This window comes from Gopherus flavomarginatus, chromosome 9, assembly GCF_025201925.1.
Source record: "Gopherus flavomarginatus isolate rGopFla2 chromosome 9, rGopFla2.mat.asm, whole genome shotgun sequence".
NCBI lineage: Eukaryota > Metazoa > Chordata > Testudines > Testudinidae > Gopherus > Gopherus flavomarginatus.
Genome location: NC_066625.1, coordinates 82,266,669 through 82,410,847, shown reverse-complemented (window position 1 = coordinate 82,410,847; position 144,179 = coordinate 82,266,669). Strand labels below are relative to the sequence as shown.

The following is a 144,179-nucleotide window of genomic DNA, read 5'->3' as shown; positions in this document are numbered from 1 at the left end:
CTCCTGAAGTGCTGCAGGATCTACATGAGCTTCAATTTTTTTTAATATCTTCATGAATGACATAGAGAAGAAGGAGCAGAGAACAGGTTAATGAAATCTGAAGGTGCTGCGAAGTGGCTGGGTGTTCCGAAGACCAGGGAAGACAGAGAAATAATACAGAGGGACCTGCTGAAATTAGAGAGAGGAGGAACACATGAATCTACTCTTCCTACAAGCAAGGGCTTCGTGTTGACTGGATTCCCCCTGACGTTGCCCTATCCAGTGATAGAATGTTCATACACTTCAGTGTGTGGGAGGGAGGGGCATATGGTAACAGAATCTTTATCATCCACATGGGATTGAGGGTGGAAAGATAGCAGGAGGGTCAATTGCGTTCAGAGGACTCTGGGCCAGGCACCCCAGCTTTGTCAGTGTTATTTGTCATGATTTTATGATGAGGCTTACAGAGAAGTGTCTCTAGTGCTTCAGGGGAAAACTACAGACAAAGTCATATGAGCCTCAAAGAGTCTAAATTCAGAGTCCCCACCCCATTCTGTTCAGCACTGGCCTTGTAGGTGGCGTACCACAAGCACAGTGCCTCCCTCCATGGGATCAAAGACCTCTCTCACTAGGGTGATCAGATGTCCCGATTTTATAGGAACAGTCCCAATTTTGGGGTCTTTTTCTTATATAGGCTTCTATTACTCTCCACCCCCTGTCCCAATTTTTCACAATTGCTGTTTGGTCACCCTATCTCCCAGACAACTCTGAAGGCTGAAGCCCAGCTCCAAAAATTGACTAATCCATTCAGGGTGGTGGTCCTTTCCCATAAAATTCATTAAACCCTTTTCCTTCCCTAGTTGGGGCTAGGATTCATCTACTCTGTAGACAGGCGGTGGTAAGATATTCTCTCTCTTTCTCTCTCTCTCTCTCTCTCTCTCTCTCACACACACACACACACACACACACACACACACACCCTCCTGGAAGAACAGGAACGTTTCCCCATAACAATGGCACTTTTTAACGTACCAAAAATGGCAGAAGAGCTGAATTACAGGGCTCAAAGAGAAGGATGGGGGAAAAAAGCCACAGAATCCACAATGGTGACAAATTTACTTCCTTACCAATAACACAATACTGGACTGCTTCCAGAGTGAGAATGTGCAATGCTAAAGCACACTGATAAGCAGCAATGTTAGACTGGAGAAATGTGATCACATGCTGGTGGTGGACAATAAAACCATTCTGAGGCCAGTGGGCAAATGAAGGCTGTCAATAAGAAACCCACAAAACAAGGGACATGATCACTTGTTTAGACTAGTTGCCACACAGGGCTGCCACCCACTGCTGGGCAGTGCAAGCCTTGGATTTTATCATAGCCCAATACCAGAATATCCCCAATGTGAGAGAGAAAGAAAAAAGAACCCTGAGTCCTTTTACAGCTTTCTACAGAATATAAGGACATATTTCAAGGGGATAGACACGTAGAGGGCAAGCTGATGTTAGAAATATTGCAGCCCTTTGGACTACTGAAACAGAGTTCCATTAGCCCTGGTGAAACTACTGAAGAAGGAACTGCAAAGAACAGACATACTTATATCAGTTAAAATGAACAGTGGATCAGCAACTTAGCTGAGGTGAGAAAACTTCAGGTAACCTTGGGATATGCCTTGATCCAAAACCACTGAACAAAGCATTGAAAACAGGCTGCAATGGAGCTGGCAGTAAAAGCCATGTCCCAAGGATGGACTATCTACTAGTAACCCCTGGCTGCAACAAGTCAGCAAAAACTGGCACAAAAAATGCAGCAACAACAATTGTTAAAAGGAAAGATGTGACAATCTGCATGGAGCTTGTAGCGAGGAGAACAGGTTGCAGGAGGGAAGAGTTAGAAGGAGGCATCAGGAAGTCAGTCTGTGTTCACATGAGTAGAATGCTAGCTGCAAGTGCAGTTTCTCTGTAAATAATTTTTTTAATAAAGAGCTAGTTTAGTTTTAGAAGCATGGAGTCCTTTCATGTTATTACCCAGCACATGGTACGTGAAACACCATGCAGGCGGGTAGACTCCAACTTTTCCAAGGAAGTGTGCATAGTCATCAGGCTTTCTGACCCTTCAGACAAGTCTGCTGTATCTTTGTATACAGCTGCACAGTTAAGATTTTTTCAAATTTAACTGCACCAAACTCCTTTTCAGTCAAAAATCACATACATTTCCTGATGGTGTTGGAGGTGTCATTTTTCCTTATTGAAAGATTCCACTATTCCAGATGTGTTGTGTAGAACCTGAATGTGTTCAAACTGAGGGCCCTGGATTCTGGATTATGTAGACATTTTTTTGTCTTTTTAATCCTAAATCTGTCAGACAGTTATTAAATCTATGAGCACCATAAATCTGTTCCAACAGAAAGGCTCAGATTGACAAACTCTACAGATTATGCTACCGAAACCTAGGACTTCTTTGAAGTCCTAAGTATGCGTCTGTCTCACCAAACACAAAGCTTGTAACCCTCTCTGAGAACCACATGTGAAACTTCCCAGAAATCCTAAACTTCGTCAGCATAGTCTTTGCAGCACCCATGCTCATCACTGATGAAATACAAGTCTCACTAAAGTTACAATCATATTATATATAGCTGTGCTGGAGTTATCTGAGCATGAGAAAAAAACACACTTTTTAATATATTTAATGAAAACTAAAGAAATTCCAAACCAAAAATCTTCATTAAAATAGATCCATATGTTTGAAGGCCAGGAGGGACCTGCACTGGGAACACAATCCAATTTAATCCAGTAATTCCTGCGGTGGAGAGATTTTTACCTAACACATAAATTGGTCCCAATAACTTGTGGTTAAATTTCTTTTTGAAAGAAACGCAGACATGATGTAAGGACCTCAAATTATGATCAATTTGTCAGTTAGAAGTGACAATTCACAACATATTTCCCTTTAAAATATTGTTAATGATGTTATAGTTATAGTTTTAAAACTAAATGCTAGAAACCCAGGAGCTCCATTTGGGGGTTCTTATATCTACCATGAATTCTGCTCTCACATCCCACTCACCCATCACCTTTAAACCAGAGATACACCTACCCATTTCCACTATGATCAGACTTTATCTACATTTTCCCTACCAATGAATTATGCAGCCAAAACAAGAGTAGTTGTTTAAGGAATGCAGGATAGCTTCTCAAATCATCATTTTTAAAGTGGCAAAGCAGTTCTCCACTGTTCTTAAGATTTCATATTTATTTATTTATTTTCATTTTAACGCAACCTGTTGTGTTTGGAATACCAGAGAATTCCAATTTGCTGACCTTGGTGTTAATAAACATTCTTAAAGGAGCATTAGGGCCTTAATTCTACTTTCTTGGAGGAGCATTCCTGATTGCAGTGGAATAACTCCAGATTTACAATAGTATAAATGAGAATACAGTTTGACATTTGTTGGGGAAGAAAAGGCCCAGAGTTGATTATTGACAAGTATCCAGACTTGATCCCATTTTGGATTTTTCTTTAAATAGCGAACACAAAGATTTAATAAAAATCAGCTTTAATTTTTGCTGATTGTTTCCCACTAGATCTAAATCTCTGCAGGTCTATGGCACCAGAGTGCACTTTTCTGTTATCAAAAAATGGACTTCAACAGTTTCAGTCTCTGAAAGATGGTGTAAAGATGTGCTAAAACCCTGGTCATGACTGGAAAAGTTGCTAGGAGGTTAACATATCCATATGGAAGTGAGAGGTAAGGTGTGTCAAAATTGTATCTATATGAGACAAGGTGAGTGAGGTAATATCTTTTATTGGATTGACTTCTGTTAGTGAGACAAACTTTGGAGCTCCACAAGGCTCTTCTTCAGCAGAGTGTCCATACCGATGTAAAACAATAAGTTACTGCAGCCTGGTAAATTGTATTCAAATACACCAAGGAATAAAGGGTTCAGTGCAGAGTACACTCAAAAACTAACCAAAAAAAACTCTAGTCAAAACAATAGTAGAATGTGCACCGAGTGTAACTAGACTACTCTCTCTCTTTCTCACTCTCTATAGTCCATTAGCCCCTGGAAAGAGAAGAATAAAGTTACTTTCCCTGCTTTGATATCTCTACCTGCTTTTCTCCCTGCTCTTCAGAGGAGTACCTTGAAGTAAACTATCCCCAGTACGTCTGGAATATATCCCAGCACGGGAAGCTGCTTGGTCTGCCTCTCTCGAGTTATACCGATATGAGGGAATGAATGAATGTCCTCGCTCTCCAGTTTATTTCAAGCGCAGTTTCAAAGTCAATGAAATATAGGAACGGAAGAAGGACAATTGTTCCCCCAATCCCTTTGATCAGAAGAGAGAAGGGACATACCCTGCTAAGAGCGCTCAGCTGCGAGGGTGATGCAGACTTTATAGACAGAGCAGATTTTTTTTCTTTCCGGGCATGGGTTGCTTTAAAGGAAAGGTACGTTCGTGGGGAGTGTGCCAATGTGTGTCACTGCATGAGAGCCACTTACAGACACTGCTTGATGGGCACAGAAAATGCACGATTACTCCTCACTAAATGAAATCCTTTCTCCCTGGTGCCTATGATGCTCCGTCCCACAAAGTGGCATGGGAAGGATTTCACTCGAGAGTTCAGACGATATCTGTCGGAGTTCTGTCTTCCCTCCGAGTGTAACAATAGAAGTAATAAGGGAAAGTAACAACACTGGGTATTGAGAGACCCAAACCACCTTAGCTCTCCTAGCAAATCTGATGCGGTAACGTAATAGAACGTAGCCAATTCTTCGGTGTATAATAGATTGTTTTTAACATCGTCACCCATTCACAGACCCCAGGGCTGACCCTGCAGCGCTTACGTTAAAGTTACTGGGAATTTTGTCCCTTTAAGAGTTGTAAATCCCTGGGCCTAGCAGCGCAATTGGCGTTGTCTTGGGGAAATTAAGGGTTGCAGCTATCTCCGAAGCAAAGCCTCAAAAGTTGCAGGACAGTCTCTCTCCAGCTTTTCCATTGTGTATTATTCTTATTAATTACTATGAATTTACAGGTTTAAAATAATCACTGACCTGAGATACATTATTGGCAAAAAGTGTCAATCAAAAATTGCTCAGACCTCACCTCGTCGCTATTTTAACACTTTTCAATCTCTCAGCGGCACTGGAAAGATGTTCTTAGCCAAATACATGATTCGATTACGAGCACTTACATTCGCTAAGGAATGCAAATTCTGTCTCTCCATGTGTTATTAGCTGTATCAGAATATTTGTCCTTTCAGGCCTCTTTGAAGTTGATGAAGGAAAGGCTGAGATGTGACATCGAGGGGGAAAAAACACTTCTGATTCCTCGGGTTTTTTATTTGTACTCTTGCCCAAAACGCCAAAGGTAGCGAAAGTTACAGAAATTATTTAAAATGTGTGTGTTTGTTTTTCAAATGCTGCAGATAATTTTTTTCATCTGGTTCTCCCTTTTAATAATAATGGGATCTGGTGAACAGTCTGCTTTGAAGTTGTTTTACAGAGTAATCACTCCCATGCCCTAAAGAATCTTGTTACTGTTTGGAAAGTATACAGCAACTAAATTCAGTTGCCTATCCCAAACATGTGAAGACTTATTTTGTATTGCTTCGGGGTATACATTAATTTCTTCCGTCCCCCCCTCCAATCCCCCCCTCACACACACACACACTGGTGGTACTAGAGTATGGAAGGCATTCTATAGCACTTGTCAGTTACCTAAAAGGTTTAATGGAAGCAGCAACTGGATATTTGCATTTTAAGGCATCTACCCAAATATCAATTTCAGGCTCAGGTTTTTAATGGGATGCGGTTTGATTCGAGTTGTATTTTTGAAGTTTGCAAACTGTTCTAATCTTCTTAAGAATACTGAGATCTTACACTTATCAGGATTGGTGATAAGTGGTCACTTCAGGTAGCTTTTGATGACGAGGCTGAGAACTAGGTAAGTTAGTTTAGGGAGCAATGGAAACCATCTGCAGCGGTATGGACGGTGGCAGGTTTACCTGGTTCTACATTGTTTGTGGACTCCGCTGGTTGTACCGGTTGGCTGTAAATTCCAGGGCGATTTTGTGTTTAGAGTATCGAAAATTCAAGCAGTTGGGCAAACCTCAAGAGGACGGAAATCAGAGCTAGATCTTTGCACAACACAACACGTTGGATGCAACACAACTTGGCTTAAAAATGTACCACAATGCCACGAACATGTTTCTATGAAATGCCATTGCTTTCATTATAATTCTCAGTCATGTTGTTTGCCTTTTAGGTACGTTTTCCAGTGCGCATTCGCAATCACTAGGGGAGATTTATTGCTTCTAGTGGTTTAGTTATTCCACCTAGGGATGTTCTAACGTTCGCTCTCTGCTGGTGACATTACAAAGGAACTAAAATTGCACACCCAACATTAAAGACAAACATAAATGGACAATATTGGGAGCCTCTCTGAATGTAATGACTCAAGTGAAGTTTTTATTCCAGATAAGATCCCAGCGTCAGTTAAATTTTTGTCATGTATCACTTTTCCTCTTGAAAGGTGTTATAACAGCAATTCAATTACAGGAAATAGTGTACATCATCTTCACAGCTGGAAAATTCTGTAACTAACTGTGACCAAACGTTGTAAAGGAATATAGCTTAACCAGTATTACTTTTTTTTTTTTTTTTTTTTTTTGCTGACCACAGGTTAATTAATTTCAAGGAGCTTAGTATATCTAAACAGAAACATACTGAGATGCTGGCAAGAAGTCATAAAAATATAAAACGTGGAATTAGAACGATCATATGAAATCTACAAAGCAATATTTTTGCCTGGGAATAACTCTTACAGTTTTTCTCACCCTAAAGTATAATAATAAATGATTATTATTATTATTATTTATTATTTAATAGCAAGTACTGTAAATCCAGCCCTCTCATATATATATAGTCTGTGTCTATATGTCACACACACCAGACATATGCATAGCATGTATCCATTGAAATATACATACATATGCATATTCCAATATATACATATATATATGAAGCTACCTTAAACAATATATACATTATAGACCACGTGATTTTATTAAGCATCCATTGATACCCCAGCATTAACTGCATACAGCAAATGTGAGGAATAGCTGGATCAGTACTGTAAGTTGTACACAGAGAAATGATTGCTTCTGAGTGCAGTCCTAAATCATGCATGTAAAAAGCTCAAGGAAAACTCCCAGTAACTCAGACACAGTTATCATTTCAATTAATGGTAGTATTAATATTAGCTGCCGTCTCTAGTTGCAATTGAGAAGATTTAAGGGGGATTTAATTTCCTTGAGGGTATATGAAAAAAGCATTATAATAAATGTATCTATGGGGTTTTTGTAACCTCGTCAGTCAATAGAAGCGCAAGTACGTTGCTTTTTTTGAAACACTATATTGCCCGATCTTCCATCTTCGAACAGACAAAACTTTCCTTAGGAGTAGAATAACTTGTTTGACTCCAGTGGAGTGGCTGAGGATTTACTCTGTTGTAAACGACAGCAGAAGTAAGACTTCAGGGGGAGCTTTGGGAGCATAAGCGATAGGGCCTCAAGGTTTGAGTACACGCTCAGCAAAAGCACCTGTAAATGGGAATAATGACAACTCCCTGCTAAGTACCCTTTGGTCGGTCATTGGCTGTGCAGGGATCATTGCAGAGGGGACAGGTTACACCTGTAGGAATCCACAGGATGCTTGCTGGGTGCAGAGTCAAGAAGGGGCTCTTAAGCGTTAATTCTGTGTTTCTAATCTGAAAATCATCCGAAAACGTTCAGCGTCAAAGATCGGGTTTCTTCTTCTTACTATTATGAGTTATTAATTCTCATTATTGTTGCTTTTACATATAAAGGGCTGGGAGCAAGATGGTCAACAGCTCCACCTGGTAGGAGAGCAGCAGAGAAGAGGAAATCCCGGGCTGGGATATTAACAACAATAAAAACAATACATGAAAAGCGAGGGCTAGATCCAGAAGTCTTTTCTGAGCAAGGAAAGCAGGATCGGGCCCCTTGCTATTATCATTGACCTGAACGGTAGCTGCTCATGGAAATCTGTCTCTTTACAAATCTGTTAGCGAGTTGATTTTGACTTCTTGGCGCTTGTTTTTGTTTTTAATGGTCTCATAATTTGTAAACCTTGTTGATCAAAACCTCTGTATCTAAAAAATAAATAAATAAAATCCTGGTTTCGCAAAGTCTAAAGCCTCAGCTGCCCATTTGCAAGTGTTAAAAGAAGAACATTTAAAACTAAAATAAAATAAAGAAAAATAAACTCTTTGAGTCCCATTTTCCATATCGCCATTAAAAAACCTGTAGGAGGGATAAAAATTAACAAATTAAATACACCAACCAAGATTCTAGTAAAGAGACAAAATTGTCTTCACTATTCCAGTTTCAAATAGTCCCATATATTCCCCAGTGCACCGTAAAAACGTGAGCATTAAACTTCCTCGCAATTTATTTGTCAGGAAGCAAAATTATTTGCGTTTTGGAAAGTTCGTTTTAATTGATTTTTGTCTGCTTCTGGGATTTCTGATTGCATATTAACTTACCTTTCTAGTTTAACCCAGAGCCTCAGACCTGTTATTTCCTTTTATTTCAGTTTGACTTGATTGTTTCATAGACAACGATTTTACACAGAGAGGCGCACACTCGCACACACATTTGAAACTTGTATAGACTGTTTCTATCTATCTGAAACTTAAAGAAACTTTTGTCATTTGCCCCCCAAAATATAGTTTTGTTCAGTTAAAAAACTTCAGGAAACAAGAAAGTGGGATAAAGCCTAGAATTATTTTTTGTGGACAAAATTACACTTTATTTTTTCTCCAGCAAAGGAATGTCTTTCCTACAAACGTGTCTTATATTTTTCCTGCAGAATCTAAAACACTCTTTAAATATTACTGGTTTCTTTCGCCTTCCCTATTGCATCCTGTTCTTTTTCTCAGCTTAGAAAGGTGTTCCCTAAGAATTTAACCTAATTATTTATACAATATCTTCAAAACTCTGACACATCTGAACGAAAATGTGGGCATAACTCTCCCAAAAATACGAATCTTGTATTGTCTAATCTTTTGAAGAACGTGTTTCTGAAATTCGGGTAAGGAAACGCACCACTGAAGATTTGTATTATTTTCTTTAAAGTCCTTCAGATGCTTAATGTCTTAAATAAAAATCCTGTAAGATTATGTTTGTGTAATTGGCATATATACTCACACCAAAGGACAATGCACATCAAACACGTCTTTCAAAACTTTTTTAATGCTTTTTTTTTGCAAGTTGGGTGTTAAATTTTATTTTTCTTCTTAAAATGTCAATCCTCATTTAGGAAAGGTGAGATCTATAGATAATTAAGGGTTATTTGTTAATTATCTAGTTACTTTTGATGGTAAAAAAATACACACATTTTCTATTGTGTTAATTACTAGGATGTCATTCTACCAAAGGTATCTTTGTCAATTGCAAGGAGTGGAAGAGGAAGGGCGGGGGAGAAGAGAGAGATTGGAAAGCTTTTGAAAAATAAAATCTTAATAGGTTTTCTAATGGTAATTTAAGAAATTAAAACCTTATCATGTTAGGTATTTTGCATAGGATCGTTTTGCCTCTTAGAGTGACCTGGCATTTATTTATTTCTGGGGAAAAAAATCATATATATATAATACATCGCTTTCTCTACAGTTTGGTCCAAATCTTTTTTTCATCCTTTTTTTAATTCAAGCAACCCTCTTTGCTTTTAATAATTGTTTCCATCCCGTTAAACTGTTCAAACTAAATGTCTTCTATTCTCTTGTCTTTTCCACACCTAAGAAAGAACATCCGGCTACAAAAGCGAATCGGCTAAATAATTAAATAAACAAAAATCATAGCAGAAAGGTGGAACACGACGTATGTTATGCTATGTCTTACTGTTTATTGCTCACGTAGTACCTAACGGATCCTAATGTGCAACTGAGATAACTTGGACTTAATTCGAGCTCTCGAAACCTTTGGCCTTGAGCTAATTAAGAAAAAATATACTCCAAATTGCTATTTCCAAAAACACCTTGTTCATTTGTCAAAGTTACCCATGTATTTTTTTTAAAAAAACACGCGCAATAATTATAAATCACGGCATTTAACTACTTTTCATTATCTTCAGAAAATCAATATCAATTCATTTAAAATGATTAAGATTATAATAAACTTGCTATTGCACCTGAGTTCTCCAAATGCGTTACACATGGAGTATCTGGAACATTTTGTTCAGGCAGTCTATGCCTTTCTTACCTATACAGCCTTCTTTTGCCGTTTTCCAAGTTCTTGGCAGGACACTTTTAGAATATATAGCTACTGTATTATTTCCACCCTGCTATTCTGACTGTCTTACACTGATAACTACACTCCAGGCAGCACTGGCATTTTAAAATGCCTAACTATTGAGCTCAATTCAAAATGAAAACCAATGGCAAATATATTTTTTAAGAATTTAATGTAGGCAAAATCATATGGAAATTATTTGGAGGGGATATAAATTGATCAGGAATTGAAACTGTAGGAGGCACTCATTTTGATGGCATGGGGAAAAGGAAAGCTTAGAAAAATGTCTAGGTGTGGAACATTAATTATAAAACACAGAAGTCTTCACTTTTGTTAGGTTGGTAGGAAAGCGTCATCTCTCTCTCTCTCTCTTCTCCTCTGTCTTTTAAAGAAAGAAGATCCTAAATTCCTTTTGACTGATAGGAAGTTACAAGACAAGATGCAATTTTCTCTTTCTTTTCTGACAACTCTGTCATCCCAGAGATCATAGTCATGTCAGGGTGTCTATCTCGGGAAGAAAAAAAAAATCACTGAAGCCTGTGGCCATCTTTGCATCAAAATTTTCCAGACCTCTATTTTTCACTGTGATCTCACTGATCTGAGTTTGAAATGCGAACGCGGTAAAGCCCCTAAGCCTTCAATCGTGTGGAATTTTCAAAAGATCTCTAGAAGCAATCTCAGGCTGTCTGACCCCTGACAGGCGTAGATCCCTTTATACCTCTCTCTGCCAGCACTTCATGTGTTGAAATATCTTTCAGATTTGCACCTCCAGATGACAACCTGAGTGTTTATTATGTGTATGAATTTGAAATCTTCACTGCGTTACAACGGAGCCGTCTTAAACATCATATTTAATTTCAGATCATAATTACCTGAGCCTTTTTTGCTTCTAATTATCGATTCCACCTTCCTCTCTGTGTCATGTTGATATTTTGTGTATTCTCCCTTTTAATCAGTCTTTAAAAAAATCTTATTACTTTATTCCACAGGGGAATTAAACGTGTCACACTGAACACACATCATGACTATGTGGAGATATACACTGGACTCACATCATGTGGCGATGTATAGTTATAACTATGTCTTATTTGCTTTTTATTACTAGATAGCTCTGTGTGTGTGTGTGTGTGTGCGCGCGCGCGCGCGCGTGCTTTGAAAACAATACAATATCTAACTATTGCTGCCACTGCAATCCGAGTTGTTGGTATATTTCACCTCTTACTAATCTATATCAGGCCATTCTCATTGGGGTATATTGACAGCAGTGTTGAAGTTCTGTCTTGTGACGTAATAAATTGTCATTTGGTATGAACCAGAGAAGCTCAAAGCCGTTACATTTTCCTTGCAAACTTCTCTAACTTTCTAGAATCCCAGGTGTCAGTGGCTTCCCGTTCACCTGTTTAACTACCGCTCCTAGATTGTTTATCTTTCAAAAGAGACGGATGTGATATCACTGGCCCTTGGCATTTAATTTATCAGTCGAAATCTTATATACCCAACAGTCTGATCGTTGTCATTTTTAACTGACCTGGTTAGGTGAGAGCTCTAACTGGAATTAAAGATCACAAATTTTATTTTCAGTTTTAAAATCTAAAAGTGATGAAATGTTTAAGATCTTACAAATTATTTGCCGGTCAAGTCTGTACATGCCTCTACACCGCAGCTCTGCCCTCCAAACTTCTAGCCCCATGCGACATAGGGCTCTATTTAAATGGTAATCTTAAAATATTTGCAAAGGTGTCTTTTTGTGGCAGATTTTTTTTATAGATTTCACATTACTTCCCCCCCCCTCCATTTGGACATAGGTTCGTTCTGTTGTTATGATTAACTTATTAAAATAACTCATCATTAGTTTAATTTGCCTAGCAAACGCCTGCCTATGTGTTCAGATGTTTCTGTATTTATCCATTTTTTCCATAAAACTTGTATTAAAACAAAATGTTACTTTTCTTTCTCTCAGGAGCTGTATATACATAGACCCTCCCTTTTTGAAATAGACCTCAGGGACTGTCATTAGATCAGATGGCAAGCCTTTATAGAAAGTGTTTTGCATAATTACATACCAAAGCCAGAATAGTCACCCTCACATTTTATGGGTCACAAACCATCAACAATTGGCACATTATTGTCCAAGAAACCCCAGTCCATTCACTGATAGAGAAAACTAGACTGCCTAATCTAGAACTGAAGAAGATTGAAATTTCTTCTAATAAGAACCCAGAGAAGATTATTTTCAAACTGACGTGTTTACATATAGTTATAAAGTTCAGAGGACCGATGAGGAGAGAGAAAGGGTAAAACCACTAAACATGATTAAGAATTGCACCAGTGGCCTAATATAGATGGTTCATCAAAAAGGAACAGACTGAAAAGCCCCCCCACGCCCCCTCTCCTTTTCAGATCTGTTCCCTTTTCTACCGTTGTGATTCAGTAATTAAGATATTCTTATTTGGACAGACAGCTCCTCTGGTAACTGAATAATATTAGTTCTCTTTGATGTCAAACTTTTGACAGTTATCACACTCGCGTTGGGCAATTTAGCACAAATGCCCTCTTTTCTTTCTTTCTCTTTCTCTTTCTCTTTTTTTTTAAAGGGGGGAAAAGACTTTGAAGAAAAGTAATAAGTGTGATCGCTATCAGCAAATGATGGAAATCGCAGCGGACAGCCATCCCTGGGTATAAATTACATTTTGTTCTATGTAATAAAGCAGAGTTTTGTTTTTACCTCATTGGGCGATCATGTCCAAAATTAGGGCAATAATCCTACTCACTTCACACCAATTCACCACTCTCTCCCCCGGATCTCCCCCACTACCACCGCCGGGAAAAGGGCAGATTTTCCATCTCCTTCCCTCCTCCAACCCACCCACCCAGTAAAACTGCGAAGCCATCAGGAATTGCCCTACTACAAAGTAAAGGAACAGCTGAACGCTGAACAGGGCTGATGACTCAGGGAGGGTGTTTCACCTGAGTCTGGATTGACATAACATAAAGCCACTCGTGTGGACGCCAAAACTCTGGATCTGCCAGATGGCAGAATGATGAACCACGTCTGTTGTATGATATTAATAAAAAACCGTACATAGGAACACGTTGCTTTTTTGGATCCCCGGGTTGCTTGATTTCTAAGGAGCGTGGTGACGTCTTCTCCCCAACTGCCTCTAAATCAGTTACCTGTTCTCTCGAGGGGGTGAGCTTTCGGTCTAGCAAGCACGGCAGCATCCCAGAGCCTGCGTCAGGAGGAGCATCTCTCTCCTAGAGGCGTCTTGTCTCTTTCCAAACCTCAGAGGGAGTATATAAGGATGGGGGACCTTTCTGGTAACTTTGGGGAATGCTCTTTAACCCTGGCCCTGGCATTGTCCCCCGAGGCAAATTAGGAAGAGCTTGATTTAGGAGTGACACGTGAAAACGCCAGTGCAACTCGGTAACATGATCCGAGAGTAGGGGAAATAACTTGTGGGTGTTTTTTTTTTCTTTTCTTTTCTTTCCTGATTCTTTCAGCAAAACTTTGGCTGGGGAACGAGGGCGGGTGAGGGGGAGAGAAGTCAAACTCTCGCAGGTTTCTCGCGAGAGCCAAGCAATTAAGGGAGGGGGGGACCACCCCAGCCCTTTGCTTTCTGCTCCCATTCCCACAGTGTGTCTAGATGCCCATGGAACTCAAGAAAACAGCGTTAATGCTTTTTATAATCTAATTATCCCCTGAACGATGCGTGTTTTAGGGGGTGGGCAGGCATCGGGCAGGCCACTTTGGAAGGCAAGAGCTCCCTCGGTCTGGCGCACTGTGCCAGTCTTTCATAAGTCAAAGGCATTGATGTGACCCTTCCCACATACCAATACAACCTGCCCCTTCGGTGGCTTCCTGGAAGTGAAAGTCTTCCCTTAAACACTTGCCCACCGGCTTTAAATTGAGAAAATACTGGAGGCAAAGAAAACATCCCTCATTTCCCCTCACCCCCAGTGTATTTCCATCAACCAAACACCCCAATACCGAGCGTGTGTGTGTGTGTGTGTGTGTCTGACCTACTTACCTACACAGTTCTCACTGATACTTACCAAGCAGTCCCTTTTTTGGCTTTCTGGTGACAAGTCTCATTAGCAGCCTTAAGGCTCGGACTAATTAATTGAAATGCTTTTGGTAACACTATAGGAAGAGAGAATTGTTTATGTCCACAAATGTGTTATATTATTTTCGGGCTCGCCTTACCAGCCCGCTCCACGTGCCATCAAAGGAAGGATCTCTCTGTCTGTGGGTGTGTCCCCGGGGTACCACCTCACTCCGACAAATCCATCAGGCTTTCTTGGAAACTTTTGCCCCAAAGGGTACAGGGCTATGTAACATTTTCCGAGGATTTGCATTACACGTTCAACTCAACGGTAACAGGTTAATACAGTGGAGGTTCTCCTCCCCCCTTCTTGATCGGACACCGCAGACAACCCCACTCAGATGGCCCACCTCCAAATCCGGGTCCGCACTCCAACTAAAAATTAGATTTTCATTTGGTGGAGCAGAGAAATAAAGGGGACTTCTCAATGACTGGTTGCTTTTTCTCTTTAAGATCTTAAAATAAATCTTCTCCTTTCCTCTCTCCTTCATGCGGGAGAAGACAGAACAAAATAAAGCCAAACGGTTCGAATCACCCTAAAGTATTTGCAAACTGAAGATCTCATTTCTGTCCCTACTTGTTAGGGAGGATTGGGGAGATATCTTAAAACCCTTCAAAGCTTTTGGGCTTGCATCTCACAGGGCTGTGCTGTAATGGCGTTTGACAGCTTTCTCAAACAGCTCTGAGACTGAGTCCCAAATTAAAGCAAGGACCATCCGCCGACCACTTATTTAAAGATTATCCAATAATTCATTTTCAAACTTCCCATGGAAAGGTTGCAGATCAAAATTCGGATTCCTTGTGCGGTGCTTGGGCATACACAATATGTGTTTCTGTCCATGGGCGTGTGTTCCCGATGTGAATTCCCATTTAACAATTAATACCTCAGCCATTTTTATAACACCATTGCTATTGATCAAGGGGAAGGGAAGCAGCAATCATGTGCAGGGTAAAGAAAATACTATATTATAAAGAAAAGGCAGGTTACAGGGTGGTACCATAACAAGGGATTATCACTCTGATACAACTATGCTAGAGATTTCATTCACATGTTTATAGTTTGATTCCTGGGGGGGGGGGAATGTGGAGAAAATATCCTCAAATCCTTGCAACAGGTATGGGAATATTTTACCTGTCTCCAAAGGTCCTAGCAAAAGAAAGAGGCTATTTTTTTGTACAGGAATCAATTGTTTTAAAAGCGGGGGGGGGATGCATTTTCCTCTGAATATTTCAAGGAGAAAGTAACTTATGAGGAGAGGTTCAGCTTTGGAGAGATAATGTAGTCAGCTGGGTCAAATGAAGTTCTTCCAGGGTAAAAAGAAAACTGAAATACATTAAAATAGGTCACCTTTAAAGTATAGACAAACTTCTCCCCGAGTTCTCTGTTCCTAGTTTTCTCTCAGTAAGAACGCCCAGACGTGCATGCAATCGATAACAATCGATGGAAGAATCCCAAGCAAAATTTCATTTCACATTATGGACATTTATTCATGTTTAACAGCTGCATTTCATAAACACTGCCTTAGTAACAACACTGATACAGTTTAAAGACAGAGAGAAAGGCGCGTTTCTCTGCACACACACGTATTTAAGTGTCTGAGATTCATTAACGTTGTTTAAAAGTGAAAACGCTGGAAGGGTAACAGTGGTAAGAAATGGACGTAAATATATTGACTCTTCTTATCTTCTCTTTAAAAATAAAATAAAATACATCATAGAACTGCATTACACACTGAACATCAGTTCAATTATTTCCCCTTATAACTCATTTCTAAAATCGTTTTACACTTTGGATTTAACAACCATAAAAACAACAAAAATATTGGAAATATCTGAATATCTGTGTTTTCAATTAGCAAAGGAAGTTTTGTGCATTTGTTTGTTTTAAGCCCGGAATGTGACACTTACAATGGACAGTTCGCATTTTTCATAATATGGTCTGTTTTGCTTAAAACAGGGTGAAATATAATTACAGAACAGCACGGGGTGGATCTGCAAAAGAAACCTTTCGACAGATGTGCTCATAACACACGATCCATTATAACGTAGCATTAATTGCTTTCTTTGCCCTATTTTTAGGGTTGAGAACGAGCCCATCAATACAGGTGAAGAATCGCAGAATGTATCCCGGGTTTCGAACACACCGTCAGTTGCTGCAATGAAAGACTCTCTTTGCTACACCTGAGAACGTTTCCTTGAAAGACGCGTCCTTTTCTCAGACTTTTTAAATGTAGCTTATTAATAGTCCGGTAACTGGTTAACCAGATCAGAGATATGCAATGGCTCACATTTATTCTGAAAATGTTACGAAGTGCAAGTCCTACAGAGGTGGAATGATTAGTCAGATCAGATTGGCCTGAATACGTATATAAACCTGCTTTCAAAGGCCTCTAAAAATCAAAGAGAAAATATAAAAGTTCCTCCATTTCTCAGCTTTACACAGTGGATCACTTAAATGCATCTTTTCCTCGGAGGATCCGTATTAAAAGCGGTGGACAGGAGACTGCTTTCCTCTGTATTAACTACTAGCTAAGCTGGCAAATAACATTGTTCATTCATCTTTTTCAAAGTTGATTTATAGCAATCGACAGGTTAAAGCGTCATCTGACTTCATTACTTTTAAAAGCTGTCTGTTTCAGAACTGTCACTTTTCATTACTGAAACCAAATAAAACTCGTGAAGAAATGAATTGAGAAAGACTTTTAGATCACGTTTATAATTCTTTGTCTCGACGTTAACATTCCTAATGACCTGACCTGCTTTAGTTACCTATACGTCTAATGTTAGGAGTAAAATACAATCACCACTTCTGGCTGCAAAAGTTCCAGAAAAGGGAGAAAGTGTGGGGGACACAGAGGAAAAGCGGTGCACAGACAAAATGCACACGGTTATAAGGCAGCATGTGTAATACACACATGTGGTTCACGCACACACAAAGGCTTAGCTATGCCTAACTTTTTTCCTCTGTTTAACATGTGCAATGAAACAAACAAGCGTAGCTTTAATATATGCTTACTCCGGGTATAGTCTTCGTGCATTAGTAGGACATTCATTTTAACTAACTGTAAAACTAATGATTTTGAAAGCGTGTTCAACAATATTGTAAATATTCTACTGCAAAGGACATACATATAAAGATAACCTATCTTTACTGGCTTAGATCTGCCAAAAAATATAAACAAACAGATACATTAGAGAGAAATTCTGAATAAGAAGACTAATCAGATAATACAGAAACTTAGCTGACCACATTAAAATAGCTTGGTTTTGTGTCTACATGAGATCAATGTATATTCGCATGGCTTTTCATTTTATTTTTAAAAGAGCATCTTATCTTCAAGCTATTATATTTTATCAATGTATATTCATATAAATGCGACCAAACTGAAATGGCATGAATACAGCTTTCGGAAAAATAGTAATAACTCAGAAATGAATTTCTACCAAAATATATAGATTACTTGGTTTGATTTTTTTCTGTCTTTGAAATAATAGTCACCAATACAAAAATAAAAAATAGATTTCTAACTTCATTCAAATAAGCGGAAACATAAATCTACATTTAACTAACTAAAAATATGGACCTATGTTGCTTTTGGATTTGGTTTCAGTCCATCACTATATATATATATATACACACGCAGAACACCACTTTAATAAGCAACACTCCAGTTCCCAATTAATAATACAGTATCATTCCAATATCAGTAATCGATGTTAATGTCTTGAATGCAATTGACCAAATATTGCAAATGTTAACTGGGTATTTACGAGCTATATAGGGCTGAAATATATCTAGAGGCAAATTCTTAGCAGCACACTTTACTGTGATTTGTTCTAACTATTGAATATTGATAGCCTCAACTTGCTGGTCTGTATTGGTATAAGACTGTTTTAACATTTGTTTGATTTATTATGGCTTTTCTTTTGAAATGCCTAGTTTAATTGTATTCTTCAACAAACTCCATTACCACCGCAGAAGTCGTGCTAATAGGCTTCTGTATAAATCAGCCACACTTCCGTACCTTAGAGCGCCACCTTGCTGCTTAAACTATAACTGCACGGCAGAAAATATATAGTAATAGTGATATTTGAATACACGTACTTTTCATAAACAGAAACCTGATAGACCAGGACACTCGAAAGTCCTCGCTACTAATAGTTTACGAGACGTTATCTCTTTGCTCAGCATCTTCTATAGTATCAGAATGTGCGTGAAAAACAAAGAGAGAAAGACAAAACCAGAGTGTACAATTTCAGGAAGACTGAAGTTGTAACACAAGCTGCAATGTTTAACATGAGATATAAAATAACAGATAGTTTTTCTCACCTTGGCTACAATTTACGACCCATTTTTTATTGTGTAGGTAACTAACCTCAGGGGTATGTTGTATGCAAAGTTATCTGGTAACCCAAACAGCTATACGAGACTTGCATATTCAATTAAGACGTGCAAATTCAAATAATTACAGCCAGTCGTGCAATGGCATATGAAGTATCTTTGATATTTTAAGATCAGGATCCGGTGGTAGTCTTTAACTATTTTGTTTTAGAGGATACAAATGACACTTAAATAGCAGCACAAAAATATTGAGCTAGTTAAGTAAAGTACAAAACATTACATTTGCTTGTTCCCCGTTCCCTCCCGCACCCCCAAAAAATCTGTTTATCCAACTGAATGAAAGTAAATTCTAGCAAATCAATCAGACCTAATTTGTACCATTCCTTTTTTCCCCCCTGTGGCCAAAGGAGAATGTTTTAGAAGTAAACGTCACCTTTTCACCTCTTCAGTGAAAATTTTGTAAACTATTAAAAACTCAGCGCTATCAGTGGTGCCAAGGCCACAGGCACATTTGCCTAGAACTTCCTGGGACTGTATTTTGGAACTATCACAGGTCGTTGTTGCACGGGCATGGTTGTGTGGTCCCGTTAAGCTTTGTATTTAATCTGAGATGCGGAGCGCTCCTCTGCAGCTCCCAGCTTCGGAAATGGTTAACACGTGTGGAAGACATAGAGTGGAGCCAGAAAGCAATTTTTTTTTTTTTTGGACTGCCGCAACACTTGGTTTGGCCATAAATGAATGGCCAACTTTTCGCCTGGTTCTCAAACGCACAGCAGCGCCCGCCTTCATTTGCAGACAAGCCCGGTGGGCTCACATTGTACACGTCAGTTGTTTAGCATGAACCATGCTATTAAGTATTGATTAAGAACATCCCCGGGTTATTCCGAGAATATGGAGAGCTATTAAGGGCCATTTGACTTTACCAGAAAGTATAGAATATTAGTTCATGAGCAATAGGCAAGGTACCATTCCTGTTCCGGGTGAGCTCTTTCCCCTCTCCCCAGCGTTAATACTCGGGAACTATTTCAAAGACAACAGAACAGGAGGGACAAAAAAAATCCATCCAGAATTTAGACTAGAAACAATATAACCAAACAGCTGCGACAGGTGGAAGAGATATAATTGAGCAGTGGTTCCGGTTTACAATTAACATAGAGAGATTAACATGCAAAGTCCAGTTATGTTAACAGCAGAGGATTCAAAGGCACTGTGGTAGGGTTTATTAAAGGAAGCAACAAAACTGCAAAAAAAAAAAATACTGTAAAGCTCTGTTTTATTTCACTCTATTTTATTTCCGACGTAACCTGGAGCTCGCAGAAGTTTGGGAACTTGTCTGGATTCCCTCCCCCTGCTTTCTTTTGGGTGAAGAATTCGGTTTTTCTGTTAGACAATTTAATGCCTTTAAATGACTTTTTTTAAAAATGATTCTACTGCTGTTGCACTTCCTACCGCAAGATGCAAAGCAAGTCAGTGGAGTTTGTATTACAACTATGTCATAATGTTTCGCTGATGCAAAACATGTAGCCAGAGGGGGTTGCTAATGATTCCTGGATTAGAAAGAGAGAGAGAGAGACTGGTTCCATATCATAAAAACCAATGTAAAAACTAACCATTAATATCAGGCATCGGAATATCTGTCTCAGTTCCCCACATGCACGCAAAGATCTGTCACGAGCCTTTTAAGCACCGCAAACGTTTTGCATATTCTCCCTATTAATTATGTTTACATCCTATTCATTTGCTTAGTCTCTTTGAGAGAGTCAGCGTCAAACTTTGCGGGGGGAAATGTACTGGGATCCAGCGGCTTTTCCGTTCGAGAGGATGACTACAGGAAGGTAGCTTTGGCACAGCCAAATAAAATAAAATAAAATTAAAAAAAGAATAAGAGCTTCTCAGAAGAAATTCTGGTGGAAACTGGGAGCGAGATGATACCAGGAAAAGGGGGTGGGGTGGGTCCCTTTTATTCTGTTATTGTCTCTTCTTTCCAACAACATATGTTTGGGGGACGATCAGGGATGATTCAAAGAGAGAGAGGGCAGAAGTACGTGATTAGAAGTGACCAGTCCGAAACTGATGCGTTTATCTCTAAGAGACGCAGGCCTGAATCCTTCCTCTGTTTGTGCTCCACTGGAATATTGAGAGGGCTTTTTTTGTGGGAGGGTTTCCATATATAGATATATATACTATTTGTCTTATATATGTATATGCATAGACAGAGGGGGCAAATCCAAAGGTGGAGGGGTTGAGATCTCCCCTTAGGATTCTCCCCTCATATTATGTCCTCCCAGGCCTGGGAGGGAAGATGCACCCACATAAATAAATAGGATGGGAGGGAGATTTAAGGGCTGCGGTCGTGAAGGGGACAGGAGGGCTGGTTGATCCGAGTTCAATGACCTGGGCCTCGGAGGCCGCCAGCCATGGGGTCCCTTTGGCAGGGCACAGGGAAGAAACACAGGGAAATAATCAAAGGGGAGGGGAGAGAGGGAGCTGGCTTGTGGCGGGCGGCTGTCTGCCCCCTTGAAATGAACTGGGGGTGGGGGTCATTAAGAGCTGTGGTCCTCAGGAGGGCGCCGCTTGGAGTGGGGAGTCTGTCCCACGAGAGATCGCAACGACCGGCGTGTCGGCGCCTCCGCTGCCTTCAGGGCTGGATGCCGCTTTCGCGCCACACCGGTCAGCTGCCCATTAGCCCGCGGTCTGGCTGTTGCCTTGCAAGCGGCTCGGAGCGGGCACAGAGGCGCATCCTCTCCAGCAAGGCTGGGGGCGCGCTCCAGAGGCGGTAGATTTTCTACCATGGACGAGACGTGTGTCCCTTGTGAAAGGAGCCCAAGGCCGAGCAATCCGTGTCCTGCATCCTCCCGGGAGGTGGGTGGGTCGGGCTCTGGAGGTGACTAGCCAGGCCAGAGCTATTGCACACAGCTGCGGCAGCGGGGCTGCTCCGGGGAGCCATACACACGGGACAGATCGAATAAGGAAGGCAGGAGTCTGTTGGCATATTCCTGCCCTAAAGGAACCCTGATTAGAACCCAGGTGGCCTTTCATTTGCTGGGTGTGGCCGCCGGTAATTTACTCCGCGGCGCGTCACCCCTTCAGGTCGTTACCTAAGAATAATGGCACCCAGGAAAACCTCGAGCTTTTGGGTCACCCTGATTTCGGTGCCAGCAAACCAGCTCCCGGCGCTGCACGTCCTCTCCCCTTTAAACGGAAATGTCCTCTCTGTTATAACCCAAGCCCCATGATAGGAGCCAGGTGAGTGACTCAAACAGGCATATTATTCTATTCCACTTCCCCTGGCCTTTATTCGCGGACAGCCGCCTCTCAAACACTCATTTAACAATTATATATTTTGCTTCCTTAGATAGGAATGAGATAGATCCAGTTTCAGGTTCTACCTAGCTTTAATGTCTTCGGTTTTTATCGCTTCTTCCCCCCACAACATCCCTTCTCCAACATTTTAATTAATGTCCTTGTTTAGGATCACAGGCTTGTTTCAACGATTCAAGATCGGGCCTCGTTGATATTGATCCTTGGACCGATAGCCACTTTAATCGTTGAATCGGCGGGTGGAATATGAACAAAATATGGTTTTCAGAAAAGCCATCGAGTGCATGTGTGCGGGGGAGAGAGAGAGAGACGTATCAGTGTACTTGTAAAAGATCAGCCTTAGAGGGAGAGCGGAGCATTGCAGGTACTGGCTGAGTCAGCCTGGAGGCTTTACAGATACAATGTACGGACCAAAGGACACGAACCCTGGTACATTAATGGGAGAGGGAGGGGAGTGGAAGACGCGTAGGTATCTTTTGCCGTTCTTGGCGTTCATCTGAAAGGTATAAGTGGCCCGGTGCTTGGCACCCTCCCCAAATGCTCCCACCAACAATCAAACCGAGGGCGGTGTTGCAACACCCCGCACGGAAATGGGAACGCGACTGGAGGGCTGCGCTTGCTGTCCAAGCCTGAAAAGCATACTTCTCAACTTGGACTGAGCAGTGCGGAGAAGGCTGGTGCAAGAAATAGCAGCCAGGGACGATCAAGATATGGGGGGAAGGAGGGGGGCAAACGATCTTTCCTAGCCAGAGCTATTATGAAGACAAGGAAAATAAAAGTTTTAAATATAACCCAGTTACATCTGCTTTCTCCCCTCCCTCTCTCCATATTTACGTCATCCCTTTAAAAACGCTCTATTTATGAGGTCTGGTGGATTTCTGGGGTCCCTGTGCATAGAAAAAAAGGTGTTGTCAGAATGCTAGTGTGGCAGTAAAGTTTTAAACATTAAGTAATAAGGAGTTAGGCTGGTTGGAGCAATCTGCTGGCTTTAATCTGGGTTAATTTATACGAGAGGGGGAGAAAAAAACCCTCACGCTCACTCAGAGATACTGAAGGGCACAAACATAACGAGAACAGATTCACACTCCCACAGATTATGGCACTTGGAAGTAACATCCTGAGAAAAATAGATGCCTTTTGCAGAGCTTTATCGATGGGATGTGGAAGCTTGCTCGATGTAAACAACCACGAGTAAGAAGAAATGCAATTGAATGAAAGATTAAAAGCCCCTCGAGTTTTGTGTGTGTTGTTTTTTTTTAAACACCCTTGGCTACATTTAGCATCAGGATTCCAGCGAGGCTGGAAAGAAAATATTTTATTTAAACCCCTATTTCTTTTAGGAACAATCATAACAATATTTCTCAGGGCTGTTTAATCCAGACAAGTTCTTCTTCCTTATGCCGGAGTTTCAATTTAACCCTAGTGACATCCGAGTGCCAAGTAGGCAGCATTTCGGATCCATCTATAAATTCCCATGAACACCTTAGCCCACAGCGCTCCGGAGCCAGGACCAGGAGCATCTCCTGGGAGCATCTTTATTCTGGAGAAAAGGGCCAGGAGGCTGTTCCCTTAAAAGCGCCTTGCAAATGTTGCGGCAAACATGTGATCTGTGTGAAACGCTGGCGGAAGCTTGACCAGGTGTGATTTATAAACGTTACCCCCCTTGTCCCACAAACTAAAGGCACACGCTCGCCCCGAAAGGTAGATTTCTCTCCAGCCAATCCAGTTCACCGTTACTCTTTGCTTTCTTCCATCAGTCCTGGGCTGCCGCTTGGGCTCCTAATATCCAAACATCGACCAAGCACTGGAGCTTGGTGATAGCGGGATCGCTGTCAAGGCTCACCTCGGCCTGCCTTCCCCACCCCGCTCCCCCTTATACCACTGGGGCTGGAAATCACCAGTGACCCTGAACTGTGTCTCGGCCAGGTTTGAAAAGGCAGGCGATCCGAAGGCCAAGACAAAAGGTTTCGTGTGCACAAATACAATCTACTTAAGGCCTAGGGGTCTGATTCCACATTATATAGGGAGCCCCTATATAATGCAGCTCTACTTTTATTTGGGGGGAAAGTGGGAACTGTAATACCGACATTGGGTGTAATAGCCGAGCACAGGCGTGGTCTGCAGTTCTGCCTGCTAAGCAGCCATCATGACATATTATTTTGCTTCGAAGGGGAAGGAGGAATCATCATCAAATATGATTCTCTCCCCCTTTTAGGGTTTTCTGACAAATCACCTTCGTTATATCAACCACTTGTTTCTTTTAGTATGGCCAGGAAAGATTTCATTAAGGCGCCTTCCAAACCCACCCCTCCAAATCTAGTCTCTTTCGCAGAGTGCGTCTCCTAATCGTAATTAAAATCGTCGCATATGCATTGGCGTCTCTTGTGTGCGCGCTGAATTGCAGGTGACTGGACGAAATGTTATTTCGCTGTAGTCTATCATTTGTACATTACGTTGCCAGCGTGAGATAAGACATATTGTGAATATTGAAAGATGCGATAGGAGCGATATTAGCAATCGATTCTTTATTAGGCAGACTTCATGCATCATGTTCAGTTCCATGACAGCCTGGTACTTCAGTTAATATAATTAAGATTAAAACTCAAGTGGTATTGGAGGGAACATATATTGATGGCTTTGCAAGAATAACATTCTGAATATAATGACTGGACGTCATTGTGTGTGTGTGTGCGGGGGGAGTTCTTAAATTGCCCTCTGATAAACAACAACGTATTACTTCATTTATAGAGAAACCTGATAGATTATTTGCAGACACATAATTAAGTCATTATGATGCCCTTGGCCAAGAAATTCAGTTACATTCAGAGAGAGGTAAGACCACCAAGCCAAGTGTATTGTCTGTTATTTTAGGGTGTGCTTATTTTATATTGTGGTCCTATCCCTATACATAAACCTAAGTCCTAACTGTTTGCTTCTGTAATCGTGGCATTCTGGAAGCAAAGCAGTGAGAAACATTGAATTCACACTGGATTATATGTCATTTAGGATTTCTTTTGTAGAATTGTTAGGTTTTTTTCAATAAAAGGACCACACTTGGTTCATTTTATTACAGGACACAATTGCAGCGTATCTGTCTTAATGACCTTTTAGAGGTAGTTCCACTTTTGCCTTCTCTGTTGCAAATATAAAATACACTTCGGTTTAAAGGTTGTAGCCATTCCCTTCCGAAAGCAGAAGCTTTGTACTTAGCAGCATTGGTATGGCTGGTAATAAAGTACAGCTTGAAATTATCTCAACTAGTGGAATATTAATCAAATCAATCAAGGCTGACAAATGAGAAATATTTGAGAGAAGATGGCAATTTACAACTTTGCTATTAGTTAAGAATCTCTCGCCTTGTAAGAGTAATTAATAATTCTTGAATGGGAACCATTTGAAAACGAAAAGCACACGGTCTTTAAATACAAATGGAGTAAAGAAAAGGCTTGGAAGTGAGTTATGTGTCACGGCCAGAAAACATAGCTACATGGGGATGTAAATATGAACACGTACACAGAGAGAGATAAAAGCCAGACAGGAAGTAAGTACAGAAAAAATAATAATTCAGAGCATTGTTTACAGAAGTCACATCCCCGATCCAAAGATTAAACGCAATGTTGGACTGCAAAGTGTTTTGGAGAAATTACACCCAGTAGGAACAGTGCATGGCAGATATCAAGAAGTAACTCCAAACTGATCTGAGAAATGTCTCTCTCCCTCTCTCTTTTTATGTGACGAAAGACCCCTTCTCCCAAACTCCAGCTCCCGGAGGGAAACTCAATTGTCTTTAATGTTTATAGTGTTAACCCTACCTATCTTCACATCTACTACAACACCCCTCTCTTTTCCTTCCCCATAGACACACATTGATTATTACACTATATGGATCCCCCACCCCCTCTTTCTCCACCCCGACCCTAAAAAAAAAAAAGGACCAAAAGAATGACTTGTTGGAAAACTATAAATCATTTTCGTGTATGAAACCTTGAAGACTCTATTTAAGTAAATACGCTTACTGTGAAACAATGAATAGATCCAAGTCCTTCTCCGGATTGCTTCCCAAGTGCTGCCATCTCCAAAACTTTTATTTACAAGAGCAGAAGAAGGGGGAGGGGAGAAACTTTGGCAAACTTTATCTCTTCTTTATTATAAGCTTCAGCCTTGCCTTGGTAAGCCCCAGCCTGTTCTACAAAAGGTGGCTAGAGATTGAGATTTATTGGTTTCCAAATGAAAAGATTCATTCGATATAAGAGGTTAACTCAAAGTTCCTTAAACCGTGACTAGCATTGGCAAGAAGCTTTGCCTAGTCAGCACAAAGGCAGTTCAAAGAAACCTTTAAAAATACACACAGATATACATACACACAAACACACTCTCACACTTTAGTCTCAACTGCAATTTTCTTTTCATTTTTGTTTCTTTCTGCCATTACAAAGCCCTGAGCCCCTTTGTAGGTAGCTGGAGGATTTTTTTTTCCCAAGCTGAACTTTGCCATTTTGGTGTTGACCAACCCCCTTTTCTTTTGCAACCAGTGAATGAAAAGACTCTAGGGAAAGGCGGGGGGAAGAAAAGTAAACGGGGTGAGCAAAAAATGAATAAAAATAAAAAAATCCCAACCTTCTAAGTTATAGAGATCAGACGAACGTTTTTAAATATAATAGGAACCAAAAAAAAAAAAAAGGCTAGAAAGATACATGCAAAGAAAAACAAAGAAAAGGAACAAATGTTAGGAAAGGAATCAAACGCATGTGAAGCTAATAGAATGGTTTAGATTGTGTAAAGTCTGCACCCAGCTCCCCCCACTCCGGTGTGAGGAGTAGAATGTTGTCATGACACACACATGTGTCGGTCTGTCTTTCTGTTCGAGTGTGTGTGAGAGAGAGAGAGACACACTCACACACACACACACAGAGACAGCCAAGCGCTCTGAAGCTATAGGGCGGAATCCTGTGTGTGGAGCCTAAGCTATGGAAATGCTAATGAAGGAAAATTAACCCGGCCGTTTGTTACATTGCAGAGGGATCAATGCCTGACCCAGGGGCTGAAGGGATAGCTTACTTCTGTAGGAAAGATATGAGATAATCGCCCTGAAACACACTAGTGCTGAGACCCACAGGGAGAAATATGAAAATATCATTTAAAATGGGGGGGGGGAAAGCCCTTTAAATAAAGTGCCTGGAGATAAACCGCTAAAAAGTGTTTACATGGGTTGCCATTCGCATTTTGGAGCATTCGTGCAAAAAGGATATGCCTTGAAATTAGGAATGTCTTCATGTCGCTTTCTTCTCTCTTGTCCCTATTAGAGACAGCACCACACAGCCCTGCAATCCTCTGATTTTATCACCAGAAATTCCTCTCATTACTGAAGACTTTATTCTTTTGTTTAGAGCGGGAAGAAAGAGAGCATCCCATTTATGGATAGAAAGCAATGGGGAACCTGGACTTCGGGGGCAGCTTCTGGATTCCAAGTAGAGAAAATAAGTTATTGATTCAGCGTACAAACTTTCAGGCCCTTCGGCTTTTTAACAACAGACCTAAGGGAACGCGAGCGCTGACGAAGAAGCTTTTGGGGAAGTGTTTTCAGAGATCGTTTGGGTTAAGCAAAGAGATTGACCTTTCTGATTGGAATGTTTTCAGTGAAACTTCGAAATAAAATGTATGGGGAGATGAATGGCTTAGGAGTGGAGAAATGCTGCCTTGAAAGCAATCTGCATAGGACAATGACACCATTGGGGTGGGACTGCTGTACTTGTTCTTTATATATATTATATGTATATGGAGACACACCCATCTCATGGAACTGGAAGGGACCCTGAAGGGTCATTGAGTCCAGCCCCCTGCCTTCATTTACAGGACCAAGCACTGATTTTGCCCCAGATCCCAAAGTAGCCCCCCTCAAGGATTGCAACTCACAATCCTGGGTTTAGCAGGCCCATGCTCAAACCACTGTGCTATCCCGCCTCCCGCCATCAGAAAACCCGCCATATTAGTAACAGTGACCAGGCAAAATGAATTATGATGTTGGAAAGGGAGCAGGAAATAGAAAATAAGGGAGAAAGAAAATATTGACCGGACCTAGATCTTCATAAAGAAGAGATCAACAGAGTAGCATTGTTATCTGTATGTTCCAAGAAGCGATATGTACAGTATATGGGCTCTGACCTGACTGCTATTGCAGCCATTTGCCACGACCAGAGTGACAGCAGGATCGAGTTTCTGTCTGAATAAACTATGTCAAACTTGCTGTCTGGCAGTTGTTTCTTTCTCCTGCTGTTTTAGTTTCATCCATACTAGAAGTAAAACTAGGATTGTTCTAAAATACCTCTTTCGTGTTGGAGAAGTCTTTCTTGGAAAGCCAGTCTCCATATTCTTAGAGAGAGCGACAGCGAAAGGTTGGCTAAGCCTTGCTGTCTAGTGAAAGAATGAATTTTTAGGCCAGGGTTAATTTCCAAAGAATCCTTCATTAGTAATGTTGCTGGAGTTAAGGCACTAATTTGTTGGCTGAGATTAGATTATGTAGGAAGGAAAAACCTGTGTGCGGAATCCATTACGTCTACAAAATTGAGAACGCCTTTCTTGCCATGAAAAATAAACCTTCTAAAGAATCGAGACAGACAATGAGCTCAGTGAAATAAATAACAAGAAATATGACCACTTCATATGCCAGGAGTACAGCAGGTTTGGGTTGAAATGCATAATATCTCTTCAAATGACTAATCTGACCTCCACCCCACCCCAAGAAAAAAGCCATTACTACTGCACTTGCATCTAGTTGAATGTACCCAAATCTTTAATCCTGCTCCAAAAGCACATGGAGTCCCATCAAGTATGTAGAATGATTTGTCTGAAAAGGGGAAAGATCATGTTTTATAGGAATAAACAATTTGTATTCAGTGTGAGAGATATTGCTGAGTAAAGTCTGCGTTTTAAAAACATTAGGATAATTATTTCGTCTTGGGGTTAATAGAAGATGAATTTACCTTTGCGTGTGATGGTCTAGGTAGTGGTTAATAAAGAACCTAAGTACTAAAGTTTAACCTTAGTATTTGACAATTTTTTTTAAAAAAAATTGAAGAATGAAAGGGGAAAAATAAATTAGAACTGAAACACAAAACGGTGAAGGAAGAGTAAAGTGTGAATGTATACAGAAATAATAGGGAAAATGAATCTATGAAAACTGGGCATCCAAATAGGAATAAATGCAAAGTTAGAGACATTCGGAGAAATAACTCTCTGGATCCTGTATAGTTTCTATAGCAAAAATTAACAAAAAAAATACATCTGGAGGAAAACTAGCATTGGCTGATCGTTTTTGCAGTTTGTTTTTTTGCAACAAGTATCCAAAGATCTAAACTAATTGATTCTGGAGTTTCTTGGAATTTATCCAAAGAGCAATATAGTTTTAATTGTATGTTGCTTAAAACTCCATTTCTTGAACAGTGTGAAACAAGTCATAAAAGTCATAAAGCGTATCACTGTTTCCCCCCAACCATAAATACTCAACCGACACTTAGAAATCTTTCTTAATACTCCTAAGGGGTACAAAATAATTTCAAAGACATGTAACTACATAATAAAATTGGAAACCGTTAATCCGTTTTAACTGATTTAGTAGGCAGTTATGATTTTTTGAGGGGTGGAGATAAAACCTATTTTCAGTATCCCACGAGCAAGCGAGATTTCGAAATGTATTTGAAAACATGCATTCTCTTCAGATTCTCGCCTGCTGAAAAGGAAATAGATTCCCTCTGTACAAATCATCCAAAAGGCTCTAAAAAGTATTTGGATGGCGTTAAATACGTTTGAAAGTTTATATACATGTTTCTGATCCTTGATTTACTATCCCTAGCCAGCAGCGATAATCGCTAACCAGCCAAAACCAACCTTAGGAAGCCAACTTTTCCAATTAAGACTAATATATTTTGATCATTAGAGGCAATGGTTATAAATAACAAAGTATTTCTTTTAGAAACACGATAGAGGATTCATTCCTTTCCCCCTCTACACGCCCACGTTTTTCGTGTCTAAAAGTAGCAGGAAAACTATGCACTGGATAGAAAGTGAAATGTGGCTAACACAGAGGATTCATTAATTATTGTAAAGGGTTTGGTCTGGGCATAAGAGGGAGAAGCAGCAAGCGGAGACCTACTGCATCGTTGTAGATCACTTTGGCGTTTCAGAGAACGATTCAAGCTGGAAATCTGTAAAATCCACGCAAACCTTTCTCTTCTCACCACTAGCCCACCCTTTGACACAGCTGTATTGAAGTTGGGGCTTGAAGGTCCTTGGAGGTCTCTGAGTGTGACAGTACTTAGAATAGCGGGTAGATGGCACAATTTTCTAACATTTAGAAAGAAGAACCCACGCTGGGAGCAATAAGTCCATTTAAAAGCCCTTTATTTAAAAGGAACAAAGATAACTGACAAGCAAAGTACAGAGACATCTCAATGAAATTTCTAGAGAAGAATAAAAACTCTCTGCAAAGGAAAATACAAGATCTCGGCTTTTATAAAAAAATGTACAATAAAAAATAAAATAAAATAAAAAGAACTCTCCTAACAAGTCGATGAGGTTCATTTAATTCGGGTGTCCGGAATAATTAAATATGAGCCGCTATGGTCAGGAAAGAAAGTAAGAAATTAAAGTTAAATGTTTCAGAGAATCAATACAGCTGTAGCAATTCCGTTGTTCGAACTCCAAATCAGCACAAACACCTTTCAGGGGAATCGGAGAAATATGGACATGGGGACAGAAGCCTACATTTGAGTTTATGATACAGTTTCTAGAAAGCGGAAAGAATTTGAAGTTTTCAAACGATGGAGAAAATATTGACAGTTCTTGAGTTAAGGTGGCTCTTTTCTTTCTCTCTTTCACATTTGCAGGAATAGAGGCGTTCAAAGAAAAGGTGGGGGTTGGCTGAAACAAGAGTTAAGCACATGAAAGTGGAAATTTGAACAGCGGTACACGAAATCATTTTGGGGAGATCGGCTTCCTAGGAGCGGGTCGCAAATATTTAGGGAGAGATACATAGAAAATGGAGGGTTGGTTTTGCCCCTGTCTTATATTTGGAAAGTCAAAGACGTGTGATACCAATTACACACCCTTCACCCTCATTTTTGCTAAAGCAAAGGAAAAAAAACAAAAGGGGGGAAAAGAAAAAGTAAAGCAAGGCAAAGTACATAATTATGCATCGAGATATAGTTTATTATAGGCTGCGAAACACCACCAACCATAGACAGCGAAAGACTTCCCAAAGCAAAGAAACAGGATATACAGTCGTGGCTCCATTTATTCTGAAGAAAGAAAGAAAGAAAGAAAGAAAGAAAGAAAGAAAGAAAGAACCCCGAATTTGCTTCAGAATATGTGCCGCTGGAAAAAATCAGTTTCCGTATAAATAATTGTATTTGGGTGGGTGCTTTTCCGACTTATTTGTTGAGTAAATCTCTCTCACTGCGCTGAAGGCGAATCCCTGTTGATAAATCCATCATTATCGTTTGGATCCAGGGAGACAGCAGCGCCACTAAATTTATCTTACATTTGTAGCGCTTTAATAGACATTTATTAAATGCTTTTAGAGAGAGACATGGGGCGTCTGATTACATCCTAGTTATAGACAGAACATAAAGGCACACGTTAACACCAATTTACTAGAAAAAGAAAAGAAAAGAGAAAAAGACAACGTTTTGGAGTAAAGCTACGGTACTCCATAGTACTCATAAGCGTTTTCACATATGTCCTAAATACCACATCTTCCTGGCCCGTCTCAGGATTCTAACAATGGCATTTATTTGTATGTATCAGACAAACCTATGTATATTTTGATTTCAATCTATAACATCAGACGATATATGACCATTGGCAATAGACTCATCACACTCTTTCACACAAGCCCCCACCCGCCTTCCAGCTTTTAACTCTCATTTCAATCTTCTTCAACTGAAGAATCTCCAGGGACCTGGGCAAACTTGTGTAAAACAGTTAAACCAAGCGTGGTTCAAAGAGGATTGCTGAGTTCCTCTCGCCGCCTTAGTAAACCGAAGGGCCCACTTCAAAGAAAACACACAAGAATCCAAAATCAAAATATTGCCAAGGCTCACATATATGGCAGAGTTGAGACTATTTATTCCGTTTCACGCGTTGGTTGGGACGGAGTTGTGAACACTTCGCCCTTCTTTTTGTGGGAATCCTTCATTTCGCCTTGTGCCTTTACATTTCTTATTAGAAGATTCGTGTTTTACTAGCGTTCAGGTAGGTTTTAAAAGTCGCCTCTTCAACTGTCCCCAGCTGAGATCTGGTCAAATTCCGTTGGCATTGCTACCCTTCCACCACTCTGATCCCACGTATATTCCCTGATTTTTTTTATTAGAATGATTACTACGGATACTAACTCTCTCTCTGTGTATGTGTATAATAGGTATGGGTAGGGATTCTAAATTCGATTCCCAAGAATTGAATACTCCGATCTAGAACAAGTGGCTATATTGACTAAAATCCACACACTAGATTGGGGTTTATCCTTCTTAATGCACTGTGGGCTTCCTTTAACCAAAGACTTGAAACCTAAAACACACCGCCGGTATCCCTGAATCTTAAGAAAATACTCAAAAAAGTCCCTCCTCCCCATACCCCCCCTTTAAAGAACATTTCCGCTACCTAAAAGTTGCCATAAGAAAATAAATACAAGTGACACTGTGCTGGGGGAAAGCTCATTAGTTCGTTGTCCAACCCTGATAAAAGAACAGAAGTGCAAATTATGGAGTTCAGCTTCACACTCTCTGTCAACTAAAATCAACCCAGTGCAAGCTTGATTCAAATTGCTGCTAACTTGGCCCTCAATTCTCACCCCCTCCTTCCCCTACCTCCTCCTACTAGAAAGGATATTCGGTGGAAAAATATTGTTCCAAGGAGGGTAATGATCAAGCTTTACATTAGGAGGACTGCGCAAACTCATTTCCTCAGCAGTAATCCCAATCATTTGAACTTGCTGCCGCAATGGAAGGGCTTGGGAAGGGGGTGGGGGCAGTGAAGAAGAGAACTCCTGAAATAACATATTCTTTCCAGCAAGGTAAAAGAAAAAGCGGGCCCTTTGTTTTGATAATTAACTCAGCCCAAACTAGGAAAGCAGATGTGTTTGCTTAGCTAATCACAAAACAAGTTTCTTTCAAAAAGAACTCGGTTTGGAGCTTGCAACTGGGGAGGAAAGAGAAGGTTCCATTTTTGTCCTCACCCCTCCTAATCTCATATAAACGCTTCCGAATACCTCGATGGGAAGAGTCAACAATTATTTTAATAACAATCAATAAATAATAAAAAAAAATTGGAATCTCTCTCAAAACCAAGCCAGGCCCCTGAGCAAGCGGTCCTCCGAGCTACCAGGCCAGAGCTGTGGACGTTTTAGTTATGGGGGGGCAGGAGGGAGCGAGGAACCCCCCCCCAAATTTTAATGACACTTATGACATAGTAAATCGGGCAGTTTTACAATTGGGTTTGAATGTGATGCTAACTGATTACAAGCGCGTTATCAAAGGGACGGTAAGATTTATAAGTGCGGGAGCACAAACCTCTTGCTTTAATGACAATAGACGTTCAATGGGAGAAATAGAAAGAGGTTTTGTTGGCTCTGTATTCACATTGACGGTAGCATCCAAAATAGCTGGGACTTGGAAATCCACAGGCCAAAAATACCTTTACGGTCACCTATTAACTAGTGTGTCATTGACACTTTTCCTGGTGCTTCTTATTCAAACCCCCTGTCGCCTGCGATTTAAAGCACGTTTCTCCCCCTCGCTAGGTATTTTGGGGTTTTTGCATATCTGCGCTACACAAAAGGCTGTTCCCCCACCCTCTCTAAGCCAACACATTAAGCAAACTTAGAAAAAAAACAGAAAAAAAAAAAACCTAGGGTCCTATTACAAACCAACGCCCAGGACTAACTGCTTTAAAATTACTGCATAATTAGATTTAGCTGAATTTCACCATTAATTAGGCAGCCGCACTGCGGGGAGCCTTTGAAATTTGAGAAAATGGGAAAAATCATCTGAAGCACGTTTTTTAAACCCAACTTCAATAAATCCTGAGCAGGCCTGAATTTCTCCGAGTATCCCTTTCCCCTGTACAAAAGCGAAGTGAAGCAAAGGATGATTCGCAGGACCCAATAAAGTTTGACTTAAAAAAATTCCATGTATATTTTTAAATCCTGCTTGCTGGCGGTGGCATATGACACGGGTTATGAAGGGTCTTGACATATTGTTTTTTCAAATGAGCCTTCTCGAGAACCCCTTTCTCTATGAAGAACGAGCCCTGATGTAACACCCTGAATAGATCTTATTTATTTCGATGGCCATTGAGCTGAAGAAGAGGCAAAAGCTTGTTTGGGAGAGATTCTTCCACAGGTAATTTATATTCAGACTGTATACCATCTCTGGGTGGAAGATCTCTCTGTAGCTGTATACATTTACCTACACGTGTCTGGCTAGAAGTCTTCTAATGTTCTGACCCCACCTATACTAAAGGATCTCTTTTAACTTCTTCACTAAAGGCCAGAGTATGCAAATATGCTACTACCTACAGCACATGAAAATACCAAACACAGTTCCTGGATGAATGAGAATTGATACAGGACTGTCTTTGGTGGTGTTTTGTTTTGTTTTTTTAATTTTATTTTATAAATTATTCTGCACCTCCCCGAACACACACACACATTTTCAATACACGAGCCAGACAGAGAGATCGGTTTCTGATACCGGCTTTCAAACCTGTTTGGTAGAAGGGGAGGGAGTGAAAAAAGCGTGCATTCAAATCCACTGTCTGGGGAGGGGGGATGGCTGGAGAGGGACGTTGTTAATGTTTTCTCTGATTAGATCCCTGCTTGTTTAATTACAGAATCAGTCCGGACCTGCATTTACTTGCTTCGCTGGGGAGTTTTTCAGGGCGGTTTTCTGGTTACAGCTGGAACGGCCCTTCGCTTTGCCTTTTGTTTTCTTGCTGCCTCTTTTATTTTTTGCACCCAATGTGTTTCCTATTACTAACGCGCTGCCTTCGCTGAGCAGCTCAGCCCGGGCGCTTGCACTGCACTACTGGGAGACGCCATGTTGGCTGAGCTAATAGGACACCAAGTCAAAAGCAAGCTGAAAGGCATACTTCCACACGCTTCCTCTCCCCTCCCCGACACTGCCCCAAATGCCACTTAGCGCGCACACCCAGGGCCCGCAGCCTTAGAGGAACCGGTACCCCCGCGCTATGTGGGGAGGGTTAAGTGCAAGCCCCCCGCTCGGTCTGGTACGATCCTCAATGTCTGTCCTTTAAACCGCTTTGTGTTAACTTCAGAGATAAACCTCCCCCTGTCCGGACATGGGGAGTGAAGCTAACCGGGAAAGGTTTGGAGGTGGGGGCGCGGGGGGGGGGGAATCATTCTCGAGACGTGTTTAAAAAGTGTCTTAAAAGCAGCGATCGCCTCTTTGCTTTTACTATTGTTGTGGTCCGCGTTGGGCTGTTTGTTTCCCTTCCATCCCAAGCACTGGTGGAGGTGGGTGAAATAGCGAACTCAGATCAGATAAAAACCCCGCAAGGGGGAGGGAAGGGGGAGAGGAATAGACACTTAAGAGGAAAGAGTCGCCATGTTTAGCAGCTTTTTTTTTTTTTTTTTTAAGATCTCGTCAATTTCACATAGAACAAGCCTCTCATTCCCAGCCCTCCTCTTTTGTCCAACTCAGTCGTTGGATGGGTCTTTTGTTCTAACTCAGCATGAAAAGAAAAACTTTCTTTAAATGCTATAAACTTAAACCTAATGCAAGTCCCTAAACAAATCCTCCTCTGAGCATTCCAAACATATATACATGGGGTGTTTTTTTTTGTTAAGCCTGATGCATTTTCTGTTTACTCTTATTCTTTGTACACCAGCTGCAGAAACACAGATCTCTATATAGAGCTTGCAGGCTTTCAAACATTAAAAAACATAACAAAACAGGGAATGTCTTTTGATTTGAAAATCATAAATTATAATTTAATGCCAATAACAATGTACAGCAAACGGTTGCTTACAATAAACTAACACAAAACAAACAAGTAAAGATCCGGTGATCTTAGCTGGAATTAAAACTTCACACACATTCACTCACACGCAGAGCACTTGCAATAGAAAAAGCTAAATCTAGAGGTCAGCAATCCCCTTCAGTAACACATGCACACACACAGAGTTTATATACTTATATATAATCAGCCGTGGTTCAGGTGTAAAACTGCTCAAATTCACAATTATATATATCATTTTCCCCCGCTCCCCTCCCCTCCACAGATGGGTCTAAGTGGAAGGAAGATCAAGGTTTAATCGACTTTACAGAATTGTATCCCCCCCCCCCCGCTTTTTTTTTTGAAACCACAACATGGTGTAGAAACTTGTGGCAGAGAGGGTGGGAAGCCTCACACAAGGACAAAACTGCAAGCTTTCGTATACAAAGCATCTGCTATAGACCTTAGGTGGGGGACAGGACACACACACACACACATACACACACAAAAGAAAGCAACCGCTTTCAAAATCAGATCACCCTGCTTTGTGTCTTCCCTTCCTTCAAATTTTATTTGCGAAGACAGGGATAGTAAGTATTAAATACACAAATTGTGTATCCGATCCTGCAGCACTTCCGCAGACAAAACTCCCACTGATCTGAATGGGACCTTTGCTGGCGCGAGGATTCCAATATAGGGCCCTGCACATATATGTGTGTACGCAGAGGTACACATACATTCAGGTATCCCAAATGTAAAATATGTTGACAACCTCTGGTCATGCTTTCACTGCCAAATTTTTTTTACTCCACTTGTTATTATATACACATTAAAAACAGTCTCCTCAGTCCTACAAGCTAAGTCACTCCATCTGAAGACCTCTCAATGACAACGATAGATGGCAGTTACAGAGTATTATTAAAAAATCACACATGCTTGAAGAAAACTCATTGCAAACAACTGACCTGTATTTACAATACTGCTATTACCTTGCTCCAGTGGTCTTGTGCGTGTAGGTCAGAAATTTACAAAAGATTTTTCCTCCCATTCTGATCATAAAATAGATACTGATCTTCAGATTTCTAATACTTTTTCACAACAATACTTTTCCTATGCAGGCACTTAAGTGTGATAAAAATAAGGCCCTTCTCTAGAAAATCCATTTTTAATTAACAGGAGGATTAGATGAATGGGGGGTAATGGTTTACCATTTCAATATAGTACTTCCTAAACCAAAGATAAACCATGAATTTAAGTCCCCCAACCCCACTCCCGAATTAAACAGGTAAATACCCTACTATACGTCTGCTACAAACTTATTGTGACAAGTAAACAAATCAATTGCCTATGGATTTATAGAACTACAAACTATGGAGAAGTAATGCAGTTTCTGAAAGACATTTGACAGCCAAACAAGTTTCAGATATCAAATAATATTTTAATTTCTGAATACTTTCAATTTTCCTTGGAATATAACACACAAAGACTCGACCAAACAGTTCAGTTATTATAACTTTTACAGTATACAGAAATGTTGCACTTAAAAAAAAACCTTCAGTTTTTTTAAACACAAAACTGTAAACTCTAAGATACTGAATCAATCACGTTATCTATAAGTGCCAACAGTGTTATTTTGTCATGCTGATTTCAATGATATTTTTTTAAAAAGGGAAAATATCAACAATTATTATAATACAAAGGGCTTGCAAATATACAAACAGATAGAGGAGTTTAATAACAATTCATGAAGAACTATGTGGAACCCAATCCAAATTACAAAAGTTCACTTTGTTTTTTTTTGTTTTTTTTTCTTTTTAGTTTTTTGTTTTTGTTTTTTTAATCAAAACCATAATGTGTCTTGGACACAATTCATCCTACCTACAATAAATCCCCACAGTTCATTTTCTGTCTGAAAATATCAAAAACCTAGTTTTGGGGGTAGTTAAGTGACATGTGGTTCATTTGGGTCTATATAATTATAGCTCTCTCTCTCAGCTTCAAGCTAAATTTTGGGTCACCACCTCTAAGTGCGCTTCCATCATTGTGTTGTTGAGGGGTTTTTTCCTTTTCTTTTCCTTTCTTCCTATGATACTTTCGTGGACTCAGTTTTAATTCTTTCAGAACATATATTTTAAGGATACACATTTTTTTAAAGAAGCCAAGATTATATCAAAAATTATTATAGAACCACAGAATAAACTGGTTTGAAACCAGAAAAATACAAAAAAGAACAACTATAGGTACATAGACACATAGGACAATTAATAATTTGGAAAAAAAAGACTTACTTTTTTCCATTGCTAATTTTCTCCAAATTTCCTTTAAAAGCACTTTCAGCGAGATATTTTTCTTTAAAAAGTTTACCCCATAAAAGAAAAAAAAAAGAAAAGAAAAAAGAAAAACCCACCCTAATGTATTTCCTTCCTTCTTTCTTTTTTTCTTTCACTTTTCTTTTCCCTTTATTTTTTAAACAAAAGAAATGATAAGTAGCAAGTTTTTTTTTCGCTTAATGACACGGGAGTTTTTAATGCATTCTGTAAAAGTTCATTTGAGAGTCTTTTTTTAATTCACAGTCCATTATTTTTTTTCCTGTCTTCTTCTAGCAAACTTGTAACATCCTTTTACATCCTTAGCAGAAGGAAATATAAGCAACCACCAGAACCCAAATGTCATTTGCTTTCCTTTCCCTCTCTTTCATCTCCCTTCTCAATATATATATTTTAATTTTTTTCTCCAATATTTTATTGAATGGACATATAAGGCCAGTTAAAACTGCTGCCAGACAGTAACATATCCCTGATTAGGGTTTCTATGGGGGTTTTACCTACCAAACGGACGAAAAACAATTGCTCTATGACAGAAGATGAGACAGTGCGCAGTGAGGGAAGACGTAGTAATAGCTTCCCGAATCGCGTTGGTTGGTTGGGATACTGGCTCCTAACATATTCTTCCAAAGCACACTGTGACTTCTCCTGTAAACTTTCAACATGGGCTACATCAGAGAGACCACAGGCATCTAGAAGAAAGTTAAAAAAAATAAAAAAAAAAAAAAGGAAAGAGAAAACAATCAGTTTAAATAAGATTGTTTTTTTTAAAAAAAAACTGGTAAAATTAGGCTTAGATAGTGGTTGATCATGTCGCTCTCAGAGCTAAGCATGTTTTTAGCAAAAGGTGAATATATATATATATACATATATATATATATATATATATTTCACCCATCGGAAGGGTCTGCTCTAGAATCAAACACAGCTTTAAGATCTGAGGGTTTAATTGCACTACTGAGCTAGGCATTAAGACTGAGATGCTGGGAAAGTGTCATTTTATTATTAATTATTATTATTATTATTTGCAACGGTAGAAAAGCGTGCGGGGGAGAAGCCACTATTTCTTTCCCACTCGGAAAATAACACTGAAGAGTCTCATCGTACGGCTAGAAGGACTAGTAATAAATAAATAAATAAATAAATAAATAAATAATAATAATAATAATTAATACTAAAAACTGGCTCTGCAAAGAATAATGGAGCCCCGGTTCCAGCAATAGATTCTCTCCCAAAGAAGACAACGCGTTTTTCTTCAGTCTTTGAAACTGATTTAAGTGGCCCTTTAAAACTGATCTTGTCAGTTTAGCCTATTCAAAGGCAGCCATGCAAACTGTGATCTCTCTGTTCATTTGAACTGTGTCCCCCTCTTTTCTTTTTCTCACTTTTTCTTTTTGTTTCTTTTAAACCCAAATCCTCTACAAGACGAAAAACTCCCTGATATGGTCTGGACATTTTTCTGATACGCTAAAACACAAGCAGTTCCCTTTAAATCAGAGACGTCTGTACTGAAAGAGCACAGGTTGTGACCTGACCTCTCTGTGGCTTCTTAGGCATAGGGCTAACACATGCATATTCTGCGAGTCATTAGGACCCAGATTTTAAATAAATAAGAAAAAGGGGAAAAAATTAAAAGAGCAAACATCATATGCATCTATGTGTGTGTGTTTGACATCATTGAGGGTTATTGGGGCGTTTGAGAAGCTGCATGCATAACCTTATATTTGCATGTGTGTGTTTCCACAAAATCAGATAACAGAAACCTTTATCTAGTTGGGAGGCAATTTGCATGCCAGGCCTCACATTTTGCAAATAGTAATAAATTTAACAGTTAGGACAGTGTCGGACGATTGTTTTCTTGAAAGGATAAAAAAAGTGCTCTTTAGAAATCCAGGATTTGAAATAAACTCATCAGGGTTGTGTTGGGGAGTGAGTGTGCTGCGGGTGAGGGAAAATCCTAGCTGAAAATTTGAGCGAGGGATAAAATGCATCCTTGAAAAATGACAGGGAAATAAAATAAGCATCCCACAAACAAACGGTACATTCTGCTTTTCCTACGGCTAGATGCTCCCTGCTAATTGATCACTTTAGGATTTTAGCACAAGTAATTTGAAAAAAAAAAGTTTTACGTGTAAAGCAATAATATATAAAAGGAAGTTTAGGTCACGACCCAGAATCTGGACAAAGTCCAGAAAATGACTTGGTTCCCCAGACCCCCTTTAACACAACAAGGAACGGATTGTGTGTCCTCCTTCCCCCACTCCACATAAACTACATTTTTTTTCTGTTTCCTGATATCAGGCTTTAAAAAACTCCGATGAGTAATTATTTTACAAGCCCTGCTTCCATTCATATGTTTATCACGTGGCCACTTTCCCAAGCTTTCAGATTAGTTACAAAAGAAATCATTTAAGAAAACAAAACCACCTTAATCCAAAACTTCTAGAGGTCCAATACAGTGTGTCACCGGATGCAGCCTTAAAGTTAGCAGCCTCGACTAACGTAGTGCACAAATTAGAAAGCATGTATTTAAATTATATATATATGTAGCCTCCAGAGTTAAAATCAAGTCTATTACTCACACAGGTTAAACTACGGTGCAAGTTAATTAGATTTCACAATGCATTCAATTATTGTTTTATAACTCATATACTATTTATATGCAGAAAAAGTTGGCACATATTTTCCACTTTTAATTATCTAAGAAGCACCTTACTGCTTTGATTATTTCCTTCCAGAGAGAGGCATAGCTGTGTAACCATCGAATTACATTTTTAAGCCCCAGCTAAGAATCCTCTTCTGTTAGTTTTCATATTATTACTATGTATGTACTGGAGAATTATCTTTTACAAACCGCTACTTACTTTGGACCAAACTACTCCTGCTGGGTATAACTGCAAACTTTCTCCCTTAGATCAAATGATACAGAACTGCGCATTGCCACATTCTATTTAACTCAAGAGACAGCTCTTTGGGAAATTGGATTTATTTTATTTTATGGGATGGAAACGAATGGATTTTAAATTCTGCTTGGCACGCTTAACTTTTTTTTTTAATTCACTTTTAATCTCGCAAGGCTGCTTTGGTTGTTGTTGTTGTTTTGTGGTTGCCCATAAAATGATCCTTCTTTTTTTAAAAGTGGTTTCAGAGATGGGAAGACTTGCATTTAACATCAGACAGCTTTTGCTGCTGTTGGTATCCTTAAATGCCAGAGCTATACGGTGAAATCAAATATTATTTTCACCCGGGAAAGCAGAAGCTCACATGCCTTATTGGTGCTCAAAAGTCCCCCCCCCCATCATTGTTAAAACTATTTGAAGGCTCCCTCTAAGGATGCCTGTAGGCCAGGCCTTCCTTGGTTCCTTGGAGAAACACATCCCATTTTTCTAAAAGGACACATGTAGCAATGATTCTGGTGGGGTTTCCAGCTTCTTCCACTTTGCCAGAGTGAACCGATTTCAACGGGATGGCTGGGGAGGGGGGTAAGAGTGCAAATAAATGCTGCCTACCTGAGGTGAAGAGGACTATGGCCTTTAAACAGCTATATTCTGCAGAGTCGACATGCAACGCTTTCAGTTTTTCTACTTGCTCTTGGAAGATTCGTATGTGGTCCATAAAGGCGACCACTCGGTCAGCAGACATCGGCGAAGCGTGGAGGCCAGCAGCGGCCAGGAGAGGGGCTACGTGGAGGGGCATGGAGCACTGGGCAGCGTTGAGCACAAATAACTCGCTCCAGGTCAGCCTGAGGAGGGCCACCTGGTCTGTGATCTGGAGGTCTGGGAAGAAGGGGATATTCCTGGCCCACTCCACAGCACTGAAGAGCATCCTGGCTGCCAGTTCACAAATGTTCTCGATGCCCATGATGTTGTTGGGTTGCATGCATTGACTGCCAAAGCGGGAGGTTGGGTAAGGTTCTGCTCGCAGGAGAAGGGAGATATATCCGGATAGGTAGGAATGGCAGTTGAGAGGGTCCCCATTTGTCAAGGCGAACTGACCATGAGTTGGCTGTGTGGGTGGCATTCTGCCCCTCTGGACGGCTGCAGTAAATAAAGAAGAAACTACAGCAATTAATATCTGAATTGCTACGATCCTTTTCCAATCAACTTCTGCTTTGTGTGTGACCCTGGGTAGAAGCAGCTTCGGGGGGATATGCATTTTCCAGACAGAGTTCAGCCTGTGTCTGGTTTAGGGCTCTGCAGTTCCTGGTTAAAGTAAAAGCAGCAATAAAAGCTAAGCAAGGCTCTGTACATGCCTCAAGGCTGCTGCTCTGAACTGCTTTAAGGACACTACGGATCCTCAGTTCCTAAAACACACAAGAATTCACCCCCCGCCCCCTCATATGTACCGAACGTCTGTGTGTGTGGGGGGGTGGGGATTCCTCTTCATTACAGCTGATATTGCTTATTGATTTAGGGCTGCAGGGCGGGGAGGGTGCAGGCACCTTTCAAAACACAGAATGCTCGTCCCGGACAGCATTTATTGACTATTCAACAATCCTTTAAAAAGGTAAAATTCCCCTGCAACAGCGACGGGTAGATACAGCCACGCGACGGACGAGGGTTATTATTTAAAAGCACCTTTATCAGCTGCTCATGGAAAGTGGGCCTTTCATTTTGTTAATAAATTTACATGGTGACAGAGAGCGAAAAGGAGAGGGAAAGGGAATAATAGCCAGAGATGCAGAAAGAAGGGAGAGTGGCTGAAATGTGCGTGGCTTAGATTTGTTATTTAGCATATGACAAGGTTAGTTACTCTTGCAGACACACAAAGACAAGCCTGGCAGTCCAAAGCCCCCCTAACCCTTAACCTACATAGCAGCGTCCAGACACAGAACACGCCATTGCAAAACTGGAGGCTCAGATTTCTCGTCTAATTTTATATCACAAAGACTCGATTTGCACGGATCAAAACCCCTCAGCTGCTCATTTCTTTCCTCCATCTCTCGTCCCTTTTACCACATTCTCGCTGTCTCTCCTGGGGGGTGGGGGAGATAATTACAATACTAAAGAGACGGGTTCATTTTTAAAAATCAGACTGAGAATCCATAGTGGAATGCAGAAGAACCCTGCAGTGATGCGAGTTACATTGCTACAGTAATTCGAACCTCCTGTGTAAGGGTGGGTGATGGGGGTAGATATTCATCTATCTATCTATAAATTCACACACACACGATTTGGGGGTAAAGGGGGGGGGGTAATGCTGAACATGCAGGAGGAAACATTAAAAAAGTAACCACGCCTCAGAATACTCATCTCCCTCCTTAAACAGCTGAACCTAAAATATCCACTTCCAATGAAACTCCATCAGCCAAATCACACACATCAATGAGGAGGGCAGGAGAAAGCAGGCAAGCCCCCCTCCCCTCAACACCTCTGTCTGAATTAAGGGAAAGTTTCTCTCACTCGCTGTTTATTGTTGATTAGGCTTGTTTTTTTTTTTAAACTGATTTGTTTGAAGGGGAGAAAAGAAAAACAGAAAAGCAAAATGCAGTCACTGAAAATTGGAAAACAAATGAAATCCCAATACCTTCCCGTCTCATGCCAACTTTGAGGCATTTTTTGAGCCGGCAGTACTGACACTGATTGCGGTGGTGCTGGTCAATGGGACAGTTCCTGTTGGCACGACAAGTATAGCTCAGGTTCCTCCTGACACTCCGCTTGAAGAAACTCTTGCAACCCTCGCAAGTAAATTGGCCATAATGTTTGCCACTAGACTTGTCCCCACAAACCACACATTCAATGTGCTGCTGCTGCTGCTGCTTGTCTCCTCCTTGGCTCTGCTGGCTTGGCTGGTTGGTCTGGGCTGGAGTGCTGGGGGGCCCTCCTTGTCCTGGGGTTTGTGGTGTGTGAGGGGCCCCAGCTGGTGGTCCTTGCACTGGAGGGGCTTGAGCAGGCTGAGTTCCCTGAGCTCCGGGTACATCGTCCTGGGGATCTCGCCACGCACCAACTACCATTGCCATATCTATTGGACACCGTTTCCAAACTTCCTGTTCCCCCTTTATTTTTAAAGTTTGTTTGCTTTGCTTTCAGATCAGTTTTGCAGCAGTTTCTCTCTCTCTCTCTCTTTTTTCCCTTTAAAAAAGGAGAAAAAGGGGGATGGGGGACAGAAAAAAATGCCAGCGAAGGCGGAGGACGAGGGGTGTTGGGGGGCAGATTGCGAGTCGATTGTCTTGCTTAAAGACAGAAGTAAGGGGGTGGTAGGGGTAGGGGGGAGAGAGAGAGAGGACAAAATCTCTTCAAAGATCTCCCCCTCTCTCTCTCTTAAAGCTGATCTGCTGCAGAGGAGTTGAAGGAGTAGAGGCGAGTGTCGGGGGGCCAGGTCCAGGGAAGCTCACAGTCAGCCATTCAGGAAAGCCATCAAAATAAGAATGGAGAAAAGGTTAAAGATTACACACAAGGCTTGCAAAGAAAAAAAAAATTGCACAACTAAAAAGACTTTTCTCGGCGCAGAAAGCCGAGGGGTTCGCTGTAGTTTTTTGAAGTCCAGATTGTGGAAACATCAACCGAGATCAGCTTCGCTTTTTTTTCCTCTCTCTCTTTCTTTCTTTCCGCTGTTTCTTTCTCTCTCTTTTTTCTTTTCTTTATTTTGCTGCTGCTTCTCCTCCTGCTGCCGCCGCTGTTGCTGCTGCTGCTGCTCGCTGCCTTGTGCCGCGTCTCCTTCTTTGCAAGTGGGGCTCTTAGCGCAGTTGGTTCACACAACACATGGGGTGGGGGGGGGGGAGGGAGGGAGGGGGAAGGGGGAGGTGAAGGGAAAGAGTCAACTCTCCAGCTTAGAGCTCAGCCAGTGATAATGATAAAAGAGGAGAGCAGGAGGAGGAAGAGGAGGAGGGAAAGACAGATCACAACCTAGAACACAGCATCATTCTTCATGCAAAAAAAAAAAAAAAAAAAGCAAGACGAGAAGAGGCGCGGGAGGGACAATCAACCCCCCCTCCCCACGACCACAAAAAAAAACAAAAAGCAAAAAAAAAAAAGGCGAAAGAAAAAGAACTGAGAATCAAAGTGATCAAATATGCTAAGAAGGGGGGTTAGGAAGTGAATGCGATTTATAGGAGCGGGGCTGGCAGAGTGGTGAGTGCTTTCTCTGCGATCAGCTCACTGAGCTCTCTATATAGTGAACTTTGACACGACTGCTGCAACTTAGCACACGTTACCATGGCGACCGCTCGCCTTATAAGGCAACAGACTGCGTTTGACTGGTCAAAAGCTCCCGGACCGCCCCTCGCCTCTCATTGGACCGCTCAGCCTTGTGCTGGCAGGCATGGCTGCCAAAGCAGGCCGCTCGGTCCTAAAGAGAGAACCGTTCTCGGACAGCTAGAACGGAGGTGGGGGATGATTTTTTTTAAATATGATCGTTATTATTATATCTTTACACTTTCCCTTTGCCTTAGTTGCAGTATCTTTCAAAAGAATGGGGGAAAATTAGGCTGGAGACGCAGATAAACATCCAGGGCAAAGTGAGACTGAAATAGTCTTTGTAGGTCTCAGACTTTATTAACTTTTTGATCAGGCACGAGAAAAAAAATCTGATCATATTATCACCTGTAAGCAAGAGAGTTACATTACATTTGCCTGTTCCCCATTGTGGCGATAATGTCATAAAATAAATTCCTGGTGGATTTTTTTTCCAAGGGGGGTGGGGTGAGGAGTGTAAAAATAACAGCTTCTGTGCTAATAAGGTGATCGGATGTAATTCTTATAAATAAAAAATTGGGGAAGGAGTGCTTTCAGAATTGATATTCCTCAGTGACTACCTTCTCCTTTTGAGGGTTAAAGTTTCGTAGGTATGTAGATTTAACTTTTTAATTGCTCAATCCGCGAAGAGGATGCTGACAAAAAGATAACTGTGTCACTCAGATGCTGCAGTTAAAAGACATTATCATGAACCTTATTCAACATCATTTTAAAAACCCCTCTAAAATGGAGTTAGCTGTAAACTATAATTTCAGTATATGCAACCCTAGCTAATTATTGTGAATGGTTATTTGCAAAGGTAGAGATACCTGTATTCATACCATACACATTAGTGAAATGTCTGTGTGTATGCTACATATATATTACATATACATCTATCAATGTATATAGACAGAGACATCAGTGAATATGGTACTTGATTACAGAATAGTTGAGTATAGACTTCATTGTTTCTTGACTGCGCTGGCATTTCAAGAACCATTCTTTTCATCAAACACCCAAACGTAAATTGGAAATAATTAGCATACAAATACACATCACACATGTCTGAATATCTATATACTTGAACACATACCCACACATATTTATTCTGAGTTGCATAGTGTTTACAGCAATAGCAATGATTTAATCAAGTACAGCATATCTTACATTCATTTGAGTATGTTGGAAAAATTCAATGCTGCTTTCCAGAATATGAATTTCTTTTCTTTGATCAGAAACCTAGGCGGTTTGGTCATAACGCAATGCATTTCTAGCTATTCAACTTTATTCTTTTTGTTTTAGGCTAAGCAGAAATTTACGGATAACATATACGGGGATGCGATGTAGCATTGTGACTCGGTAGCACAATCTCTGTACTATATATGGAGCAACTCTAAATAGGTAACTGATCTAAGTGCACAGGGGCAATTGTTTATATCTTATTGAACCTGGGTACTAAACACCATAACGGAGATAGTTTATTTCCTATTGAATAGCTGCAGCAAGCACCAGAACAGACAAACGCATGGATAGGTAGAAATACATTTTAAAATATATAGATAAATGGACAGGCAGACAGTTACTTCTATACAAATATACACATACATATATACAAAAGTCTGAGATAGGGATTTATACACATATAGTCAAACTAAGTAGAAACATGGGGACCCAGATGCATACAAAACTATATACAGGATTCATTGCTGCAGCTTTCCCCCTCCACACACACTTTTTCATGTTGCCACATGCACACCCCTTCTGCCGCAGAAATAATATATGTCTCTAAAGCCGCAGGTGCTGAGATGATTGGAAAGTTGTAAAAAGCACCTAGACTTGACACTGTCCTGTTTATAAACCTGGAATATAATAAGATTCCACCAACAAAGATGTGCGTCTGGTCAATTTCAAAGGCAGGCAGTAGAATTCCAATTGATCATGATGTAGCAATATCAACCCTTAACTTAAATAGTGATCGAGGGGCAGATAGAAAGAAAGGGGTTGGGGGAAGGGACCTTTTACTGTTAAAACGTGGAGAGCTGCCTTCTGATTTCCAAATAACTCAGACATTAGAGGTCACACATTTTGGCTGAGAATATAAACCATAATTATTGACTGCAGTTTATGTGGCATGTCTTGGAAAAAGGTTTCCTCTCTCAAATCTTACAACGTATACAGGGATAATCCATCATCTAAAAACATGAACATCTTAACAAATGCAGGAAGAGTGTTTATTTTTTTAACAAGGTCCACATTATGAATAGTCTGAATATATGATCCACCTACATATGCTTAAAAGCTCCGGTATATTCGGATTACTCAAACCATAATGAAGAATGCCCCAGATTAACTATTTGCTCTTCGAGGGATACAACAATGAGATTGTCTATTAGGTGGTTTCCCATTTATTTGAAAACACCCCTGCGAAGTAGGCTGATGTAGAATAGATGAATATAATGATGAACTGCAGCTAATGTTGCTGAATACTATTTGAAAAATGAGCGTATCTCTGATAGATGAAGATTCTACAAAGTCCTTATCGGAGCTGAGACACAATAGAACAGTCATTTTTTGAAAGTAGGATTGTATTATTAATTATCATTATTATTATATTTATTATTATTTATAAAATAATAAACCCCTCCTGCCATTTTACTGCAGATGTAAATTTATTTTAATGAGAGGGGGGCGGAAAGCTTTATTTTTTTAAAATAAAGTTTGGGATAGCGTCCGCGTAAATGTTTAGAAAAGAGGAGGCTATCTGTTTTACTGGCAGAAACTTGCCTAATCGTCCCCTACTTCTTTATAGATTAAATCGCAATAGGAATATAGCATCGAACAAATACCGAGTTTCACTCTGAACTCAGCGGAAAGCAGTTACGTCTAACAGAATGCAATGAATTCCTCTTCTCCCTGAATGTAGTATGTGTGTGTTTTTCTCTTCCACCACACTGAAGTTCCATGAATAGGGAAAGTGGCTCCTATTGTGTGCCTCTGAACTTCCAAGTCAATGCAATTTTTAACCACTGGCTTGTGGTACTTTGAAAATCACCAGGGGCTGTCAGAGTTGGGTCCTCTGAAAAATTTACAGTGCTAAATCAGAGCATATGCTGTGAGAGAGGGGAAAAAAATTGCTTAAGATTGGAGCAAGTACAGTATCTGTCTGCCCCCTAGTGTAAGTCTCTTATCTGCCTAAAATTCAACTTTAAAAGAAAAGGATCTCTTAAAGGGAAACGACTTTTGGCTCACGTATGCATACGAGAATGAAACTTCTGTGCATTTTAATCTGATTAATTCCTAAGGATTTAAAATTAATTGGCTTGGACACTCCTAGACGGACAGTTAGATTTCTGCATCAGAGTTTCTCCAAGCAGTGTGTTGAATAGGTATTTTTAAGCGGGGGGGGGGGGGGGGACTGGTTTGTGATTTTTTTTTAAATGAGAAGCCATGCCTCTCATGCTTTTGTCAGAACAGAGCAGTTTTGCTGCTTAAAGTCAGATCTGCACCTTTTGCAATAAAGAAGGATAAATATTTGCCTTAAAGCTGCAGACCAGCTGCCAACCGCACCTTCCGATGGTGAGTATATATTCCTGCTTCTTACTATTGTACTTGCTTACACAGAAATTGTTCCTGGTGGGAGAAAGATGGGTTCTCAGGGCTACACATTCAACACCGTCCTTCCTCAAAATAATAGTAATAGTAATACTAATAATTGAGAAATATGCTGTCAACTTCCCACGATTACAAAATTCCTGCAGAATCCCTAGCACTAAAGTTAGAGACCTGGTTCCTCTGCATCCTTCACAGTCAGTTACTATAACAAAGTAGAATTAGTCAGTTACTATAACAAAATACCCTTTCAGAAGGGCTATTCGTTCTTTACTCTTGTTTGAAATGACTTTGATACACGTTTGTATATTAGCTTTTGAATCTGATTTAGGCTTTGTTTATTTTTACTAAAGGACGTGATAACTGATGGTGCTGTAATTGCAGACAGTGGGTCTCTTCCCTCTCCCCCCCCATCCCCTTCGAGCAACCCACGTAACCTTAGAAACGATAGTTTAATACTTAAGTTATCTAACAATTGTTTTCTTAAGAGAAACACAAGATCACAACACATTTAAAAAAAGAGTGAAAAAGAAGAAAAAACTATAAGTAAACATACCAAAACCATATTTGCCTTGTTCAAGGTCCCAAATCGCTTGCATCTTCTTTTTCTACCTCTCCTTTAGTTTGGCAGGTGAAACAAACAAACCAAAAAAAAAAAAAAAAAAAAAAACAACCGCTGTTTGCCCCCCTGAAAAGATGTGCGTTGGGTAATTAAAGAGAATCTCCTTCTTGGTGTTTATCTAAGCGATTGTGCAAACTGATTAAAAAAAAAGTAAATAAATAAATAAATAAAAGAAAAAGAGGCTACAGCTTTCGGGGGGCGGGGGGAGAAAGAAGCGAGGTGAAGGGAATAGATCTCCCCCAGCCTACAGGGAAGTGCTTTCCGTGTGTTATTAGCGTTCAGCCTTGGGGGGGAAAAAAACAACAACTGAACACTCACTCTAACTTTGCACAGACAGGGTTTGAGGGAGAGCGTTGTACATAGCTGCTTAGGAATGTGCGCCTTGCCTTTAAGAAAAAAAAAAAAACCCACCCAAACCCAAGGTAGGAGAGATGTCTTTGAGTGATCCGTGTCTCTCATCTCATTCCTTAGAAGGAAGAGCGTCTTGCTACACTTTGTTTGGCGCTGAAAAGACCCTAGACTTAAAAACCAAACCAAAACAAAGGAGGAAAAAAAAAACCTCACAGCCCCCCTAGTCCAGCCGGAAACAATATCGATAAATAAGAGTGAAATCTCCTAAGTTAGTGAGTGTTGTGGTCGGATGTGTGCACCCGATTTCAAACCCGTCTAGAGAAAAACCGCAAACAACTGCAGGCGAGAGATCAACACATGCACAGAAAGGGGACTGGGGCGGGGGGGAGGACGAAGAGATAGTGTCCTGTTTAGGATCGGTAGGGAACGCAAGCACATGCTACAGCAAGCTGGAAAAGAATCGGCGCTAACCGAGAATCTGTCTCTCTCTGCCCCTGAGAGCCCAGCTAGAAGGAGTTACTCCACAATATTTTTTTCATTTTAAAAAGAATAAACCTATCCATAAAACCCGCTGGAATGGTCATCGCTGTTGCCAGTTAAAACCCTTAGAAAGACATTTCCCTCAGCCCGTCACAACCGTGGCAACTTTAGAAATGCAAAGCGCGGCGTTGGGGTTTTAATTTGTTAATTTTGTTAAAATTCGAGGATGCTGTTGCAAATCGGCTACTACGCCCATTCCCGACCCACTCAACCAGTCCTTCCTCCTTTCCTAATGAACGAGACGCTAGAGCGGGGAGAGTTTGGGACAATTTGGAATACATTATGCTGCGTTTGGCAGTCTGGTACAGTTTTAAACTTAATGGATTCCTGCTCTCTTCCTTTTTGTTTTAAGAAAAGAATGACCGGGGGGAGTGGAGGGGGAGGGGCACACACGGATCTTTTATTTTAGGAAGCTGTTATGGTAAGAAGTGTGTCAAACTTGACAAATGGAACAAACGTTCCCCCACTCTTACTTGTCTTTGCCTTAAACCAGGAATTAAGTTAACCACAGTTCTGAATGTTAATTGCATGTTTACTGAGCTAATGAAAATTACAAATGGGTTTTAGCACCTCAAACAATGATGAAAAAAACGATGAAGGCAACCATCATCACAGGCTGGGGGGGAGGGCGGGAAGGAATAAACGCACAATATTGACCAGAAGGGTAAATCTTTTAACTGTTCATTAATACCCTAACTATGGTCTACACAAGTTTCCAATCCTGTTAAGTCTGATCAGTACATGGGAGATGGAGACACAGCCCCCTTGAATGAATTTTTATTATTGCCAGAGGGACATTCAGATTCCCGCCCTCCATGCAGTCCTCCCCCCTCTGCAAAATAAACCCCTTACGGGTGAGAATTCTTAAGGTGTGCTGACAAGCATATGATACATAGTAAAGTAATTTCCTTTCTTAGCCCACGCCTCCCCCTCCCCACACACCATCTTTCCCAAATGTTCCTTTTCTAGCAGTCCCAACGGCTGGAAGGGAGAGGGGCAGAGGAAAGGAGAATTAACCCTCCCCCCGGGTTATCCTTGAAATCCAAGGAGGAAAGGATGACCTAATAATTCAGTTTTATGAACACAATTTTCATGCTTGAAAACTAACTGCCCAATGAAACCTAAAGGAAACAAGGAAGAGAGAGAGGGATTGTGGACTATTCCTTTAAGGATTCTCCCCCCACCCCAAGGTGCAGTATGGACAGGATTTAATTAAATCGGCTAAAGATGTTTTAAATCTAAAATTAAAAATAATTCCAGGGAGACGTTTTCCCTCTGGTGTGCAGCTCAGCGTTTGAAAACTTTGGCCCAAGTTGTAGTGATAGCCGCGACTCTGCTCTGCAGGGGTCAGAGGTGAGGGCTATTTTAACCCTAAAAGCCTTCGAATGACCAAGGCTGAAACTAGGCTTGCAATACTAATAGCCATAATTACCTCCACCCATTCCAGGGGCATTCCTGCAGAAGAAATGCTAGACGCTGCGTAAGAATATCTTGGGGACGATCATTTAGTTATTTGTTTAAATAACAGCAATATCAAGGAATTTCTCGAAGTGTTCCATTTGCTTGTGGGACTGGAGCCTTCTTTTTTTTTTTTTTTTTGCAAGCATTCCCAAGGCGCTAGGTCTTTGTCTTAGAAGGAATGGAGTGTTTGAATGGTGTGAAAGGGACAGAGAGGGTCGCTTCAAATCGATTTTACTTGTCCTCTCTGTCTTTTCGGATCAACGCCCTTCAATGGCCACATAGGTGCTCTTTCAACCAAAAACTTGTGCAACATTTTCTGCCTGTATTGGTGCTAAATACAATAAATGCTGGGCAGATTTTTTTCCTTCTTTCCAAAGCAGAAAGCACCCTAATTAAATTGTTTTATATGGACAGTCAAGACAGACCAATTAAGTATGCATTAGTATAAAGATATATTCTGGAGATAATCGCTCTATACAAGATGTGTAAAGTTCCTCCGGCAGAGAGGGTGTAACACCTTTTGATATGGACTCCCCCCTCAGTCGTCTCCTTTACCTGAATAAGGCAGTGGATAAATTAGTTAAAAGCCATTAGGTAAAGTGGTTTATAAACAAAGTTAACAGGTGGATGTACTCGTTTGTATAGTAGAATATTTAATTGTAGTACACATACATAATATACAGCTATATATTCATGTTATATATAACATGAACATATAGCTCTATAGTATATATGTGCGGTATGTGTACTACAATTAGATATATAAATGCAGGTAATATTCAGCTAATATAGAGACAGATGACTAAATACACAAATATAATAAAATATATAGCTGTGTATAAAGTATGGATCATAAACACACATGCTAAATCTAATACATAGTTATGTATTAGATTTTATACACACGTGTATACACATACACCTATCTATACACCAATATAAACACTGACACATATTATATACTGATTTAATCATTTACAATAGAAAATATTTCGCATTCCAGGCACGGGCTTTCCCTGGGAAGAAATAACAGATCAGAAGAAGCACTCATGAACTCCTCTTTCTGGCCATTTTAGTACCTTAGAGAAAGCTCCCTAAAGTGGATACTTACAGAAAATGGGGTTTAAGATCTAGTCCGTTGTTCATTATTTTAAAGGCAGTTTCCATATTCCAGCCCTGACTCATTTTAACTTATTAAAAAGGGGTGGGGAGGGACATAGCCTCAGATTACTAGGAGACGAAGCGGATGGATGTGAAGTTCTTGAGGCACCTTGTATTCCCAGGCACTTTCGAACAAACACGCTGAGCATGATTGTGCTAGAGGGCGAAACCCTTACAGCAAGAGATCCTGATTCCTGCACAAGTGGGACTGAGGAAACAGACCCCCTCACCTACGCCCCCCTTCACTCGACATTACATTGTAAAGCGAGGAGAGAGAAAAAAGAGGGGGTACAGAATGGCAAATGCATCGTGTCTGGTGGCTTGCTCGAGATTCATTTTACAGCTGCACTTTGAAAGGGTTTAGAACATCACAGGGAGCTAGGAGATATGGTGATACGTAGGTAGGTTAATGTCAAAGTAAACCAGTTGAGAACAGACAATTTAAAACCCTGTATTTCTCTCTTTACTGGGTACATTCGAGGACAAATCCTAACACACTGTAGGAGAGGCAAAGAACTCATCTAAAGGAGCTCTCAGCAAGTCTCCTCTCGGACAAAAGTCCACCTCCTGTTGGGCTGGGTATTGATCAGGAGAGGAGCTGAAGATGTCACCACACTAAATATTTACTGATCACACACAAATAGCCGGGACTTGAACGATTTTCTCCTGTGAGGAGAGTAGAGAGAGAAGGGTAAATCATTTTATTAGTGTGTATAAAGCAAAGAGCACACTCTGGCTTGGAGTGTTTTAAGATGTGTCTTCAGCTGGATGAAAAGAGTTAGGGAAATCGATATCAAGTGATTAGGCGACCCAGTAGTGTCAAAGAGAGAGGCTGTGAATTTCATGGATTTGGTTATACCAGGATGGGGAAAAGAGAAAAAAAATATCGGGAGATTAAAGGGAGGAACCCATTGTAGCAGAACCAATGAAAAATAATACCTAATCAGACCGAAGAAGGTAGGAAGAAGAATAAAGACCCACATTTCTAAAATGACCCTAGGCAGTGGAATCAGGAACACTCATGAAATAGACAAATAGGAGGAGAATAGAAATTCTATAAGGAAAATACAATTAGCAGAAGGACATAAAAGTTTTCTCCACCCACATGTAAAGCAATGACTAAAACACGGAGAAATGGTGGCAAAAGACATACAGCGAGAATAAAAAGAAGAGGGCTGGAGTAAATGATGGTCAGATTTTGAGATCAAGTTGAAGGGACTTCAGTTATCTATCTCCATCAGGCAGGAATGTCTTTAATAACAGCAGCTACAGGAAATTCATCTCTGTTGTGAGATTTTAAATCAAGTTTGTTCCCACCCCCGAAAAGAAACGTGGTGAATAAAATAGATTTTAGTGTTTAACCACATCGTGTTATGCTGTAATAACAGCTCTTCTAGTATGTAATCTACAGATTACTGCTTTTCTAAGGTAACCACAAATGGCATCAAAAGCAGTACTTCTGAAAATGACAACATGATTAAACTCCGCTCCACAAGCAGTATTTTAATTCGGATGGGGGATTTTAATGCAGGATCTTTAGCAGTTTTTAAAGGAATTTTCAATTCTGTCTTAGGTATAATAATATCAATTTATGCGTGGTGGTAGGTTATATACAACTCTGCTTCAGACAGTCATGGTAAATAGCAAAGTATACCAAGCTAGAAATCGACAATGACTCTGCCAATCAACGTGAAGGTAGTCTATGTAAAGATCCCCGTGAATTTTTGCATAGAATAAATGGTATTTTCGCAATATTAAGGGGACTAGCTGCAACGTATATCTTTTCTTTGGGGGAAAAAACCCAAAGAGGGTGTCACTGAATAGAACTAAGTCCATACCACCAAGGGAAAGTTTTAGAAGCCGCTCGAATGATGCTATTTTCTGAGAAGGATGAAGGGATCTTAAATTAGGAATCTAAGAGCAGAACTGATGGGAAAATGGCTTTTCACTTCTCGAAGGGCTAATTTTGCAAGCACTGAAGTTGGAAACAGCTACCAATAGGCAACTGATTATTAATATCTGCGAAGTGGCCGAGAAAATGGCTTTTCATTCCTTTGTATGCCCTTAATCCAAACGCTATTTTCGCCCTAAACAAATGGCTGCTGCTGTTACAGGTCTTGGAGGGTGGGATGGGAGAAAGGGCGAGGGGGAGAGGTATATTAGATGAATTTCATGTAAGGCTACGGGGTTCATACAGCCCTGCTGGATCACTAATGCAACAGGAAACCCCAGGATAGACACAGCCTAATTAACAGTTTTCCATAGCTGAAGCGATTTTTTAAGAATCCCAGGGGAGTAGACCAATATGTTCAGGTGTGAGGCCAGGAGGGCCTATAACGCCTCCCACTATAATCTTATAACCTCTTTACCTAATTCCTTAGATTGCAGATAGGAAGAGTCTGACCCTCGAGGTCGTAAAGAGCTTGGTTTCATTAACCCTTCCTGCTCCAGCACAGAACCAAGGTTAACTATGCTAATCTAAAGGATGTGTGTGTGTGTGTGAGAGAGAGACAGAGAGAGATGCTAGGGAAGAAAGGAGATTGCATTAGATGCAGTGTGGCTGCAAGGTTTAAGAACTCTGCTTCTTCCTATTTCTTTTTTCTCTAATACGAAGGAAAATGGAAATGGAAAGAGAACTGTCTTGCCTGCTTATGTATACATATCATACAGCCGCATGCATAACACTTATAAATATATGCACACTTTTGTAAAACAATATTTTTGATTGACTTCATTGCAGATGTTCTTTTTCACTACTTTTAAAACATGGAGTAAATGAAAATATTCTAAAAATGTCAGATATTGCAAAAAGTATACTTACCAGCCCCCAAACCATCACTTTAGATTCCTCTTCCATAGTCAAATTATAACTTTTAAAGAAGAAATTTAGAAATAATTCTCCAAGTATATTTGCCTGCCAGCACACCTGGCTGATATTTTAATAGGTAGTTGTAGTGTATTGGTTCAAGATGAATCACTGATGTTGAAAGTTAAAAACTCTCAAATTGTATCTACATGCCTATATATGTACTTACACACACACACAATAACACTGTAGAAATTTGCATTTTTGCTTCACATTCTCTGTTCGTAAATCTTTTAACATGATATTGAGTTGTATCTTTGAACGCTGTCAAACTATTTTTAAAGCAATTCAATTGTTTGCAGGTTTCTATGTATTTCACACAATATTTGTCACGTTCAAATCTTCACCTATACATTTGAATTGTTTGTTTGTTTGCTTGCTTGTTTCCTTTTTCCCAGTATGAAGATAGAAATATGTTAACTACTGGGGCAGGTGGCAACATTTTTGGTGAGCATGTTTAAATATGATCTCTGCGTACATTTATTTTATCTTCAAATTAACAAGAAAACTGGAATAGCAAATAATCTGAATGGTAACTGTAATATGCTCCAGTCTATTTAACAAGCTCTGGTTTTAGAATATAACTATATTTTAACCCATCATTCTGATAAGCAAAAATAAAAAAAGTGACCTCCCTCAATAATAGTAATCATTACCTCTATTTTTTACTTGTCTTCCTTTCAACAGACATAATAATGAAGACTTTCTAGTGGCTTGTGATTTTTAAGAGACAAGTCCAAAAATTATTAGCAGAATCTTAGGCAGTTGAAAGTATGAAATCATATATATTTTAAATATTCAGCTTTAAAAATAACATTCTTATCAAATATAAAAATGAAAACTGAGCTACATTAATTTTTATTTATAAAAATTCTAAGGCTTTTTTAGGTTTTTGGGTTGTTTTTTTTTAAAGCAGAAACAGATTATTTAGGGAAGCAGTTACTACATTCTAGGGCCTGCATTAGGCATTACATAAATAGAAATACAGCTATCAGAAATATCCAATAAGCCTAGACAGGAACAGACAGATGTACACACATAACCACAGCTGAACAACATAACATGAATTTAAGAGATTTTTTGATCAATTGCATATTTAAAACCTCTTAATTAAAACTCCCCCTCCTCTTAAAGGCTGAAGCTTTCTTGGAAATATTTTAAATGCATATTTTAGACTCTGTGCTCTGAACTGAATTAAGATGAGCTATTTTACACAATAGTGAACTCTGTACTGAGTGTTTAAGAAACAACTGCCTATCAATCTAGGTATACATTTCTTCGCATTTCCTCCCTTATTTTTGTAGACACTATTTAAAATGGTGCTGGTTTTCTATTTATAAGAAATGAATCAGTCTTATAAAAAATCCTATGTGTTTGAGGTAACTTGGATAAGATTTTATCATGTTAAAGAATTAAACTAAACTGAAAATATTAAAGCAAGGGGATACCAGCAAACAGTGAAAAATGGCAGATGTGGCCTTTTGTGACAAGCTTGCCTTATATCAAGTGCCAGGAAGAACAAATTTTAAAAACTAGGACCAGTTTTAGGTTTTAGTAGGGAACAATTACATACAACTTTATTTCCAGCTACAATATTTAATTTGATTTAAGTATTATCTGATAATGAAATAACCCTATTTTGGATTTTAAATATATTGTTGCTTATAAAAATGTTATGGTTTCAATCGTATCCTAATCTTAGATATACTTAAGTATTCCACCTTCTTTGGACACAGACCAGGTAGCTGAAGTCAGTGGAGTTATTTCAGTCCCTATATTTACCCCTTTTTATATATTATCGTATATTTTGTTACTAAATCTAAGAAGTCTTGCTACAGAGAGGGAAAATAAATTCAGAAATCAAGTGAGATCATTTTCAATGCTAGCAATTTTTTGTTATGCAGAATACAGTTATTTACTTCAGCCATTCTTTACACTGATATTCAGCAAACATCTCTGATAGTGACTTGCAAATGTCATTTTGGCACGTTTAAACCTTTTGAAGTTCTTCAACTAAAAATTAATTATTTTGACCGATACTGAGCAGTTAACCTTCCCTATGCGTTTCAGGTCCAGTTGCAGTGCTTCATAGGGAAATGAAATTGTCATCCTAAATAGTGGAACCTGAGAACTGGGTTGCTTTGGAATGAGAAGGGATTCTTTTTTTTTTTTCAAAACACCCATAATAGTATGGCATGTCATACACCAATAAAACAGTTTTGATAACATTGCTCACGGGCTTCTCTACCACATAAAGTTTTCTTAATAATAAACAAGAAACTTTATCCCAGCTAAATTAAAATAGGGCAGATGTTGGCTATGGTTCAGATTATCCAGCCTTTCACCTCTTTGCCTTTGGCACAAAGTTGTCTGACTTTGTCTTCATACTATGTCTGTTTCTAACTCTAAGGTATTATTCCTTCCCTAGCTTTCTACTTTTATTTTATGTTATTTTACTGTCTAAAATTCAAAGTATTAATTCAATAACAAACATTCTACTTTTTGGATTGCTAGACCCAGTTAGTGAGGATAAAAGTAATGGATCTGTTAGCTTAAAAGAAAAGTAGGAGCAGTAGAAGCTGTTCTTAGACAGCTCAGTTCTGGATTGGTGGCAGATAACTTTATATTATGATGATAGCGGCTTCAGTGCAATTGGCTTCCAAGGCCTGAGATGTTTAAATTGTTCCCCTGCAGCATGTGTTCTAAAAGTTAAAAATGCAAAAGGTCTCATCACTAGAGATATTTAAAACTAGATTAGATAAAGCCAGAGGAAATATAGTTTAGTAGACAATCCTGAACAGACAGGGGTGGGGACTAGATTGTCAAACAAACCTTTGCCATCAACTGTTTGCAAATCAAGACTATTACTTTTCAATGCCAGTACAATGTTATGAAGAAAGGGTACAGTTTTGTCCATTTGAAATAACTAAGTTTAGGCTGATATAAGGCACAAATGGAGAGAGTTGCCAAAGTTGATGTTTGGTATAGTTTTGCATGTTAGAGTTTATAAAGGTTTGGCACTATATGAAAAACTCTCAGTGCTTTGCAGCTGATGATGACTTGACACTCAGCTTAGTAAACAACTGTTGAAGGTTAATCAGGATTCTTTTCTGAACTGGATATTTAGAAGCAGGAAAAGTGAAAGCTGTTTCTTCCCCGGCCCCCCTTCTCTTTTCCAAGGCATTGCTAACTTTTATGATTTTTTTCCTCCTCTTTTACTATCTGTCTTTGTGCCTCAGGGCCAGTGAAAGAACACTGCAGATTCTAGATTGCTTTCAGAGTTTGCCTTTGCTGATGATGGATTACCATGTCAATTTAAACGGCATAGGATTAATTTGTTTCAATGATTTCTCTTTAGGCTGAATGCCAGCCTTTTTTCTATCTCTCCCCTTGCTCTTCAGAATGATAATAATAATAAAACCTTTAAAACAAAACAAAACAAAAACCCCTATCCATATCCCACTTTAAAGAGACAATAATAGAAATAGACAAGTTAGGTGTAATGTTGCAACAGAGTTATAGGTTTGAGTGTTTTTATCTCATTCTAAAAGGCTGAAGCATACAGTCACTCACATTAAAATGAAATTGGATCCAACGTTTATTCAATAAATACTTGTCTTGTAGGTAATCCAGAGCAGAGTGCTTTTGACACATAAGGACTTAATTTGTCTTGGATAACAAGTTATTAATATGGCACATTTAAACTTGCCACCTACAATAAGGTCATTTAGATCTATAACATGACTCACAGGACGGTGTTGGAGAACTTCATAGAAGCGAGAAATAAAGTCTGAGACTCTGTCCTAGTTCTGCTGCTACACATTTATTCATTTGACTTATTGTTTGGATTTTTTAAGGAGAAAGTTTGCTACACGATTTTTGTGGAAACTGAAGCAGCTACTCAGAGATCAATATGATACATCAATATTAGGAAAGTATCTCCAGCTTTTCTTTTAAAACATAACTGAAATGTTCATGTGGAGTAAGTGACTGGGTTTTTTGAAATGAATAATCTTAAAAGCTATGCTACCTCTGCTAACAAACCCATTGCAGGTTTGAAAGTGAAGCTAACGACATTCGGTTCTGAGAGGAAATTCACATACATTTTGCATATACTTTGTCCATGTGGTTTGCAAATTACTTTTCTTTTAGTAACAAGCATAATCCACCCATAAATGTTATTGCTCTAATTTGACTGTGCAATGTCTGTTCATGTATTAGCTGTACATGTAAAGAGAGGTGTGTTAGACGGTTGTGATCTGTACATAGCTGAGCACACATGGATGCTTTTGGGATTATATTGGATTTCAAAACCAAAGTGCTGTGCAATGAACTGTTTAAAAAATTGGTAACCTGGAAAAAGAATAAACTCAATTTCACTCCTTCCTCTCTCCAGGCCTAATAATGCCGGTAAGAGTTGCATTATGACAGATATATTTTGCCTTGTGGGCATGCTATACAGATGACACGTTTGCAGCCAGTATCTCTAGTTCCACAGTAACTGTGAACTGTATTATGCTGTTTTAAAAGTTAAAGTTTTTAGTTGCTCTCAACATAGTATATTTTGTTTCTATAAGAAATAAAATCTCCATTTAAGCTCTTTCTGGGAAAAAGGATATTACATATAAGTTGAAAAATGCAGGCAAGAAAGGCTAATTGAATGAAAAAAGAGAATTAGGTTAAAAATAGAGTGCAATCTAGTATCACATTTTCACTAGTGTAACCTGAAATGAAGGTGTCTCAAAGTCCCTAGTGATGCCAGAGTGTTTAGATGTTGGGCACAGATGGAGACACCTATTGAAATGTGTCTGAAGAAGATTAATAGGACTTGTCAGTGTTAGGAAAGCACTGCTTTGCTGTAAATTTCTACTAGCACAAGATGAATTACCGATGAATGCTCAGTTATCAACCCCATCACTATCATTCGACACTAAATCAAATTGAGCAGTTATCTACAATCAGAAAATTTCTTTTAAAAATAGGCATATACCTTTAGGCTGGAACTCTTTAATAAAAGCACCCTGTAAGACAATACTCTCTGTGTTTTGTGTGTCTCTTCACTAAAGGATATATTTTAAAGTTCTCACACAAAAGGCTTCTTTTCAATAATGAACTCCAAGTGCAGTGTAAAATTGGGCTTGTCAAATAACAGAAGAAGGTATTCATAAAATATCGGCTTCATCATATAACATCTTTACTAAGGGCCTGATCCAAAATCTACTAAAGTTAATGAGAGTCTTTCTATTAAGTTCAGTAGGCTTTGGATCAGGTCCTGTATCTCTGACACAAGGATTTTTTTTCCTGGTGATAATACATAAGTTCCCCTACTTTGGAAGACCATATATCCTAACCACATTTTAATGCAGAATAGTGGTCAAGACTCAGAAGATAATAAATAATAATAATAAGAATTAATAAGATAATTAATGATAATAAATAACGTATTTAGGAAATGGCAGTGTAATACAATGAAATGTGTGTTAAATGACTGAAAAGCATTTTGAGTAAGAATTTTTCCTTCCATCCTTTACTGAAGACTTGCTTAACTATAATGAAAATTTACCAGCAAAGGGACCAAATCTACTAGATCTGCCTTTACCATCCTGGTTATTATAATTAAATAAGATATTTTTGATTCAGTTCTGAAAAATTTCTCCCCTTTACTCAGGGATAGTAATAATTTTGCCCAGCTGATTTATTCTAACATGTTTGTAAAAAGTCAACTCCCCCGGCACCTTCTCATTATTATTATAGATAAGAAGAGTCACTTATGTTTAGGGTGGAATGCCAAGGAATTTCCCCTCATTTGACCTATGTTTCCAAGCAAGGGCATAATTCCCATTATGCAGAATCAGGACCTGGCTACGCAAATTTTAATAATCATCCAATAACTTCTCAGCCAAGGCATATATCCCTATTTCCCCTGCCACCTTATCTTACCTGTAGTTTACATCACCTTTTACTAAACATATTACATGCTGCTTACAATGGGCTGCAGCTGGAAAGCCTTTGTGTTTCCCACACCAGAGGCCCTTGCTGACCACCTACAAAATTAATTGGATAAGTAGTAATAGTGGTTTACTTGTTTATATTCAAATTCTGATTTTCATGAACTTAAGGCCAGATCCGCAAGTGGTGTAAATTGGTGACTTTTAATGGAGTTAGTAGCTGATTTACAGCATCTGTTTCTTCTAATTAAACCCTCTAAAAATGATTCCCTGAAATTAGTTGGAGGGGAAGATCCTTTAAATATGTTGGTATTATGTAGAGTATCATTGCAATTTTTAACTTTTCAGCAGGAAACATGCAAAGAGAATATTAATAAAGTTCAGTGCAGTGAGAAGCTAGCTAGAGTGCAGCATTGGAGAATTATGAACTACTGAGCATAATCCATAAACTCCATTTGGTTACTATAATACGCCAATCTGTATTTATTACCAACCCACTCTGATGCTTATACAACTAAATTTGCTAGATTTATACACTCTAATGGTTCCACAATGGGAAAAACCTGTGTTCTTTATCTTTCTTTTCCTGTCCCAAATAACCCCTTCCATATACACTCTAGGCTTTTCTAGACCTTGTCTGGGTTTAATCAAAGGCTGTGGGACAAAATGTGCATTATTAAGAAATATAAATATTTTCAGAAGCAATCAAAGGGTTGAAAGATTGATTCGGCATGTAGATTGGATTTAATTCGAAGCAGCTTTGTTCTAATGAGGACTACTGGGATACAAAGACAGCAGCCGGTTATGGCCACCAGTTGGGAACTTTGATTCATTACAATAACCTGTCAAGAATTTCAGCTAATCGCTAGGTACTAAGAAACACAGTGCTGGGGTAGCTGGAGGTCTATTGTTTTCAACCTCTCCCTCCAGAGAACAGATTTACATTTCATATTATCTGTTTTACAGCAGTGACAATTATGTCTAATTTCTTGCTGCATATGGGGCCAAATCCTGCAGTCTCTTACTCAGGCAAAACTCCTGTTGATTTCAATCTGAGTTTTGCCGAAGTATGGAAAGACTTGGCCGTCGATGAGAACTGAGTCAGTCATAAATCAGCACAACTACGTTTAATTAAATTGATCTGCCCCCTTTAACACTGTCTGAGGATCAGGCCTGGTTAGTTTAACAGTGACTTTCATAGCAACCTTTTGGGCCAAATTCTGCTACCCTTACTTACGCAAGCAAATGGGACTATTCAAGGAGGAAGTTGCTACTCAATGTGAGTAAGAGTGGAGAGAGCTAGTTCTTTGTTGGCCTGGAAACTTGTGTGTTATTATTTTTGTCCCAACAGACATTAAACGCCATGCCTATAGAACAGAGGAAACTTAGAAACCCAGTAAAAATTGATAAGAACCATCATTAACAAATGTATTGCTTTCCCTTTAGACTTTAAAATATGTTAGGAAAACTCCTTTGGTGCACAGGGGTAATATGGCACAGGTACTATTCTCTTGGGGAATGCAGGACTCTGACGGCTTTACTAAATGTAGTGCATACAGTTAGAATCACAATACATACAGGATCAAACACTGACTAGTTCTTTCCCCCACCATCACTTTGTCCATGCAGGCTGAGAAAGCTTGATTTCTCTGAACTGTTTCACCCATCCACAGCTGGAATTCCAAAGTGAAATGAAAATGGCTTTAAAATCAACACTACATGGGAGCCTGAGAGAACAAGTTATCCTTTGTTGTAGGGTATAGTATTATTTGCTGTAGGTTTTTGATATACATTCTAAATTAGGCCTGCAAAGGCATGCTTCATCTTTAATTCATCACTCTCAGCTGAAAGAGATTAGCAATGTCTAGCACGCACCCTTCGCATGGTGCTGACCTCATCAAGTATGGCCTGAAATTAATTAGCCTCATTCATTCCAAATGGAAAAGGATAATGGACCGGCATTTTAGAGATGACCATCACAAATTGTTTGCAGCATATTTAAAAGCCCCCTCTCTTTTAAAACTATGTAGATTAAAATTCTTTCCAGCACTTGCAATTCAGAGTTATCAACCCACCAGGAGCAGAAACAGCTCAGTCTTATTTGTGGAACTGGAAGTCACATGGTGTGTGTGTCCGTGTTGTGTGGCTGTAAAAGAAAGAAGTTTGTCAGTGCCAGAACATCTGGAATTAATTTGATATTTCCAGGTGCTCTGGCATAGCTGGGCATCAAGCACATGATGTTTAAACATTCTTTTGCTGGATCATTTAAATCAATATGAAATCAGTATTCCTTTGCCATTCATACATGCAAAGTGCTAACACAAATTCCAGGTTGGCTTTAGAGTACTACATCATTCATTATCTAATTAGAAATCAGAGCAGACCCGAAACAGCATTCCTTTGAAGCATCCTGGGCAGCAGCTTGGGATACTTTGATTGTGTGACCTACATCATGTTGCACCCTCCAATAGTCTATGGGCTAGATTTTAAAGGTAGTTAGGTACCTAAAGATGGAGATAGGTACCCAAGTGTTTTTGAAAACCCCACTAGGTGCTTACCCTCATATTTAGGTGCCTAAATACCTTTAAACATCTGGCCCTGTGTCCCTTGCCAGACACTCCAATAGTATTTTAAACTATTGCTGCTGACTCTGTTTAATCACAGAAATACATGGTTTCCCCTCTAAGACTTGTTCCCATACCATCCACGGGGGATGGATCAAGACAGGCCAAGGTTCTGAATATTAAATTTGCTCTCTTACCTAGCCAAATATTTTATTAGGAGACTCAGGGCTCTGAGACTGGTTGTGTAAAACTGTTTTTTAGGGATAAGAGCTCGGTGTCCGTGATTTTAATAAGGCCTGGTCTAAATTTTATAATTCTTGCCACTCCCAGTAGCAGTAAGGAAAGAATAAATCCCTAAATGAAGAATTGGAAATAGCTAAATACTGATCTGATACATCAGATTGAACTATAAGTCCATTAATTTCAGTGTTCTGGCTCCAACAGTGTCCTGGGCATGACACACCAGAGGAAGGAGAATATTTTCATAATGCACAAGGCCAGTGCTGGACATGGGGGGAAAACACTTTGTGACATCTGCTATGGTCACCTAATGCCCCAAAACAAGAGATTTAATTACTGATCCTTTAGCACATATAATACAAATATTTGTCCTGTAATGTTCCCACTGATGTCCCAGTGACTCCAAGATTGGGACCGTTATTGTTGGTCATAAATGAGCTCGTATATCGGCCAGCTGTACCCAGAATGAAACCACTCAGATCCTTGAGCTTCCAAGTTAAGGTTAGCCCAGTAAAATAAAAATAGATGTCAGAAACAGAAGAAGAAGAAATCAGACCGTAGGTATAAAGCTAGGGGAAACACAGGCTAGATTAAATTGTTATGTTAGCCTGTGTAGTGATTTAGTGTCAGGTTTTTTGTAGATTTTATCTCAGCTCAGAATTGTTTCCTCCTAAATTAAACAAAACGTTGAAGACACGAGAAGTGAATTGACCCAAAGGTGCACCAGTCTGGATTCCCCAGTCATCTCATCCCTAATCCACCGACTGCAACAATTTATCATTTTGAATATTAAAAGTTCCTCATATCTTTCATCTTTCCAAAGTTCATGTCACATCCTCTGAGCTGGACACTTAGCATTTATTTTCCTTTTTGGTTTCTCTGTTAAGATCAAGAGACTTCTGATTGTGCAATGAGGTCAGCTTGAGTGGACCCAGGCACTCAAATGGAGTCCCAGAGACGGGAGAGATTTGATGATGAATTTTAGCAGACAGAATCCCTGCCCTCTGCAGGCACCTTCTCTCTTGCTGTCCTCTCTCCCAACTCTCCAGGGACCAAAAAGAAAATGATGTTTTGTTTAGTTTTTATCATTTGCGGACATTTCATTGGCATCCAGTTATGTAATATAGCCCATGGGGGACAAGAGATCCAGCATAAAAATGATCTGGATACATGCTTTTAGGAATAAGTAAATTTCCAAATAAACCCATTTTTTCAATCCAGCCTTTACTATATTAGTACTGTAGATTAATATATGCTACATTCAGAGATTCAGATGTTTGATTTGTCATAATTAAGTATTCTTATTTCTTGCATAACAGTTAAACAAAAAGGCCTACTTGTGACACAAAACTATTTTCAAATAGGAGCGACCTACTAGTTTTTGATTCCAATCATTTAAGATACAAGTTAGCCAGTGATTTTAGAAAACTAACTCATGATGGTTATTACAATGGATGGCCCAAGTTATCTCTGGTGTAATGCTACAGATGGCAATGGAAGTGCAATACAGATAAACTTCACTTGTTCTTTTTAATATAGACATCTTGTAATAATCAGATTACTTTTAAATAATACTATAGGATTACCCAGCTGGATTCAAAAAAAAAAAAGTTTTGCATATTCACAGATCATTTGATTCACAAATACAGGAAAACTCAACAACTGTTTTACGTGGATAGCAACATTAGACTATAATTTAGAACAGTAGGAAAGGAAGGAACCTCCCTCATCCCCACCACACACAAATTCTGCAGTTAGGCAGAATGTAATTACCAACACTGGAATTTGGCCACAACACTATGAGTACACCAAGCAAATTTTTGCCCATTAAAGCAACAATTTACTCACTTTCAATAACAGCATTCATGAGGCATTGCAACAGATGGCTTGCATCAGTGGGTAACCTTATGTATGCCTGCTGGCTGCCCTATTCTAGGCTCAATGTTGTGAGTTCAAGATGGAGGATCATCCTAAACTCTGAATGCTCTTTTGTGGGTTTAAGTCAGATCTTTAGCCTAGGCAAGGATTTAGGGGAAAAGTTTTTTTTTATACTGTATCAGGATTAAAGAGTTATTTGTACTCTTGTTACAAGTCCCTAAAACAAAGCTTAACAGGGGCATTTTAAAAAGTACAAAGAGCAGTTAGGCATCCAAATCCGGATGAAAGTCTGTGAGAGTTTGGTGCCTAATGACCATGAGTTTGGAAATCTCCCTTTAGGGTGATGTAGTGCTATGCCAGGCCTTTTTGGGCTTTGACTCAGGGCCTGTTTGTACTTGGCACTAGAATCAGTGACGTGCTGTGGGTTCTCTTTCGTCACTTGTGCCATTACTGAGCCACTCATATCTAGCAAGCATGCACACTGACACAGAAAATACGTTGATTAAGAGTAGCTGTTGTGTGAAGCAGTCCTTTACCACACTTAATTTTCTTTTATTTTCTTAACTATTACTCCTTGGGAGTAATTACCAACATTTCTGTCAGTGACAGTGCTGGAAGACCACAGCCAGTACTTAGGGTGACCAGATGTCCCGATTTTATAGGGACAGTCCTGATTTTTGGGTCTTTTTCTTATATAGGCTCTTATTACCTTCCACCCCCTGTCCTGATTTTTCACATCTGCTGTCTGGTCACCCTACCAGTACTTCTGGCTCCTCTGGTTCTTTCCTATCCTGAAACTAGACAAACTAATTCGAATGCTTCTAAGTTAATATGGGCTGAATTTTGCCCATGAAGTCAAAGGGACAGATCCCTGGCCTAGCCTAAGTTCTCCTTTGCACTGCTCCAGCACAAGCCCAGAGACAAGCTGTGCCAATAGGCAGTTAGGGGTTCCCTTGATGTAGGAGAATCCCTCTGCTTTATGAAGCTGGTTTAGCAGTCTTTACATCACCTGTTTCCCTACCATAGAATGGGAGTGTTCAGGTTTGGGCTGGTGATGAGAAGGGATTGTGACAGGGACTGGAGGGTGTGGGGCCAGGACATACAAGGCCAAAGGAACTATCATTCCAGCTACTGCTATAACTTGTGCCAGGTGATGATTCACCTCCTAGCTGACACAAAAGACTAGGGGTGGCAGAAATGGGCCTCAAACTACCTTTTTCTCCTCCGCTCATCTGCCTTTAGTGTGAACCCAGTGAGACTGAGGCAGAAGTTGGTCTATTGACTGGATATAAGTTTGGTCTTGTAAGGTACAGTATGAACCAAATAGTTCCTGCAAAAATTAGCGTGCTGTGCAGGCTACATCTAACAAATAGGTTTAATATTAGAGAGGAGCAAGACATTTCAGATAAAATAAGGCTCCACCTGAACCTCCACCTGTTTCTCAAACTAAACTCAATCTGTTCCTTTTCTATCCATTTTCTGGATGAAGAAAGCAATGTAGTGGTGTTGCACCATAATGAATCCAGCTTCAAAACTGAAAAGTGCAACGGGCACGTGCTCAATACACTGAAAAATAAACAAATACCAGTAAATGGAAAGTGAGTGGCCCATATTTTACACTGAATGTTAATGGATGTGCATGTGCATGGAAGACTACTGTGGTCAGAGACTTCTGGAATAAAACTGAAATAAGTCATTGGATAAAATAAAATGTTCTCAGTGACAATCTTAGGGGAACATGCTCCTACCTAAAAATAACACTGGAATTACACACAGAAACCCTCCCTGGGATCTGGCAAGCACTTCTAAGTGGGTTGTGCAGTCTGCTCGGTTCTTACAGTAACTGTGCATGTTAAGTAAACACACAGCAGTCACAGAATGTCAGCACAAACAATGGACTGATTAACAGCATAAAAGTATGTGGAGTAATTTAAACTTTATATATTCCACTTTATATAGATTAACGGGCTTCTCCTCCGCCACAGGCTGAGTTGTACATGGGCATGGTTTGAAAGACAGGCTGGGAGAATGAGAATTGAAACACAGGGCTACCTGTGACTAGCTCCCTAGAGGATGCTGGTATTGCTGTGTGATAGCTATAGATGCATTAACATTTGTTGTGTTTTCTGACAATGTGATGTCACCTCATTCAACGAGTGTTGGCAAGGCCAGAACCTCAGCTGGTGTAAATTGATGTAGCTCCAATGGAGCTGTGTTTGTTTGCACCAGTTAAGGATCTGGTTCTGCTTTTGCTTCTTTTACTCTGTCAGAACACTGCACTGCAATTGGTGGAATAAGAATGGCAGGATTGGGCCATAAATGAGAGGCTGAGTTAGAAAGCAAATGAATTCCTGCCAAAAAGTTCAGCAATGTTTCAGAAGTATGTAAAGTGTCTGCTCTGAAAAGTGTCAAGTTGCATTTGTGACCAATTATCCAAGATGAAGAGGGGCAGAATTATGTTTACACATACTAATCTGCAGACAAAGTTTGAAAATTACAAGGCATGAACTTGTATCATTTTTCCCCCCAGTCCTGGCACTTATGCATGTGCACATTTCCTTATGATTAACAGGAAAACATTGTTACAAACGTGCACACATACATGCACATGCAGAGAAAAGAAGAGTAAAGGAAACTGCCATGTAGCAGCAAAATAATTAAATATTCCATGATACCAAAAAGATCATGGATCATTGTATGAGTAAAATAGCTTTATCTGCTGGGCTGAAAAATTATGCCTAATGCGTCTGGATTTGTTATTTTTTCCCCAGCTGTGAAGCCCTGGGAAATAATGCACATAAAAGAATTTCGGAAATGAAAGCTGTCTCTGCCATCTTTTGTTTAATTAACACAGGTATACCAATTTAACCCCATTTATCATGATATTACAGACGAAACAGTAACTAACAGATGAGAATGTTACCATTAGGGCTGCAAAGCATGGCTCAAAACTAATCATGGTGACTATTGCATTGTGGGCAAGATCAGGCTTGTTGACTTTTTGGCCATTCACAGGTTTGAATGAGTTTGTGATTCAAATTTAGGTATGGTTTATTTTTCAATCGATAAAGGTTTATTTGGCCTTATCCCATCCCTCCAAACTTAACCCTAAGAATGGCAAGAGCTTTAAAAACTATCCGTCTTTCTTTCTAACAGGTTCCTGATGTTAAGGGCCTGACCTTAAAAAGAGTGGTGCACAGGTCAGGCTACAAGGGAGGATATGGGAGTAAGCTACCCCTGACCTGCAACCCTACCAAAAGCAGCTATTTTAATAGCCCATGCAGTGTTTTCCTGATCAGCACCTGAAGAGATGCCTTTCAGCTAATTCCCAACATATTAACTCTATGGGCACTGAATGATATACTGTATCAGTATGTATATTTAATTTCCAGCATGGCTGGAAATACTTGATACCGTAAGAGCTAAAGTTGCCTTTTAAAGCACCCAAATAAAAGTTCACAGACGCTGCATCTCTTCAGCTCCCACTGACTTCACTGACATTTATGGGTGCTCTGCACATATGAAAACCAAGCCACTTACATCTAGGTGTCTAAATATAGATTTAGGAGCCTAATATCAGCCAGCCAGGTTGAAAACTTCTGATTTTAAATTCCCTATTAAGGGAAAAGGAGCAGCATGGTTTGCAGGTGTGCAAGCTTCTTTGTCCATGTGCCTCAAATCTTGACCTAATGAGACTCATCACTGTGGATGTCTTCATGGCTCACTCATGTCCTTAATCTCTCTCCTAAGAAAGTCAAAAATGAGTGATCGTTAGTACCAACTGTATATTTTTTATGGTGAAGTTGGCACTTGTCTATCAGTAAACAGACAGAGATGGCCTAACTCATTTCACACTGGTCACCAAACAGCCTCTGGATAGTAATGGCTTTTGGACCCTTACCAGCTGTGCTGGATTTGAACTCCTGAGCTACAGATGAAAGGCAATATATTGTGTTACAAAGCCCTTGGGCCATCCAGTCCCCTGAACAGACACTTCATTAAGATAAATAAGCAAACACTTCCCGCCAGTGGTAAGCAAGGAGTTAAAAAAAAAGAGGAAACATCTGCAATTGTGAATGCTTATTTGTAGCAGCTGCCTTAAAGCAGCACTGAAGCTGGCTGCAGCAATGTTGCAGTGGCTGCTTTAGAATGCTTAAAAGCCAGCATGATTTTCCGAGAATTCAAAAACACCAGCAACATCCATTACATTACCTTCGGCGTTCCCTTCTTGGCACCATTCTGTTCCCACACATCTCCTCGAGGAGGCATATCTGTAAAGCATGCAAACGTTAAGAGTGCAGCTAACTAGTGAATTATAAGTAGCTAGGTGTTCTAACAGCGTCAAAGGGACCTTGCACCGTGTGCCATCCCCATTTTACAGGATGAGATGAGCAAAGTGCTGTTGCATTACAACACATGGCCTCATGCCTGAAAAACAGTTACAATCAGTGCTCCAGTTCCCAAACAAGCTCAACGTTTTATAGGGCGGAAAGGCAAGATTATGTAAGATGTTCTCAAAATTTCATTATTCTTCTACTTATGTCTGATGAAACTGTGCTTGGGGCATAATTTTAGTGATGGGTGCAAGGAGAAGATGGATCTAAGTCATTTTTACCTTCCCTCGGAGCATCTCAAGGTCAGTTTACACTGTTCAGTAATTTAAAGCAGCCTCAGAGATACTCTAAAACAGTGTTTCCCAAACTTGGGACTCTGCTTGCGTAGGGAAAGCCCATCGGGCTGGGTCAGTTTGTTTACCTGCCGCGTCCGCAGGTTTGGACGATTGCTGCTCCTACTGGCCGCGGTTCACTGCTCCAGGCCAATGGGAGCTGTGGGAAGCGGTGTGGGCCAAGGGACGTACTGGCCACCGCTTCCCACAGCTCCCATTGGTCTGGAGCAGTGAACTGGGGCCAGTGGGAGCCACAATCAGACAGGCCTGGGGACACGGCAGGTAAAGAAACCAACCCGGCCTGCCAGGGGCTTTCTCAACACAAGCGGTGTCCCAAGTTTTGGAAACACAGCTCTAAAGTACACCAGAAACAACATCTTTCTAGGGCAGGGGACTGGACTCGATGACCTCTCAAGGTCCATTCCAGCCCTAGAATCTATGAATCTGTGAATAGGGGTCACTGTGCTAGGCAGGATTACTGAAGCACAATGTGCTCCCTCAGTCCCTATCATGTACAGGACACCAACATACATGGCACCTGTAGGACAAGGAGTAATTGGCTTCATCTGTAGCATGAGAGATTTAGGTTAGATATTAGGAAAAATGTTTATAAAGATAGTTTAGTACTGAAAAGGGTTAGCAAGGGAGATTATGTAATACCCATCACTGGAGGTATTTAAGAACAGGCTAGACAAACACCTGTCACGGATGATCTAGGTATACTTGGTCCTGCTGTAGCAAGAGGGATAACCTCTCTAGGTCACTTCCAGCCCTATATTTCAATGATTCTATGACAGACATTGTGAACGCAGGGCTCTGCCAGCTATATGATGCCCAAGGATTCCCCCTGTGCAAAGAGAATCCCCAGCTGTCCATTCCCTGAGCAGCACAAGGCACTTTTGGGGGATGAGGGAGACTGACAATTTCTTTAAGACACTGCTTTGTTCTTGTTGTCAAACCTTTAGGAAAGAAAAACACCACAAATTGCCAGTGTGCAGTTCTCTTATTTGTATGTTATGTGTTTAATGCAATACAGTCTGGAAAGTACCAGCTGTTGGGGAGGAGGAGCAATCTTGCATCCCACCTTCCACTGAAAGGGAGAGAAGTAGAGATACAATAGAAATGCGTACATTTTTGATGTGTGTGTCCATGTTGTATACACCCGTGCCTATGCCTGAGTCACTTAACAACAAAAGACTTGCAGTCAAAAATACACCTTGAAATGCTGATATCATCCTTGTCTAGATGTTCACAATCAGGCATTGTTACAAGGGCTCAAGGGATAACTCAACAAAAATCCAGATAAGATATCCATACAAACGGAAGATGCTGGGTGGACAATAAACAGCATTCAAAGTTCCTTTAGTTTACCGAGGAAGAAGGTGGGGGATAAGACAACAGCAGCATAAATGCTTTGTGATATATTAGAGAGGCAATGAGAAACCCAGGTAAGGTTTGTATCGTTATATTGAAGAGAATCCACCTCTGTTGCTTGAACGTACTGAGAATTGGAAAAGGATGGGCCTAACCAGGAGACAGCCGATAACTTTCCTACAATCTCACAAGCCAGCACCAATCCAAATGAATTGGAATTGGTCTAGCTTGTCCAAACCAGTATTCTCAGACTCAGTCAGAAAGACTCCCCATCACTTTTTCTCTTTGCTATTTCTGACTGAGAGACATGAGACTCTCTTTGACGTTTGCATTTGGTCTTTGCATGATACTTTTATAACACTGTGATAGAAACAGCTTTTGAATCATAAATACTCTTGCTTTCCATTTGCAGGCACTAAAGTACAAGTTCTTGTTGCCCAATCCCCACCTTCAGCCAAGGGACAGGTATGAGTAATCCATTGAAAGAAGAAAATTAAAGACTAGAAGGTAAGCAAGGACTGAAGTAAAATAGGCATATTCACGTGACAGGAACTGATTCATTTTTATACCAAAAGAAGGTTTCCGATGGGAGTTCTCACCGGCTTGGAATTATCGCAATGGCCGAGGCTTGATTCACTGCAAAGACAAGTACATAATTTATTCACTGTTTAGTATTATTATTATTTCACTCTGGGATCAAGTAGGAAAAAAAAGTTGGGTTCTCAAGGAGAAAGCCCCAGATTTAGATACAATTAGAGCAAGAGTAAAATTTCAGGGCAAGTGGATTCAGGTTCAAGTTGGATTTTCCCCAGTGCAAAAGTTTATCTTTAATCCCCAGCCCAGTTACAAAGCTTTACTTGACCATTTCTTGTTCTATTCAGTAAAACGTATATTGTTACCATAGCAACAGCTGCATCATTTATACATCAAATTATTTTATCAGTTCGGCCCCTTGAGATATAGCATTTCACTTGTAAGGGATCCTATAATACACATTAGTTATGCTACCTCTTCCTTCTGATGGGTTGAGTAATTTTTTATGCTATTCATATTTTACAGTGCATTGAAACATTTCCTTGCATTTTATTTGAATATCTTAGGATGTTGCAAGGCAATAATACAAAGATGCAAAAATAGCTCTTGGCATGTAATATGGACACGACTTACATGCATTGCAATCTTTTCTTCGGCAGCTGTCATTCCAGTCTAGATTGTGAGACCCTCCCTCACCGCAGTCTCAGACCTTTGCTGGCCCATCAAAATCAAGAAGCAAAAAATGGCATAACTAATGTGTACTATAGAAATCAATGGAACTGCTTGGGAGCACAGTTCTACTCAATGTGAGTTAAGGTTGCACAATTTAGGCCTCTAGTAAATGTTACTACTATTGCTACTTTGAACAAACTTTATTAAGTAGTTTTGACTTATTTAAATGCATTCTTTGAAATGGCAATACTACTACTAATATAATTCATTCTTTCTTTGACTATGTGATTTGTCCTATCCTGGGTATCATGAAGGGTTACTCTTGCCCCAGCTAGCATTCATTCAGATACTCAGCTAAATCTTCCAATGGAGATCCTCAGATTTCACTTTATGTGTCTGCAGGTAATACACGGAGGGCTTCCCAGATAATGACAAGGTTGTATGTAGGTAGAGATAGCAACAAAGCTAGATTTATGCATCAAGACTCAAAGCCTTTCTAACTTCTGGATGGTTTGATGCATTCACTGAAGTCTGGCCAACATGACCTGAGGGTATTTGCATTGTTGAGAAGCTTCCAAACATTCTGCTTCCCTTTCTTTCTCTCTGTTCTCAACAAGTCCTGGAACTATCTTTGAAGACATTTAAGGTAAGAAAGGGAGCATTAATTTTTGTTGTGGGCAAGTAGTTAATTTATTTAGTTATATCTAGGATCTAGTAGCACTGGAGCACAAAACACAGTAATGTTGCAAAGAGATTTCTATAGGAACTCTGCCTCTTCCTTAGGAAGCTTTGCCCCTGTCTCTTTCTCTTTTTCTTTCATTTTTGCTGTTCTCATTCCTTGTCTTTGGTTATTGCTACAAAGCTTTTGTAAAACCTGAGTATGGCGAATGGTTTGTTTGGATTCAGTCCTATCCCTTCCAGTACTTTTGTTCCACAGCTGAGGACACAGAAACCAAGAACGCCTTAGCTCTGGCTCCTGTGAGCTTTGTCTAGCCGCCTGCAGGTGAATCATCCCAGAGAAACACAGCTGTTGCTAGAGGACACTCTCTGATGTAGCTGGGCCTCAGCCCATTTATGTCATATGATATTGTTTCTCTGTCTTTTCCTGCTCAGAAGGAAAGCTGCTGCATTCTGGAGAAGTGAGTTTAGTAACTTTCATCTTCAACTCTGGATACTGAGAACTGCTAAGGCCCAGCCTAGAAATGATGGACACACAGATCATTGTGGCCAGATCCTCATCTAAGAGTAAGTAGCGTAGTTTCCTGTCAAACTATCGGAGGAGGAAATAATTTCTTGCCACTGTTGCTGCCTTGATATCCAGGATCAGTGGTGAGTCCAACAAGACCCCAAGGCTTTGTGACTGATATTGAAGTTGAATGAAAAACAAATGCAGGGTTTAGTTAGTAAATTCCTTCACACACAAAGGGTTTGTACTGCCTAAAACCACACAGAACTCACCTGTCTCTAGATTTCATCACAAACCTCAAACTCAGTGTAGATTCACTGAAATATTCACTGATGTCCATAAATCTTTGAAATGAACCTAAGCCGAACCATCACCCATGATAGATTCTTATATTTTTGACATTAAGATCAGGTAAAATACACAGCAGATTTTAGAATGAGTTAGACTCTGAGATAGAGTCCCTTCTAAATATGAAACTTGGAGTAAAATGGGGAAGAGTGTGATCCTCATGCATTGAAACCAAAGATAATGTATTCCAGAAATTTGAAGGCCAGAAGACCCCATTATGATCATATAGTCTGAACTCTTGCATATCTTGGAACACAGAAATACACCCAGTAATTTCTGCATCAAGCACATAACTTCTGGTGGAGCTGTTAGCTCACCTCTTTTAAATAGATATTTACTCTTGAGTCATAGATCCCTGTGAACATCAAGTTTCACATTTTTCCAGGTTCAAGTAAGTGTGTTTGGGGGCTAATCTTAGAGATTTAAATGTCAATGTGGGAAATCTGTCCTTGCATGTGGCAGATGTAAGTATGCAACTGAGGAGAAAGCCAACAGTAGATTGAGACAGAGAAAGTTTTATGGTATCCTCAGCAAAATGTCTCGCATTTGTATCCAGGACTTTTACGGGGATTCTTTTTATTGTTGTTCTTTTGTAGCCACTATTTGGTTTATCCATAGGCTCAGTTAACTGGCGCAGATTGCAGTGGGAAAGACTTTAGGGGCAGATCCTTCACTGGGGATGATTAGGCTGGTGGGCACCTGTGACTACTGAGACCACTGTTGTGGCTAATTTGTGCACACACACCTGTCCCATTGAAGTGAATGTTACTTATGTTCTTAAGTCATTCAGGTGTTTATGGAAATTATAATCTTAGAAACCTAAATGTGGATTTAGGAGAGACTAACTTTAGGCTCCTATTTTTGACAATTTTGGGTTGCATGTTTTCTGGAGCAAGGACTGTCTTATTTTTTGGTACAGTGCCTACGCCAGTAGGCACTGATCCCTGAATAAGGTCCTTAGGCACTAGTGCAATAGAAATAATAAATAATAATGGAGCTAATTGGCAAAGCTTTGTTAACTTCAGATGCCAATTCACACTAGTTGAGATTCTGGCCCTGTATTTTTATTCGTCATCTGGCATGATGGTCTCACTAAAACTTGTAGACGTGAAGTACAGGAATGAAATGTGACTTGGGAGATAGTGTTGCCTTGTGGACAGAGCACTGGAGTGGGATTCAGCAGATCTGAGGTCTATTCCTGGCTTTGCCACTTGTGTGTTGGCTAACCTTAGACCAGTCACTTTAAATCTCTCTATGCCTCAGTTTCCACATCTGTAAAGTGGGGATAAATGATACTCACCTCTTTGGTAAAGGGTTTTGAGATCGACTGATGAAAAGTGTTATAAAAGAGGTCGATTATATTATTGCAGTCCTTAGAGCATGAAGAGGATGGGCTTCTGATGAAGATGATGCATTTAAACAATGGGGTTATACATGCGTGTGTGTACACAGACATGGATCTCTATGCTTTTGTTTCCAGAGACTGGAGTCCAGGTTTGCTGTTGTGGAGACCAGAGAAGAAGTAACCAAAAGAAAGGAAAAGAAACACCGGAGAATAAAAGTACATTTGAAATGGAAGAAATCTACATTTCAATGAAAATACTTTTAAGCCATTTCAGATGACTGAGTGAAATAATTACAAAGTTTGGAAATAGAGAACAGTAGCTTTGATATCTTTTTCTTCTGTGAAGCAATTAAAATAAGCAATTTTTCAAATACTAAGCAGAAAATTGCTAATGGCTGAACCCAAAAGCTTTCATTTCGTTCTTGGGGTCTTTTTTCTTCTAAAAAAAGATCAAAAAATATTAAGGTGGTTTTCTAGATAGATTAATGCATAAAGCAGTTGTTAGTTGGATGTCATAAAAACTACAGCAGCACAGAATAGCCGAGATTAAGAGTCAGTTTTAAATCATGCAACAGTCCAGTTAATATCAATGTATAATTAAGAAAAGCATAAGAAGTCTCTAATGGTGATTTGATGGAAAAAAACTCTAATAGGGTTTCTTTTGGAATTTTCCATTTCAATCACTCTTGTAGAAATTTAATGGATTTCCTACCCTGTCTTTGGCATTCGTGGGAATTATCCAAAAGTTAAAATCAAGCCCTAAAATGGAACACAGGTAGACAAATTAGCCCATCTGGAGAGCAGTCTTTATAGAATGACAATGTGAGCTCACACTGAAAATTTAGTACAAATGTCTCAAATCTGGTGTGAAAACCCTATTTGCCATATAATCTTAAGCAGTGTAATACTAAGCCATTTCTTTACCTTTCTAATCCTGCTGAAATTCCGAACAATTCAGAAATACTAAACTATGGGCTATTAAACATAACTAATTAGTCTATTTACATGGCAAGGTTTTCTCCAGTCATGCATATTAGTAGTACATTGAGGTGGGTTCTTCCATTGCTGACAGAGAGATTTAGAGTACACGGTTCCCCATTAATGTCATGGAGTTTCATGAATCTTCCACTCGTCACAGGATAACTAGATCCCTTGGCTCACCCATGTCCTAGATCCCTTGAATGAAACTAAAGGGGTGGCACCTGCCGTACCATAGAAATCATCACGGAAGTGTGGCCAACTACCCCTATAGAACAGATGCTGCTTTCATGGCTGTGTCTTGAATGTCTAGGGTGCACTGAAGTTGTAAAATTAACAACAGTGTGTAGCTATCTTAGCATGTATGCAACCGCTTAGCAAAGAGGGGAGAAGGACTGGCACTGGATTAAAGCACAATATATTTGTTGCCATCACTTTGTTGTTGGCCCAATGAAAGCTGAGGGAATTATCTCCAGAATCCAGGAAGACTGCAAACTGAAAATAACCTAGTACCTCAGAAGCAGGCATAGCAGAGAGTGATTTTATACTTCATTAGAACATATTAGACTACAATACACTGACCAGAGTAAAACAAGGTCCATTTTTCCATCTGTCTATATATTCCTTTCCAATACTAAATCTGTCTGGAGACATTTCAAAATTATATTATTAAACACTGCCCCTTTCCTTAGCAAAAAAAAAAGCTGAAAAGAATGGAGATAAACCAGGAGTAACATACAACAGTGAAAATTCTGCAGTCTGATTCACCATTACTACTTGAGTCATCATGGTCCAAATTCACCCGTGGTGTAATCCCATTGATAAATCAGGGATGAATATGGGCCTATTATTTTAAAGTGTGGTGGAGAGGCCATTGTGATAAACTGAGGTTCTTTTAATTAATACTCCTCTGGCAGAAATAGAAGGGAGCTATTGGCAGGGCATCCTCAACAATGAATCACATTTCCCCCCACTTTAGGCAACCAGTGGGCCCAACCTATGCTGAAAAATCTGATCTTTTCTTCTAAGCTGCATGCGAACAGGTAGGTGTGTTGGGTAAAGATCCTTTTAAATGGTTGCTCAAGACAGAAAATTGGTGATTCTCAGCCCAGCTTTCAATGTATTCATGCAATTCTTTGAAACAAAGTCAGTTAACTGAGTCTTTTCTAGCAACTGTTCATAACAGAGGTAAGCTATACTGATAAAACGTGAAAAAAGGGCTTCCAAACTTGTCTGACACACATGGCAGATAGACCCCAAATGGGTGAGGAAACTTTCTCCACTCCTACATAAAAGCCATTCATCTTTAGAGCTCACTATAATTGTTTTCCAGACCTCTCACATGGAACTCAAATGAGAAGATTGAAATAAACCAATGTATCAGTTACTTGAGTCTAACATATACGTAGAAAAGACAGCATTTCCTTACTAAAGTCCATTGCAATTGAAATTGCTCGAAGATGAGTAGGTGGACCAGGGGATAGATAATGGGATACAGATCTTCTTATTTCTAGGTCTCTAATCAAGTGCAGCTAGACAGTGATGCAAAAAGTAATTATCTATCTGATGAAAGAGAGAGGTAGCGCTGTGGGATATATGGGTATATGCCTTTGGATGCGAAATCTGAGAGTTGAATGGAAATATCTGTCAGACCTGCAAGGCCTAGTTTGGGTATAAGAGGGAAGAAAAAACATTTTAACATTAGGTAAATTTAGTGCTATGAAAGATCCTAGGGACAATGGGAGTGAAGTCCTCTATCTTATGATAAACTATTCAGATCTGTCCTATCTGACTGCCTCCTGCTGTCATCCTCCCATTATCACTTCCCTTTGTTCCCTCCCCATCTCTTCCCTTTATCTATATTGTCCTGGCCTCTTCTATTCCCATGCCTCCAATTCCTTTTAGCATCATATACCCTCCCACACTCAAGTATATACAATATTTTTTGCAATACACATCTCTATTTTCATCTTTGTATATACGTATATGCAGTAGACTGCAAAAGGCAGTGAAGAATCAGACCCAACATATATCTATGCATCTGTCTCTTGACATACATACATACATATATACATATGTTGTGGAACCTATATATATATTCATCTTGAAGGTTCCACAACGTATGTATATATGTAGTGAACCTTCAAGATGAATGTAACAACGACTAAATATCTGTGCTCACCATATGCCCAGCTCATCATTTGTTTTTGCCTCTCATTGCACCATTTGTCTGTATTTCAGACTCCTCAGGGCAAGGACCATCTCTTATAATGTGTTGATATAGCACTTAGCACAATGGGGTCCTGGTCCATGAAATGTGGCTCCGATCGTGACTGGGGGCTTTGAGTGCCCTCATAATAGAAATAAATAATATGACTGGTAAAGGGGATCTCTCAGTTTTCTTTGGTGGGAGAACCTTTAGACTGGTGTTTGTGTAATTGGAAAGTTGAATAAAAATATCAATACACTGTACTTTTTTAAAAAGCACATGTTAAAATTTTGGGAGGCACCTGCTAAATTGAAAACCAAAATAAATAAAAACTGAATACCTACAGAATAAGATCAGCAATATAATCTTCCAGCTTCACACCACAAATGCACCCCTATATTGTCCTGGAGTAACCAATTTAAGGGATGAAGGTAAAATTCCATTTCCATATCCAGGGAGAACTTATCCCCATCATCCAAATTGTCACCCTTGCTGGTTCTCTTGGCGGAGATGTTAGGTTCACCTACATTGCTTTACTTTTTAGAAAAAGGATAGAATAGCCCTACCAGTTCCAGCTTCCACCTGGGAATACTCCTATGCAACTTCTACTCCATAGTCCCAGGCAGGCTGGAGTGATTGCCACCACATGATCACTGTACAGCTGGCAGGAAGAGATGAAACTGCTCATTTCCATCTGTGACATTTCTCAGCCAGGAAGAAAGCTACAAGGCATCAAACTGTAGGCTGAGAGGCATCAGTGCGGCCACCTGTTAGAGATACTGATAAAGAAAAAAACTTGGTAAAATGCAGAGCTGTGAAGAACTGCTAGGAATAAAACAAACTGATAAAGAGGAAGTGATGGTGCCTTCTTACCACCAACCACCATTTACAGCTCCCATCAGAGGTCAGAACCCAGGAGGACAGAAACAAATACAAGCCTTTATGTGAAACAGATTACAAGAGACACATTGGAGGTGTGGATAGCACAGATCAGCTGCTACAGGCATAGGACACAATATCTTGTACTATTAAAAATGGTTGGGGAAAATGGAAGTCCATATGGCCCAATTAGCGATGCACAATGCTTTTGCTATAAACCAGAAAATAGCACCTGAAAGGCTGTTGTCATTTCTGGACTTGCAAACATATGTCATTTGCAGCCTTATATTTGTAAATGCAGGCCTCCCTGACTTTGAGGGGGAAAGTCACAGAACACTGAGTCTGCTACAAGGAAATCACATTTCCCTCCACATAATGTAGTAAATAGCAAGAGTCTGCCAAACTTAGATTCAAAGAGAAGAGGGAAAAATTCTTAGTTGATATAAGCCATCATAACTCTATTGACTGGGGGCAGGGGCGAAAGAACAATTTCCAGCAGCTGAGGATTTGCCCCTGGAACTTAGACTAGTGTTCTGGGGAGTTTCATGAGATTGACTCAAACATTTGTCAGTATAGGTCAAATTTGAATAGGTGCCCAGTTTTTCCCCTAGCAACATATTTGCCAGAGGAAATGAGACTCCAGGAGGTAAGTTCCTCTTTTAATGTGCACATGTAACTTACAGGAATGGGAAATGTATCAAGTGGAGAATCTATTCCTTGGGTACTTATTTCTTCCAGATTAAAGCAGAATTGTGGCTAATAAATTGTTGAGGTGTGAAGTGGATTTGCACCTCTCACAAGATGTAGCTGGTCCAAATGCCAGGGTATCACTTTTCCTTTTAATGTTCCATAAAATTTTCACAGGCCTGGTGTTAGCTATAGGTATGAAATGCAAATTTGTTTCACAGTTTTCTTGCTGCCTGAATGGAAGTGAAGTAAGCATATAAAGGGCCTGATTTTCAGCCCTGATGTCATTGCATGTGTGTGTGTGTGTCCATCTGCTCACCTATGTTGTCCACACAGAACCGCATATATGTGTGCAAGTCTCCAATGTGTTTATACTTGAAGCTAGATGACTGGGCATCCAGCCACATGTCTATAAAATTGTGGAATTTGTGTTCATGCACAGATGTGCACCAATGCCATGCCAGGTCTCAGACTAGAGCACTCAGAATTCTGACACTTGCAGAGGAAACTGATGGTTCAAGCAATATTCAGGTCATTCTATGGTGCTGATGAGTCTCACAAATCATGATACACTTGAGAGACAGCATGATTAGTACCTAGGGCACAAGACTGGGACTTGGGATACGTGGATGCTATTCCCAGCTCTGCCACTGCCCTGTTGTATGCCCAGGGTAAGTCACTTCATATCTCTGTGCCTCTGATTCTCCTCCTACCCTTTGCATGTCTTAGCTATTGAGGGTGAGATTTTCAAAAGTACCTGAGCGAGTTAAGAGTCAGTGCAGCCTGTGCTCCTAATTCATTCAAGCACTTTTCCCCCACTCTTTGTGTGTTACATCTATTTAGATGGCAAGTTCCTTAGTACAAGGACGTGTTTGACTTTGTACAATGCCCAACACAATGACCATTCTGAGATGGGACCTCTAGGTGCTAGTGTAATACAAATAATACATATATTGTTTTTTAAAAAAAGTAGTTTATATTCGGGTAGAATTTTATGACATATGAACATCAACCATAATGACAGCTAATGAATTTAATTCTTCCTGCCTATATGCAGTACTTTATTATTCCATAACATGGACTGTTTTGCCAGTGTTTATTTTGGTGGTGTGTGTACACTACAATTTTAAAAAGGGTTAAGATGTCTCATATTATAACATAATAATGGAGCTACACATTCAAATTCCTTACATTTTAAAAAACATACAGTAGGAAGAGCTACCCTGAAAAGGTCACTGATTGATCTAATTTGTTAACCTGACTCTGGAAGTTGCCAATACTTGTGCCTCATTACTGGTAACACCTAGATTAATAGAAGCAACAAAGAGTCCTGTGGCACCTTATAGACTAACAGATGTACTGGAGCATAAGCTTTCGTGGGTGAATACCCACTTCATCAGTTTAAGGTCTGAAGAGACTATCAGCTCATCTAATGTGACATGTATAACACAGACCAGAGAATTGCATCATGACTGGAGCATATCCTTCCAGCAAAATATCCAATTTTGATTTGAAGACTTCATAAGATGGAGAATCCACCACTTTCCTTGGTAGTTTGTTCCCTCACTGGTAAAAATTTGTGCCTTATTTCTAATATGCATTTGTCTGGATATAATTCTAGCCATTGGTTCTTATTATGATTGTCTCCACTAGATTAAACACCCCTTAATACCCAGTATTTTCTCCCTGAGAAGGCATGTATATCTTTCACACTACATAATGTAGTAGGACGAATTATGCAATTCTACTGCACCGAGGAACACATTTAGTGCTAACCCAATACCGGAACAATGTATGCTCCAAATGATGGGATTTGATATCCATGTAATTTTTCAATCTATACAGTGATATAGTACTGATATAAATACGTAACCTTTCCTTGAACACCTCTAAGCTACTATTCTCTTCAATAGTCTCCCACCGGAGTGAATCCTATAGGTTGTTCGCATCTGATATGGCTTTTTAAACTATTCTTGTCTATCCCTTTTATATATATGCTCTTATAATTTCTCAGGTTTCCAGCTGTTCTGAACTTGTAGGATATTTTGAAGCAATGTATCCAATCAGCGTTCACCACTACCATGCTACATTGCTCTATTAACTCTCTTCTTTGTTCAGGACTAAATCATTTTAGGCTTCTTAATTTCTATACACATAGAATATCAACCCCCCAGCCAAAAAGCCACAAAGCTCTTTCCTATATTGTATATGTTATTTTGGATAAAATGATCAAAACCAAAAGAGTATTTGAAGTGCACATTCCCATCAAAATGTTTGGGCCAAGTCAGTGGAACTATGCTGATTTACTTCTTCTGACGATCAGGTCCCAAAATGCCATCAATTTTTTTGGTATTGTTCAAATATCCCAAAGCAACTTCCTTTCCACCCTTTTTAACTGAGACTTTCTGTTGCTTTTCTTGAGGCCAAAGAGGAATGTCCATCCAGTATGTTTACCGTTAACACTAATAGTGATTTTAATTAAATTTATTTGAAGATAAATATTCTGATATATCCTAAAGTTTTCAGCTTGAGATGATGCAGTTTTGTTTGAATGTAATTCAGATCTAGTATCATATGTGGTGAGTTCATTCCAGACAAATGGTTAAAAAAATCCAGTGTGTCAGAACTTCAGGCATTGTACACTGGGGAAAGTCACTGGCAGAATGCATACTTTGGAGCATTTTTCCATTATCACATGGGATTCTTAGCCCTGAGATTGTTCTGCTTGAAACACGCATCTCCTTGGAGAATCTGATAAAGATACTGCGTAATAGAGAGATCAGATTTCCAGTACTCTTAGGAATGACTTTCACAAGGGTAGGAAGAAACATATTTCCCATTTTGGGAAATAGAAGAAGTCACTCTCAACAGAAAGAAAAGTTTAAGATTGCAAAAGAAACATCAGGGCTGGAATGTTATGGGAGTTATATACCTCTGTAGCAATCAATGTGGTTTGTACAGGATATCAGAGTAAGTGGCTATTGAATTAAGAGGCGTCCTTCCTCTGTAATTTACACTACAAATTCAGTGTAAAAAATTCCGATGTTTCATCAGACTAATTCCATTACCTTACTGAGTGACAGAAATTGCATTTGTTCTCTTTAGGCTCTAAAATACAATCATAATAAACCAACAGAAAAAAAAGGGGGGGACGGGAAGAGTGATCCTGATTTTTTTCAGGGATGAGAGAACCCAAAATATTTGGGTTAGGAAATAAGCTGAATATTTAAGAAAGCCAAACTTTTTGAAGTTTGTGTTCTGGTTAGACTTCTGTTTGCAGTTCTGCGTTGTATAATTAAAAGAAACATACAGAGAACTCACATGAATTTTAGCTTCTGCCAAAAGATGCATTGTTCAGGGTTGTTCTACTAATTTTTGCTTTAACTCATAAAATACTAATATTTTCCAGTCTGACAGACAAACTAATGCTTAGGAAAGGTGAGTGTTTGTGGGTGTACATACATGCGTTATGTCTGCCACATCTAGCCCCAGTGAGACAATATGAGTAGTTGCTCAGATCTGGTCATTCTTTGAAGCCATGCGTTAAAATCATCACACTTATATAGTACTCAGGTTACTAAAGCATTGAGAAAGAATAGATTTTTCTATGCAATTGTTATTTAATATCTGTCTGAAGTATTTGAATCTCATTGAAAATGAAATGTATCCCAAATAAACTGTTTTCACTTGTATCTAAATGTTCTTCATATCCATTTAAGTCACTGTCCTTTGTCCATACCAAGAGTGGTTTTTCATGATGAAATACAAGTTTAAGGTTGATCATCCACTGAAGAAAATGAAACACACATCTCAGTCTCTCTCTTTTTCCTGGTTGTGATGCTTTGGGGTTCAACCCAGATCAGCATGGGGCTCTGTCACTCTGGGTACCTTACGTCCTATACTGCAGGGCTCAAGGGCCTGACACCAACAGCCAGGATACAAGCATGCAGCTCATTTCTTGGCTTTCACCACCTGGCTACTTTTTTTCAGGGTGACCCCAACACCTTCCCCATCCCAAATTTCCCCCAAATTGTCTGCCAATGTGAAAATCTGCTGAGGTTCCCAAAACTGTAAGTTACTGTGTGACCTTTCTCAGCCTTGGCAAATGAGAACTTTGCTACTGCTAAGCTGTGTGGTAACTTCCTGATGCATCAGCTTGTCTGCCTTGTCAGCAAACTCTCCAGACTCTGCCAGTCCACACCTTACCTTGTAGGTAACAAATAGTGAACCCCAACTCCCGAGTTCCCCCAAGACGTCTCCCTGAAGTCCTCTCCTGGAACACTCACTGAAGTTCTGAAGTTTATTTTTCCTTTAAAGAGACAATACACAGCAGCTCATTAATTTAATTGGGGTTTGACAAACACTCTTATTTCAATCACAGCACTTAATTGATTTGTAGTAAAAGCAAAACAAGTGCATTTAGGAAGGACCAAGTATAAGGAATAAAGATAGAAAGGGTTACAAGCCAATACAAGTAAAAATATGCTTCTAAGAATGAAACTTAATTGCAGCAAGTTACAGTCTGTGCCTGAGCAGGTTTCTCACCTCGATAGTTTCCAGAGACTTCAACTCTTGGATGAAGGATCCAACATTCTGTGATTTCAAAAGCTCTGTGCCCTTTAATCCCGCAAGTGACAGGCAACTCAAATGTCTTCCTCCTCCCCTTTATCACCCCAAAATTCATTGTCTCTGTTTCAAAAGCCAGGAAGGCTTCCTGCTGTTCTTCCCTTCCTGTGACTTTCCCATCCCTCTGCTGATTTGTATGTAAATGGGGCTTCCATTGTTTTGCTTCTATAATGCACAGTTTACATTGAAGACAGGTAGACAGCTGCTTTCTCTCTTGTCTGGGACAAAACCTGTTTCTCCCTGTGTTTGGCCACAGACTTTAAAGTATACTGTCAGTTAGTATCCATAAGTCCTCACCTAGTGTTAATACATACATTTCACAATGACATTAATCACCAGTGTGTCACAGGCTTTCATAAAAGACCTTACTTTATTCACTTGTATAATTCAGTAATATTGTAAAGTATCAGGGGGTAGCCATGTTAGTCTGTATCCACAAAAAAAATGAAGAGTCCAGTGGCACCTCAAAGACTAACAGATTTATTGAGGCTTTTGTGGGTAAACCCCCCACTTTTTCAGATGCAGTAATATTGTATACAAACAGATGATTCAATTGTTTATCTTCTGATGGTCAGACCCCCTGTCTTTAGAGCCTAGCAAACCTTTGAAATGTATTCTTTGAGAAGTAAGCCCAGACCAAGATTCTCTTTCTGAGAGATGCCATGCCATCTTCTCCCCTGCTTGTTGGTTTGTTTACCATGTATTCAGATGTACCTTCATTGTCTCTTTCTGATTATTAGGCTGGTCAGACAAACAAATACACATTCCTTTGTCTAAGGCCGACTGTGCTTATGCATTGCTTGCCAAACACTTTTTAAGAACATAGTTCTAGTACATAACTCTTCGTGGCCACTCCATAAATACATATTACATGAGAATATTAATGATCAGTGCATTATTAGTTTTACAGTGATATATTACATGACATCTTTTGGGTATACATCATGACAACCATGTGTTAGGTGTAATGAGTATGACATGCCTGACAAGTGTTGTTGACACACAGTAGAGAACCACCCATGGGCCTCTGAGTCACATTGGTCACTATCTTTTAATTACTAGCAAAAATAATTTAGTGAAATGGTGTAAATTGTCACAGCACCATTGTGATGCTAATTTCCATTATTTGAGGACCTACCACTTGATCATTAAAACAAGAAAAAGGATCATATAAATGTAAGATTTTTAATCTTAATTGGATATAGAATATTTTTTCTGTCTCTAATAAATATCTTTGATCAAACTGCTATTTTAAATACAAATAATATGGTTGTTTTCTGGCACATGTTTCTTCTGCATAATATTGATTTACTGACCATGTAAAGACATCATGTCTAATCTTCTGAGTTAACCTGAAAATTTAAGGCACAATCCAATGCCCACTGAAATCAGTGGTAGGCTTTCTATCAATTTCAGTAACAGTTGGGTCAGGCCAATAGTTCTGTTGTATATACAGGCATTTTAAAGAATATGAAATTAAAAATATCCCAGTAGAATAACAGTGTACCTTTCATTCAATGCATTACATGCTTGTTAAAATCCATTTTCAGTGGTTTCTTATCCAAAGCCCATTGAAGTCAACAGCAGTTTTTCCATTGATTCCAGTAGGCTTTGGATCATGCCATCTATCTTTTGTGACCTACTATGTTGTGTTAGCCAGAGTTTCTTAATCACTTGGAGGAGCCATTTACGTCTTTGTATTTGAATAAAGAACTTCATGAACTACCTTTCTCAAGAGGACTAGCCGCTGAGACTTAGTTTTAAGTCATTTTTATAGGAACAGCAATGGGGGTTAATGCCCAATAGAAATAAAGTCAGCTAAAGAGCTAAAATATGCAGCCTATGTTTTATTAGTAACATTGACCCAGAAATGAGAAATGAATTATGGAATGTTTGCTAATGAGTCATTAATTTCTTTATAATTGTTTCCACATTTGGGAGAGCTCTCTTTCTAAAGCATCTAGAGAACCACTGTGGTCATTGGGAGTTTGGATGAGGACCATAATATCTGATATGTCCTATAACAACTCCATGTATTATAAGGGATTCTTTTTGTTTATTGAGTTACATTTATGGGCTTATTTTATGGCTCATTTAATTCCCCCCCAAGCTATTGTCTCCTCCTCCACTACTCTTTAAGGTAAAATACTTAAGAAATGAACAAGGAATCTCTATCTACATCAGATCAGAAAGCAAACTAACCAAAATCTAGTCAGAAATGTTAAGTAAGGTCTATTTTAGATCCTCACTCAGGTCTCAGAGAATTGCAAACACTAGTGAACTGTATATCTGTGTAGCTGCATAGCTTTCATGGAGCCAGCAGTCCATAACATAGTCAGTGTTATTTAAATGCAAATTAAATAAAACTTTTAAAAAAATTGCTCCCATTAAAGTGATCTGTTAACTTTTTAAGCCTTTAATGCTTATGGGGCACGACTCTAATTGCATGATTCTGCCACTGGTAGATCTTAAAGAGCTTCTTGATCTTCAGGATATTCACATCTTTGGGACTATTTTTCAGGAAAGGTTTATTTCAACCACGAGAAAAGTTGGCAGCAACAGTTGGGTTTTGGCTGTTTATTTTTAACATTCCTGATAAAACCAGAACAAAACAAATCATATTTTTTATCTGACCTGCAAACCAAAAAGTAAAACATATTGCTATGCGGAAGACTTATTCATTTCTCTGATCAGGGACTTTATGCAAAAAATAGGCTTAGTGTTGACATTCTGAAAGACAGCATGGAGGAAACAAGAGAAAGAAGCTATCTATGATAGTGGTTTTCAACCTTTTTTCATTTGGAGACCTCTGAAAAATTTCAAATGGAGGTGCAGACCCCTTTAGAAATCTTAGATGAAGTCTGTAGACCCCCTGTGGTCCACGGACCATAGACTGAAACCCACTGATCTATGATATTTTTTAATGGGGTAGTATTTCCATGTGGTCCAAGTTTCCTTCCCTAGTGTTGACCCACATGTACTGCATAGTGTCCGTGGTATGTGAAATGGGCCACTTATTTTTTTTGCACTTGCATAGAGCATTACATTTGCCCATGTCAAGAAATAAGAACACCGTAGATCAGGTACCAGGATTTTGTATCAGTTTGGATTAAAAAGCAAAGGGGAATAAGGTTGAGAGTAATGGAATTTTAGACCAGGTGGGCAAGGCAAAGAGATCTGCAATAGCAATATGATTAAAACAGCAGGTACTTTGTATAAGGCAATGTTTATGTTCAACTGCACAGAGTGTAAAGTATATGCCCCACTGCACACACAGAACCAGACATAGCAGCAGTAGTTAGAAGACTTATCACCTGGCACAATCCCACTGTAGTGAATGTAAGAACTTCTCAGTCTGACCTGTGCACAGCTTGCACACAAGTTACATGGTTGCAGGTGACCACATCCTCCCCCTCCTCTGCCAACTGATGTCACAATGTCAGCAGTGATGACAGAACAGTAGAAAACAAAAAAGGAGCAACAGTGGATGCAAAAACAGTTTGCTCTTTGTGCCTTTACAGTAGCTGTTTCTCTGCCTTGTGGGTAATGGAGGCTCTTGTCTTGGTAGCACATGAGAGAAAGTGAGTTTCATCTCCACTTGCAGCCTTCTGGCCAATGATATGTTCCCACTCATCATTGGAAGCTTTCTGCCCTTTATCTTTAACATCACTCATGGACTCCTGGTTCATCTGACTCAAAACAACCTTGACAAATTGGAGAATTGTCAACAAGTCAACAAGATGAAATTCAAGAAAGACAAATGCAAAGAACTTCACCTGCGAAGTAAAAATCAAATGTGTAACTTCACAATGGGGAATAATTGGTTAGGTGATAGTACTAGTGAAAAGGATCTGTGTGTGTTGGGGGGGGAGGGGGTAATAGTGGAACAGAAATTGAACAGGAGTCAACAATGTGATGCAATTGTGAAAAAGGCAAATAACATTCTGAGGTACGTTAACAGGAGTGTCATACGAAAGACACTGGAGGTAACTGTCTAGCTCTACTCAGCACTGGTTAAGTCTTAGCTGGAATACTGTGTCTAGTTCTGGATGCCATAATCCAGGAAAAATATGGATAAAGTGGAGCAAGCCCAGAGGAGAACAACAAAAATGACAAAAGGCTTAGAAAACTTGGCCCATGAGGAAAGGTTAAAAAGACTGGGCCTGTTTTCTTTTAGAGAAAACACGACCGAGGGAGGACCCGATGACAGTCTTCAACTATGTTAAGGGCTGTTATAGAGGATGGTGGTCAATTGTTCTCCATGTCCACTAGAGCAGTGGTTCTCAAACTAGGGCAGCCGCTTGTTCCGGGAAAGCCCCAGGTTGGCTGGGCCGGTTTGTTTACCTGCTGCATGCACAGGTTCAGTCGATCGCAGCTCCCAGAGGCCACAGTTCACCACTCCAGGCCAATGGGAGCTGCGGGAAGTGGAGGTCAGTACGTCCCTCGGCTTGCGCCGCTTCCTGCAGCTCCCATTGGCCTGGAGCGGTGAACTGTGGCCACTGGGAGCTGCGATCAGCCAAACCTGCAGATGCGGCAGATAAACAAACTGGATCAGCTTGCCAGGGGCTTTCCCTGAACAAGCGGAGACCCTAGTTTGAGAACCACAGCACTAGAGGTAGGACAAAAAGTAATGGGCTTAATCTGAAGCAAGGGAGATTTAGAAGAGTTATTAGGGAAAATGTTCCCACTATTAGGTCAGTTAAATTCTGGAATAGACTTCCAAGGCAGGTTGTCGGCTACCCATCATTGAAGGTTTTTCAGAACAGATTGGACAAACACCTGTCAGGGATGGTCTACAGTCACATGGTCCTGCCTCAGTGCAGGGTCTGAACTTGCTGGTCTCTTGAGGACTCTTTGAGTCCTACATTTATCTGATTCTATGATTTCCAAATGAAGTTACACATCAAAGGAATTCTCCTCTCCAAATTCAGCATCTTCCTCTGTAGTTATTCTGTCCTATACTTTGTTTCTGACAAATACCTACATGACTGTCTTGTTCAAATGATAAATTACCCTTACATGTATGGGCAGCAGTTCTCTGAAGTATGAAGGTAGAACTGTCTATCTGTGAGATGCTCAGTATTGAACAAATTATACTTTGACTGTGAATCCTGACTCTTCACTGCCATGTCTGATTATTGACCTTGATAATTGGTGCCTCTTCTAGAGAAATAATATTATTTTCTTTGCTGAACATATATCCACCTCTCCTGGGTTTCTTTCTTTCTTTTGTGATGAATGTCTTTGATGCTATGACAAAACAGAAGAAAGTCCTCCGGGAAAGATCAGAGATGTGTTCTCCTTGTAACATGGTATAGTACTAATAAAAGTGAAGCTTATTAAGAATTTCACACTCTGGAAAAGAAACAATTCTCATGCTATGCAAGACCTGATGCAAAAGCCACTTGGAGACGATGCCAAGGCTGTTGTTGACTTCAGTGAGCTTTAGATCATCCCTCTTTGAGTACTGGCCTCATAAGTACTCCGCTCACACGAGTGCAGACCTCCAGGAACATAAGACACTAAGGGTATATCTACACTACCCACTGGATCAGCGTGCAGCAATCCATCTAGTGGGGATGGATTTCTCACTTTAGTCTAGACATAAATTGACCCCCGAGAGCTCTCCCATCAACTCTTGTACTCCAGGGCCGCGAGAGGCGCAGGTAGAGTCGACGGGGGACCGACAGCAGTCTACTCGCCACAGTGAAGACACCACAGTAAGTTGATCTAAGCACGTTGACTTCAGCTACGTTATTCATGTAGCTGAAGTTGTGTAACTTAGATCGATCCCCTCCCCACATAGTGTAGACCAGGGCAAAGACTATAACACAACACAAGAGATGTTCGGAAGTTCAGGAGGCCACAGCAAGAAGATATAATGATAATCAATGTGAAATTTAGTTAGTGTCAAATACTGGAAAAAATCAGTTCCAAGGTCGTGTACTTATAGAAGTATTTCAAATTAAACATTGGAAAGGAGACACTAGTTTTTGCCTGACTGGCTCAAACAGCATATTTCCCACTAAGAGTCACAAGGAGTAGGTTTAATCCATCATGGAATCACGAGGAACAATATAACTTCAACCATGTGACAAATCTTATCTAATCCATCTCCATCACTGTGAAATGCTGCATTTGGATTATTGATCTATATGATAGAAGAGGAGAAATTAATGTAAAATATGATGGCAATTTTACTAATAAAAATACTGGGGGAAAATGGCATTTTCATGGAAACACCATGAACCTGAAAAAGGGGACATTCTGAGTGCTTTTCATCTTGAACTGAACGTGTTGTATACTTCTAGTGACAAGACTTCTTACTTATAAGTGTCACATATAGTTAGAAAGATCACTGGAGGGATCGAGATGGTAGTTTTACAGGAGAAAAATGTGCCAGTTTTTTCTGGTGATATTGGTGAAAATTGGATCTGCTTCACAAATTGTCCCAGAAAATTTTTACAAAGCACAAACAGGGAATTACACAAACTCTAGCCATTAAAGGGTTTAAATGGATATTTTTCTCCCCAATAAATTAAAAGTCACTGAACTGTGGAATTTCTCTTCCATCCTATTACCTCCTGCTTCGTCCAGAATAGCCACCCTCTTTGTGTCTACAAACCATCTAAAAGTTGACATGCTACTTATCTACTCAACTGAATGATGCTAGTAATGCAATAATTTCCTTCAAACATTCTTATTGGTTTTATGTCCTTATTTTGGGGTTGCTGACTCCTTTGAGGGGAGTCCAGAGCCAGTCTACCCATGACAAGTTAATTTAAAGGGAGAGAGTCTATCTAGATAGCTAACTGACTAAGGAATATCTGGGCCTGATAAAAGGCCATCAAGGCTCAGTTATAGGGAGGTGCTGAGAGAGAATTTCTCCTAAGAGAGGAACTCCAGAGTCCACAGACCCCAAGAAGGAAAGCTGTGTCACACATATGCCCAAGGGGAGAAACTTTATTTCAAATTTATTTTAGGATTTAATTAAGTAGAGTCTCACAGGGGAATTTTGTTTTATGGAGTTCTTAAGGGGCCCTGAGGAAAAGGGAAACTGAGGCAGAGTGCCTACAGTCCCATGCTAGGTCAGCATGGCACACCACAGGGTAGACAAGTCACTCTTAACTTTTAACATACAGTTTTTTAAAAATGAAGTGTGCATGTGAGAATAAATTTTTGCTTATCATTGTCAAAGAGTAGCTATTGCACTGGGTTGAGTTAAAGCACTGCATAAAGCATTTCAAACTTCATTGCAAGTTTTCTCTCCTCCCCCACTACACCATGACCGATGTCCATCAATCCTTATTTGCAACATCACCTGCTGTTCTGATATGAGGCTTCTCCTGAACAGAAACTGGGGTAAAGAACAGAAAAAAAATGTTTGTCATTGAACTGAACTGAGAAGAAGGAAGAGGAGAATGATAAGATCATAGCCTGCAGCACTTTGTTTATGAGAACATCCTTCCAGTGATATATGTCTGCACCAGGTGAAAGGATTGTGTCACCCCTAACATATTTTAAATGCCAGGGCTGTCATGCAAGAAGACAATGATTAACAAGTTTAAACAAAATGTGGTGTCCATGTAGTCAGTGTTATTTTTTTAAAGGTTTGCACTTGGTAGTATTGTGTGATAAACTTGTGTTGTAGTCTTCTCAAATGGAACCTCTTCTCACACAACCTTAAGCGTAATAATCTAGTTTGGACTGTAGGTGAATCAATAGTGTTGCACATATGCCCACATGTATCTGCCTCAAGTTTTTCAGCTTGTCTATCTTATATGGCCCTGTTGCAGTGTGAAGACTCAACGGCATGGTGCCTCCTGCTGGTTGTCTCGAGCATTAGCTTTTTCCAGCCCGGAGCACCCTCTGCAGGCCAGTATCTTGTCTGCTGGTGGCCCTGTGTCCCTCCCAGACTCTGGTGCCCTTTGCCCAGGGGTTCTGCTCACCACAGTACCCCCTCGGTGTGGGTCTCTCCTCCCAGGGGAACCCCCAACCCTCTAAGCCCACCTTGCCTCAGTGACTACTGCCAGCCATCATCTAGCCCCCATTCCCTGGGGCCGACTGCAGTTCATAAACCACTCATCATCAGCAAGGGAGTTAGGAACTGCTGCCTTTGCCTATCTCTGGGCTGCCCCTCTGCAGCCCCAGTACCTATTTGGCCCTTTTTGTAAGGCCTCCAGCCTAAGGTTTTTCCTGGCTGGAGTTCCCCAGCTACCTCTGCCCTTCCCCAGCACTGGTCCACCTCAAGTACCCTTCTCAGCTCCCAGGCAGCCAGGTCATTTTCTCTCAAGAAGCTAGGGAGAGAGTGTGTGTTTTAGCTTCTGGCCCATTGCTCTCTTATAAGGGCCAGCGGGGCCTGATTAAGTCAGTCATAGCTGTGGCTGCTTTCCCCATCAGCCTACCTTTTCCCCGCTGCAGCCCTCTCCAGGGCTACTTTAACCCCTTCAGGGCCGGAGCGGGGTGACCACCTCGCTACAGGCCCCAATTACAATAATACTTGAGTTTGTCAAATCTGTAAAGTATTTATCCTCACAATACTCCCAAGATATTGGGAAGAGCTATTATTCCTATTTTACAGATGGGCAGCCAAGACATCGGAAAGAGATTAAGCAACTTGCCCAAGGTCACACAAGAAGTCTGTGATAGTGCTAGGAATTGAACCCAGGTCTTCAGCTATCACTAGCTGGACCATCCTTCCTTTCCCTTGTCTACATCACCTTCCTAGATAGCATCTCCACTGATATTTCGCAGAAAGGGATGGAGAGTTTCCCTCTGTTGGTATTAAGTCCCCTGCAATGCAAAGTCAGTATTTGAATCCAAGACATTATTGTGTTTACTTGAAATCACTCCCAGATTTTCTGTTTCGTTCCTCACTCATGACTGTATAGGTCAGTGATTCTCAACAAGGGTTACGTGTACCCCAGGGGGTACACAGAGGTCTTGCAGGGAGTACATGAACTCATCTCTGTATTTGCTTAGTTTTACAACAGGGTACATAAAAAGCACTAGCAAAGTCAGTACAAACTCAAATTTCGTACAGACAAAATAAGAACGTAAGCAATTTTTCAGTAACAGTGAGCGGTGACACTTTTGTTTTTCATGTCTGAGTCTGTAAGTAGTTTTTAAGTGGGGTGAAACTTGGGGGTAGACAAGACAAATTTGACTCCTGGAAGGGGTACAGTACTCTGGAAAAGTTGAGACCCACTGATATAGATTACTTGCATTAGAGAATTAAGCAGGTATCTATGGAACCACCTGGTGGACATTCTTTAATTTTCTGCTAGTTTTCAAGGATGGTGTGATATCTTAAAGTTGCTACAGTGTGTGGCAGAGCTCTGACCTTGTCCCCATGGGTGCCATGCTTCCAGGCAGTTTATGCTAGCCTTAGTGGCTCACCACGACCCTCCACATAGCCCTTCTCTCTCTAGGGCCAGGGTTACAGTCTACTGAGCCCTTTTCATCATAAGCCAGCAAGGAGGTTGGGGAGAGAACTCCCACAGTCTTTGCAGGTTAATTGGAGTCAGGTGTTCTCATTAGCCTGGAGCATCCCCTGCTCTGGTCAGTCAGGGAACAGAAAACTGTTAATCCAGTGGCCAGTATATCTTTCTTCTGCTGCTCTGCTGGACCCAACTGGCCTGGGTCTATCACAAATGGTTTACTTGGATTGAGAGTGGGCCACTGATGCTTTTCAATCGTATTAGTGTCTTTTCTGAAAATTGGCAAAAAAATGACATCACTGAATTTTGCCTGGTTTCTGAGCGTTCACAATTTGTTCATGATTTATGGGAAATATAGGTAGCCTGGGAATGTACATATTTTATATAAGCTGGAAATAGAGCCATAAATTGTCTTGGTTGAAGAGATTTAACTCTTCCAGTAACTGCACCTGTGACAAGTCAGTTTCAAAGATGGTACTGGACTGCCAGTGGAGCGACCTTTATTGTCACAAACAATGTATGCTGTTCTGTAGCTATCAGCTCTATGGCAGTTTTCATCACAGCCATTCACCCTGATGAACAAAGGTGCTAGTGACGCCATCACTGGTGATGTGGTTCCATAATGTGACTCAGGCCACGTCCACACTACAGAGTAAAATCGAAATTAATAAAATCGATTTTATAAAACAGATTTTATAAAATCGATTTTACGCGTCCACACTAGGGCACATTACTTCGGTGGTGTGCGTCCATGGTCCCAGGCTACCATCGATTTCCGGAGCGGTGCACTCTGGGTAGCTCAGTAAAAGAATGGGACCAATAACTTCGATTTCCATCCACACTAACCCTAAATCGATTTAGTAATATTGATTTTAGGGTTACTCCTTTCGTTTAGCTGGAGTACAGAAATCGATTTTAAGACCCCTAAAATCGATTTTAAGTGCCTTGTAGTGTGGACGGGTACAGCGTTAAATCGATTTAACGCTGTTTAAATCGATTTAACGCTGTAGTGTGGACCTGGCCTCAGTGTCTCAGACTAACAACCTGAGCTGACTCTTTGGAAGGACAATGTACTCGACGTGACACTGACTAGAGGAGCAACACCAGGACCCAAGTTAATAGCCTGCTACTGCAGTTCAGGGGAAAGATTTTTGGAGGTAAGGAAAAAAGCAAATAAGTAAAGCTATAGCCATGCATGCTACATGGCACTCAGTGCTAAAATGACATCACAGAATGTTAAGAGAAAGGAAAACAGGAGCATTACATCTATGAGTGACACTATGACCAGAGTCAATGGAACCATCATCCAGTGCTATATTGGGAGGGAGGGGATGGGGGGACATTATAAGTGAGGGAAAAGGCTCGTTTGGATGGTCTGAGCATAGGATTTAAGAGCCAGGATTTCCTGAGTTCTAATCCTCATTCTGCTTTTGATATCCTGTGTGGCTTTGGGTAGGCATCTGAATTGCTCTGCCTTGATTTCCCATCTGTAAAATGGAGATAATATCTGCCTTGCCTACCGCACAGGGATATTATTTAAGGAGGGTTATTTAATTAATGGGTGTAAAGTTCATTGCAAATGGAAACACCAAGTAATAACTAAGTGTTATTTAAACTTGTGACCAAAAATGGTCTCCAATCTTTTTTAAGCAGAACATTAGTTTTTGCAGGGGGCTCAGTCACACACATGAATACTTACCTTAACTTAAATCATTAGGAACCATAGATTGCCTCTTTAAGAAATAGTTTACTCCTGAATCAGTAAATTTACTACACAAAGCAGCCATTATTTATGCATTCCTGCATATATGGCAAGGTGAAAATAATAGAATAAACATCATATACTTCATTATGATATCGGTTTACACTTCCAGGGTACACAAAAAGAGGCCATTTCATCAAGCTAATTGCCTGAAAGTAAAAGAGAGAGAACTTTAGCTATTAGTCTATTATGGGGCTTTTTTCTTAATCACAAATAGGGGCCGTGTTTCCCTAGGGGGATGTGTATTCTAATTTACAATTGAACTACAGATCAGAGCAATCAATCTTGTGCAGCACTTTTACAGTGTAATTGCTGCAACATAACAAATAAAACAAAAAGCAGCCTAAGCTGAGTTTCAGCTTGAGGTGGAGATATTTACCAGGCATTGGTTCATGGTGGGAGGGAGAGAGAGAGATGCCACAGCCATGAATATGCAATGAGGGCTCATTAGTGCCCCAGTGTTGCCATGACGAATGGCATTATCCTGAGACTGGTGCAGCCTAAACATGAATTTTATAACGACCCATTTATCATGACTTGTCACGGGTTGTTGTTTTTTTTTACTGTACTTTCCACCAGCTTGCACACCTTTCACCATTATTACTTTAGAATCCCTTTCTTTCTTTATTATTTTATTTGGTATTGATTCCCGTCTCCTAAAGAGAAAGTGCTTACAAACAGGAACAAGCCAGTGGTGGCTTAAGATTAACCAGTAGCTTCTAAAGTTGAAGAACTCATGCAAAATACATAGATGGTCTCTGCCCACTTCCTAATGAACAAGCGTCCTCATTGTCACAAATATCAGCGCAGGTTAGACAACCTTGTCAGTTGCCTCTGCAGAGCAGTCCAGTATTGAATGAGCTGTGAAACAAATATCTTCTCATTCTGGTGGGTGTGATGCATTCATCTGTTTGGTTGTCCTGAGCATAAACTAAAAATATTCCTGCTCAGCCCACTGCACCTGTGTGCACGGTATAAAACTCTGACCTCCCCTGTAGGATGACTAGGCACTAAATCTGGCAAACAGATAAAACTTCTAGTGTATGCAAGTATTCCCTGAATACAGTGTCCATGTAATGACAATAGCATCCAGTGATCTAGGGCAAGATACATGAGTGAAATCTATGGAAAAAAGGAATGTTTAAAAATTAAAAGCAACCTATGCTCTCTTCCCACTGCCCTCCTTCTCTCTTTTGATTGTTGGTCACATTTTAGTATTGTCTCACACTTTGGCCCAGTTAACCTATAGTTAATACGTTACTGCCTAAAAAGAAATCCAGGTAAATTGGAAGCTTGTACTGGTACTGCCTGGGCTGTATATATTCGGCGGTACACAAAGGTCATCATTCTCCAGAGATATGAATCTGGCACTTTCATGGGCATTAAAATTCACTCTTTTTTTAAGTTGAGAACTGTATGATTATTATTATCCCAAATGCTTTCATTGCTAGGATGCATTTTTTCTCTAAAGTGTCTCTGAACTTTCACACGAGGTTTCTGAGATATCTACTAGCATCAAATCTATCTTTGTTAGGTTTTATACTCTTGCTATTTTACAAGGGTTACAATAACAAAGCAAATTATTTCACTTATTTCTGGGATGAAACTTCATTTTTTCAAACAAGCTGTGGTTTCCCATGGTATCTGAAAACAACCCTCCTGAAATTTTATATTGGGCTAGTCCAAGGGACATGGGTTCATTTGTCATAACTCTTTAAAATAAATAAAAATTGGAGATATACCTATCTCCTAGAACTGGACAGGACCTCGAAAGGTCATTGTACTCCAGCCCCCTGCCTTCACTAGCAGGACCAAGTACTGATTTTTGTCCCAGATCCCTAAGTGGCCCTCTCAAGGATTGAACTCACAACCACCCTCTACAACAGTGGTTCTCAAACTGGGGCTGCTGCTTGTTCAGGAAAAGCCCCTGGCAGGCCAGGCCAGTTTGTTTACCTGCCCTGTCTGCAGGTTCAGCTGATCACTGCTCCCACTGGCAGCAGTTCAGCCACTCCAGGCCAATGGGGGCTGTGGGAAGTGGTGCGGGACAGGGGATTTGCTGGCCGCTGCTTGGTCTGGATCATCTACTGGGGGGCTAAGAAGAGAGAACATTATTATAAAAGGTGCGGAAGGAATACAATATATCCTAATATGTTTTTTCCTACAATTATTGTTTGGTCCTTTCTTCTTTTTTAAAAACTGATCATAATTATATTTAATAATCATGATCCATCATCAAGGTGGTGGCGAGTATCTCTGGAGTGGAGATTAATATTGGAAAGGGTTGCTACTGTTTTAGGACCAATAAAGCCATATTATGAGCCTATTGCTGGATCTCTCCATAGCATTTGCTATGATCAATTGCTGCCCTGTTCCAGAGGTGTGGCAGAGGAAGTCCCTGCTGAGATGGTTTTAATCATTCCTCACAGGCTCCATTCAGAGAGTTGTGATGGGCACTTGCTGTTTCACCTCTGTAGCCCTCACTTGTGGAGTCCCTTGGGAACTCAGCCTGTCTCTCTCCTTCTGCTCATCATCTATATGAAGACAGATTTTGGAACATCTTGGACTAAAAGGCCAGCCCTGTGCAGATAACACCTGGCTCTATGTCACCTTCATGTCACACACAAATAATACTGTCTCTCCAGGCTGAGATGAGCAACTATCTGGAAGAGCAGGTGGGTGAAGATGGATCCAGAAAAGCCTGAAATGATGCTTGCAGTCAGAGGGAAGTGTTTAGAAGAACTTGCCACCTCTGGAACAGTACCTTCCTATGAGTGTTCACCCTCAGATCATTAGGACTCACATGGACTCATTATTTCTAGATCCCCAAATAGCTGCAAATGAGAAAAGTGCCCCTTTCTACTTAGGGCTGCCCAATCTGACTCCTTTCCGTTTGGACATAGCCCCAGCGACCTATGTATTTGTGACTTCCAGACATCATTATTGTAAATCTTTGTACCTAGAAATGAAACCATTCTTCTCAGTGGTTCTGAACATAGCAGCTTTTCTGACTGGCAACACAAGTCATAGAGAACTCATCACCCCAATGCTCCACTCTCTACAGTGGTTCCATGGGGAATACTGGGTCAGATTCAAGGCTTTAGTCTTCATCTTCAAAGATCTCTCTGGAACCAGCCCAAGCTGCCTCATTACCCTACAAGATCATGACCTCTCACAACAGTTATGTTCCACTGGGGCCATGGGGCTGTCAGCCTCAAGAATGAAACTTGTGCTTGTAGGAAAAAGAGGTGTTTGAGTGACTGGCCTGCAGATCTGGAACTCTCAGAAGAGATAAGGATGACCATGAACCTCAGTGTTTTCAGTCCAAAATGCAAAATGAATTCTTTAGTCTACCTACCCGTACTGATACTATGCATACCCACATACCTGTCCAGCCCCTTTTGATGGGGAAAGTAGGACACAGAAAGAGAGGGATGTATTTTTGTGTATATACTTCACTATTTTGGGTAGGAGGCATTTAGATACCCTACTGATGGCTATCATATATGAAATTAGAAAGACATATAAAGCCAATTTTAAAAGACCATCTTAGTTTAGAAGCTAGGTACCTATTTTTTTCAGTTTCAGGTTCACATCTATGGGTACTCAAATATTTTACTGTAAATTCTGCAATATCTCCTAATTTTAATGCTTGTTTTGAAAAGGGGTATAGTTATAACTGCAAACTGTTCACCGGCACGTCTCTGATCTGGAAATGACAATCATTAAAATAAAATAAAATAATTATGTTCTTTAATGTATTTGAAGTGCCAATTCTAAAAATATGTGCGTGTACATCTATCTATCTATCTATCCTCTAAATTTATAATAAGCATACTCAAATTTGAGGAGTTGGAGAATAAAACTTTCTTTGTTCTGTGAATATTAGCTTCCAGCAAACTGTCAGTATGTGCTTGTCTCAAACAGGACTTGGGAAATAAGGGTGGGATTTTTTTTTAAATGCACAGTATTGGCCTAACTTTATGCCCATGGAAATCAGTGGAGTTTTATTAATGATTTCAATGGGAACAATATTAGCCCAAAGCTAAGCACATTCAAAAATTCAACCCCAAAAGTATATCTTAATAAAATTATGTGCAGATCTAACTCCCACCTGCCACAAAACCCTGAAATCAAATAAATGAACATTTTAAAAAAAATTAGTGACTCATTTTCATACATCGGCAAATAGGAGCTGAGTGTTAAAAAAGCAAAAATCAGAGTGAAAATAATTGTATGGCTATATATAATGCTGTTCAATACTCACTGTCTATATTTATTAAAAAGAGGAAAAAATTTAAAAGAAGAGAATTTTCTATTCATAAAAATAATTTGAAATTTTAAGACTTGCAAAAGAATTATTCACTGAGAACAAGTTTGCATTCACGGTTAAGCAACACTTGGCTATTTGAGCACCTGCACAAAAAATAAAACCTTTTTGTACTTGTAAAACCTGCTAGACTTTCAGTGGAAATCTCTGATTTATATCTTTGATGTTTCATTTTACATACAGATCTATCTCTGCTTTAAAAATGCTTCACGAAGGGCTTAGCATTTTTTGTGGTTGTTCGCCAGCACCCCAAACTCAATGTCAGCCAATCAGATTAGTAATTCTAATAAACTAATTATCTTCTCCTCTTGATGCAGTTTGGTTATATTTCAAATCTTCCCCCACCCCCGCCACACACATTTTCCCTATTTGGAACCAATCACATGTTTATTCCTACTTCAAAAACAAACCATTCCCTCCCTCTTGCCCCCACTTTTTAAATGACATCTTCAGTCATTCATGAGTTAATAAAATCTCAAAGTCATCTGGGGATAGATAAGGAGAAAGAAAAAAGAGTATTGTACACATAATGACAGGCTCCCTGCTGCCCCTAAGATGTCATGGGTCAGCCATGTTAAGAATGTGTGTGCCCAATCATCTGCTGATTTTTATCAGCAAGGCCTCAAGCAGAATCTGACATGGGCCAGTTTGGGAGTTACAATGAATAAACAATGACTTCTTGGATTGTTGGCGGCTGTGTGATAGAGTGAGGGGGTTTATATATACTAAAACATGATGACATTAGCAATCACTACACCCATTACTGGACAAGTTATTGGACGAAGAATGCACATGTCTCAAGCTTTGTGCACTTTGAACATATGACCAACAGTGAAAATCCACGGTAGTAATGTTACTTAACCCCTCATGGGCCTGATATGCTAAATCTTATGTTGCCTTGAAGTGTCTGAGACCAAGTGATAAAGGAAAGCTTCATCTGATCTAGAATGCTAAAAAAGAAACAATCAAACAAAACACCCCACTGTTGGAAGGTTATCATTTTCTATTGTGTTTCTTAGGACTTTGCTATAAAAGGGAAAGGAAAACAGACACATATTTTTTGTGTATGTTCCTTTGCTATTATAGAAACATCTCCCCTTCCTCTCAATCCAGTCAGTGTCATCATTCTGCGGGACACTTTTGTGAACTCAGAATATCCCGTGTTTATGGGTTATCCCCTGTTACTATGGAAGCGGTTGTGAAGATGCAAAATCGGTGTTACAATTCATGCCTGAATCAGAGTAAAAATGAGTGTCTGTGAAAGATCCAATAGTTATTTAAAGCACAAATATGCCTGGGGCTTCACTATGCAAGTTGCACAGAGCTCTGTGGTGGTGATGGTGGTTGGGTGCTCCAGAGGGTTAATCCCTTTTGGGGAACAAGGAGAAGCACAATCCTCCCGCGGCTGCTTGGTGCACCCTTGATGTGTTTGTTATCTGTTAGGAGGAAACTGATAGCTCTGCACTGGCCCTTCCTGTAGATGGTGAGCAGGGACAGAGCTAAGCTCCCACTTCTTTCCTGGTGTTTTGCTTCCCGAGAAGCAGCAAAGACAGAGAAACTTATGTTTGCAGGGTCTGCTATTGTGCTTGGCCCTTGGACAGGCCATGTGAATGAGTGTGGCGGGGAAGAGTGTGTGTGGCCATCTTTATTTTCTGTGCATCCCCATGAAGGAAGATCTCTAACTAGCCCCTGACAATTAACTCAGGGCCTGCACCTTTAAAATCGTTGATAAACCATCTTATGATCCTCACAGAGGTCTAACAGGGCGTAAGGAACTCCTTGACTCCTGTATGAGGGACGGAAAGCAGCTTCTCCAGGGCCACTACTTCGCCTCCTGCACTAGTGAGTGGAGAGTGGCAGGGAAAGACATGGACGGAGCCTGGGCTTTGTCCTTTGCCAGCCCATGCAGCTGAGCTGGTGCTGAAGGGGGAAGTAAGCTGCTTCGAGGGCTGGCATGGTTTACTTCTCTGCTGATCAAGGGGGAAGCAGGTATTAGGAGCTGCATGTTAAGACGTATCACTGTTATAGAGCACTGTCATAAGAACGGGGACCAAAGTGTGACATGGGCCAGATTCTCAAAGGTATTTAGGCACCTCACTCCCATTGTAATCAGTTGGGAGTTAGGTATCTTACTACCTCTGACGAGCTGAGGATCTGAGTCACACTGGTCTTATCCACTCAGGGTTTGTGGTAACGTTGTAATCTGGTCTTTAGAATTCTGTCTTTGGCTTCGGTGGAAGAGGGATCTGGCCCAAATACAATGAGAAAAATCATGAAAACCCATTTCCTTTTAGCTAAAATATTTTTAAAGCTTTTAGTGAGTACATGTGAATGTTCTCCCCTACCTGGGAAGAAAGCTCTTCAAAAGTCTGAAGGTGAATTTGACTAGCATATGCCTGAACGACACCGCTTCTAAATGGAAACGCTTCATAAAATGGCACCGTTACCTCACATTACAGTAAGTACTGTTTTGTCATGTTTATTTTAAACCCTCAGTAAGCCTCCCTCTGTAATTTACAATTAACTTTTTGCCTCAAGGTAACAGCTACATTCACAAAAATAATGGTAATAGACTGACCTTGTTATGAATGGATAACAAGCTGGAAACAATATACTTTGTCACAGAGCATTAACTGTTACTGCTGAAATTGTAAATAATGTGTATAGAACCTGCATGTAAGTGGCTCCCCTTAAAAATATTGTGTCAATTAAACACTTGATATGTAATGTATTATTATAAAATCCATTTAAGTCCACTTATTCTAAGATTGCACTCCAGGCAGCGTTCACCTCTGGACTGCCCCCCAAAATTTGCAAAGATGGTCTCGCACATTCAGTGGTGCATTTCTACAGCTACATTGTGAGGCTGGCTGTGGAATCTGGTCCTAAATGTTTACAAGCTATATGGCCATTGCTGTTATTTGGACTGGTTAATTTTCTTTTTACCAGTCGCTATTACACGTAGTACTACAGTGTTCTACAGTAATGGCTTGAAATACTTTGGGCCTTGTTCTCTGATGCTTTGGGGCTGTTCTCTGCTGATCAAAAGCAGGCTTAAACCAATATCAGCTGGCCACTGGAGAGTTACCCCCAGGATCTCTGGATACCAATCCTGCTGGAAAGGTATAACAAGTGGGGTTCCGCAGAGGTCCATTTTGGGACCGGCTCTGTTCAATATCTTCATCAACGATTTAGATGTTGGCATAGAAAGTACGCTTATTAAGTTTGCAGACGATACCAAACTGGGAGGGATTGCAACTGCTTTGGAGGACAGGGTCAAAATTCAAAATGATCTGAACAAATTGGAGAAATGGTCTGAGGTAAACAGGATGAAGTTCAATGAAGATAAATGCAAAGTGCTCCACTTAGGAAGGAACAATCAGTTTCACACATACAGAATGGGAAGAGACTGTCTAGGAAGGAGTATGGCAGAAAGAGATCTAGGGGTCATAGTGGACCACAAGCTTAATATGAGTCAACAGTGTGATACTGTTGCAAAAAAAGCAAACGTGATTCTGGGATGCATTAACAGGTGTGTTGTAAACAAGACACGAGAAGTCATTCTTCTGCTTTACTCTGCGCTGGTTAGGCCTCAGCTGGAGTATTGTGTCCAGTTCTAGGCACCGCATTTCAAGAAAGATATGGAGAAATTGGAGAGGATCCAGAGAAGAGCAACAAGAATGATTAAAGGTCTTGAGAACCTGACCTATGAAGGAAGGCTGAAGAAATTGGGTTTGTTTAGTTTGGAAAAGAGAAGACTGAGAGGGGACATGATAGCAATTTTCAGGTATCTAAAAGGGTGTCATCAGGAGGAGGGAGAAAACTTGTTCACCTTAGCCTCCAATGATAGAACAAGAAGCAATGGGCTTAAACTGCAGCAAGGGAGATTTAGGTTGGACATTAGGAAAAAGTTCCTAACTGTCAGGGTAGTTAAACACTGGAATAGATTGCCTAGGGAAGTTGTGGAATCTCCATCTTTGGAGATATTTAAGAGTAGGTTAGATAAATGTCTATTAGGGATGGTCTAGACAGTATTTGCTCCTGCCATGAGGGCAGGGGACTGGACTCGATGACCTCTCGAGGTCCCTTCCAGTCCTAGAGTCTATGAGTCTATGAGATATAAGCCACCATAGTGGCTCTCATACCATTCCTTCCTCTCAATCACTGGTGTAGAGGCTGTGACTCAGAAAAAGGGGACATTTTTAACATTTGGCTGATCCTTCCCTGCTCCTTGGGACTATTTGCTTATGCTTGGAGGAGTACAAAGTGGTTTGGAGTCACTGTCCTGCTCTTCCACCTGCAATGAGTGTTCGTAAGCTATAGCTTCGGTCTTGGGACTGCATTTCACAATAGCAGTAGGGCAGTGTTCTGGCTGATTGCTGCTGGACATTTACTATTTATAAAGGGAAGGATGACACTTTAGACTGATGCCCACAAATAAAGGGCAGCATGAAAACTACAAGTGCCAAGGCATTAAAATATCTGGTTGCCAGTAGTTAGGGTTACTAGCTTCTGGCGAAACAATCTCTTACCAGCTAGAGTATATCACAGTAAAATAATTAGCTAGAATTTTACTGGAGTAACTATTGCTCTGCCTGAACCTAGTGTAAATCCATTGCTTTGGGCTTTTAGTAAAGCCACCAGACTAGCACTTGGAAAATCTGATTTCAGCTCCCAGCTCTGTCCCAGACTCTCTGTGTAACTGGAGGAAAGTGTCTTTTTGCCTCAGTTAATCACCTGGGAAAATGAGGATCACAATCCTTCATTTTTCTGCCTTGTCTAGTTAGGCTCCTTGGGGCAGGGACTGTATCTTAGTGTGTGTTTGTACAGCCGGGCACAACGGGGCCCAATCGCAGTTGGGGCCCATATGCACAGCTGTAATAGAAGCTAATAAATAATAATGACCTGGACAAAAGAATGCACTTCCATCCATGAAAAAACAGATGCACTGCATGTGTAGAACTGGGCAAAAGTCTTTTCTGTCCATATTGGAGCCAGAATTTAATGCATTGCTAGTTGTTAAGGAACCCTTATATGTCCTTCCACCAGGTATTTTTTTCCTTAGGTAGCTCTGGTTTCACCTTTGAAGTCTAGCCATATTAGTTGCTGTGTATTTTGGTGCCATCCCTGTAAAGATGTGCATTTCTACTGGCAAGAAAATGAAGGATTAGCAATGGGCAGAGGTCAAGTCAGTCAAGACTTTAAACACGTAGTGGGTTGTAAAAAAGCTTACATTACTGGGAGCTCTTTGCCAGATCAGTACTTTGATGCCAAATGTTAATCCTTGCTGGGGACATGATGGCTTGTAAATGTTATAAGAAAATATCATTTTTCCTGTAGAAAACAGGCATTTATAGTTAAAAAAGGGGATTATTGTCCTATGCTCACATTTGCATTTCATACCTACCTACCCTGCCTGAGTTCTGCTTCAGTGCTAATATTTAATCACATCACTTATTTATTTCTATAACTAAAGGGAAAAAAGCATGAGCTAGTGCTTAAAGCACTGGGAGAGCTAGGCTCTAATTCCTGATTAACAAATGACCTTGGGCAAATTATTTTCACTTGCTGTATTTCATTTTTCCTATCTGTAAAATGGGGATGACAGTACACAAAAGGGGTCCTGTGAGGCTGAACATGTTTGTGACTGTCAGAAGGAAGATGCTACTGGATGCATAAGCGTTAGAGTTGCAATATACAAAAACCTCTACTTTAAAAAAATTAAAAATAATGGAGATATACCTATCTCCTAGAAGCAGAAGAGACCCTGGAGGGTCATTGAGTTGAGCCTTCTGCCTTCACTAGCAGGACCAAGTACTGATTTTGCCTCAGATTCCTAAGTGGTCCCCTCAAGGATTGAATTCACAACCCTGGGTTTAGCAGACCAATGCTCAAACCACTGAGCTATCCCTCCTCCCTTTCTACTCACTGCTAGGAAATCCCTGAAAGACCTGTCTGTCCACCTACCCATGTCAAAATTTTCAAGATGAACAAGTCAATACAAGATTGATAAATAATTTGAGGCTAGATTGTCACAGTCCATACTCAGCCACACAGGGGACTAATTCCCTGTCTCACTCCTCTGCTTGGCTCTGCTAAGATTGTGGCTCTGGTCACAAGCGAAAAAGCAGGGCCTACTTTTGTGAGACTCTCTCTTGCAAGGCAGTAGGAAGGGAGGAGCAGAGAAGGGCAAAAAGTGACTTGCAAGCCAGATTAGGGTCTTGAGTGCAGAGTGAGCTGCTCTGCAGAACATATTGAAATAAATGACTCCTCCCAAAATTAGAGCCAGTGGAGGGGGCAGGGCAAGAGTCATGACTTTTTGATTTGCTGCTTTGTCTGCTCCTGGGGTGGTGCCAGAATTCCCATGGGACCTTGAACAAGTCACTTAGTCTCTCTGTGCCTCAGTTCCCCATCTGTATTATTTTACTTTACTCTCTGTTTTTATAACCATACAGGTCCTTTGCCACTGTCACAATTTGCCTCCTTGTCTTTCTGTCACCTCTTTTCCCATTGAGGGTAATTCACATTAAGAGTTTTTAGGTCTTGCTCAATATTATCCCTCCATCTTGTCCTTGGTAAGCCACCATAAGGCGGTCCTTCCAAGAGATTCTTACTGGTTTGTCTTCTGCCATCCTGGCCACATGCCCTGCCCACTGAAGTTGTTGGGATTTCACTGCATTTACTCTACTGGGCTCTCCATAGGCCTCCTGCAGTTCCCTCATAGATCTTCTCCTCCACACATTCTGTATTTGGGGATAATAATACATTCTCACCTCCCAGTGAGATTGTGAGGATAAATCCATTAGCATTTATGAGGTCCTATGGTGAGAGGAACCATATAAGTCTCTAGACAGATAGATCTGATGACACAGAGTCCACAAAAATAATAGAACCAAGTCAGCTTGGGGAAACTTGAGCTCCTAGGACTCACACCACATGCAGTTGGCAGCTATAAAGTCATAATACCCAAGTATAAGAAGGATTCAATATGCTTTTCTATGGCAGTGAATAAGTGTGGTATGCTGCATGGTACTACGTTCTAAACCGTGTGGGTTTGGTTTTGTTATGCAGATGGATTTGTTCCCCTCTTCTCCCTTTGAAATGTTTTGAATTAAAATAGCTTACTCAAGGTCAGCGAAGGCATATGGTCCTGCTCAGAACTTTAAACAAAACATTAGTTTTTACAACCTTTTGTAATTTGGTATTGTATACAACATGGTTATAGACGGAATTTCTGTAATCTTTGCAATGGGTGACAGAAATATGAGAGCCAAATTTATAAGCAATTTAGTGAAGCATTTAATCAATTCCATGCATAGGAAATAACTCCGATTGCTTTGCTTTATCAATCTTCCTTTCCCTCAGCACTGCAGTCACCCCAACCTCCAAACACTTAAAGGCGAAAAAAATATATATATGCAAATTCTAACGATGTACACAAAATGTCAGGAACTTCTGAGGGCTGTTTCAACTTAGTTGCCAGCATCAATAATCCCTCTTGAGGCTGTTAATATATTTCAGAAGGAAGGCAGAAAGCCTAATATTTATAGGACATTGCAAGGCTTCTTGCTGCAAAGTTATTCATTAAACACCCTTTGCCTAGAATGACTCCCGGACACAGTGTAGAGCTATGCAGATTAAGCTTGTGTCTAGTACTGAAGTGTTTCTGTGTGGTGTCTTTAATCGCTTTCAAACATTTCCCCCCACATCACACTAGTTCCCTACAAACATTTTTTTTAAATCCCTGTATCACACCAGTCCTCGTATCTCTGTAGAATATGAACAGTGGGAAAACTACTTGACACCCTCAAAGAGACACACTCTGTAATAGGAGCTAGGGATGGCTTTTCTTTTTAAAAATATACTAAGGGATAGATTGTGACTTAGACTGTGAGCCTGCTCGGGAATCTGAGTACCTCCCTTACTCCCCTTGCTTGACGCAGGAATCCTTGAGTGAGATTCTCAGGTCTGTGTTATGCAGGAGGACAGACTCAGTGATCATAACGGTCCCTCTTCTTGCCTTAGAACCTATCAATCTATATGGGCTACGTGTGGACCTTGGATTCAGGCACGTGAAGGTAAATGGGGTGACTTGCCTACTTAATCCCTATATAGAGCAGGTGGGTAGGGAAAGGGAAGAGCTTTGACTCTACCACCTATTGGCAATGGGGAAAGGGATAGTAATTGAGTGATGGTCTAGGCCAGTGTTTTCCAAAGTTGGGATGCCGCTTGTGTAGGGGAAGCCCCTAGCGGGCCGGGCCGGTTTGTTTACCTGCCGCATCCACTGGTTTGGCCGATCGTGGCTCCCACTGGCTGCGGTTCGCTGTTCCAGGCCAACTCCCTTCCCCTCTCCATTGAAAATAGGGAAGAAGGATGCAATCTGAATCCTTTAGAGTTGATGCATTTATGCCCAATCGCTGTACCTGAAGTCCCTACCTTGACCAAGAGGCAGGTCCTAAAAGATTAACTCCACCAGCATGTTTTCCTTTTGATCATGTACTAGGACATCCTGCATGACACTCTGTTCAGAACAATAAATGATTTTTTTTTTACGTGAAAATCTCCCAAGGGAGCAAAAAAGACAATCTCTCTCTGCTAATCATCAGCTGCTCAACTATATTAAAATTAGACAAGGCTATGATTGTGCCAGAATGGCTCCTTGCCCTCTAAAATTAGAATTGATAGAATGGTGGGCATAGTACTAAATATATACCTTATTTAAAAATAATGTGTTCTCAGGCTTTCCTAACATTTGAAAAAGTGATCAGTGTAAATTCCCAAAGTAAGATGTCCACCTGCCTCAAACATATTACAGATGTCATATTCTATACTTTCATTTCAGGGAATAGGAGCTATAGAACCAAGCACTCATCCAATTTATAGATTCCCTTTAAGAATTTCTTTGTCCTTTGTAACAAAAAGAGCTAGATCAAGGGACTAAAACTCAACCAGGCATCAGCTATCCTCTTGCAATGTAGACAAGAAAGAAAAGGAGAAGTGCCCTGTTGCAATCTCTGGCAATTTCACCACAAGTCTCATTGTATTAGGTGTTTTTCTTTAAGCTCCAACTCCTGAAGTTACAAGGTTAGGAATCTCAGCTTTCATTTCCTTTTAAAATAAGTTTCTAGCTATTATAGCTGAAAATAAAAGCTTAAAAATATAAACCCTAACTCGTCCCCTCACCTCAAACCTGAAGGCAAAGTAAAAATTATCTAATTAAGTAAATAAAACAACCTCATGGTTTTGGAAAGCCTATGTCATGATTTTTGAATCACTAGGGTTAGCAATCTTGGAGCTGTTTGGCTTTGGGTGCGATCCTAGATTTGAGCAGAAAAAAGAAACTCAGATAAAAGCCCATCACTGTTTAAACATCCTTGATTTGAAGCAGTTTCTATTACAAAGTGGTTTGTTTTCCTCTTTTGAAACCATGATCTGCAGGAACAACACACACTTCAGCAGCAGTCTGAACTTCCAGCACAGCCACTGGGTGTGGCTGAGTACTCCACCCACCCAACCCTCCTCTAGGCTGTCTACCACAGAACTGAGCTAGATAATCACAAAGGAATGCTGGGATCTTGGAGGAATTGGAAGTCTCCATGTGGAAAAAGCAGGGTTGCTGAGAAGGAAGAGATTCGATATTTTATCTCTGTATGTGTTTGTTGGTTGGACTTTCAGAGTATTTGTATCATTTTGCATGGTCTTCAAGAAAAGTGCCCTGATCAGCTGAAAAGAATTTATTTGGGCTGACTGGATATAGAAACCCAAAAAGTACCCTGTGCTCAGTGTGGTTCCTTCCTTAGGGGTGGGGCAAACAAAGGGCTGGTTCCTATAAAAGCCCAAACCCAGAACAGGGAGTTATAGAGGGTGTTTTTGGTAGTGTGTTATGGGAAGAGTTGTTGGTTACCAAGCTGATAGATTGTGACAGACTTTTAGTAGGGTTAGAGTTTATATCTTGTTTAGACTACTTTTTTGTTTTGTTTTTAATTTGGGCATGGGGAGGGTTTATTTGCAGGGGGGTGAAAGAAAAGTCAGGGCTACCCACTGCAAGTGGGCTGATCCATTTAATGTGAGTCTGTACTTTCTCTCACTAATGAACTTACATAATCACAGTAAACAGATTCCATCATGTTACTGTGGTACCTTAAATACATCTAATGTATTTGGATCTTTCTTTCTTCCAGAACTTGGGCAACAGTGGACCACTGAAAGGACTTTCTGTAAATGATGATACACAAAGGGCATTGGAATGATAAGGAAAGTCTGTTCACTGGATGATGGACTAGAGAGTGTTGGGCTGGGCTCTCTTAGAAGAGGATCCTCTTCTTGAGGAAGTGGAGAGGCTAGGTTCCCTACAAAGGAAATTTTGTGTGGGATGAGAAGTAGAGGAAGATTTGGTGTAATCTGAGCTGTAACCTAGGGTGCTGGTTGAATAGTTTAGCCCCTATACCATCCCATAACTCTCTGATTGCTGCTTCTGTCCTTAGCTATAGCTGTGTCCTTGTAACACTCCCGTAGTCCCTGGTCCTTCCAGTGAACCTCTAATAAGGTCTCATCTCCCTTTTGAGATTCTCCTTTAGGGCAGAACTAATAAACTTATCTTGACCTCTTTTAGAGGAGACATTCTGTTGAAAATGTCATGAGAACAGGCTTTCCCAAGAGACTTCTGTTATATTAATTTTACAGTTTAGTTGTAATATTAGAGCTATTTTTGTGTGTTTATTTCATTGCTTGATGCCTGTACAATCTGAATATTTAATCTTTTCTTTAAAAAAAAATTGGTGTCTCCCACTGGACAAATGTCCACATCATAAAAACACTCAATGATAATTAGAACCCAGTGAGTCCATAAAAGGGATAAGGATTGAACATTACCTAGAGACTCAACTTCCCTCTTCACTCTCAGGGATGGTCCTACAGGTCAGGGTAAGCTGGCCTGGAGGAAATCTGTGTTTTCTCTTTTAGGGACTTGTATGCCTCCCCCTCTCTGTCAAGATACTGTCAGAACACCTCAGAATATTTAATGTATTTATCCTTGCAATGGTCCCATGTGGTAAGGAAGTGCTATTATCCTCATTTTACAGATGGGGAACTGAAGCACAGAGAGATTAAGGCCCAGATCCACATCTGTCCTTCACATATTGCTAAAAGGGAGAGAGTACAGCCTGTATGAGAAAAGAATCCCGGGTGGCTTTGGTGTAGAACAGGGTGTTTCAGTATGGAAAAGGTTGAGAACCACTTCCCTAATTCAACCACAGGTTAGTGGGCCTAGATGGAGGAGTTATTGGTGAAATTCTCTGGCCTGTGCTATTCAGAAGGCCAAACTATATGGCCTTCTTGCCTTAAAATCTGTGAATTTAAGGGAATATGCTTTAGGTCCATTTCAGTTCTAGTAGGGAGCAGAACCAAAAGGATTAAGGCAGGCTCCTTAGGATCTGGGCCCCACAGTTAGTTTGGGCACAAAAACAAAGCTGGATCATTAAACAGAAGTCAACAAGAGCACATAGCTGACTGTTGCCCATCAAATTGCTTTCAGCTTGGTGATCTGGGAGACCAGAAAATGCACCCTGGGTCATGCTGCTTCTCCTTCAACCCACCAAGTCACAGTGTGTAGAGTGGAGGGAGAAGGGAAGGCTAACCGCAGCTGGGAGCTATGTTGTTCTACTCACCTATTGCTGTGCACCACTGGCCATCTGACTTTTTTTTTTTTTTTTTTTTTTTGTGGGAGCGGGGTTAAGAGTTGTCAGTTCTTATTTATTCAGACTCAAGTTCTCTGGTGCATCCAGATCCGGTGCACTCTTAATGCACCTGTGGTGAGTTCTGATTCTTTCTGGGTGGGATTTTTAAAAGGGGATAAGAGAATGAGGCTCTCATTGACTTTCAATGGCATTGGGGCACCTAAATACCACAGGTGTGTTTGAAAATTCCTCCCCCCTCAAAATGGCTCCTCACCCATACTAACTACTGCAACCTGGATTTTGCCATTTTACTGGCTTCTGTGGATTCGGTCTATTTTGTTCATTTCTTGCTAGCAGAAATAAACAGGAAATATGTTTAACAGGAACCACAGACTTTCCACTTTCTAGAAGCAGCATTTACTCCAACCAAAAGAGACAATAATTTGAAAGCCTCTATCAAGTATTTTTTTTTTACTGTTTACAAAACATGGTATTTTATGGATGTAATTTATATGTGGAAAAGAAGAGGGCTATTCCCGTTTTATCTTCTACACATAAATAACAAACAACTCCAGTAATCAAAATTTACTACAATTGTAATAGATTTTGGCATCGTTTATGTATTGCAAGGAATGTTAACATAATGTTGACTTTCAGGACTGAGGCCAGGTTTTTTTTAAAACATTTTTTTAGGTTGGTTGGAGTCCTTATAAAAAAACTCACTGTAATTGTGGCTTTTATGACGTTCAAGAGATTATTTCTCATAAATAAAATTGTTTCTACCTCCTTCTAGTCAGAAAGTTAAAATTATCTGTGACAATGTATGCACTAAAAAGTTGAATACTATGAAAATATTTCAATAATTAATGCATGCACCATCTAGAGCAATTGACAGTGAGGTCATAAACATAATGGGCCATCTGTGTTTGATTTGTATCTGAAAATGCTTAAAGGGATAGGCAGGTAATTCAGGCTTCTCTTGCAAATGTAGACTGGCAAGATTTTTTCACTTTCTCAGAAGGTTGTTGAGCCATTTGTTGATTTTTTTTTTTTTTCTCCTCAAGTTCTTCCTGGCCAAAGCTTTTTAACATACTTCAGTGGATTGCTGTCCTCCTCAGACCAGGCAGAACAGACCAGTAGGACTTTAGCTTTTCTGTTGCTTATATACAAAGGGTTGTGAGCTGCTCTGCTTTATTCATGTTATATTTTAATCTATAGAATATGACTCTTCTGGGCTCCAGCATAATTCCATTAGCACCTATGTATTTTAGGATCCAGCTCAAAATGGCGCTCCTTGGGACGGATCTTCAGCTGGTGTAAATCAGCAATGATCCATGGAGCTGTTCTGGTTTATACCAGCTGATGACTGCTTCTTGTATTTCTAGCCCTCTGTGGACTTGCCTCAGCCTATCCTCCTGGACCTTGTCTCTCATGTGGATGCACATGTCCATCTCTCAGATTAGAATTACTTTGGCACTAAATTTCTATGTAGTAATTAAGGGAAACAGAAATAGTAAAGTCATCGTGCCTTTGGTAAGAGCAACTGTTCTCTCTGAACTTATCTCCAGGCACATGAGTAAGACCAATATCAAGCTGAAATGGTACAATAAAATTCCCTTATTTTCACAGGCTCATCTGGTGACAATCATAGTCTGGTGGTTTTGGTACAGACTGGTCTCCATGTGACACAAGCCATTACTCTCCCGTTGCCAAATACCAGATTATCCCAGCAAAATCCATTATGCCAACCTGAATCCAGAGGAATTGCACATGTAGATCAAGGGCAGTGGACACCTCGAAGAATGTAATAATTGCAGTTGTATCTATTTAAGTCCTAGTCCCATTTCATTCAAAGGGGGAGGCTGGTGTCATGCTTAAGACAGCAGGCTGGGGTTCATGATAGATGAGGTTCAGTACCTGGCTCTGCTGTAAACTTCCTGTCCAACTTTGGGCAAGTTACTTAATCTTGCTGTGGCTCAGGTCCCCGTGGGGTTAATAATACTCAACTTCACTCACTTTTTGTCTTTTGTTGTTGAAAACCAAGCTTTTAAGGTCACTTTCAATATTTGTATGCATAACTCCTAGCACAAGGAGTCGGGGCTCTATAGAAGCTGGGACAATGCAAATGGATAATAATAAACTTGCTTCTGAGATAGCACATGATTTAAAATCAGCAATGCAAGATCATTATAAAATTGTTTCATTTCATTGTTTTTAATTAAAAAGGTTTTTTTGTACAGTATCTACCTGTTAACAGAAATATCTATTTTGACCAACAAATCAACCAGTTCTAAACTCTCTTCTAATTCTATAATATTTTGAGAAAAATAATGATGGCTACTATTTTGCTGATTTTATGAGCCAATATGATGCTAATATTAGTAATATAATAAAAGGCCTTTAAATGGTATTGGCAAAATCATTGGCGCTGAGGTTTCACTAAGGGGCATTGATTAAGAAATGTAAAGGAAATGAAGGTATAGGGACTACACGTGCAAGATTTTGTCACTTAAGAAGTCTGGAGTAATAACTATTAGGTCAATGGCTGTAAGACAATCCTATAAACATGGATTATAAGATTTAAACTGCGGCTTTGCCTCATAATAATTATGTCAGCAGCTAATGGTAATATCTGGTGGGCTGCCCATTCTTCCTGCTTCCCCATTTAAAGTGACACCATCCCAGTTTTTCAGTCTGCATCTATCATAAAGACACATTGATTTCCTTTCTGTGGAAAACACATATTTCTTCCCTCCTGCTAAGAAGATAAATCTGACAGATTTTAATCAAATGTAGTTGTTCACAACTAGAGAAACATTTCCAGTGCCAGAGATGAAAACAATTTTTGAAGAGGAGGAGGGTTCTCGAAGCCAAGTGTATTTGGAGAGTATACCTGTGCTAAAAATCTAACTCTATTCACTAGCTGCTAACATCTAATGCCCTATGGATAGGTTTAGCTTTACTGCCCTCCAACATAATGCCTGTCTTGTACAGGTAACCACGAATACTGCTATAGTTAAGGATCTGTCACCAGTTCTGTCATAAACTCCCCTGTATCCAGGGCTTTTATAACTCAGTCATAAAAATCCTCTTCCAGCTAAAGCTTAGCTTACCCAGGCAGACCTGATTCTGATCTCAGAAAAGCGGCTGATACACGTCCCACTGTCTCTTCTAAAATTATCTGTTGTCTATGAGGAAGGGCTCTTACAAAACATGGACATCACACACGCCCAGCTATATGAGAAAAATTGGAAGCAATATTTTAGTGAGAGAGTCTAACTTCCTTTTAAAATTGTAAACAAATTGGCTTTACTCTTTTAAAGTGAGAGGAGTCTAAGTTTTTCCAACTTCAGATGATTTTTTGTTCTAGTCTAATGTTTTAAATAATGTTCTTTTTTTTAAAAAGAAATTTGTTGGGCCACATTCTGATCTCATTTGTAAATCTGAAATGCCTTTTATGGTTTTAATGATATTACTTCAGATTTACACCAATGTAAGTTAAATTAAAACTGGGCTCCATGAAGATAAGGAGCAATAAATCTGAATAGGGCTAAGATATAAGGTAACATAGCAGTTATTATGACTGAGCAAGAAAGAAAGCTAACTAGTAATACTGGAGTCCTACTAAGACAATAGCTTTCTGTCTCCATGATGTTGTAGACTTGGCCCTATTTGTAGTAGCGAAAAAGACAGCAGTGAATACAAAGCTAGTGCCCATGTATATAGTAACTGCTTTCCATAAGGGTATGTACTGTGCATTTGGAAATATGGCATGCAACATCATTACATTCTACAGTGGAATCAGAATGTGATAAATCTAATCTGTGTTATGGATTTATAGTAAAGAATTCATAGTATAGCTGATGTTACATGGTCTGTTGTGAATGACTATTGTAAATAAAGTAGCAAATTTCACGTGCTGGAAACACATTTTTTAGAGACACAGAGAAGCCTGGGAGGTATGTTAGCAGAGTCTAACAATCCACAGGACCTTGGTACACTGCTGGCAGATAATTACCGGTGGAGCATGGGTCACCCAAGATCTATATAAATGGGAGTAGAGAGCAGTTTCTTTTTTCTCATCAAGGATTTGTTTGAAATGAACAGGCCTCTAACAATATGTGGCGAAAGGAAATAGTGGAAAGAGAAAAGAGAGGAAATGGATATGAGAAGGAACAGAAGGTAGGGGAAAGGAATAGCAACCCTAGAATGTAGGAATGGCTGAACCAAAGCCCTGGGTCTGAACACCCACCACATTTTGTGAATCCAAATCTGGATCCCCCTCTACATTTTGTAGCTACTTCTTGTTCTGACAAAGGCCTGAATCAAAACTATAGATCTTGAAATCCTCACCACTATGGTAGGATGAGGGTTAAAAAAATCTGGATCTCTGTTCAAACACTGCAGCTTGGGCTCTTTTTTAGGTAAAACTAAGTTGCCAAATCTTTATCTCCTAGTCAAACAGATCTAAATGGCCAATTACAAGGTGGAGCAAGGGCTTGATCCAATGCCAATTGAACACAGTGGGTGTTTTTCCCACTGTGCTGTAGATCAGTCTCAAAACACTGCAGTGCTTGGGTCTTGCCTCACTTAAGACAGAAGCCAATTGCCGCTGAAGTCAGTGGGAGTCTTTCCTTTGGCTTTAATATTAACTGGATCAGGTCCTTATGGAACATGAGCAAAGAGAACCTTCTGCCAGTTCAGGAGGCTTTGGGGGTTTTACTGTTCCATTCATTACAGAAGTTTGATTTTGATGAACTGCTTTTCCCTAGGGATGGGGATTCTTGGGATAAGATATAAGAAGTCACTCATATCCTTTTGTTGCTGTTTTTTAAATATTTGTTTCATGTTTGTGGGTGTTCTTGTATTTAATGGTTTGGGTTCTGGACTAAAGTGAAAATGTCAAAATACCACAAGAATGCTAAAGAACTTCAGCCCAGTTTTGAATCCCCAAAAGATTTGTATAGTTTGACTAAGATCTGCATGATAAAACAAACCTCTCGACATTTTAAAGTTTAACCTACATCCTGAGATATTCTGATTAAATAGAGCTCTCGTATCATATTAGTAATCTAAATTTGGTTGGCTAAATACTTCTGCACTCCTAAGATCTGATTTTTTTAAAAACAGTCTCTAGTTGGATAAGCACAAATAACTGTGAGCATAAATGTGTATTGAAATGTGCAGCTACCTGGTTGCACAAATAAATCAAGTGCGTAGGCTGCTAAGTGCTAGCATTTCTGCATCCAATTTTACAACATTTGAACATGAATTCCTCATGTAGTTGACAGTATTTACTGATTGTGTCCAGCTCTTAAAGTTCCTACTTATGTATTGGTAATGTGCAGGAAGTGGAGTGCATCCATTAGGCTGTTACTTCCCCATGTGGGTAGGGAACAGGCCAACCTCTCAATGTGTCAGCCAGCACAGCTGAACTGGTAGGGAAGAAGGAATAATCTGTGCCATTTGAGCAATGCCAAAAAAGCTAGTGCTGCTTACTTCATCCATGGGAGAAGGGGGAACAAGGATCCAAATTCTGACATTCTGAGTCACAATGTGATCCCTGGTCTGTTTCTGACTTTAGCGCAGCCATGCGCTCAGGGCTTATGATAACTCAGTGATCTCGCCCTGAGATAGCAATATCAACCCAGCCCTTCCACTTACATTTTCTTCACACATTTACAAACTGTTATCAAAAGTATGAATGTTGGAAGGGGGAAATTGCTTTTATTCACTCATTCTACATTGATAATGGAGCATTAATTTAAATCAAGATAATTTTTGGCAATGAGTCAGAAGTAAGTCTCAGCCAAAGCCAAACCGACCTTTGCTATTGCCTAGCATTTTTGCTTCTGTGTGTTTTTGAGCTTTTTACACATTATACACTCCAGCCAGATCATTAATACTTCATGCTTCTTTAGCTTTGAGCCAACAAGTTGATCTTCAGTGATCAAGCCTTTTCACAGTACACTCTTGTTATTATGAATCTCCTTTCTTCAAGATCTCATGGAAGATTCTCCTTTTAGGAGTCAATTCTCTCAGTGATTTGCGGTGGATTTGCACATTTAAGTCCCATCAAATGTGCCCAGGAACTCCCTGCACAAATACCCACCTCCCAAACATAGCCCATCTCTATGCTTCACTGGGAGAAAAGACCCATTAGTATTTTAAAAAAAGTAAATTTCAAGGTTTCCTTTCTAAGCATTCCAATGGCTGAGGTTTATTCATTTCTCCCTTTTAGTTTATTATGCAGCACCTTGAGTTATTTGCATGATAACACACCCTATAAATGGATTATATTGTAACGTATTGTGTTGGGTTTATGCTGACAACTCTTGGTTTGGATAGCAACTTAGATTTTTAGTTTCTGATGTGCCGTTCAGAGAAATTCCTTTTGAGGGGCATGAGGCAAATCACAAGGGAAGATAAGGAGGAGCCAAAAGTAGGAGTAAGTTGTATGAGTAATTTTAGGGAACGCTGGCACTGAAAGGAGAGAGGAATACGTTAACTTCAGACCCTCTGCAAAGCGGGGAGGATAAACTAAACAAAACGAAGTTCCTATCTAATAGCAATGAATATGTATTTACTCTCCTGCCTTTTCCCAAGGTAGTAAATGAACTTCAGTGCTCTTTAGTGACAGTCTTTCATCTATGACCAGCACAGCCATGCAGCAGCTATGCTCAGAGTGTCATGCCATTATATCCTGCCTATTTATAAACTGAAGTCTGTCCTCTAGAGAAGCACTATATTTTCAGGAAAGGGGTGAAAGGAAGAAAAAATCTTCTTTCAAAACAGGTTAGAGTCCTCTTGGACTCGAATTTGACCATGTAATGAGTTCTGATGGGGAAGGTTTTGCAGCAGGGGTAGGCAACCTATGGCACGCGTGCTGAAAGCGGCACGTGAGCTGACTTCCAGTGGCACTCACATTGCCCAGGTCCTGGCCACTGGTCCGGGGGGCTCTGCATTTTAATTTAATTTTAAATGAAGCTTCTTAAACATTTTAAGAACCTTATTTACTTTACATACAACAATAGTTTAGTTATATATTTTAGACTTATAGAAAGAGACCTAAAAATATTAAAATGTATTACTGGCACGCAAAACCTTAAATTAGAGTGAATAAATGGGGACTCGGCACACCACTTCTGAAAGGTTGCCGACCCCTGTTTTGTAGCCTAAGCATAAAGTGTGGAAGATATAGACTCCCCTGGAGTTTAAATCCTGGCAGAGATGACTCGGCCCTTCTTCCTTCAAAAGCCAATATCCTACAGTGTATCTGCCATCAGTTTATTTTGCTGTGAGTATTTCAGGGGATATCACAAAAGCAGGATCTTACTGTGGGCACTAAGGAGCTCACAGACTTTGAGCAACTTTGGTGTGAAAGATGCTACTTGTTGTTATGCTGGCAGCAATGGATTGTTTGACCAATTCTAAATTGCATACAGTTCTTCAGCTTGAATCAACTGAATTGCAATTCTACCAAAGGGCAGTGCCCTCCATTTTCATGACAGTTCTAATGGGTTCAATCCTACCCGGTGCTGAGCACACTGGCTCTCCTCCGGCAAAGCCATGAGAATATGTTTAACTTCCAGCATGCATGTGTTCCCACAGAAGTTGATGGGACTATGCACATACTTATAATTAAGCACATGCTTCAGGATCAGGGCCAGACTACTCAGCGCTTTATTGTGTCAAATAATTTTTCCATGGCTTAAAGGCAGAAGACTAATTCAGAAGGGGAAAAGTGTGTTATATTCCTTAGCTCTCCTGCCCATTTTGTCTTCAGTTAAAATATTAGGAGGTACAAAGTACTTCCCTAGTTTAACTAAAATAGCTTTGTCACTTGTGAAATGTAGTGGTAAATATATGAACAAACTGTACTTTACCTGTAAGGGTTTAATAGTGAAAGCTGACCAGTTGTACCAACTTCATACTGTCCTTAAATTCCAAATAAAGCGCTATTCAGAATTACTTTCTTCCAGTTTCTTGACTCAACACAGGCATAAATACCATGTTTTCCAACACTTAAAAATAAAACTAAAAATGAGTTCTTTTGGAAAATGAGGAGAAAGGAGAAGCCTTTGAAATTATAAAGTGTAACTAAACTGTTAGTCAGTGTGCTGTGCCATGTCATGAAATGTCTGATCCTATTAAAGCTCCATGGCATGTAACCAGAGTACTTTAAAGAGAACGTGGAATTCTGTGTTTACTTAAGTCTACATAGCACAGTAAAAAGATTTGGCTTCTACACATCGTTTATCAAAAAAGAGCTGCACAAAAGGATGGACCAAACTATGTCCTTGATTTGTGCGATCTCATAGATGTCACTGGCATCACATTGATGTAACATAATTCTGCCCTTTTGGATGTATAAATGTTTAGACAAAGCACTTGATTCATATTTTGTTCTATGAACACATTCCCTTGTTAAAATATTTAGTCCAAGATTCTCCTCTTACCTACCATGGTGTAAATCAGGAGCAACCCCACTGAGGTTAGTGGAGTTACACTTGTGTACATGTGAGACGACAATCAGGGTCTAAATATATTTGTAGTGAATGAATGGTCTGGTTCTCATGTCGGTTATCCTGGTGTAAATCAGGAACAAATCCACTGAAGTCAAGGAATCCATGTAATTCAGGAGTAACTCCATTCAAGTTAATTTCTCTGATTCTGAACTCACACCAATTCTATGTAGGTGCAGCTTCATTGACTTCATGGTTAGGGTAAAGATAGTCTTGATTCACATTGGTGTAGTTGAGATCAGAATCAAGCTTGAAACTTCTAGCATCAGTTTAATCTAGAATGTTTTTATGCAGTTATTGATAAAAAAAGACAAACTTCATTTGAAAGATAGAAATAAAATGACCATCCATCTACTAGACTTCAGTAACAAATTGTTTAAACTCTTTACTAAAAGAATATTTGTATTCCCACAAGAAGTTCTGAAATCTGGAACAAAATGTTACCTGTTGGCCAGATGCTGATCTCAGCTACTCATGAAGAAATCCAGATTAATTTCACTAAAACCAATGGTGTTACTCCAAATTTGTATAATTGAGATCCCATTCCAGGCTAGCAAGTATATTTGAATAATTATTTCATAGGAATTACTGAATCCTTTTTTGATTTAAAAATGTTATTGGATGTTAGAATTTTTGGCATATATGGAAACAAACAAAAGCAGATTATGCTTTCTTCCATTTGGCTCGTTCAGTCTGTTTGGAACATAAGAACATAAGAATGGCCATACTGGGTCAGACCAAAGGTCCATCTAGCTGAGTATTCTGTCTTCTGACAGTGGCCAATGCCAGATACCCCAAAGGGAATGAAAAGAATAGGTAATCATCAAATGATCCATCCCCAGTCACCCATTCCCAGCTTCTGGCAAATTACACACCTTTCTGTGTTGTTTGGTATGACTATTGTATCCATTGAGAAAGTCCAGGATGCAGTAAACACATTACAAAGAAAATCAGCATGTATTTGAAATTAAAATGAAATTTAGCGTATTGTTCAGAGAGATGCAGAATGATCTAATACTACTGTTATCTGAAAGAAACACAAGGTGATCAAAATTGATAATCATTCCTCTATTGAGGGACTGATAAAAACTTTAATTAAGATAATCTACTAGACGGTCACAATGTTTCATGTGTGACTAATTATGACGGACAAAAATATTAATTTTAACAAACATCAATTTGCAAATTGCCTCTTATTTGTATAATAAAAGACATACATTACATGTATGTATGTAAAAACATTTATAGTAAAAACATCTGGAGTTTTAGATACCCTATAACATTTCATGCAAGGGTTTCTGATGTCAAACCAATGTGTATAAATATGGTACTATTTTTTGTTATTATCTGTATTATGATAGCACCCAGGAGCCCCAGTCATCAACCAGAACCCCTGTAGAAACACAAAAGATGCTGTATAAACACAAAACAAAAAGATGGGTCCTGCCCCCAAAAGCTTACTAGCTATGTATAAAACAAGAGATTCCCGATGGATACAGTCAGACAGATGGAAGAGTACAATGAGATAACATAGGTAAGTGTGATAGACCATGGTATGAGCACCCCAGCATCCTAACGTACCATCCTCACATTGTGCTACTTTTTGTAGGCATATTGGAAAAAGAGAATTTTAAGGTGGGTTTAGTGAAGCATAATGACTTTGCAGATGTTCATGGGGAACTCCTCACAAGTGTGAGGGGCAGCATGGGATAACACATGAAGGTGCTTATTGAAAATGCAGTAAGTGAGCAGTGGACGCTGATTAGGATTAGCTGACCTCTTGATACTGAGTGAGAGATGAGAGGCCATGAAGGGCCCTGAAAGTAAAAACAAGTAGCTGATGTTTGATGTAATACGGTACGTCCTGTCGGCAGGTAGCGATTGATTTATCGGGGATTGATATATCGCGTCTCATCTAGACGCGATATATCGATTCCCGAACGCACTCCCCATTGACTCAGAAACTCCACTGGAGTGAGCGGCGGTAGCGGAGTTGACGGGGGAGCTGCAGACATCGATCCCGCGCCGTGAGGACCCAAGGTAAATCGATCTAAGATACTTCGACTTCAGCTACGCTATTCACGTAGCTAAAGTTGTGTATCTTAGATCGACATCCCTGCCCTAGTGTAGACCAGCCCATAGAGAAGGGAAAGCTAGTGGAAGGATGCAAAGAGAGAGGTGTTATGATCAAAGCGACAAGCTAGGAAAATGATTTTGCTGCAGCATTCTGAATGGATTTGAGCAGTGCAAGTTTGAATTTGTCTAGGCCAGACAGAGAGGGATGTTGCAGTAACTGAGACACAAGAACCTTAATGAGAAATTTAGCTGTCTGGATGGACAGGGGCTGGTCTATACTGCTGCTGTAAGTCGACCTAAGTTACGCTACTTCAGTAAGTTAGTTACGTAACTGAAGTCAGCGTAATGTAGGTTGACTTACAGCGGTGTCTACAGCTTGCTGAATCGATGGGAGATGCTTTCCCACCAACTTACCTTACTCTTCTCCAGGAACTGGAGAACAAGAGTCAACAGGAGAGCACTCTGCCTCTGTCATCTCCTTATTCTATAATACAATAAATATGTATCTTTATTTGATGGAAATATCCTTCAGTGTAGTGACTGAATTAATTTGGCTACGGTGACAGTGATCTTTTGCTCTATTTTTTCTTTTGTAAAGTGTGGTTCTGCTCTGAAGAAATGGCATTGTACGTCCCATGTTTGCTGCCCAGTGATTTCCAGATCATATGTGCACTGTTTATAAGTAACAATTGTTATTTTTCTAACTGATCACACTACAAATGCAACTTAAGACCTGAAAGTCAAGCTGTGCTTTTTCTGACTCATGCATTATCATCACTAGTAATAAAGATTCTATTGATCAGTTTCTGCCTGTCTCTCACTCCTAAGGCTATGTTGGCTCTGTCACACTATAAAAACTTACTTTTGCCCCTACAGTTTGAAAAAGACTATGACTCTGAAAAAACACGGCAGCAGATCTTTTGAGAATACAGGTCCTATTTTACACAGCCTTTTGTTTTTTTTTCTTTCCGAGTAGCACTGTACTCTGGGTTCTGAATGAAGTTCACAACTGAACCTCAGAAACAGAGACATTGAATTCTGTGCAGAGGCTTAACGTGAGGCCTATACACCACTTAAGTTCTATAGAAACTTTCAGACGATGGATCAAGTGGAATTTGTCATGCATAGTCATTGTATGGGCCATTTGCACAAAGTGAACTGTACCCACAGTAAGTTTAAAAATATATATAACAACAGCTCATATCTTTTCGTTGGCTTAGTGACTATAATTCATGTACTTGCCTCATCACCGACTGGTTTTATCTTTGTTTCTATAATGTTTTTGAATGTTTCTGCAATATCATTATCAAATGGCTCACCATAAGAGGCCTTCTCCATTTCAACAACTGATCCTTCATCAGTTAATCTTGGATTCTCTATTATGTTTATCTCATCTTGACCTATGTCGTCTTAGTTGAGTCAGAAAAGATCACAGCCACAATGCAATCTGACAAGATAAACTATATAACCAAGCAAAGTAAATGATTTTATACTAGTATACTCACACTTTTAATAACTTACTACTTGTCTGATACATTCTTAGCAATAATGTATGTAATCAGCCGTCTCAAATTGCAAGAATCCGGAAGAACTTTTGTTCACTATTCCACGATGAGTGTAAAGGCCTTTAAAATGATAAAAATCAATGGCCTTGTTGATGTATTGTCCAGATGCATTGTTGTTGATATAGTGAACTGATATTACCGTAAAAGATCAATTTTGTCTTGAGGTTCTCTCACCTGTGCTGATTGCCACATTTTTCACATTTAAGCCAATGACATTCAGTAAGACGCAATGATGTAGGTTGGTACCCCCTCCTGATATTTGACTCCGGTTGTTCATTTCTAGCCACAACTTCAAAATTATTTTGATAACTATGAAAAGCGCTGAATGACCTGAATCTATGAATGGTGCCACCACAACCAAATAATGAATTATAGCATTTTTACCTTAAATTGGAAGTAAACTTAATTTATTGTTATTTTTATTATTATTTTATTATATTAATAATAAAAAAATATTTCTAGGCCAAACATTTTCATGATGAAGGCTTTCAGGTTTTCAAATATTTCCACTTTTTTTCTTAAAACCAAACATTTTGAAATATCTAATTATTGTTTTTTATCCTTTTTCACTATTTTTTCTATTATGCCACCAACTGCAACAGAATGAATGATATATGTAGGTTTCCCTTCCCCACTTTCATTATTATCATTTTTCTAGTTTCCACTCTGATTTTTGCAAATCTTTAAATTTGGAGAAGTTACATAATGGAAAAAAAGGAAAAAGGAAAGTCTGTAACTCTCCAGAGTGGCTGAGTTAGGTTCAGTTTTCCTTCTGCCACTCCAAAACAAAACCAAGCTCTGGATATCCTTCTTATCTATTGTACCAAATACCAAAAAAGGAAAAACAAGAGAAAATGGACAGAAAGGGGGAACAGTGAAATTCAAAATTTAGATTTTGTTGTGAAAATATTTGAAAAAATGTTCCATTTTGAACCTTACAAAATGGTCATAACATCAACATTTTGATTTTTTCAGGAAATTGTGTTTTCCATCAAAAACAACAATTTATTTAATCTTTCTTCTACATTAAGGCTACATGTTGCGTGCCAATCATGCCTGCATAGAACTTAAATCAACCATACATAACATAGTTGTTCTTTCCCTTGGATTAATGATATATGGCTTCTATTAATCCAGTTGATGATGTGTTAGAGTAATGAAATATCAGCCTTATCAAGTGAAGTGCTAATTAGACAAACAGCTCTATAACCCAGTGTATTTTTCCACAGTCTTATACAGCTAGATGCTGTGGCATTGCCCAAATAGAACATTCAAAGAGAGAAACAACTGACATTTCTTCCTTTCTTTATTTTAAGCACATAGCCTGACTTTTTGGAAAAACAACAGGAAATATATAGGTGAGGAAGGATGGGATGGCAGCTAAGGCCATGGATGGAGGGTCAGGATATCTGAGTCCAATTCCTGGCTGTACCACAGACTTCATGTGTGACCTTGGGCAAGCTATTTAATCACTCTGTGCCTCAGTTCCTGATTTGTGAAATGGGGATAGTGAGCCTTCTTTTCTCCTGTTCTTTGTCTGCCTTGTCTATGTCCAGTGTCAGCCCTCTGTGGCATGGACTTTTTCCTACTGTCCATACGTGAAGCATCTAACACACGATGCTTTGATCTCAGTTGGTCCTCTAAGTGCGATTAAAATGCAAATAATTAATAATAATGGACCAGATGAAAAATCCCTGCAACTATCAAAGATACCGTGCAGTCACTGAGCCCATCTCAGATATCCCTGTAGCTAGAGGTTAGTGAGAGGGCATTATTTGGTATTGCCACATATAAATTCAGACTCTCGTAAAGGCTATACAGATGCTTTTAAAAACAATAGACAAAGCTTTGCTTGTGAATCTAAAATGTTTCTTTTCATTCACTGCTCCAGATATGACACTGTCCATCTCATTGTCAGGAAAAAATGGAAATGCCTGCCAGAAAAATCACAAATCAAAAGAAAATGGCTCATGAAGCAGAGATGTCTTTTCCAGAGGCTCTCACTTAAATTATAGAACAATCAGTGTGGGTGGGGTAGATATTATGAACACCTGCCTGATCTTTGCAGATACTCAAATGACCTGATCCAAATCGTATTGGTATCAATGGAAAGACTTCCATTGACTTCAGCTGGACTTTGCATCAGGCCCTGTCTTTATATCTAATCCTTGTATTGAACAAGTCTAGTCCACTTGGAACTGTTAGGACTATACTTAATCAAGTTACTAAAAGATATTTAGACAGAAATACCCTTGGCCTGAATGAATCACTTTCTGCATCTAATAGTTTCCCCAGAACCATCAAAAAATATCATCAAAGGCTAGTACTTAGATAAACAAAATCAAGATGCTTGAGTACTAAGCAGTGATAACATTTTACCTTTGTTTGCTGTGAGAAAGAGGGTTGTACATAAGCCCCACAGAGTTTTAACTTTCACCAAGTTAAATAAAGGTTTAGTAAATGGCATTCGTGCCCTTTTAACCCCCAATATCCAGAGTGCATCCTGTGTGACCATTCATTACTTATGAAATGGCTGTAATTTATACCAAATGGGGTAGGTGAATTCAAACAGAAAGATACCATCAATGATAAAAAGATAACACTTCTCGGTAACAGATGCTTCATTTTATGATGGAAATGGGGAAGCTGAATGCTGCAGGTGCTGGGCTGACATTAGGTCTGTGGAGAATCATTAGAGCCTCCTTAGAGATCTAGGTTTACTCTGTGTTTAATCAGCCACAGTCAGAAGAAATGGCTTCATTTCAGCTTGATGAGAGCCAGATTACAAAAGGAAGATAGATGGCCAATAAGGTTCATCACTATAAGCATATTGTCTTAATTTGAAGAAACAAGCTGGCATCCTGTGCTGAGGAAAAAGTAAAGTGCAATAAGGCAAATATCAAAACCCAGTTATTTCAAGTCTCGGTGCTCCCCGCAATGAGAATTTCTTGGTTGTTCTTCTTTTTACCAATATAATTTTTTAAACAAACAAACAAATAAAAATGCAACACACCACAAACTGCCGAGTTACTCATGAGATTCCAGTGCTTTAGGTTCCAAAAAGCTGAAGCGTCTTGAAATATTTTGCTCATCTTAACAATTCTCCAGACTTATATATTTGAATTGACTGTTGATCAAAACGATCTCCAACCATAGTATGAACATATACCTTACAAAAGGGTCAAGGTGAAACCATCTATTAAAACCTCCCAAGACACCCACAGTCCAACTGGAACAATGAAACTCTCAGCCAATATGGGGATGCTTGTGCCAGCAGGAAAAGGTGCATTCAAAGGAGGTGGACTTTAGACCAGTGAACTCATTCCCGCAAGAGACAAGTACCTCTCTGCTTTCAGAACCAAATACAGAAGTCCTTTCTTTTACTTAGCTTTCCCTCAATCTGTTCTTTGTTATTTCTCTCCCTCACAAACACACACACACAGAATTTCCCTATAAACTAAACAAGCTGGTTCTTCTTCTACAGGACAGTGTCAAACATGGGGCTATTGGTATTTTGATTCTGAAAAACATGGGGAACTTTCAGATAATGTGATGAGGACAAAACTACTATTACTATTAATAGCTTATTCTGGAGGAGCATCTAGAGAGGCTTCAATCATGTTGGGATAGTATGGTGACAGGCATTATCTGAACATCTAGATCTTGATTTGCAGAGATGCTGAGCACTCACAATTTCATTTGAAGTAAATGGGAAATGTGAGTGCTTAGCATGTCTTAAAATCAGGACAGTAGTAAATGCTCCAAAGAGATTACAATCTAAAGACCTGATCCAATGGCATAGTTTCCTCTGATTTAATGCACTTTGGATCAGGCCCTGAAAGATAAGAGGGTGAAACAAATGGAGTAGTGCTACAGAGGGATGGGTAACATTAATAATCAGATGTTTCAGCACAGTATGTGGGCACAATTTTAGGTGTAATAAGCAGGAATCACAATATGCCACCTGCTTAGCTGTTATCAGATGGCAGATTTCCATATGCATCATGGCAGAGGGGAGTTTTAAGAAGAGACTGGAGGGATAATACTGTGGTTGCTTTATGGAGCTCGAGGAGGTGTTTCAGGCAGCCTAAGAGCATGAAGGTGCTTAAGGGAGAAGTGGATAATCAAGGTTGGCAGAGCAATGGAGGGGCTTGACATCACACTGATATAACGGGATGGACAAAAAGGGGCTAAATTGTGAATTGGCTTTGAAAGTAACAACAAGAAGTTTGTGTCTGATGCAAAGGAGAAGCCAATGGAGAGACTTAAAGAGGAGGGTAATAGGCCACCAGGATGATCTTAGCATCCGCATTTTGAATGGAGTTAAGGGAGATGAGGTTGCTGTACTCAGGACATGAGATGAACATTTAGAACGTCTTGATAGATAAATTTAAAAAAAAAGGATAGGAGTATCCTCCAGTTGTCACTAGTCTATTATAGATAGTGTACTATTTGCATGGGACTATCTGCCATTTTCCCGGTGTCCAGAAGGGCTTTTCTGCTAACTTCCTTGTTTCATCTCTTTCAGCTTCTTGTCATTCAAGATCTCTTAACCCGATTTTACACTAGTACAAATATGAAAGTGAAGGAATTACAAATGATTTACACCATGGCAAGGGAAGAGAATCAGGCCTTTTGAGTCCCCTGAAGTATAAAGAATATGCTCACTTTCCCCTCACCTAACACATCAAAAAAAGGATCTCAGGTTCTAGGAAGAACAATAACATTCATTTGATCCTCACATACTTTCCAAATGCCTCCTAGTAAAAGTAAATGCAGCCCATGAATAGTTATGCACAAGCAAGTCTTTTTAAACAGTTCTGTACATGTCACATCTGTGGTTTTGCAATATATGTTGCATCTCCATGGAGAGAAACCTTTAATTGTCCAACCCAATAACTATTTTATAGCTGTACTGACACAAAAGAGTAGTGAACTGAGCCCTGAACTGCTCATAAAAGTGCATTTGCACAGACTTCTCTACAGAGTGAGCTGGAGATGCCTAGATAGTCTAATGTGAATACATTATCCAACCTTACCTGTACTTAGGCACGTTGACTACATTTTCAGAAAATGAGAGGCTGAAACATTCACAAAGTGGAGACTTAAGAAGCTTAACAATTGGTAGAAATATTATCGTCTACCATCGTGGTAACATTATCCAGTCATTCCCACCCACAGACATATGCATGCATGCTGGATTTAGGCTTAGAAAACTGCAAATAACACTGTAAGTGTGTGGTCCTCAGTGTCTGAGGATGAAGTGAGCAGAAATGTTTCAAGCAAGTTAGCTGAAAGAGGCATGGGGGAAGGGAGAGGAGTAGATTTCCCTGCCTCAGTGATGATCAACTCTCTTTCTACATACTGCTAAACTATACTTCCCAGGTATGGCTTTTAGCCTGCCTTCTGAAGAGCAAACTTCTTGCCTTCGGAATGCACCAAATAGCATGCAGTTTAAAAATATCACCTGGTGAAATATTCTCAGACTTCCTATAGGCCCTTCACTCCCCTCCTTGCCACTTAGCAATTACTTAATTTAAACATTGTTATAATTAATGGTGAAAGACCAGATCCTCAGAGCTCTGCACCCAAGCCAGGGGCAGGGGGAGGGGTATTGACAGCTTTCTGCATTTTGCCCCACCCCGCAATATCAGTTGGATCCTTGGCATAAATTAGAGCAAGTTCAGAGCTGCTTTAATTTGCACCAATTGAAAAGACTTGCTAGAGGTCATTCTGTTGGCACAGGATTGCTCAACACTCTGGCCATGCCTCCTTCTGTCCATAGGATGCCCATCGCATTCTGCAGTGCCCGGAGAAGACGGGCAGATGGGATGGCGTGGCATACAGCCAATTATTCCAAGTTTATGCCACCTAGGATTCCCCAGAAAAAGAGGCTGCCCTGTTAGGACACCTCGTTGTTCCCTTTTCATTGCAACAAAGGGGACAGAGTGTGCGTCAAGCCTGAACTGTCTGACTTTAAGTTCTTGTTTTAAAAATGAAGCTCAGCTTTGCTTTTCTGCAAATCAGTCCTATGTGACTCAAAGAGGGGAAGACAACAATGTAAGTGGACAGACACCAGCTTATTAATAAACTTTGGGCAAGCTCAGCTCTCTTGTGCATGTGCAAATGCCAATGTTAGCATTGAAAATGCAATATCATTGGTTTTGGATCGAATTTCTGCCACCAGAGGCCTGTAAAATCTTGCTCATGTGCACAGACCTTTCTCAGTTGAAGTCAATGGGTAAATAAGGGTTATTCACAATGAGTAAGGTTTTTTCCCCAAGGCTGAGACTTTATTCAGTGACACAATTAAAGAGATACCACTTCTCACCTATGATGGGCATAGGGCATCACGTTAGATTTTGGCAAGAAGGTGGAATTTTCTTCCAAGCACCTCTGCTGTCTGTGGACGACATTCAGTGGAATAGATTTTTTCCCCCCTTCAGTGTACGGACATGCCAAAGCCTTCTTGTGAAAAGTACTTAATGTTCTACAGCATGTCAGTCAGGCGGTGCCTGCTAGAGCAAAATGAACATCCTTCCTGGGATAGTTGCCATTTGCACTGGCACCAGATCCTAGTGAAACAATCCTGTCGAGGCACTTTACACATGACAGTGAAAGTGCACACATGTGAAGCATTCCTAAGTACAGTGCTGCAGATCTTGGCACACTATTTTACATTCTGCTTAGCAATCAAGTACACATGGAGCAAGAGAATCCCGTGCCAGTGACAGTTGCAAGTAGGTGGAATTAGTACCCACAGAAACAATATGTTTGTCAGCAACCTAGGGAAGAATGTGCACCAGCATTCACTCCAGATAATATCCTGCTGGGATTTCTGGATATACCATAGTGTATTTGGGCCTTGAAGGAGGATAGTCCACCAATATGGTTCTATCCACCTATCTGATCATCAATGTATAACTCACTTAATCAGTTCCCTGATTGCAGGGGAAAAAGGAGTTGGCGGAACTCCCTTCCTCCCTCCTATTCTCTGCCTGTGGTACACAACGCTTTAGTCTTCTGAGGGTTGTAATACTTTGGTCTAATTTGGGTTGTTGGGTGACCTGTGCTATATCAGATTAGATGATCTGGTGGTCTTCTCTGGCCGTGAACTCTATGACTCAGTTGGGTGGTACATCTGAAGAATTCAACAAAAACACAACATTTTCCATTGTGGATCAGATCACTGGTCCACTAAGCCTCCAACAGTGGGTAATACCTCAAGTTTCAGAGGAAGCAACAACCTAAATAGATAAACACCCTAAAATGCACCTAAGACAATGGTAGAATGCTTTACAGGAAGGAGACTTCCTGATCACTGCAGAACATCAAGTTTGTCATGAAGCATGAAGTTAGATTTTCCTTATACTGGTCTGTATGGCTACTCATAAAAGCTCAAATTCATCTCTCAACTGGCATTAATGGGTTTGCCAAGGATCATTTCAACACATAACTAGTCAGAAAAATTAAAATTATCCAGCTATACTTAAAATCCTGTTACAGTATTTGGAGACTGCATTTTTTTTTTACCTCGAGGATATAGAATAACCTATATAACAGTGAGGGTACTGCAAGGAAGAGAGAAATCTGTATCAGTTGTGAATGGTTCCTGGAGCTAGTTACTCACTCAAATAAGAGATAGTAAAAGAGAAAATTAATATATTTATCTTCCAGGAAGCTGTCACTTTGTATATCTGGATCTACAATTTCATTGCTGGGTATCTATTCTCTGTTTGCTGCTGTAGTTATGTCACCTCATTTCTTTGCCAGCGAGAGAAGAGAAAAAAAGCTAGTAATTTATTACTCTTATTAATACGGTAGGCTGGATGTGTTGACAACATGTCAATAATTATTTCTGGAAAGACCCTAGCAGTAGACTCGAGGGCTCTGTAAGATGACTCATTTTACCAGAAGACAGATATGTGTGACCTGAGCTTTATGACAGATGTCAAATATATCGAAGTGTGGTATGAGGAAGATCATATTATTGGCAAAGTAATGAGAGGCCACTGGGAAGATTAATGCTAAGTCTGACTTCTGTTGTGTGTTGTGTCCCCTTTCCCATTTTTTCTGTAGGTGAGACAGAGGAAAGAGGGATTGCCCATGGTCTCGGGTAGACCTGATGTGAATGAAATTTGGATAAGCAATAATTCCGGTCACTGTGACACCTTCCTTTCTACTGGGAGAGTTTGAAAAACAAACAAACAAAAACACCTCAGCAGAAATGATCACGGCCTTTGATAAATCTGTGGCTCTGCTGTGTGTGAGTCCAACTCACCAAACAGTGTGGCCCTCATCTTCCAGGTGCCTAGTGACTTTGAGTGCCCAAGTTATGACACCGTAAAGGGGTCTTATTTTCAGAAAGTGCTAAGTACACACCTCCTAAAAACGAAGCCCTTTTGTCTCAAATTGGTCATGGTTACCCAAAAATGGAGGCACCCAAATTCACAGTCTCTTTGGAAAATGTAGGCCCAGGACATTTTTGTTTTCTGATGATAGCACAATGACACTTTCTTTTCAAATCTGGGACATTAGTCCCAGATTACAGCTGCGGCACCTTATTTGGTTGGAGTTCCTTGTTTATTACTGATCTGCACAGGAGCTGCCAGCATTGCTGCTGATTCTCCCTTGAGAAGGAGAGAGAGAAACAGAGTTCCTTTCAATCTAACTTCTAGAATTCAATAAGGCACTCAGATATCACAGTGATGGTCATGGCACTGCAGCCTGGAATAGAGTAGAACAGAATAGCTCTGGTAGCCTGCCATGCAGCTTAACGGTTTGCACATTAAACTCCATCCCCAGCAGTGTTAGGCTTCTCAGATTACCACAATATGGTGGCCTTCAAGGATCATGCCATTCCATCTTTCTGTTGGCAAGCACACCCCCCACATTTCTTTTCGCTTTCATGCCTGCTTATTCCCAGAGGAGCAAAGCCCATGGAGATGTCACCTTAAAATAAGGACACTAGACTTGCACTTCTACGATGGATGGAAGGCTACAAAATAGGGTGACCAGATATCCTGATATTTGGGGCTTTTTTTTAATATGGGTTCCTATTATCTCCTACCCCTTGTCCTGATTTTTCACACTTGCTATCTGGTCACCCTACTATAGAATGCCACGTACACTAGGGCAGCACAACCCTTTCAGTATGACAGGCACAGGTGTGTCCTTTCTCATGGATGGTGTTTAACACAAAACATTGTGTTTGAAATCTGACCCAGCCCTTGCGTTTATAAAAGATGGTCATTTGTATAGATCCCTAAAGGATTAATTACCCCACTATTCCGTGCTTCTGCAAGAAGGAGCTGTTAGGAACTACTTCTTAGGTTTCAGACTGACTGTTCTGAATGGCTGGGCGCAAATCCTGACCCTTCATCTTATGGCTTGATAAAGCCTGAAATGCCTCTTAAGATACTGTGAAGTGGAGCTGGGTTAAATTTTTTGGCCTCCTCCCTTTTTTTTTTCATTGAAAAATGCAGATTTGAGACAGTGGACTATTTTGTGAATTCATGTTGTTTTTTCCCCAAATTGTTTTGGTTGGGGGGAAAAAATGAGGAAAAAAAATAAAAATGTTTTGTTTTGACATTTTTGTCTCAAAATAAACTCTTTTGGCTTTTTGATATGCTGGACTTTTTGGAAAATTTCATTTTTGGTTTGCCCTGAACCAATTTCCCCCCACAGAATTGTCAGAGAACTAAAAAAACTATTATTCACACAGCTCTACTAAGGGCCACTGTGTGGCTGGTGCATCTGTGGATACGTGTATCCACTGGTTGCTCCACTCCACAGGGTGGGAGGTGCAGCTGAATCTACCCAAAGGCAGCAGTATTGATGGTGGACCAGTTTTGGAGGAAGAGTTTATGGTCCAGCAAGCTACTGTTGACCTCCTATGTAGACAGACAGGGCTGTTTTCCTGTGAAACAGAGGTGTTTGCACATAATATCAATGTCAAAGTGGCAAAATTATATACTTCAATTAACTGAGCTGGTTTTTTTAGTCCTCATTTTTTATCTGAGCCATTTTGGTCTAGGGCCACCCAGAGGATTCAGGGGGTCTGGGACAAAGCAATTTCAGGGGCCCCTTCCATCAAAAAAAAGTTGCAATACAAGAGAATACTATATTCTTGTGGAGCCCCTGCAGGGCCCGGGGCCTGGGGCAAATTGCCCCACTTGCCCTCCCCTCTGGGCGGCCCGGTTTTGTTCTTTGTTTGCAGAGCACAATGGGGTCCTCCTCCATGTCTAAGGCTCCTAGTTGCTACAGTAAGACAAATAAATAAATAAAAATAATATATGTCCTGCTTCTCTTTTCACCAGAGACATTTTTGTCACTAAGGTGAGGTTTTTCAAGCTGGAAAATATGAATATAAGGCACTTGATGAAATGGAGGGTATGTCTTGACTAAACCAAACCAAAATAAAAGTTCTTGCAACAGAACAGGATATGTAATACCTAAATCAAAATCAAGGTTCATGGTTTCACCAGGAATAGGACAAGTTTCTTTCATTCAGCTCCAGCAGTGGCACGAATTTAACTGTATTGTATTAGCAGACACTGCTATATTAAATAAAGTAGTTCTCATTATTTACCCTAGATGGTTAATACAAATGTCAGTAGTGTAATCAGTCGGATTCCTTGAGGATTTTCTCAATATTCAGAAATAGAAAGGGTTTGTCTTTTCACTTTGCTCAGGAGTGTATTTAGACTCTGCTTTTTTACTTCCAAATCACCAGTTCTAATTTGGCCCAGTTGTGTCAATAATGCTTAGTAATCATACAGTATTTCTGTATGTGCAATGTGTTGTATGGATCAACTAATTAATCAACTAATTTGCAAAATCTCTGTAAAGTAAGAGGGAAAGTATTATTATCCCTATTTTACAGATGTGGAAACTGAGGCAGAGAGCCGAAGTGACTCATTCTTTGAGGAAATGGCAAAGACTTGAACAGAAATCAGGATAATCAGACTCTTAACCCTGCACTTGTTCTTCCATGAGTAGTTATGTCTGATGGATGATTCTTCAGCGGTTTGATGTGTGAGATTAGTTCTTCAGATGAACATAGTCACAAAAAATTTACAAATAAAATTTTTTTTTTATGATGGAAATTTTCTTTCTTTTTTCTCTCACAAAACTGAGTTAGGACACCTAGAGGTCAAATCCTTGTAATTTAATAGGACAATAGAAGATGAGTTTGAGAGCCTTAGCAAATCTTGAGGTTCCAACTTTATAAATTCTTGGCATATATTTAGTGAAGTGTTTACTTTCAGCACAAGTTGCATTTAGCACTGCAGATCAATGGCCTTGTTGCAAACAGCAGAAAGAAGCTCAAAGCAAAGAGAAGTGGAGGGAAGAAGTGGTGAGGTTAGAGCCAACAAGGCCTGACACCAATATTCTGTAGCCCACGGTTGTGGGAATCTCAGTGTTCGCTTTGTTGGGAGCATGCAGGAGGTAGACAATATTCAAACTCTATCTCCAGCACATGGTGAATGGTAAAGAGTGGATGAGGAATTCTTGGTTTTTCTTCCTTTGTCAAATTCTCTTTTCTCCAGTTTCCAATCCCCTCTCATCTCCACACTTCACTTTTTCTCAATCAGACGAAGGAGTCGTCTTGAATAGAAAAAGCTGCATCATCTAAGCTGTTACAACATAATAGAGAATGATGTAACTCTACACAGCCTGTCATGTACTCTGGAAGTGTAATTAATAGGTGTGCTCTTCCCCTATCCAAGGCAGGTGCTTGACTGATACAATTTGGGATATCAAATACCAGCCTGAATTGTTTGTTGTGGGTACAAGTAACACAGGTAAGAACACCTGTGAACCAAATACTCTTTATGAATTCTGGCCCACCTTAATTATACACTTTCTGCAAACAGTCAGTAAAAAAACTCAAACATAAATGATCATGTAGCTTGAAGAATCAGACTTCTCCACTGACACGAGGCAAGTCTATATAAAAACATGCTTTATAAAGCAGAGTCATCAATGTTCCAGGTCCTGCAGCATGGATTTCATTGAAAATCAAATACCCTTTAAACATATTTTCATGACAATTTATCCAGTATCCCTTTCATTATATCCCCCCCGCCCTTCTCCTCTGTTCTATTTCTGGTTTGACCACATGTGAACCAAGATTAAATGATTTAGACACCTTTTTTCTTTTCAGCAGCTAGTTGCATTTGCAGTCTTCTACAAAAGTGGTTAAAATGAATTTTAATATGTTGATGGCACTTATTGAAGAGCTTAATATTCATAATAAATACCCCTTGGAAGTAATCACTAGCACATCCTTTTGACAGAGGGGTCAAGGCTGCTAATGACAATAACTACTGCAAAACGCAATTCAGTCAATTACGTTAATTAAATTTCAAACTCTGTAATGTCTTCCCATTTATATAGTAAACTAATAGGGGGGGAAAAGAACACCATCTTTATCTACCTCCATTTATATGTCCCAAAATGTTTCCTTATGTTTTGTTTTAACATTTGCAGCTCTCACCAGCTTCTCAGAACATTTAAGATAATTATGCGCTTGGCAAATAAAGCTTATTCTTCAGCAAGAAAGGTTGAGATTTTCTTTTGAATGTTCTTTTATAGAATAAAAGCTTTTGCTTCACAGATCCTAATCTGATATTTACAGACTAGCTTATTTTGGATAGTGCCAGCATTCCAGCGTAAATGGTAGAAGTGTCTCCATTTCAGCGAATCCTTTTTTAATTATATTGTTTGAAATTGGAGTAAAAAGGAACACAGCTGTCTGGAGATTATGCTAGTATACAGGTTAGAGTATACATAATGAACTCATGAGAAATAACAGCAGCGGAGGTTTAATATATTTGGTGTCGAAGGTATTTTGCACTATGGGCCGGATCCTCAGGTGGTGTAAATTGCCATAGCTTGATTCTATATAGGTTCTTACACCACACTCATCACAGCAGTATGTGAATTCCCGTTGACTCCAATTCATATACACCGGCAGCAGATTTGACCCATGTTTGTAATGGAGCAATAATGTATAAAATTAAAGCCCTACATTATCTGGAACATACATGAATTAAATTACAACCAGCAGTGACAATCCTACGCTGAATTCAGTAAAATCAATAACATTGTTCACATGCACACAGTAAGTACTCCTGTGAACATTTGTAATGAGACAAGCAGGATTGTTTTTGAGGAGGCTACATGACTTTAGTGACTATTTTAATTGTCTATCTTTTGGGGAGCCCCTTATTTTGCCAGTAGTATAATCTTTGTGATCAGCAGCAAATAAGGTTTGAAGAGGATCCCCCTAAGCAAATGCATTCAGTTCTGAAATACAGACTGGAGTATTTTCTTTGCATCTCTGTGTTTTTGCTGAACTCTTGTAAACTGCAACAGTATCTTCCGTGGGCTCCCAAGTTCTCTGATAATGCTATAAATTTAATTAGGACGATGAAGTCCTACAGTGCAATTAACTCCAAAAGTGGTACAAAGCAATAGCTTGGAGATACTGGCCTACAGTACTTAGCACTTAACTCTGAAATTCAGATAAGCCCTATCTTCTCAGGGTTGTGTTTAATGTTCACTCTTGCTTATATACCGCAGACACAACCTAGCGGTCACAGTGTTAACACTCCCCAATATCTATTACAATTAGTTTTTGATTAAGAGGCCTAGCATGGCTTTTGAAGCCTTTTATGTTGTGTCAAATGGCTAGTGATGGAGTGAGATGCACAGACACCTCCCAGTAACAAAGCATCTTGTAAAAGGTTTCAAGTGAACTATTTTATCATCCTAATGGAAACCAGATGACTCTAACTCCCCCTTTAATTTCAACTATTTACTGAAGAGTCCTTGTTTTGAATTACTTAAAGATTTATTCTAAACCACTATCTCATGCATTAAGAATCACTAATGACAAAGCCATTTCAAGTGGAGCAAAGCTTTTAAAGACAATTGTGACTATACCATTGCATTTTATTCTTAAGTGTAAACAACTTTGTAATGCCTTTGCATTTTTATACCTCTGCTTAAATTTTCTTTCTGATTATCACAAGCACAGCTTTTATTCAAAAATTTTGATGCTGTAGTGGAGCTTCTAGACGTGATGGTGATAGTCAGTGGTTTTATTCCACATTAGGATAATTGATGACCACAATTTGGGCCTGATCCTCCACGTTGGGCCTGATCCTTATCATAGAATCATAGAATATCAGGGTTGGAAGGGACCTCAGGAGGTCATCTAGCCCAACCCCCTGCTCAAAGCAGGACCAATCCCCAATTAAATCAACCACGAGTATCAGAGTAACCTTTGTTGACTTCAGGAGAAGCGTGTAGAGGAAAATGATGTCCTCAGTACACAGTTCAATTATTTCAACTGAGCACTGAGATCTTAGGAGGAAGACCTGAGCCACACTGTGTTGGTTACTCTGTCATAATGGCTGGAATTAGTTCCCAGGGTTCTAGCATTCCCCATCTGTTGATGGAAGGACTTCAGGGTGGATCACTACGCTACCCCTACTCCTTTCTGGCCTATCCTTTCCCTTGGCCCAAATCATTCTGCACTTTGCTGCACCGGGAGTCATCAGAGAAGTGGGCTTGCTACTGCGGCCTCAACTCCTGTTGCTTCCGGGCTTGTGCAGCAGAACTCCACCATTTCCATCAGCCTCCCCCATGCAAAAAGCAAGGCTTCCTCGCATGAGCTAGGTCATGAACTGTTTATCATGATGTCACATAACACTGTTGTTTACATCTGTGTCAGTATTTTACCATGCATAGTCTCCCATTCTCTGTGGAATGGCCTTCTAAGATATTCCAAGCAATACAGCGAAAATATTTTGTACTCAGTAACCCTATTTGTGTCAAACAGTAAAATATTTCTGTATATTTAAATAGTATCAGGGTGCTGAGTGGTATTAAAGAATAACATGGATAGTTTAATGAATATGGAAAATTGCAGCTAAATTAATATAGAAAGAAACACTTGTGTCAGGAAAGAAAGAGGGAAAGAAATAAAGCTTTAAGCATGTAGGAGTCAGTCATGTATTAAAGTATAACCATTAACAATATTTTGAGAAACCAATGATTACTCTGAATAAACAGAAGACATTGTGCTTTATTTATAAAAAACACCCAGCAAATATTGACTTCTCTTGAAGTGGATATCAAGATTTATTGACCCTTTGGGACAATGAATCTTCAGAATTACAGAAACAAGTAGTCAATATGTATTGTTACGAAACAGTCATTGCAAATGTTTTCACTGTAAATCTCTCCATCCGATTGATGGATTTCAAAAGTCTGACTATTTTCCCTTTGAAACCAGCGTCTTATAATATGTGGAGATGTACTTTAGCTGTACAGGAAAAACAAAGAAACATCTGTTCACTTCCTGCAAGGGGACAAATAACTGCTGCCAATTAGGAGGCCATTATTTATATATGTGATCTTATTGGCTCATCAAAAATAAATAATATTTGTCATCACCAAACTCAAGCATATATGTAATGAATTAATTTCTACAGATGATCTAACTGCGTGATACTGTTCCATACTTCACAGTTATTGACTCCTGAAGTTGGACTTCAGAAAGTTACGGACTCTTTACCTTGCTGCTATCAGCCAATTGCGAGGAAATTTTTTTTTTTTAATGTATGGGACAAAACTAGTTAGAGGTACAGATGGGCCCAGAGCTGGTTCTAGGTAGGGATGGGTGAACTGAAGCAGCAACCGGGGGGTGCTGCTCTGTTGTGCTGCTCAGCTTTTTCTTTCTCGACTATTTGGGGCAGGGGGTAAGAGGGGCATGTTGAAAACATTTTCTGCCGTAGCCTGCAAAATGGCTACAGACGTTCCTGGATTGGTCTTAACTGCAAAGTTTAGATTTGGATCCAGGTCTTCACAAATTCCAAATTACATAGGTGCATAAATTTGATCCTGGCTCATCTTTGTTTAGAAACGACTTAATAATAATAGGTAATAATGGAATACATTACACATCATACCCTGAGATCTAAAAGCACATCACAAACATTAATTAATTAAGCTTCACAACACCACTTCAGTGCAGGCAACTATTATCTACATTTTACAAATGGGAAAACTGAGACGCTGAAAACTTAAATGACTTCCTGATGGTCACACGTGGAATCAGTGGCAGAGTTGGAGTGAGAACTCAGGTGCACTGATTCACAGTCCCTCGCTCCAACTACTAGGCAAAATTGTCTCTTGCACATCTTTGAAATTAACGCTATGAAAGTCAATTAAATACAGAAACATACTAGAGGTCAGATGTTGGCTGCCCCTGAATGTGTGCATAAGGGAGCTGGAGGACACAGATACACCTGTACAGCTGAACAGAGGGCAATCGGTTTCCCTGTGCTTGTCCTCCTTGGACTTGATCCAAAGCCAATTGAAAGCAGTGGAAAGATTCCCACTAACTTATGCAGCCTTTGGCTTTTAGATCCTCTGACTGCCAGGTTCTGGGGAGCTATATTGTTGGTCAATCTCCTAAAGGGGCACAGTAAGAGTGTGTCAAGGATGCTGACCCTCTGTACGCTGACTGGTGGTCAGAAGCTGGCTCTAAGGGGAAAACAGGCTCACCTTGTTAGTGTGCTCTCTCCGCAGATTTGCCCATAGGCAGCATGGTCTGGTTTCAAAGCTAAGAACTGTCCCTAAGTAAGCTATACAGATTGCATCGTTAACATCCTGGCTGGGATGATTTAGTTGGTGTTGGTCCTGCTTTGAGCAGGGGGTTGGACTAGATGACCTTCCAAGGTCCCTTCCAACCCTGATAATCTATGATTCTAATATTTTTTTCATGGCATCTTGGGCTTGGAATTGGCATCCTTTTAAAATATATTTTAGATTGAAATAAATTTCTGACCACATCCATTTACAACACACTGTGATTTTTTACATACTATGCGAAGGGGCTCTGATAAGGTCTCAAGGTATTATAATATGGGGAAAGACACTTTATCCAACACTTTCCTATATCAACACAACAATATTTTTAAATAATCAGCCATTACTTTCCCCCTAACCATTACTGGCATATAACAGCACTCCTGGCTCATCAACCCAACCATCAGAAATCTTTTCTGTTTGGCGATATAACATGCCATCTACTATAACTCGATGGTTTGACCCAGTTTATTGTTCTCTCTCTTTCCCTCTGCTCCATTCTTCAATTTTGAATTCACCTTTTAGCTGACGCTAGATGTTATTATAAAATAACCCCACTTAAATTATGTAATTTTCAAGATGAGCACGTCATACTGGGTACAATGCACTTAAGATTCAAATACACTTTATTTTTATTGTGACTGTATCACACTTGAAAGTAACATCATTTATCTTTACAAATATTTGTCCACACATACATATAGAATCTAATATATAACTATTATAATGCTTACCATTCAGTCCCTTGTGAGTATTAATTCCTCAAGTTTTGCATCATTTTTATTACCAGGAAGAAAACGCAATAGGGCTGGACAGAAAAGCTACAGTTGAGCTGAAGCGCTAACCATAAACGAACAAAAATCTCACTCCTCAAGGCATATCTGAGAGAGAAATGCTGAGAATGCACGTGTTTTTTTTAAAAAAAAATCTTGGGAAAACTTTTACCATTGGCAATTTAAATACATTTTGCTGAGAATCAATACACAGCTCCTGTGATCATCAATAGGATACTAAACTCCAACATTATATGTTTTAATATATATTTTTCAGTAATGATCTAAAGGAGGGGCAATATTTAAAGACACAGATAAGTTTGGGGATGAAATCAATTCTTCATTTCATATTCTGCGATGTTGTCAACAGAGAGGATTGTGAGCTCAGGGTAAGTATCAATTGCAGAATAAATAGCTGTGCAATACTTTTTATCAGTGATTTGAATAACTTTACTGTGGCTGCCTGAATTAAAAAAAAATTTGTTGGGAAGGCAAAGGAGAGAAAGAAAGAGTGAGAAATTAGGTTTCCTCTAGATTTAGCTCTAGGTGCCTTTAAATATTGGTCCTTGCCCTTCCCAAAGTTACTTCTATCCACTATTTTCATGACCCTGCTGTAAACTGCCAGTTTTACCGTGTTAATTATTAATATGACCTGTTTATGTTCTGGTTATCCAGCTAACCATTAATGTCTGTTTACTCATTGATGACCTTTGCAACTGCGTACCAGTCTCTTGGCCTGTAAATGTCAACATTTTTTTAAATAATCGAAATGCTCTTCATATCTTACGACTAGCTAACCAGCCCCTTAAAGATTTTTTTATTTAATGGAAAAACAAAATGTAAATACTGTCATTTTGCAAGGATTCCAAGGCACAGAATTTTAACTGAAGGTAGTTTAAGCCAAAAGGTCCAAGTGAGAAAATCCAGACGAAATAATCTCACTATAAAGTTCTCTCCCTTTTGTACTAAAAATCAAATCCCACCCAACCAGCACTACAGGACCAGGACCTGGGAATGGAACACATTTTTCTCAAAATTTCATTAAGCACTTCCACATTCA

The 144,179-nt window shown here is 39.9% G+C and overlaps 1 protein-coding gene and 1 long non-coding RNA gene across 6 annotated transcripts; one reads left to right on the top strand and one right to left on the bottom strand.

The window, feature by feature from the left end:
* Positions 1-37,482: 37,482 nt before the first annotated feature.
* Positions 37,483-50,559, bottom strand: NR2F2 (nuclear receptor subfamily 2 group F member 2). 3 transcript variants are annotated; one of them, XM_050967153.1, is made up of 3 exons: positions 49,730-50,559; positions 41,899-42,426; positions 37,483-39,081 (listed from the first exon to the last, which is right to left on the bottom strand). In XM_050967153.1, the coding sequence occupies exons 1-3, from the start codon at positions 49,770-49,772 to the stop codon at positions 38,807-38,809; spliced, it is 846 nt and encodes a 281-aa protein (XP_050823110.1). In that variant the 5' UTR covers positions 49,773-50,559; the 3' UTR covers positions 37,483-38,806. The 3 variants fall into 3 exon arrangements, with proteins under 3 accessions (XP_050823110.1, XP_050823108.1, XP_050823109.1); XM_050967151.1 differs by lacking the exon at positions 49,730-50,559 and adding an exon at positions 43,916-45,485 and having other exon boundaries at positions 41,899-42,447; XM_050967152.1 differs by lacking the exon at positions 49,730-50,559 and adding an exon at positions 43,916-45,484.
* Positions 48,556-85,391, top strand: LOC127057923 (uncharacterized). Of its 3 annotated transcripts, XR_007776232.1 has the most exons (6): positions 48,557-49,140; positions 56,573-56,621; positions 69,576-69,658; positions 73,257-74,696; positions 75,164-75,295; positions 77,065-85,391. It is a non-coding gene; the product is annotated as an uncharacterized LOC127057923 (long non-coding RNA). The 3 variants fall into 3 exon arrangements; XR_007776231.1 differs by having other exon boundaries at positions 73,257-75,295; positions 77,065-85,390; XR_007776233.1 differs by lacking the exon at positions 69,576-69,658 and having other exon boundaries at positions 48,556-49,140; positions 73,257-75,295; positions 77,065-85,390.
* Positions 85,392-144,179: the final 58,788 nt, after the last annotated feature.

Excerpts from the sequence above, each read along its gene's own strand:
- NR2F2 (XM_050967151.1), bottom strand. The coding sequence starts at position 44,348 with ATGGCAATGGTAGTTGGTGCGTGGCGAGATCCCCAGGACGATGTACCC. Across the intron at positions 42,448-43,915 it reads AGTTGGCATGAGACGGGAAG|TTTCTTCTTTATTTACTGCA; the intron begins GTATTGGGATTT and ends TAATTGCTGTAG. Across the intron at positions 39,082-41,898 it reads CATAGTCCTCTTCACCTCAG|ATGCCTGTGGTCTCTCTGAT; the intron begins GTAGGCAGCATT and ends ACTTTCTTCTAG.